At 40.4% G+C, this 144,179-nt stretch overlaps 2 pseudogenes; one reads left to right on the top strand and one right to left on the bottom strand.

The window, feature by feature from the left end:
* Positions 1-52,538: 52,538 nt before the first annotated feature.
* LOC148017852 (uncharacterized) lies at positions 52,539-103,986 on the bottom strand (annotated as a pseudogene).
* A 39,691-nt stretch (positions 103,987-143,677) lies between these two features.
* The window catches only part of LOC148017851 (low affinity inorganic phosphate transporter 1-like), a 1,081-nt pseudogene continuing 579 nt past the window's right edge, over positions 143,678-144,179 (top strand).

Below are 144,179 nucleotides of genomic sequence, written 5' to 3'. Positions count from 1 at the left end.
ATGCGGTTGGTACACCGCCCATGAATAATAGCTAGATGACAACTATCCTTATCTACTCTAGTTCATGGCTCAGTTAGTATGCCACCTTAGTTATTTGAGTTTGGTTTGAGACCAATATATAGGGTTCTTCTATTTCTTTGTATGTGAGTTCTTTTTGGCTTACACAACTAAGAAGAGGAAAACTGTTTTCAGCCTCCACCTCTGTGTGTATTCCCCCATTGTGCAAGCAAGAAAGCTACAAGTGAGACTCCTTCCTTCTCTCCCACAATCTTGACATGGTATCAAAGCCTTGTTCGTGGTAAGGAGCTCAAGAAAGCAAGCCAAGCTCGCGGTGTTCTGGTAAGAGGAGGAGTGTTGCTTTCATTTTCTATTTTGGGAGCAGATCTCTGCAGGTAGCACAATCAAAAATTGCAAGAGTGCATTGTCTCAGGTTGAGATGCCCTTCGCGGTGAAGCAAGACCCTGTTTTTTTAATTTGAGGCCATTGCGGGGCCTGTTTTGAAGGCGGAAGTTTTCTGCACGCACTCAGGAAAAGGCCCAGTTTTATGCTGTGCAGCCACTGTTCTACAGGTCGGTGAAAAGTTACTGTAGAAATTGCATCGTATGCCTGTGCGCAGAGACATTGGGAGTTACAGAATCATCCTTGTTTCCTGTTGATGCAAAATCGTCACTAGGAAGTGACTGTGTGGTTAAATACCACTTTCATCAGTTTTGCGGATTTGCCCTTGTGAGGCTGAAGCTGTGTTCTCTGCAGTGACAGAATTTTTTGCAGTATTCTGTAATGGCGTCTGATTCTCTTTCACAGATTGTAACTGAAAAGCTTGATAAGAACAACTTTCAAGCATGGAAGTTTAGAATGACGAATTTCCTTATGGGAAAAGGATATTGGGAATTTGTTGCAGAAAATAAAGAAGAACCAGTTCTTCCTGATGTTCCCAATCAATAGCAAATGCAGGCATTTAAAGCATGGCATGAGAGAGCCAAGAAAGTTATGTATTGGCTGTCTATCAGCATTTCAGACTCTATGATTGTGCATATTCAGGATGCAAGTATGCCAAAGGAAGCATGGGATACTTTGTCAAAAATGTATAGAACAAATACGCAAGCCAGGAAAATGCAGCTCAAGCAAGAGTTGCATAATGTGCAAAAAGAAAATATGAGCATCAATGACTACCACATGAAGGTGAAGAAGATTGCAGATGCACTTGCTTCCATTGGGTCGCCAGTGGAAGATGATGACTTAGTTTCTGTGACCTTGAATGGTCTAGGAAAGGATTATGCACAGTTTCGGACATCCATTTCAGTTCGTAAAAGATTTCCTGATTTTGGGGAGTTGATTGCTCTTCTAATTTCTAAGGAGCAGAGAAATGGTGGTGCATATTCTTCAGGAGGAACTTCAAAAGAAGTTATCTTCTACTCAAATGCTGGAAGAGGTAGAGGCAGAGGTTTAAGAGGTCGATCTGGAGGCCATGGTAGAAATCAGAATATGCAGCAATCTCAAGAAAACCAGTCCTATGGAGGAGGACGTGGTAACTCTAGAGGCAGGGGGAGCCAAAGAGGTCGTGGTGGATGGCAAAGAGGGCAAAATGCAAACAGCAATGTTGAATGCTACTACTGTGGTAAAATGGGTCATATGGCTAAAGACTGCTATAAAAAGCAGAATGACATCATGAATGGAAAACTGCAACAAGAAAATTATGAATCTTCTAGTAGACAGGGTGATGACAGAAATGAGCATTTGTTTATGGTGCAGCACATGAACAATTCTGTGACAAGTGCAGAAGAAAGCAACGATGTATGGTATGTTGACTCAGGTGCATCAAACCACATGACAGGTCATGCAGAATGGATGGAGGATGTAAGGAAAATGGAAAAACCAGGATTTGTGGAGACTGGTGATGATACTGCACATCCTATTGTGTAGATTGGAAAAATTCCTTTGTCTATGCAGGATGGGAAAAAGAAATACATGTTCGATGTATTTCATGTCCCGAATATCTCCAAGAATGTGGTTTCTGTTGGTCAAATGGTTGAGCAGGGCTTGCAGGTCAGATTTAATCCTCATGGATGCTTTGTTGAGGATATGAAAAATAAAGGTCGCTTGATAGCAAAAGGAAAGAAGAAGGGCAGAATGTCTACGTTGGATGCAGACATGTCTGAATTGAGTACAGCAATGTTTGCACATGGGACCGGTGTAGTTGTAGATATTAATATCTGGCATAAACACATTGGATGTTAATGTACAGTGACTTAAATCAATGCAGGCCCAAAATATTGTTGCAGGATTGCCTAGATTCAAGGTTGCAGAAATGCATAAGGTATGTGAAGCCTGTCAGTTTGGAAAACAGGCAAGGAAACCATTTCCTAGACATGTTCAAGAGAGTAAGAAGCCATTGAAATTGATCCACTCTGATGTGTGGACTACTAAAGCTGCATCTCTTGGAGGCTATCATTATTTTGTCACTTTTATTGATGACTATAGCAGAAAAGTTTAGGTGTATTTTATGAAAAAGAAAAGTGAAGTTTTTGGGCATTTCAAAACTCTTAAAGCTATGGTTGAAAAAGAAACAGGCCTGCAAATAAAATGCCTAAGGTCAGATGGAGGGGAAGAGTACCTCTCAAATGAGTTTGCAAGGTTCTTGCAAGAGCATGGCATAAAGCAGCAATATTCATGCAGTCATACCCCACAACAAAATGGAATTGCAGAAAGGAAAAACAGGCATATTGGAGAGGTATCTCGTGCCATGCTCAACGAAAAAGACTTGCCAGATTTTTACTGGGCTGAAGCAGTTGCTACAGTAGTCTATATAATGAACAGGACTCCCACTGCAGCAATACATGGGATGACTCCAGAGGAGAGGTATACTAGTAGGAAACCATATATTTCTCATTTGAAAATTTTTGGTGGCATTGCCTATGTACATGTGCCAGATGAGTTGAGATCCAAGTTGGATCCAAAAGCTGAGAAGTGCATATTTATTGGTTACTTTCTGCAGCAAAAAGGGTATAGATGCTATAACCCTTCTACTCATAAGTTTACAGTGATCAGAGATGTTTTTTTTAATGAGATGAGTAGCTGGTATAAACCAGTAAATGTGATTGATGATGTAGATGCACAAAATGGTAATGCTGCACAGAATTCACAGCAGTAGTCACAAAATATTAGTGGACCTGGAGTGTCCTCTAGCAGTGGTTCACATTCTTCGCCATGGACAGGCAGATTGAGATCAGGAGAATCTTCTCAAAGCAATGCAGATAGTGGTATGCAGGTTTCACAAAAAGGAAAAGAGAAGGTAGATCAGCCCATGTTTGATGTGAATGCAGGTCACTCTTATGTGGATGGTGAATCCAGTGGCTCAGAACAGAGCATTGATGATGAGTTGGGTATCCCCTCTATTGTTACACCTGGAGTAAGGAAGACCAGGGATGTTTTGAGAGCACCTGGAAGTGAGCCTACTTTGCGTAGGTCTACCAGAACTAGGTATCCTGTGGATAGGCTGAAATATGATGGATTTACAGCCATCCACTATGCATATATGGTCAAAGTGATACAAGAACTAGAACCCACTTCTTTTGAGTAAGCCATAGGAAAAGAAAAATGGGAGAAAGCCATGGATGAAGAAATTGATGCCTTGGAAGCAAATGCTACATGGGAGTTGGTACCTTTTCCTAAAGGTAAGAATGCAATTGGCTGTAAGTGGATTTATAAGGTGAAGCACAATGCAGATGGTTCTGTGAAGAACATATACAAGGCAAGATTAGTAGTCAAGGGGTATGCACAAACATATGACATTGATTATGAAGAAACATTCAGTCCGGTTGCAAGGATGGCAACCGTAAGAGCAGTCATTGCTATGGCTGCATCAAAGGGATGGTCTTTACATGAGATGGATGTAAAGAATGCCTTCTTGCATGGTGATTTGCAAGAAGAGGTCTATATGGAGCAACCACCAGGTTATGTGTATGCTATTCATCCTGAGTTTGTTTGCAGGTTGAAGAAAGCCTTGTATGGCTTGAAGCAAGCACCTAGAGCATGGTCTAACAAGATAGGACAGTATCTTGTCACTATTGGCTTTCAGATTTCCAAGGCAGATTTCTCACTTTATGTGAGAAAAAACAGAGAAAGGTATTATGCTACTTGTCATTTATATTGATGATTTGATAAAATGACAGGTGACAATGATGAAGATATCCTTCATGTGAAAATGCTATTGAAGCAAAAGTTTGAGATGAAGGATTTGGGAGAGCTGCGTTATTTCTTGGGCATTGAGGTGATTAGATCACCAAGTGGGATACAGCTCTTGCAGAGGCAGTATGGATTGGATATGCTGTCCAAATATGGGATGACAGGTTGTAAGCCTATTTCAGTTCCTTTGGAGCAGAATGTGAAGCTGAGTGCAGATGCAGGTGAGCTTTTGGAAGACCCTACTATGTACAGACACATAGTAGGAAGTTTGATTTATATGACTATTACTAGGCTAGATTTGAGCTATGCTGTTGGATTGGTAAGTCAGTTTATGCAGGCTCCAAGGAAACCGCATTTGGATGCGGCTAGACGCATACTCAGGTATGTGAAGTCCACATTGCAGTATGGACTATTTTATGAGACTGGGGTTCAGATACAGTTGCATGGATACACTGATGCTGATTGGGTTGGTAGTATTTCTGATAGACGATCTACCAGTGGGTATGTGTTCTCTTTTGGGAGTGCTACAGACACTTGGAGTAGCAAGAAACAACCTACAGTTACCTTGTCGAGCACAGAGGCTGAGTATAGGGGTGTAGCAATGGCTGCATGTGAGATAGCTCGGTTGCATAATCTACTTTATGATATGCATCAGTCTACAGATGGGCCAGTTGTCATTTATTGTGACAACATGAGTAGTATACACTTGGCAAATAACCCAGTCTATCATGCTAGAACAAAGCACATTGAGGTGCATTATCACTATGTGCGGGAGAGGGTTTTACTAGGTCTTATTGATCTAGTTTATATCAGCACAGAGGATCAGGTAGCTGACATATTCACGAAGGCATTGGGTGCAGAGAAGCTGCCCAAGTTCAGAGACCTGCTTGGTGTGCAGGAATTGGGATTGAGCTCGAGGGGGAGTGTTGAGAGATCGAGCTCCACTCGTGATATGCCAGGGTGACCGTTGTGCATTTATGTCACCGACTTGTCAGTTGTTGCAGATGCGGTTGGTACACCACCCATGAATAATAGCTAGATGACAACTATCCTTATCTACTCTAGTTCGTGGCTCAGTTAGTATGCCACCTTAGTTATTTGAGTTTGGTTTGAGACCCATATATACGGTTCTTCTATTTCTTTGTATGTGAGTTCTTTTTGGCTTACACAACTAAGAAGAGGAAAGCTGTTTTCAGCCTCCACCTCTGTGTGTATTCCCCCATTGTGCAAGCAAGAAAGCTACAAGTGAGACTCCTTCCTTCTCTCCCACAATCTTGACACATTATTCATAATGCTTTCTCATTTGTGGCACTTTGTACTACCGATCGTGATCGGAGGATATCTTACTCCAGAAATACGCGAGGCCATTTACAGGTTGTCGACTTTGGTGCAATGGATCTCACAAAAGGAGATTAAAACATCCTCTATTGAATCCGCGAGGCGGGGAGCAGTGGAGATGGTTTGTCTCTTTGAGAAATACTTGCCCATTAGCATGCTCACGATACAAATCCACCTTCTTGTGCATCTTGTAGATGAAGTGGAGATTACTCGACCTATCCATATGCGATGGATGTTCTTCTTGGAGTGCTTCATGAAAACCCTAAAAGGATTTGTGCGACAATGAGCTCGGCCAGAAGGTAGCATGGCTGAAGGTTGGTTGGTGTCTGAGGCGCTAGTGCATATTTCACAATGGCTACTAATGGTGGATCCAGACAATGAAATGCTATGGTCGCTGAAGGACAATGATAGACTGACTGGATATGTGGTGGTTGAAAATGGGGTAGAAAAATGAATGGATGCCTCAATGGAGAAGAAGGTGAATCACTTTTGTATGTTGCACCATGCCTCTATGGAGACGTGGCTCGCTAAGTACCAGATCGCTATAAGCAAGATCGAGAGGAAGCACGAGCTACATTCCGACGTAGTATGCATCATCGACCGATTCGATATCCCAAAGGAATGGAGGAGATGCTGCGGTTCATGTCAACACGATGGTTGCATGGAGCTTTGACCGCATCGTCTCGCGAAGGGACAAAGGTCTCAATGGAGGAGTGGGAATTCTCGAGGGGATGTAGTCCAAAGGTGATGAGGGGTTTAGAATCTATCGTATCTAAATTTTATATACGACATCTAATTTGAGTGTTTCAATGTGCAATACAAAATATATAGTGCAACGTGGCCGCGTGGATGGCATTTTCGTGTGGAGCGTATTGACAAAACGCGCTCCACAATGGATTGTGGTATCATGGTAAGGTTCGAGCAAGAGAGCCGGCGACGAGCAACGGATCCAAACACGGTTGTGGATGAGATGGAGTATTTTGGAAACTTGCAAAGTATTGTTACGGTGGATTACCATAGCTTCTCCATGATACTATTCAATGTGCAGTGGTTCAAAGTGGTACTTGGAGGAGTTGGAGCAACAGTTCGATGAGGCCCATCTAGATTTCTTGAAATAGATTCTGAAAAAAAATGGACAGATTTGTGCAATACCTTTGTGTTGCCGGCCCATTGTGAACAGGTGCATGGACTCATTTGCTTGTTAATTGTATTACGACATGGTTTATGTCACAATGGTTTGAACTCTCTTGTACGTGTTTGTGAACATGTAATCTTCTATCCAAACCCCCGACAACCTCGATGGTGTTATGTTATACCTTTAACTCCCCGAAGTGCGAGAGTATATGATCAAAGCAATGTTCCGAGCATAGATGAAGATAATATGCAAATAGAGGGGTTGATATTGCAAGGGGTGGAGGCCGTCGAAAGCTTGGAGCGAGCATCAGCTCTACCAATGATGGAAATATAGGAGTCCAAGAATTCTTTGAGAACTTGATGGACTCATTTTTTTGTGGTGACATGTCTATCGACCTTCCAGTGTATGCGGAGTTGTGTCACGAGATTAACATGAGACCATAGGATACTTCATACTTGGAGCATCCACTTACTCAATTCGTTGACCAATCACTTATAAGGATACATAAGATATGTATTTTAAGTGAGATTTTTTTAAAATGATTTATATTACTGTGCTTTGTATGATTTAAATTGATTATTCTAACATCATTTTTTATCCGTGGAGTTGACATTTTCAAGATGAGTCGAGGGATGAGCGATGAGGAGTTACAGGACATCTTCACATGTATGTCTCCAGACCAGATCGCGACATTCAGAGATATGGCAGACCAGGAGCTATCTTGGTCTTCGTCAGGGCGCTCTGCTAGATCTACTTCAGCGCGATCGGATGCTTCGGCTTCGAGCAAACGAGCTCGACGCTCACGACTTGGGCCAGAGGGAGGAGTGCTTCGGGGTTAGGGGGATGCTGCAGAGATACGGAGGCAGTGAGCCCGCAGTCGATATGAGATACATGTCACTTCCATTGGCAGCTATTCACAATTAACTCATTGATTGGCTTCTTCTTTCATTTGCGCTCCTGTGTTAGTTTGCTGTTGATCTTTCTCAAGTCTTCCAATTGTGCATTTGCCTCCTCATATGAGATACCAATGCCATGGATAGTGTCCTGCATTGAAATAATTTGATTGTTTTGTTGAATTATAGTGTCATTTAGCTGTATCACTTGTCCTATGAGCTGTTGTATATGAAGTTGATGTGCAACGACCACATCATGGAATTTTTTTATGGTTGCTTTTGGCAAGTTGTAGATACTTTGAATGCCTAATCATTGAACTGCCTAGCATAACCGAGCAACCCATTTTCACCCTCGCACACATACTTCAGCAAAATTGTGATTCTTGAGAAAGTTGAGGGTTGACACTGGTACGCTGGGTTCTTTTGAATAATGGGGCATATTCAATCTCTACCTCAGTATGCAGCTCCTTCTTTCTTGTATTCATTTTACTATTAATAAAAACAGGGAGCCTACTTGGTTGTCACAGGAGGTTGAGTGGAGATGCATAGAGAGGTACACAAAGGTGCCAAGGGAAAGGATGGTGTAAGTAATACAATCTCTTAATGAAGGTTGCATAAACATAGAGAAGAGATCACAATAGAGCCATGAGAGGGTATAGCTATGAGGGAAAATAGTTCAAAGGGTAGGGATGTCCAAGACTTTTTCTATTTTAGAAATTTCTATTTTACCTCCAAAAACATCTCCAAACAACTTGAAATTTTACCACTGGGTTTGTTTTTTGACCAAAAACTAGAATATAAAAAATCCCCCAAATATCTTAAAAGGAACTTCCGAAATTTCATTTTCCTTGTTCTCGATTAAAAAATCAATTATCTTGTATCTACTAATCATTTTTCATTGAAAACGAAGCACCACACTCCCATAACTAACTCCTTTTTTAATATAAATTTGGTTGAAAAAGACTTCATAAATTATCACTATTTATATGTCATGAAATAAAGAATATCGGGAGTAGAATTTTGGTCTTCACTCTCTTTTTTGAATAGCTGAGCATTTTAACACTTGTAGCAATCTGGGCCAAGGATCAATCGTTGTTTATTATGATTCATGAGTTCGTCCAATTCACTAGCTCAACATTGGTGTATCTCTTGTGGGCTCCTCCACATTTATGGTAGCTAATGCTTCACATTTGTATATGAAAATAGATAAGAGCACCTTTCCACCGCTCCTTTTTGAAACACACAAAATGCAAGCTACAGTTTAGCACGGCTTTCACACATAGTTATCTAACAGGATGGTAAAGGTTGATATCATTGAAGCCTCAATACACCTACGTATATTCGTTTATTGGCCATAGGTTGTCGATAGACAAAAAAATTCTTGCAAAAGTTTTGAAACTCACAAAATCAGCTTGGTGCATTTAAACCTGTGCTAACTTGTGTGTGTTTCATAAATGAGGCATGGGAAGGAGTTCATTGTTGATTGCCTTTGCAGTTGATGAGTCAAAAATTAAGAGAAGGAAACTAGTAAGATAGTGCAAAAGAATGGAGTTTTTCCGTACACCTTAGCACGTAGCCACATTACAAACTACTATTTTGGGCATGACAAAGTAGGACGTGGACCAATGGCCCCTAAAACATAAATAAGATCTCCTTGGTTAAACCACATATAGTAACAATTCTCTCAACTAGCTTAGCTAGTGAATATTACAAGAATTGGTATTCTAAATTTGATAGCAATCCAGGCAACCCAACATGTTACCCTGCCTAGGTGGTTGGGTAGGCATGATTTTGCTAATTAGCCTTATGGCACCATTAGTGGTGGGGTACAACAACTTCACGGCATGATTTCTATGTGACATGGGGAGCTCCCAACAATGTGAGGCTATCAGATGGCCAAATCATGTAGCTCCTACTAGACAACACTTTAGGTAAGATGCTGCACAAAATATGTCGGCCATCACTATTAGTGATAATCTATACGACATTTATGAACAATAAGTTTTGCACAAAAATTCCCACTACAATTCCCAGATTGTGGATCACAACAACACCATGCCCTTCCTAGAGGGAGGAAGCACATATGTAGCAAGGTATGCACAAGGAGCTCTAGACCATTTGCTATATAGTGAAATTAATCCAAAGTAGTTTTATAACTTGCAAAATTGCTCCCCAAAATTTTTACTACATATAACACAAAAGAATCCTACATATAACTAGTAAAACTATTGCTTTTCTTATGTAGTTATTCTTTTTTGTACAATAAAATGTAATCTTCTTGATAGATAGACCCATTTGCCATACAATGAAGTCTTTGCAACTAGGAATTACATCAATTGTCTGTACAAGAACTAGCTGAGTGTAGCATAATTCCAATAAAACATTTGGATCAGTTTATGGCAAACCACCATGTGAGATTATGACTAGTTTTACAATGTGCAATACATACCCACATGAGCAAAACACTTCGAGTCTAGTTACACACCAGGAAAATGCCCTGACTCGGTGTCAAAACTATCTATGCTTTTTTTTACACATTGGACACATATGAAAATTTCGAAAAGGTGTGTTTGGTTTATTGGTAAGAGCTTAATGGGACTTCCACCTCATAGATTATGGGCTCAAGGCTTGTGAGATCCTCTATTTCCTTAACTTGCATTCACGGGTCCAATAGGCTCCTCCGATCACAAACATTTGATGTGAAATCTAGACCATGGATCTTAGTGTGTTTTGAACTTACCACTACAAGATATAGGCCTTATACTGACGTTAAAAGCGACGAAAATGTTCATAAAGAAAATTTCCCCCGTTGTCGCCAAAAACGTCTTTATTAGTGACGCCATAGAAGAGTTCGTATTAGCGTCGTTATCAGCGTCACTATTACCAATGCGAATAGTGACGCTGATAGCGATGCTTTGCGATGCATTTTATGATGCTCATAGCGATGCGGGCAGTAAATTTGCGATGCTAATAGTGATGATAACATTTAAAAAAAATTATGGCAGGGCAACAAGCTACCCTGCCACATATAGCACTATGTGCTTTATTTGAGCCATACAAAATAAATTCAATAATGTGTACAATGCTCATGTAAATAAAGGCAAATAAACCATAACACTGATACATGAAATAAATACATGATCGCGTAATGAAATCAACCCGTACAATCATGGCAAGATACTACTACTACATAGAAAATGTCTATACAGATCACATGACCAAGAAAGAAGAGTATGTGAGCTCCAGGGATCCAAGGGCGAGCTATAGATCCTCACCATCCGAAACCTCATCCCATCGCAAAAGAGCATCGAACGGACTCTCCAAAAAAAGAAACAACTACACATCATTCCACCATACAACAATGCATTTTAATTAAAATTAGTAACTACTGACAAGAAATATGAGTAACTTACAGGGCTGCCGCATCCCATACAATTAGTCGATCAATGCAGTGAGATCGCGCCTCTCTGCATATTGAGTCTCAAGGCTTGTGGGATCGCGGTTTGTAATGGAGTATTGCAAAGAAAAAAAAATACAACTATTAGAAATACGATTGTTAGTACAAAGGATATTGCAAAAAAATAAGCCAGCAGAACAAAAGAAAAACTTACAAAGTCCTCCAGATATGTCCTGTGGCCGCACCACTCCCAAGATGATGGACCACTCCGGGCCTCTAGTCGTGCCCTCACCGCCTTGCACTGCTATCTCCAATGTCCTGGAGAATGTGTAGCCTCCTCCCTGAGCCGATGCCAGTCGTCCACGTCTAGCCACTCAGGCTTTGAAGCCCCACTCTTGAGTGCCTTGTGTGTGTTCGATTGTTTGTCTGACATGTATGCACGCATGCACTCCATTATCCAACCCGTAGAAAACGTATCTGCTGGGGATGGTACCGAAAAATCCTCATGTAAGTCTGCTACAATATAGTCGTTACTTCCCTCTGGTATGTTCTTTCAATGATCTAAGACGTTGTGCCAAAAAACATGTTGGCACAACTCTCTCATGCGAGCCATCACCCTCCTCCCCTCATCATTCATGATGATGGATCTTGACCTATCATCTACAAGGTAGGCATACCCCTCTGGGGTATGCGGATGATGGGTCCTCTCCCACCTACGACCATGCTCCTGGGCATATCCAGGAAACCCATGTACATTTGGTGTACCTACCGGGGTAGTATCTCTTGGAGTAGTACCCATAGGGGTGTCACTGCAGACGGTTGAGCAAAATCCGGAGTGATTGGAGTAGACATCCCAACATGTGTGACAAATCCTGGAGGTGATGCAACTCTAGTAGAATGACGAATGGAGCCACTACGTCTGTACCTTCATAGCAACCACCTAGACCATGCTCTCTCAAACCGTCACGAGATTGAGGAGTAGCACCTGTATCCCAAGCTGACCGCGGGCTCACTACATCCAAATCTTTGCAGCATCCCCCTAAACCACTCCCTCCATCTGGCCCAAGTCTGGAGTGTCGACCTCATCTACTAAAAATTGAAGCATTAGAGCGCTTGAAGTAGATCTAATAGAGCGGTATGATGGTGTCCGAGACAGCTCTTGGTCTGCCATATCTCTGAATCTTGCCATCTGATTTGGAGACATACGCATGAATATCTCTTGTAGCTCCTCGTCGCTCATCCCTCGACTCATCATGATGATTTAAATATCTACAAAGGTCACCCACATAGACAAAAATTGATATTAGCATAATCATACAAAGCACGGTAATATAAATCTTTAAAAAATGATCTTACATAAAATGCATATCTTATGTATCATTATAAGCGATTCGTCAAAGAATTGAGTAGGTGGATGCTCCAAGTATGAAGTACCCTATGGTCCCATGTCAATCTCCTAACACAACTTTGCATACACTGGAAGGTCGATAGACATGTCACCACAAAATGATGAGTCCACCTCATTCTAGGACTCCTATATTTCCATCATTGTTACCCAATGCTGGCTTCTCTACATGCTCCAAGCTTTTGATGGCCTCCCCCCCTTGCAATATCGACCCCTCTATTTGCATACTATCCTCATCTATGCTCGGAACATCGCTTTGATCATATACTCTCACACTTCAAAGAGCTTAAGGTATAATGTACCACCATCAAGGTTGTCGGGGGTTTGGATAGAAAATTATATGTTCACAACCATGTACAAGAGAGATTTAACTATTGTGACATATACCATGTCATAATAAAATTAAAAAATACATGAGTTCATGGACTTGTTCACAATGGGCTAGCAACACAAATGTGTCACGCAAATCCGTCCATTTTTTTCGGAATCTATTTCGAGAAATACAGATGGACCTTGTCAAACTATTGCTCTAGCTCCTTCAAGTATCACTTTGAACCACTGCAGATTGAATAGGATCATGGAGAAGCTATAGTAATCCACTGTGACAATACTTTGCAAGTTCCCAAAATACTCCATCTCATCTATAATCATGTTTGGATCCATTGCTTGTCTCCTCAGCTCTCTTGCTCGAACCTTGCCATGATACCACAATTTGTTGTGGAGCGCATTTTGTCAATATGCTCCATGCAGAAATGCTGGCAGCGCGACCACGTCGTACAATATATTTTGTATTGTACATTAAAACACTCAATTAGTTGTCGCATATAAAATATAGATACGGCCCTAAACACATCATCACCTTTGAACTACATCCCCTCGAGAATTTACACTCCTCGGTTGAGACCTCTGACCCTTCGTGAGACGCTGCAGTCAAAGCTCCATGCAACCATCACGTTGACATAAACCGTGGCATATCCTCCATACCCTTGAGATATCGAATTGGTCGATGGCGCATACTATGTTGAAATTCAGATCGCGCTTCCTCTCGATCTTTCCTAGCTTGCTGGTACCTAGCGAGTTACTTTTCCATAGAGGCATGGTGCAACATACAAAAGCAATTCACTTTCTCCTCCATTGCAGCATCCATTCTTTTTTCTATCCCATTTTCAATCACCACATCTCAGGTCAATCTATCATCGTCCTTCAGTGACCATAGCATACTCTTGTCTGAATCCACTAATGGTAGCCATTGTGAAATATGCACTAGCACCTCAGACACCAACCAACCTTAAGATATGCTACCTTTTGGCCGAGCTCATTGTCCCACAAATCCTTTCAGGGTTTTCATGAAGCGCTCCAAGAAGAACATCCATCGTGTATGGACAAGCCCAACAATCTCCACTTCATCTATAAGATGCACAAGAAGGTGGATTTGTATCGTGAGCATGCTGGTAGGCAAGTATTTCTCAAAGAGATAGACCATCTCCACTGCTCTCTGCCTTGCGGATTCAATAGAGGATGTCTTAATATCCTTTTGTGAGATCCATTTGCACTAAAGTCGACAACCTGTAAATTGCCTTGCCGCATATTTCTGGAGTAAGGCATCCTGCAATCGCGATCGGTAGTACAAACTGCCATAAATGAGGAAGCATTATGAACAACGACTACACTCCAAATAGCACAGTACGCAAGCCACTTACAATCCATTCATAGTACAAACTTGACATATCTTATTCCAATCATGGGATTTTAGCCCTGATAATTGGTCGTCTTTAGAAAATGCGAACCTAAGAGAACACATCATACCCATCGGAGTGCGGATAGACTTGACTATTTTCTTCATAATGCGCTCTTCTTTAGTGGACAAAACCCAAGGAGCACGAGGTAGCTGCAAGTGACCGTCAGCACTTCGATTGCGGCCAAAGCACCTCCATCTTGCCTACCTCTTTCAAATCCATTCATGCCTCTACAATGTCTCTCTTTCCTGTGATGTGGTCCTATAGCAAGCTGCCCACGTTCTTGAAAATATGCATGGGATGCAACAAGTGGTTAATCTGTAAGTGCGTCCAATATGGCAACTCGTAGAAAACTGAGAACCGTCGCATTCTATTTGGATGTGACTCCATGTGGACCATTTTCAACTTGTACTAGATTTGGGCATTCATACATGCTAGAGGTTGTCCAAGAAAACCTTCCCTGAGTTCATGACCCTCTAGCAAGAAATTTGTGTGTCCATGATATACCATCTTTTTCATTGTTCGTGACCTTCAGGAGTCTAACTGTGGCCCACACAATGGACATGCATGATAACATGAGGTAACCAGACCTATCCCAACACCTCTATCTAGTGAATACAAACTTGAATGAGCTATGATAGATATGCAATCATTGATACATGCATGGATGCTTTTGTAGTCCATGCCAAGCTTTCGTAAAATATGTCGCGCTTCATCACAAGACTTAGGCATGGTATTTGTAAGTGGTAATATATGATACTTTAGTAACCTAAAAAAAAATCATAAAACACCTTGAAAAAGCACAAATATTTTTAATGATAGTGCTGAAATGAAATCAACGAAGCATACGTACAGGGTACCTGAACAACTCGGTCACACTCGCATCGCTCCACCCGTATTTTGCTTGCACACTTAGGAGTGCAAGTAGTGTCTTCAGGAAAGATACTCGGCACCCATCATATAATGGTATGGATGCTTTCTCTCTAAGCGGATTAGAAGTCTTGACATCAATGGGCGTCAATGCATCGATCATTGCCTCCATCTCAAGCTCCAAGATTGTAGGTAAGTCTGAAAGGCTATCTGTCTCCTCTAGTATTGATGGTATAGATTGAATAATACCTTCCAAGTGGTGGATTGGCTAAGGCACTCCATTCATCGCACACCCACGAACTCTTCTAACTAGCTACAAAGGGTGCACACCTCCTTGGGATGAGATGTCACCTCTCTGGATAGAAAATTTTCTAGCCAAACCGAATATTTTTGTATATGGTATTCAATTAGCTTGTGAATAAAATTCATGATTGATATACACTTTTCTTACTATTTACTCAAAAACTGAGATCGCCTTATCAATGATCTCAGATTGAAACTCACCAAAGCGTCGTATGTGTTCTATAGATAATCGATGTTTTCGTCTAATTGCCAGCTTACATTGAGAGCAAGGACATGGGACACGCTGATTAAGATACATCTCACGATCTTCAACATCACGATCTTCATCGTTTTCCATTTGGTCTATGTTACGACAAACAATTTGTTTTTTTTATCATTCTTTTTTTCTTTCTTAAATTGTTTGAGAAGTGATTTCTTCTCTTATAACTCAGCAAAATTAATGTATGTAAAGTCTCCACCCACCCACAAATTAACGTATGTCGGAGTGTTTCCTGTCTTGTGGTATTGCACCAGACCTCGTCGGACCTCGCCACCACTCTCTCTTTGTTTTTTATCGATTCATGCCCTGCAACATGCTTAAGTGCACGACGACGAACAGCCTTCTTTCTTGTGACCTCCTTTATTTTGCGTACATTCATTTGCACGTTAGGAGTGCACTATATAATATCTTCTACATACATATTCTTGTTTTCTGTAGAAGCCTCCATACTGGACAAAAAGCACGTGTTAGACTTGAGAGATATATAAAATATTCACAAAATTTAGAAACAACAAAAACTCCCATGTCTAATACCGCCAAAGTTCAACTAACCCTCTCTCTCTACTTCTCCCTCTCCCTCTCTCTACATCTAACCAACCAACCAATGCACTAACTAACTAGGATTTTCCTTGAAAATTAATATTCATTGAATGTGTGGAATAGTCTATATCTGGGTTATGCTGGTGACGCCAAGGCATACCTAAAATAATGTCACTCGACGGTAATGGAACAACTAGGAAATTTCTTCTTTCTGTGTACTGACCAATTTGAATCTCTAAATCATGCACTTCCTGTGTACCATTTTTCTCTTTCTTTATTATGTTGTATGTTTATTCCCTCTCTCTCGTTCCTTCTTTCTTTTTCTCTTCCTCTCCCTCTCTCATTTCCTTTAACAAAACATCTCTCTCTCTCTACTACCAATTTCCTTTAACAAAACATCTCTTTCTCTCTACCACTACCACTACCACTACCACTACAATAAACAAGAAAAGAAGAAAAAACAACAACAACAACTACTACTACAACTACAACAACAACTACTACTACAACAACAAACAAGAAAAGAAGAAAAAACTACTACTACTACCACTACTACAACAACAACAAAAAACAACAAAATTAAACAAAAATAAACAAGAAAAGTAAAAAAACTACTACTTTTTCAACAACAACAACAACAAACAAGAAAACTACTACTACTACTACTACTACTACTACGTCACATCAACAAACCACTATCACTACCACTACTACTACCACTACCACTGCTACTACTACGACTACGACTACCACAATAACAACAAACATGAAAAAGAAGAAGAAGAAATAAAACAAAAACAACAATAACAACAACCTCTCCCTCCCTCTCTCTCTCCCTCCCTTCCTCCCTCTCCCTCTCTTTCTCTCTTTCTCTATTATGTTTAATGTTTTCTCCCTCTCTCTCTCATTCCTTCTTTCCTTTTTTCTCTTCCTCTCCCTCTCTCATTTCCTCTCTTTCTCTCTCAATGCACATGATTTTTAACAAAAACAAGTAAAAGAAAAGGATAAAAAACAAAAACAAAGCAAGAGGGAACAATGCACTCATCGCGAAGGCCTGAGGATGGATTCGGCGGCTCCTCTTCGCGATGATAACTCCTCTTCGCCCTCCGTATGCTTCCTCCTCTTCTTTGCAAATGGCGGCAATGGCACTGAGAAGCTTTCCTTATCCCTCTTTCTCTCTTTCTCTCCCTCTCCCTCTCCCTCTCAAATGCAAGATGGAGTTTGCTCTGGCTTTCGCTCTCTCTTTTGTTCGTTCGTGCAAAATAACACGCCCAGATTTCGATCCGCATTTTTTCATTTGATCGCCGTCACTATTTGCATCAGACTTGCGATGCAAATAGCGATGCCACTATTTTGCGTTGGAAAGCAACGTCGCTATGCCTTCATATCCTTATAGTGTACATAGCTATTAAAGGCTCAAGCAATTTTAATTATTTGATATCAAGTTTAGGTTGGAGATCTAAACACTCCTCCAACTTACAGTTTCGATTTCAAGAGGCACATAAAATTTGAAGCCCTTATTATCAAGTTTAGGAACCGATCATAAGATTTTAACTCTTTCCTATTAAGTTCTTATTATTAATCTTAGGAAAGTATTAACAATATCATTTACAAAAGTCACAAGTGCTCATTTATAATCAAACCCTTGTGGTTACACATATTAAGCCTAAAAAAAAAGAAGTCACGATAAACTCAAGGGGAGTTGAACCTGAAACACACTTTGTGTCTGCCAATGAGTCTATATATATATAGAGGCATGATTTCCTTTCATGCCTCTCTCTCACTCATGCATACTATTAAGTAATAGCATATGCCTTGAATTCCATATATACACATGTATAGCTCCCACATGCATACAAAACTATGTCCTCTAACAAGATCCAGAACTTAAAAAAAGAGTGGATTTACATGTCAAAATAAAATGTCACCTCTACTTTTACATCATCTAGTGATTTTTTGTATTCCTATCCTAATTTTGTTTTATTTTTGAGTAATATTTCAAAATCCAAACCATCAAGTATCCCATGAATGATAGAGACAAACCTACTCATCTCTAAAGGTTAAATAATCAACATCAACAAACCTACTCATCTCTTAAGGCTATTTGATCAAAATGAAATTTTGATGTGAGTAGGGAAGGTTCGCATGGAGAAATGATTAAAAACACACATGAGAATTCTTGAAAAAATAAAAAATTAATAGTGGAAAAAACATATATTGGAGTGATGGGGGCAGTATAAAGAAATAATGTTTAGAGGAAGATGGAGGTCAAGGTTGTTACATCAGATTGTGGTTTTGAAAAAAACTAGGTGCATTCGCATGGAAAAACATAAAATGGGTAGAAAATTCTTCAAAAATTAATAACTTATGATTCGTGGCTTGAAACAAAGGGTTGTAAAAAGGAAAACTAGCCAGCTTTCAATAGGTGTTTTTAATAGAATTTGATGCTGGTTCTAATTGTTGTTTTCTTACAAAGTGTATTTGGAGTAATAGGCAAAGGTGTTAATCTCTCTCTCTCTATTTGGTTTTTTTTTTCTCATATCTTTTCAATACAACATAATGTAGTTCTAACCCTTGTTGTTATTTTATTGCAAAGATCATTTTGGGTGACATTTCATAAGTGTGCATCTCCCTCTCCCTCTCTCTTTCGCTCTCTGTGTTTCCTCTTTTCTACTTTTTTTTCAGTATACCTTCATGTATATACTAGCTCTTGCTATTGTCTTTTGCAGAGATTAATTTGGGAAAGATTGGATAGGTGCTCATTTCTTTCTCTCTCCAGTGTACTCACACACTCTCTCGTTCTTCCTCTCTAGATTATCCATTTTCTACTATCTTTATAATAGGGTTTGATGCTAGTTTTAACTTAAGGATCAATTGTTGTTGCAGCACTTAACACACGGTAGAGCAGAGAAACTGTAGCTCAATTTACAAGTAAATCTACCATATTTTGTGGTGCCAAAATTTATTCATTTAATTAGTGGCTTTTATGTTTGATGGGATTGATGTTTTCTTATGTCCATCATTTGCAATGGGTTTTGATTAGCAACGATTCAATCTTATCTTCAGTAGATCATCTTATAGGTAAATTGGCCATGTTTTGTATTGCTTCTATTCATGCAGTTATCTAGATATTTTTTACTAAAAAGGATTCGTGCAAGTGTTTTTGTTAAAAGAGATTCATATAGGTATTTTTTTGTACATGCACGTATTGTACAAGGTTTAGGTGAAGCACATAATTCTCGATCGACTATTTTGATGTGGTAAGTGATTCCTTTGTGTTGGATGATATGGGTCTACTGGAAATTGATGGTTCAAAAATACTCTACTTTATTGGTCCTATGTGTCCATTTGGATCTCCATGCCAATTGGCAACGATCCATGAAACTCTTATATCATATCATCCATTTAACACACAATGTGTTGAGTCTTAGAATATCTCATTTGTCAATCCAATGTGCCTATTAAGATTTGCATGCCATGTGGCTACTATCCTTGTAACAACTACTCTATAATACCCACATTTCATACAATGTATTGAGTCAATCAGACTCCTCTTCATTATAATAAAATTTATTTTGGTAAAATTGTCGGAGTATTCTTGTGCTATTATTTTCATTACATTTCATGTAAATGGTATGATTAAAGTGATGCCTTGAAATTGAATCTATACTTTGTGTCGATGTACATATCCACATGTGTTTTAATATCAATGTTTATGTCTATTTATAAAAGTGTAAACATCTCTTAATGCCATGTTGATTTGTATAGCATATTGGTGATTACTAGACAGACTTAAAATGCTCATTATTTAGGGGTGAATATATACTTCTTTACATCTAATGTGTAGGTTATAATGCCTGAGAGAAGAACAAGCATTCTCTCGATACAAGTACATAACAAAAAAGATGAAAAAGGAAATTGGATCATTGATACGTATCATTGCTTGTCTTGGGTACATATGCGTCCAAGTATGAAGAGAGCTTTCAAGGTGAAAGTATCTATAATTGCAGATGTATCAAAGCACTGGAAGGGTATTATTTTAGCTCTCAGACAAAGAAATGTTGATTTTCACCTTGTAACAGAAGTGTTTGTACAACATGTATTCATGCAAAAACAAATGCATATTGCGCCCACTGTGCCCTTTCAATGAAACATTGCAAACAGTAAGTATTTGCAACTCACTGAGAATGGGAAATTTCATGATACCTTGTAACAACTTGTCTTGTATTTACAAAAGTATACCCTTTGGATTATTGTGAGTGGAAAAATGTTGAGATTTTCACCGGTTCTTTTAAGTGTTACCACCTCGAAATTGGTAGATTGCTCTTTGAAGGGTGTACAGCTAAGCAGCTTGCAGAGAGGACCTTGTTTTTTTCTATGACTCCAAGTACATATTGCCCAAGGGGGGTTGAGAATATGGAACCCTTGAGTCTATGTATATATCAAATCTCAATAGCATAGAATGACCATTGTGTAGTAGCAACATTTTGCACATGTGTAGCACAAAAATTTCAGTAGACATATTGAATTCTATGAAGCCAAGCATCGGCTCAAAGAATGTACATCTAAGCTAGTTCATACCAATTGCAATTTTTACACAATCTGTGGTTCATATAAGTGTGACGATAATGTGTGGTACATGAATGATGCATTCACATACATTAACATAAATCAACGTGTGTACTATACTTGCGATTGTGTAAGCGTGACGATCATGTGTGGTACATGAATGTCGCATTTGCATACATTAACATAATTCAATGTATAGTATTGCACTTGCGATTGTGTAGTAACTCGTATCTATACATATTACTACTTTTAATGTGTTCGTACGTTAAACAAAAATTAAGAGTCGTGTGTTTCAATAAACAAAACAAAACAACTTTACTCAATTTTTTGAATTTAGTACACATCACATGAGATATTATGTAAATATAAATAAATATTCCAGCGTAGAAAAGTATACAAAACTTTTTGGCCTTTCAAGATGCTATGGTGCCATAACACTCATTACAAAACCTTGCATCATAAATCTCGTAACCTATGGAGGAGACCCCTTGCTGTGTCGAAGCCGAATGATAAAGTTCATGTCTTTATCTGCCATTGTGACACGCTTTATATGCATGGTTGCAAGCTGTGTATCATTAAACAAGTCGATGAGAAACCCCTCTCTGTAGCTGTTTGTAGGGCTTCCATAGCTGCAGCAGTCCACCTTCCTATTGGTGGGCCATCCCACACTCGCACCCAAAATCTTCCCATCCCTTTCAGTTCCAAGTCTTACATGACTTCCCAAACAACCTTATGAAAAGAACTTTTCACGATGAGAAGCTCATATCCACATTGGATTCTCCTTATCTCCCGAAGGGCGACAATGCCCTGTTTCCATCTCCTCTTCTTGTGTGGTGGTCCTTGTGCTCTATGGGGGGCACCTATTGCTGCACTAGAGGAGGCTCCACCTTGTGCTCCAGGTGGCAAGCCTTGGCATGAGGTCTCCCCGCAGCTGAAACGACGACATGCTTGCTTGGTGCATGCCATGCAAGCTCAAGGAGGGCAAAATAGAGAAGAGACAAAGGTTGGGGATGTGAGAATGTAGGAAGTAAAGAAAGCAAGATGTGAAAATGAGAAGAAGAATGAACTTTTAACCCATTTAAACCAAAAATCGGGTTAATGCTGCTTCATACACAGTGTCCATCGTGTGATTGTAAATCCATAACCTTTTATCCGAACGTGACAAAACTTCACACGCGTACTCATCAGGTGGCCAAAAACCCAAAAAAAAAAATCTTGCAGATCCCTAGTCTGAAGTCTGGTGTCTGGAGCCACTTTCCTACAAACCTGGTCTAAATTCTGGCATTTGGAGCCAACTTTCTTGCCAAGAAAGTTGGTAGGAAAGTGGCTTCAAATACCAGACTTCGGACCAGGGATCTACAGACATATTTCTTTCAAAAAAGAAAATTGGTAGGAAAGTGGCTCCAGATGCCAGACTTCGGACCAAGGTTCTGTAGGAACTTTTTTTTCAAAAAAATAATAATTTGGGCTCTTGGCCACCTAACGAGTGCGTGTGTAAAGTTTCGTTGTATTCCGATAGAGTTTAGTATTTTAAAAATTATCCCATACTAAAATTATGGATGGATGGTCATTGAGAAATCAACATCGCGACTACTTGCCCTTAGAAACTTCACACCACATAGACTATTCAGAGACATCAGGAGTACAGTCTAAAAAAAGAAATGGTAAATTTTTGCATGTTTTTACTATTGAAAGTGACAGTGCTAACAAACACTGTAAGTAAGAATTGAAAATACATCGAAGATGCATAGTCAAAGTTGAGAGTGAAGAACAAGAGTAAAATTTTAATTCATATTTGAAGGGTACATATAATAGTTTTGCACTCGGACATAGTCATATGTCCAATGCACGAGAATAACACTATGCCAAAAAATATAACATTACAAAGTGTCTTCATTCCATTGGAATGAATGCATCCTTCACTCCTTGAAGATTTCTTACAAGTTGGAAGTCCTTGGGAGTTACAGTGATGCACTTTACATGTATTGCATAAATTTGAGCATCAATCATCAAGTCAACTAAAAAGACCTCTGCAACACACTATAGAGCATGAAGACATTCTTTTGTGAAGTGATCAGGTCTATCCTGACCTTGTGCCAAAAACCACCTCATGCTTTCTATGTGGTAGAGGTCTTGCACAATCTTGTGAACAAGTCTTGAGAAGCTCTCCTTTGGAATGATGAGATCAAAAGAGCGTTGATAACTCCTAATTTCTCTCAAGACCATAGTACCTAGCTTCCACTTGCATTTCTTGTGGGGATGCTGAGGAGGACCCTTATGAGGGCGACTTGAGGAAGATGGGTTAGGTTGAGAAGGGGGGTGCATCTGAGCTAGTAGATGATCCAAGGGCCTAAACACAATATGGGGCTGTAAGCAGAAGCTTATTTGCAACTACCTTAGACCTAACCATCTTTCCTATACAAGAGATGTGAGAACTCAATGAATAATATAGAAAGTGAAACCCTCTTTTATATAACCCTAAACTATAAAATACATTCACATAGATGCACACTCTCTCTTAAACTATGAATTTCATACACTGAACACATTGTTCATATTACTATCGTAGCTCTCTTCGAACCCATTTGCTGCCTTGTTGAAGCCTTTTTTCTAGCCACTTGGCATGGTTTTCTTTGGAACCTAAGACTTCATAACACACAGTAACACGACGTGATTCCATCATGTCTGCAGAGCCGATTCATCAGCACTTTCGTTTGCTCTCTTTGGGAGAGTTTAGCTTCATCCGCTACTATAATCCTATACCACCAAGATAGCAATTGGATCATTGGATTGCTACCATTCACCCCTCCATCATGATCAGTTTTTCTTTGGTATGCACCACGCGCTATCCAATGTGAATTTTCCATCCCTTGTGTGGACCAAATTCTGATGCTTCCCTTTTGTGCAAAGTATGACCCATGTGCCTCAAGAATATGCTACAAAGGCACATATCACACATGAGTAAAACTATGCTCAATAGTTTATACAATTCATACAAATTTAAAAAATTAATTCACTATGCACCATGTAATGTGTGATAGAGCTTTTGCCCCATGCTTCCACCATATTTTTGTAGAAGCTATGCACAACATTGATAAATTCTTGCTTATCTTCATTGTTAAAAAACCATCTTGGAAATTAAGGGAGCCAATTTGTTATGACTTATCCAAACCTTAGCTTTGGCCAACCTTGTTTTTCCTCCATTACTTTGATCATGAAGTACAAAATTTAACGTTTTCCACCCATCATTGTCTTGTGGCCTACAAATCATGACATTCTCTTCCTCATTGATGGATACTGAGAGAAACTTCCTAGCCTTTTATCCTCCAAAGCAAGGCTTTTTTGGCAAGTTACCAGATGTTCCTGATCTCTTCTCATATTTTTCCATCGTCACTTGATACTTGTGTAGACCGATTTTTGATAGCACTCACTTCACATTCCTACATGTTGCAATGGCTTCTTTTTCTGGTTGCATCCTATAAGCAAAGAAAATGTATTCATATGCAAGTTTCTCCATGATTCTCACAAAATCATGCAATGAACAAATGTGAATACGATCCAATGGAATGTTGAAGATGGGCTTCCAAGTGGGATCTTCTCTATTGCGCGTCGGTGCAGCACTTGTCACTCTTTGCCAGTTCTTCTTTTCATCATTTCTTTCCACCCTATATGTTAAGCAATATAGGCATGGATTCTCTGTATTTGTACCATTGGAGATTCCACACATGCATTTTAAAAATTTCAAGTCTCTTGCAAGATGCCATTCAACCAAGTATTGACCATACCCTTCAACCGAGAGCATCTCACCATGTTCCTGACGATCGATGATGCTTGGTATGCTTGTGTGCATAAAGAATAGCTGCAACACCTCAAATGTTTCCTTAGGAACTTCAAATGCACCGATTCACCACACATGGCACTCGGATTGAACACTAAAGTTCCGTGGGTTGTTCTTGTTGAATTGTAAAGCTCTATTTATCAAAGTTACACGAACTCTTTCAAGTTTTACTCCTTTGACGATCTCACTTTCATCTAATTTTATAACAAACTGCAATTTACCATTACATTCCTCAACAGACATATTGTAGTACATTACCATTGTCGATTGCACCGTGTACAAATCTAAATAGTAATTGTTGAGTCCAGTGAACTTCACCTCATATGCATTTTTGGTCCCAACCTTTAGCGTTTCCACACATTGAACATACATGGGATCTCCTATCGGCTCCAAATCCTTTGTATTAAGTTGCCGTCAGGCCTCTATTAACTTTGAAGGTTGAGGAAGAGTCACGATTCTATTTTTCTTCAGCACACGACCAAACCGAGCCTTCACACCTTTGAATATCTTTGAGTAAGTCATTGTGCTAATACCAGCTCTATCACATATAGATTGTGTATCCACAGCTGAGAACTCATTTGACACATATTATAATGTGCACTCAATCACCTTTTCCTTCACAACCTTAAACTTAGGATTGCTCAAAGCGTTTTCTAATGTACTTGCTTTTCAACAATCTACTGATATAGGATCGAACCTCACCCTCACCTAGGTTCTCTTTTTGAGCTACCTTACATGCTTTGATATGTCACTTCCATTGGCTGCTATTCACAATTAACTCATTGATTAGCTTTTTCTTTCATTTGCGCTCCTATGTTAGCTTGTATTGATCTTTCTCAAGTCTTCCAATTGGACCTTTGCCTCCTCATATGAGATACGAATGTCATGGATAGTGTCCTACATTGAAATAATTTGATTGTTTTGTTGAATTATAGTGTCATTTAGTTGTATCACTTGTCCTATGAGCTATTGTATATGAAGTTGATGTGCAACGATCACATCATGGAAAATTTTTATGGTTGCTTTTGGCAACTTGTAAATACTTTGAATGCCTAATCATTGAAACACCTAGCATAACCGAGCAACCCATTTTTGCCCTCACACATATACTTCAACAAGTTTGTGATTCCTGAGAAAGTTGGAGGTCTATTGTTTAAAGGGTCAATTAGGTAGATTTCTCCATCAACCCACAAATCCACATGTTTCAATCCCTTTTACCTGTAATTCAACAAAACCTGAGGGCTGACACTGGTATGTTGTGTTCTTTTGAGTAATGGGGCATATTCAATCTCTACCTCAGTATGTAGCTCCTTCTTTCCTGTATTCATTTTACTATTAATAGAAATGGGGAGCCTACTTGATTGTCACAGGAGGTAGAGTGGAGATGCACAGAGAGGCACACAAAGGTGCCAAGGGAAAGGATGGTGTAAGTAATTCAGTGACACTCTGTTAATGAAGGTTACATAAACATAGAGAAGAGGTCACAATAGAGCCATGAGAGGGTATAGATATGGGGGAAAATAGCTCAGAGGGTAGGGATGTCCAAGACTTTTCGTATTTTAAAAATTTCTATTTTACCTCCAAAAAATATGAAATTTGACCAGTTGGTTTGTTCTTTGACTAAAAGCTAGAATATAAAAAATCCCCAAATATCTTAAAAGGAACTTTCGAAATTTCATTTTCCTTTTTCTCGATTAAAAAATCAATTATCTCGTATCTACTAATTATTTTGCATTGAAAACGAAGCACCACACTCCCATAACTAACTCCTTTTTTAATATAAAATTTGGTTGAAAAAGACTTCTTGAATGAGGAGAGAGAAGGAATTTGAGTATATCTTTGTAGATAATATAAAAAAGGTAAAACGAGATTGCAAAAGTGGAGAGAGAAGAGGATTATTTTATTATTCTTCTCTTCTCTTTTCCTTATTTTAAGGAGAAGAGAGGGGGGGCTAAAAGGCCCATTTGTGAGTTCATTTTTTTCCAAATAATTTTTTTGAAAAAGCACTCTAAGTCTTTCATAGCTTAGGATTTTGAGATAATCACATAATCATCATGTGCATCATTAGTGCCTACTGATTACAAAGTACTTTGAACACATCCTTGAAAAGGAGTTGGCTAGATAATGTTAGATGGATGCAGTTTGGAGGTGTATGTAGATGCGATCATATATGTGTTGTTTTCCTAAAATCTTTGTAGACCATAGAAGCCATTGAAATGCATTACGAGGCTTAATGTGTTCTAGAAAAGATATATTAGTGGCTAGTATGTTGATATATATGTATGGATGACATGGCTCTAAATGTATCCAAAATCCATTGATAACATTGTATTGGATCTTGAAAAGTTGACAATATCTTTGATCAATTTTCAAACCTTTATATTGACTCATTGAGTTGGTGGCTATCAATCTTGAGTCTAGATGAGCATATTTTTGTAATGGTCATTCAAGTGTGGTGGCCTCACAGATAGAGAAGCAACTTGTATTATGAGAGCTCACATGAGTTCATGTCAAAAAATTAGATCTACTAAACAATTATCTTTTGCACAAAGCTTAGTATCTCTGTCCCAATACTTACAGTTTTGGCACTAAGGGATAACAAAATCTAATCTAAGTATCTAATGTTGGTACTAAGCTTAGTATTTATGTCCTAAGCATCGCATATTTTGACACTAAATGATACCAAGATCTAGTATAATCATATATGTTGTTTTAATCATTCAATCAAATTCTAATAAATATACAATCCAATTTAAGTACTTAAAAATGACTTTCTTTGAGGTTAATGTCTATGACTTGTTATATAATCAAATGAAAGCACTAAAATTTATTTTCTTAAATCTTAGTATATATTCCTAGTGGTTCTTAGTAGTTAGAGATGTTTTATGTCACAACTTTTACAAACTTAGCATCAATTGAGACCAAAATCTAGCGCAAACATATTTACCATGTAAGTTAGTAACAACATGTTCTGATCTAATTAAACTACATAACCACATGTAAAATTACTAATCATTTTTGTATATGTGTAATGTAATGGTAGTAATAACATAAAATCTTACATATAAGAATGGGGTACAAAACAAATTTTTATTGTACATTGTACAAGTATAAAAAAGGGGGTTATATTGCTCTTTAGGAGTTGTAAATAGGGGGTTTTGAAGAGTCATCACTCGTAGGTGATATTTCTTCTCTTTGACGAGTGAATCCCTTAGGAGTTAGAGGACAACAACAAAACAATGTGATCAAGGCATAGATTTTGATCTATGTGTTGTGTTGAATGAGAGGATTGATAGCTATCACTAAATAGGCCCTTGTACCCTATGAGAAAAATGTATTAGAATGAAAGACTCGTCCATCTCTCTCTCTCTCTCTCTCTCTCTCTCCCCCCAAATCCCACCAAATTGAATGTGAATTAAATGCACCTTAATGTATACTCTCAACGCCACTTCAACAACACTCATAGAAATTCCTCCTATTTTTTTTTCTTGTCCCCCACCATAGAAGGGGTGCAACACCAATCTGAAGTGGCCATAAAGACCTACTCATCAATGACATCATGATCATCACCACCATGAAGGAGTAGCAATAGTCCTAGTTTTGCTCACCTTTCTTCTCATCAAACACCACCATAGAAGGGCTACAATAGTAAGTCTTATGCTATCTTGCTTCTTCTTCTTCACTTATGTTTCTTTTCTACATGTTTCTGAAGGCTTGAAAACTTTGAAGCTTGAAATTTGGGCTCAATAGGCTACAATTTTTAGCACAATCTTAAAATTTACCACATTAGAAAAAGTCACAATTTTAAAACCATGGAAAAGTAAGGAGAAAAGGTATCACTACTTTACAAGAAGTTAGATTGCGATCCATTATCGGATCTCCTACGCAGTTTTGTACATATACTCATGGACTAGTTCCAATTCATGAAACTCTAGAACACAATGGTGAACCTGAGGCCATTTTGGCATCTTATAACATAAAATAAAACATATGATTTAAGTGCACAACCAAAGGAAACTAAAACTACACTAAACATGAAAAAGCCCATTCGGAATGGTCTAAAGATACATTACTAGTTCAAGCCTTCAAAAACTTTACTCATCAAGCCCACACTTGAGACTATATATCCAACATGGCCTTCAACACCTACATATCCATCGCAACCTTCCCATCCTTGCCTCTACCATCATTGTATTTGTTTTTTCTTGCCACTTACTATGCATGCATGTGTGTGTCTACTTATATATATGCGTACGTGATAGGAGGGATTGTTTGATTGGCATACACCAAGTAATCCACATATGCATGTCATAAGGACTAATAAGGTAATCGTATCGTATCACTCATAGTGTATATATGTGCACCCTTCATACACATATGCATTGTAGGGAAAGGTTGCTAATTGGCATACACTATGTATGTTAGGAGGTGGTTCTTCCTTATTGTGTATTATTTGCATGTTTGAGTTTTTGCATATATGCATGTTGTCTTATTACTTGTGTGACATGCGGATTGGCATGTGTTGTGTATTCAACATATACATGTCATGATACCCTTATCTCATGATAAGTATATGTAGTAGGACATTGCAAAATAAGCACTTAGCTATGAATTCAGTGAGCATCTTTTGATGACCATGTCACAATGAATGTCGCATTGTGTCATGAACTCAGCTACGAGGTGTCATTTTCATTGTGACACCCTTCCTTTTCCCTTGGATATGAATGGGCAGTTGGTCCTGAATTTGGCTTAATAATTTCTTGATAGGTGACACATGAATAAATAAGTGATGGCCATTTGTTCATATATTCGACTACACAATGTCCTAACATGTTAATTATTTGGTATTGTTTGATGGGATGGGCATTGATGTTGGCATGGAAGCCTACATCCCATTTTGCACCCTATCCAAAAAAGTGTGGCATTGATTATAGCCATGAAGAGCATGAGAAAGTTCTTATAAGAACTAATCAACAAGCTACTAGACATTTCCTTACACACTGACTCATCTTTGATAGATATATCAAACCGTATTCATTCATTTAGAATTTTCATAATCAAAATAAGCATGTCAATATTATTACTAATGCACTTATTCATAGACCTATTGATAATTTTCCATTGCATACCAGACTTGATTTTGATAGAAACAAACATGTGTATTAGACTTAATTTGTTAGAGTTGAAATTTAAACTTTTGATTCAATGATCCTTGCATATGCCCAAGATCATTGTTTTGCTATGTATTTCAAAACACAAACAACGTTATCTTGACCATTACACATGTGTAAATGGATTTTGAGTTTCATATATAGAATGTAGAGGCATTCAATCAATGGTTGCATGAAATGGGTATTCTAATTGCCTCGATATGAAGTATGGCATTGCTAAGTTTTTTTAAAAGGGTATTGTCTATTAAAAAATATGAAAAGTCTTATGGTTTAATTGTATCGCTACTCATACCTCATGGAGGATAGGAATGAATATCAATCGACTTTATAACAAGTTTTTGTATAATATCTGCTTATAACAATATGATTTCAATGATTGGTTACTAAAGAAAACATAATAATATGATTTGAATGATTGTAGACAAATTTAGTAAACAACTCTATTTTTGTTCCCTGTAAGAAGATGTTGACAACACAAGTTGCTAACTTGTTCACCAATACTATTTTTTCTCATCAATACTTTCTTAAAGTCATCATTTTAAACTATGATGCCCACTTTTAAAATTACTTCCCGATTGCAATATCTAATGACTAAGGGTCCAAGATGGACTTTACTTCTACTTTCTTCTAGAAAGAAATGAGCAAACTAAAGAATCCAATAGCATTATAGCTCACCTTCTTAGATCTAGACCACTCAAAGACCACTTGATAATATATAAAAACATAAGAACATTGCTAGAGTTTTAAAAAACTACATAGGAGACAACTTTTTATGGTCAAATATGAGACTCATAGACATAGATTGTCGTAGGGCACTCTAAACATCTTGTCATGCTAGTAGTTAGCTCACTCCTACTACCACAACCTAGGATCTTAGGACTTAACATCACATCTAGAGTGAGTAACTTCCCAAGTCCCTTTGGGAAATAATAGATAAATTACATAAGTGAATCCTAGAACACTCACTCTTCTAGTATACAGACCTCACCATCCCACAACTAACATGGTTCAATTCCCACCTCTGTGAAAAGGCACACTTGGCCGCACTCAACATGGTGGTGTAAAAATCTTCCTCATGATTCTTTCCATTGTCTCCTTTATTTTATGCATGGTATCTATCATAACTTCCAAGGGAGAAAATTCATCAATGTGTTCTATCCCTTGTGGAATTCACTCTATAGCATCTAGACAAATCCCATTTTTCTATGGAGATCTTAACCTCCCTTAACTTAGTGATTCGAATCACTTCATATGATGCCAATCATTCTCAAATATTCTATGGAGATCTTAGCCTCCCTTAACCATAGCACACAATCCTCATCACCGGACACTAAATCATAATCATATTACAATATAATTGCATTGGATTGTATTAGCTCAAAAAAAATATTATGGAACTCATCATAATCAGAGGAAATAAATTTTTTAGACTTCCTACATTCTACTTCCATTCGCTCCACAATATAATATAATATAATATAACTAAAATGAGTGACTAAAAATTGATATACTATAACTAAAATAAATACTTATTTAACTTAAATTTATCTATAACACCAATCTAACTTGATATTGATATCATATAATTGCGGGTTTTAACTCAAGATAGAAATAGAAAATTCTCATGCACTCACTCATGATCATGTTTTTAAACTCAATGTGTAATGATCTAATGCAATCTATGTTACATTTCCAATGTTTTTCATATAATGCAATCACATGTTTTAGATTACAAGAAATTCTTTTCATACATGTGTGTTTTTAATTGTGATTATGAGTTTTATCAAATTTTTTCATATCTTTATATGCAAGTGTAAGGTCCAAGCCTTCTCATTATCATGCTTATATGCTTGCTTGTTTTTATTCTAGAGAGTTTGTGATTTATGATGGCCCTCAATGTTTCCAAAGCACTTTATGTAAAGTTCTAAATCTCCTTCCTCGTGTGAACTACCCCTTATAAAAAAGGGAGATAATGATATAGCAATTGTTAGTAATTTCTTTGGGGATAATGCAAATTTTTTTTCCTTATCCCCCCTCAGCCGCGACAGTCGTGCTAGAGGGGGAGGGGAATAGTAAGGCTGCAGAAGATCCTCGATGGAGCTCATAGAGGGACACATCCATGCCGCCCGACACATAGGAGAGGGAGGATCCCCCTCCCCTCCCCTATTTAAACCAAGGGGGGGCTGCTGCCATGGGGACAAAAGGAGAGAGTAACTGCCGCCATAAGGCCATGCCACTGCCATGAGAAGGAGGAGGAAGAGAGTGCACTGCCTCGATGCCTGACGGAGGAGCTGAAGTCGAAAAAAATGGGGAGGCTACCGTTCTGCTGCCACATTCCGAGTGCCTAGGGAGGAGCCGCTGCCGTCTTCCACCGTCGACCAGATAGCCTTAACACACCCCCCCTTCCACGTGGAAGCTTTAGAAGCTTCTTGGGGGGGAAGCTTCTAAGGGGCCCTTAAGCCCCCTTTCACCCCCCGTGTCCAAAAAACTCCCAAGGCCCCCCTTCTTATGCCTTTTCGAACCACACACCCCCTCCCCCCCCCCCCCCCCCCCGTTTTAACCCTCTTAAGGCCTTTCACCCCCCTTTCTGATGGGTATTAGAACCCCCATGTTTTACCCATTAAGCCTTTCCTTAGGCCTTAAAAACCCTTTTTTCTCCTCGGTTGTAACCCCTATAAGCCCCCTTCCTCTTGGGTATTGAAAACCCCCTCCGTGTTTTATAAACCTTTAGCTTTTTTTTTCCCCATGGGTGTTGGAACCCCGTGTCTAAACCCTTAAGCCCCTTTCTGTGACTTATTGAAAACCCCTCCGTGTGTAAAATCCCTTATCTCCCTTCCCTTGTGACATATTGAAGACCCCCCTCATGTTAAAGCTCATAAGGCCTTTTTTTCCCTTAGCCTTCCCATGCTTTCTGTGGGCTTTGAAAACCATGTGCTTTATAAAATTCCTTAAGCCTTTCTCTTGCACTTAGGGGTTACTCCCCATTTCTCACGTGGTTAAACCCCTTAGGCCATTCCTTGCCCTATGCAAAATACCCTTGGGCCTTTGTTCTTTTTCCCCACTTGTAAAGAGAAGAAGAGTGTTGAAGGTCTTATCGGCAAAAGATTTTGAAACACCCTTCGTTTGAAATCCCTACTTTAAGGAGGAAGCCTTCAAAAACTACTTCCGACAGACGGTGCAAGGGGAGCAACGGTGGAATTCCAAAGAAGAGTTGTAGAGTTGCTTCCACGTCCGAACAACTACAATTGCGATGCCTCCCAAGAAAGTCCAAGGCGCAACCGCGGAAGGGTCATCTCCGGGTATCCATGTGGATATCTCACCCCAAACCTAGGTTTTCCTTCCTAATTTTTATTTGATATTGTTGTAATTCAATCACGCAAGGTTAATTGTTAGAAATAGAATATATTCTCATCCTAGTTGTTCACGACGAAGGAACTTAGTCATCAATACGTTTAAATGAAACATGTGAATTAAGAAAGCATAAAAGCATTTCTAGCAAATAGCTTATGCATTGAAATGAATTCTAAGATTAGATTACTATCCATTGAAATAGTATACTTCGATTAAGCCTACAATTATAAACTGCATCTCGTACTATTAATCCATATCCTCTTTGCAATGAATCATCATGGAAAGTGCAAGCATAAAATGATTCTTATGATGCATAAACTCTAGGAAAATATCATTTGTCAACAACATAAATTATTAAGTAAAAGGTTGCTTCTTTAGCATGAATTTTGTTCGCAAAGTGCAAGAGGATTATTTGGAATTAACCTAACCTCAAATCAATAAAGTTTAGGATTGAAAAATCAATTTATGCTTAGTCAACAAATTATGTGGAAGTAATCTCGAAATTATCTTCTAGAGTTAACCAAATTGGCATAAAACCTAAAACAACTAAGCCACGGAATACTCATTCGGAATAAGTTAATTCCAAGAAACGCCTATACCTTAAATACTTGCCCACATTCACTAAATATAGGGACAATGAATTGTAATCGTAAAAGGAACTAGGGTTTGTCCCTGAGAATCTTACAAAGATGAAGCTTGGAAACCCTAGGTCTAACGACGTCAGCTTAAAGAACCTGAAACAGATTGTTTCATGACTCCATAGTCTCATAGTTTGATGCAGCACTTGCGCAACAAGTGCGAAGTCATACAATCTTGTGATTGGATCACAAGGGAATGGCCAAGTTCTTGCAACGAAGTTGGCATTTCCTTACGCAAGTTATCTTGAAAGAGGATGAATAATCATCATTATTTAGTGGTCTTTTTTTTTAGTAAAGAAGATTGATTGGAAACTAAAGACCAGCCAATAAACTAAAGTACCCAATGAACTTAAGGTTTGACCAAGTTGAGTTAATAGGGTACGCCCTAACCCAGGATATAGGGGATCTTGCCAAGTTGCAAGTCATCCCGCATCGAGTGATGGTTGCATTCAATAGGAAGGATTCATTCCTTAGTAGTTTGCCAACAACAAAAACGATCAATGGAAATGTTTGTGCTTGCTATAGATTTTAGAGCACTGTTTGGATTTGTTTGATCAATGAATTAAAAGATAAATGGATATCTATACTTCAGGTTGAAGTCCTGAAGGGAGAGTGGAGCTTCAATTACCCCGGACTGCTTGCCTGACCCTAACCAAGGGGGTTGTTCACCGCGCCAGGATAGTGGACCGAACTCGCCGTGAGAGGTCTCTCCGTTGAGCGCTACTTGGAGCAGGAGGATGCTTGGGTGCCAGGCGGGGCTCTGGCCATAAATCCCTCGCCTTCTGGGCCCTGCACAAGAGGCTAATGTGACTCGGGATTGGATCTCGAGGCCGACATACTAGTCTACGGGTGGAAAAATGGATTAGTGATCCCTGTGGATTGCTGGATAGCCTTCGGGCGGATTGTGGATAAGCCTACGGGCTGGACTCTTTGTATTTCAAAGATAAATATGATAACCTGTTAACAAGGAACTTGTCTGATACTTTTTTTCTATGTCAAGTGATAAGATTACGTGAAAGAACCAGTGCCTAACGTATTAATTAAAGAAGCTGGTTGTTACATGTCTGACTAATGTGTTAAGTAATTAAATAACTAAAACAACCCGAGGAAAGTGCGGAGGATGGGCCATAGGTCCGTTCTACGGATGGGTGGTCCCAGTTGGCCGGGAACTTTTCTCAAATCACGATGGACAGCAGGAAGATTGTAAAAAAACACGAACAACTAAATCGTTGACCTAGAGTTATGAGTGAACCGATTTACGCTGTTTTAGGGGAACGGAATGGGACTATGCCTTATGGCAGAGAGGTTGAACTTTGCATCCCTCTTGTTTTCCATTCTCCTTGAACCAAGTGCAACGTGAATCTGCTTCGGACTTGGCGTTTCTGCGTAAAGTAGTTCGCTTCGGTCTGACGCTAGTTGCTGTTAGGAAATGACCAATCATGAAAACCCTAATTCAAGTTGATCCTAAGTGGGAACGGTCGGAATACTTCCTCTACATGGCAGATGCAGAAATCCCTAGATCGCAAACCCCGTAACATTCCATGGGAGTGCCGGGTGGTGTTTTGTAGACATCCTTTCCGATGGATTGCTAAGATGTATCCTGGATGATACTAGTGGACACGTTACAGTTGGTATCAGAGCCGATCAACAACAGAATTGTTTTTATGAAATCTTAATAAGATGAAGTAAAGCAAATGTTGTTGTCCAAACATTTCCTTACCCTCAATGTTGTTTTGTAGAATTACAAATCGTGGAACAAGTTTTTAGTATTTCGAATCATGTTTATGACTCCAATGCATTCTCTGCATTATCGACAAAGGGTTGAGATGATGAACATCCTAGAGCAGATCTATAATCCATCACCCTTGTACATGGAATGAAGATGGATGGGTGCCTCAGGAATCTACTATATAGCCGCCCACCGGTTTACTTATCTACAAAGCAACCTAAAAAAGAATCAAGTGGTTGGAAGACCTGAAAGTAGTGAAGCTGTTCATTTTTGTGGAAGCTCACGTAAACTCAACTTTACATGTTCGAGGTCGCAGGGTTGAGATGAACTCATATGTATATGAGGAAGTAACCCGTGCAATCCCCACCGACAGGATTAAAGTGTTGGGATGCCATGAGAAGTACGGATTCCACGGAAAGGATATCCTGAACTTCCAATGACTTACCGATTCCTGAAGATCCATGACCCGAAACCATACTATTATATAATTCCTGTAGATAAATGTAATACAACATTGTTCTTCCCAAAATAAATGTAATAGTTGGCTTATCATCATAAGAAATGTTGTATTCGAAAGGGCTATGGCCATATAAATATAAATAAAGACTTCTTTTTATCAATGTTTGATTGTGCATAAGAGTTGATAAAAAGTTAAGTAGCTACATTGTTTACGTGATAACTGAATTAAATATGTAATACAAATCAATAATGATTATCGTATAATAACATTAAGAAACTGTTATCCAGGTGCAACCCCAGGTACAGGTTCCTAGTTGGCCTCCTACATCCAGTATTGCTATAATCCAGGAGAAGAAGTTCCTTCTGAAGCAGATTAAGCCACCCGAGTTTGGCAGGAGAGGTAAATTCGTCCAAGTTGATACTGAAATTTGGATTGAATCCATGGAGGATTACTTCAAAGAAGTCGGTATTGTGCCTGCCAATCAAGCTATTCTTACCAAGCTAAAGCTCACCGGCAAAGCCAGGCTTTGGTGGAAGCAATGGTGCATAGATCAAGGAATCGCAGAGGGATCTGTTACCTGGGAGAAGCTAAAGAAAGCCGTACAGGGAAGATACTTGCCACCTTCATATCGCACGCAGAAGATGAATGAGTTCTACGAGCTAAAATAGCTGGGTCTCATGCTTGATGCATACTATTCTAAATTTGTCTCATTTCTTAAGTATGCACCACAGATGGACATGACACAGCAAGTGTCCAAATTTTGTGCGGGTTTAAATCCACCAGTCTCAATACCCATCTCAAATCTATGCGTCTATCAAATCTTTAGGACGCACTCATTCGAGCGGCACCTATAATTCAAGAGATGCAGGCTAGACCAAGGGGTAACAAAACTTGGTCTTATAATGACCCGAACAGAGGAGCATTCAGACCTTAGATAAAGAGAGTTCGCTCCTTTACCTCCTACACACCAATGGATGTTGAGTTGCTTGAGAGATTGGAATAGAAATAGGCTCAAAGATTGTAGAGCTTGCAAGAAAGACAAAAACACACCATAAGCTACCTAGCTTAGCCATGGCTTTGATACCATGTTGAGAAACATAGACCTGGAGCTAGATTGGCTATGGTGGACCCAAGTCAAACACATGATACATTATAAGAATCCGAAATTGTAACTCAATTGAATTAGGCTCCATGATAGATTAGCTTGGACTCATAAGCACAATCTTGAGTGACTCAAACTGAAAAGTATCATATATTGAAATGACTATCAAGTACATGCTTATATGGCTTTTGGATAGTACCACTGTCCTCACTGTGCATATGGGATTCTAAACCCTCTTCCTAGAGCATATTTGTCTATCTTCTAGCCTCTTTAGGGAATACATCTAGCCTCTATGGGCAAGCATCATTTGCTATTCTCAACAGCCCCCCTAAAATGATGATTCTCTCCCCTTTTTGGCTTTCCTGCCCTGCATACAATCATAGACCAGGAGACTAGCTCTTTGGTAGCCTGGTCAAGTTAAGGTTTGAGACTTTGCATTCTTGGTAGGGTATTTACATCCACTATGGGAAACAAAACCCATTACGGAAAATAAGGATCCACTATGGAAAAATCTTTGTTGTCAACAATGGGAATTTCTTTATCTTCTTGATTTTCCTTATGCTTCGTTAGTACCCTTCGATGATGTCTTAAATATTCTTGTTCTTCATGATCGTCTTGGTCTTGTTTTCTTCATGCTCTTCATATTTGACTTGTGTTCTAGTCTTCTTTGTGAGGTTCTTTTTCTTAGCGAGTTTTAGATGGATACAAATGAGTACATTACTGGTGACTGGACGTGACTTTTTGAACTATTACATAAATCTTGGGATACATAGAATTTAGGATTCTGGTGGCTTTTGAGTCATTGCCACCGTTTTGGGCATGCATGATGAACACATTTCTCCTTGTGTAGCTCTTAGTTTTGGAGTACATGGCTTGACATGGCATTGGACATTTCATCATGGTGTAGGCAAATCATTTAAAGTGCAAGAAGGTCTTAACGATTTTTTTCCGCTCAATGGCTGATGCCAGGAGGCATATTCCACGGTGGATTTCGTGAGGTTTTACGGTGGATTCCGTAAACTTAGATGACCGGGGCTCATACGCAAAGAGGATTCTTTGTGCGAGAAGTTGATGGGGACGCCTGTCCTTTTCGGGCGTTTCATTAATTTAGTGTGTACATGGGTGATTCCATAGCGGGTGATTCCGCAAAATGCATATTAAATTAATAAACGTTTATGAGTTTAGAGTGCGCACTCGTAATAAATTAAGGTTAGGATTTATTTCTAACCAGTTGATTTATTTATGTAGCTGAAGACTGCTAGGTATTCACTTTTGTCGGCTTAATTGTGTTATTTTACTAACGATTGTGAATGCTTCAGTTGATGTGTAGAGATAGCAGCAGTGGCGGAGGAAAGCATTGGAGTCTAGCGGGTTTCCGATCTTTCGACTATATTTTGATAGGCGCCACGCCTATATTTTGATTATGTCTATAGAGACATCGACTATTTATTATTATTTTGTATGCGCTTATGCGCCTGGATATGTTATTTTTATTTGAACATTGAGATTGGGCGTGCCAGACTCTTTGGGCACCGTCCATTAGCTTTATTTTCCTATTTTTGGTAGAAAGCAAACTCAAAAGCTAAAAGCTTGTCATATTTTTGTAATTGGGCTATTTTTGAGCAAAAAGATTGAAAATATATATTAAATACATGCTTTGTGAAGCGCTCACACAAGGCATGGGGGAGATTCAACCCAATTTGTCTCTTGTCTCATGTCGTGCTTGCTTTCACATTGGTTTTTGTGCTAAAAAGTAGAGTGCTTTGTTCTTGGGGACCTTTGGGAATTCACTACGTGAGCTACCTGCGTCCGATCTGCGCGCCAGTGGTATCAGAGCGGAGCAGAGATCAAGGGCTTCCAATCGCTACCAATCTCGGGCGAAGGCGGAGCTCCAGGAACAAACGACCTCTACAGTCAATCTCGTCGCGAACCGTCGATACAGGCAGACTTCTGGCGATCAAGAACCCCTGTTTCCACTCTCAGATCGCAAAGGACCACTCTCTGTCGGCGGAGGACCACTCAAACACTTCCTTCATGAAGTCGTGGAGTTACAGATAAGATCTTTCCTAATCAAGTTTAGTTTGAGCTTAAAGCTTAGTCTTAAGCTTAAGAAACTTTAAAAAAAGTTTCAAATCGTCAATCGACTGGCAAGAAGATACCTCCGAAAAATCCGCGCGGAATCAAAAACGGCCCCCCCCCCCACGATTGAAAAAACGGTGGCCTATTTCTCCATTACTTAAGCTTATTAAGCTATAGCTTAACTAATTAAGCTTAAGTTACCTCTATACTCTGCAAGTCAGTGAAGGCAGATAAGTCTGCAAACTCTCGGTCACGCACTCCAGAAGACAAGTTTCGCAAGTCGACACTAATCAAGTACTGCAAGTCCTGCAAGTCAGCTAAGTTCAGCAAGTTCACAACCCTGCAAGTCTGTTAAGTCTGCAACTCTGCAAGTCAGACTAAATCAGAACTGACTAACGCTTGAAACTCCTAGAAGACTTGTTCGTTTGCAAAAACTCAGAACTGGAAAGTTGTTCGCAGCAAGCTGTTCTACCTATCTGCAAGTTCGTTGAAGTACTTTCAGCAAACGGAGACAGAAATATTTCAGAATTTCTGAAAATTGAAGAAGAAAATACCCAAAATACATAGCCTTGTAACCCCAAATTTGAGCTACGCTCATCCCGCTAACTGATTTTGAGTGAGAAAGGTTTGTTGAGTTTTACAGGATGACTACCCCACATATGGATGATCCTATGGCTGAAGACGATCTACCCGAGCCTACCATGGAACAAAAGCTGGATCTTATCATGTTACAATTGGACGAAGAGCGAAGAGCTAGGCAAGCCTTGCAAGCGCAATTGACAAAGCTACAAGGAGCGACCACTGATAAAGAAGAACCTCAAGCTGAAGATTTGATACGCCGTACCATCGACGCCACTCTTGAAGCACAAACCATTCGCAAGGAATCCAAGATAAGTAAACGAAGTTTCAAGTTTCGCACTTTCAATGGCATAAGAGAAGGAAAGACTGTTTTATCATTCATTAGCCAGTTTGATGACTATTTCCATGAGGAAACTTATCCTGAGAAAGATAAAATCAAGTGTGTTACTAATCATCTGATAGATAGAGCATCACTTTGGTGGACTGTCGTCCGCAAGAGCATAGAATGTCCTGCTACATGGGAAGATTTTAAGAAGAAGTTCATGCAAAATTTCCTTCCACCGCAATTTCATGAGAAGGCAATCAAGCAATGGGATTTACTGCAACAACGCGACCGTGAGCCTATACCACAGTATACAGAGCGTTTTTGGAATGCACTCTTACAGCTACGCATGCTTGAAGACGTACCAGAGACGACACATAAGCAGAAGTACATGTCTGGACTTCTTGGACATTACTACGCTGAGGTGAATATGTTCAAGCCTGCTACTCTTGAAGATGCCATCTCCTTAGCTCACGACACTGAAGATAAGTTACGTGGAAGAGATCGACGACCACAGCCATTCCAAGCAAACGGTAATTATGGATCTAAACAATTCAATTCAAATTTCAGAAGGTTTAATCCAGGTCGTTTTTCATCACCATCTTTCCGCAAGAATTGGCATAAACCACCCGCATTACCATCCACTGTCAATCCAAATCCTAAGCCTATCCAACAAGCAAATCCAAATATACCCAGACTCCCAGCCATTGCAAATAATGTGACCAAAGCCAAGCCTATCGTATGCTACAAGTGTCACCAGCCAGGCCATCTCGCAGCAAATTGTCATTCAAAGAAGCCATCAGCACATATCAACTACCTTGGAGCTATGGACGAGGACGAGCATGAGGATATGCCGGACTTCACTGAAGAAGAAGATGATCCTACTACTACTTCCGACACTTTACCAGGTATGCCTACTTTACATTCATTGTTGACTATGAAATGTATGGTGCATGGAAAAGAAAGAACTATATTGCATGATGACGGTAGTACGCATGACTTTATTTCAGCAAAATTGGTAAAGGAATTGAAATTGCATACAGTACCTACGCACTATCGCATAAAAGCTGCATTTTTAGGTACTAGGTACAATGGCACACAAGAAGTTCAAGATTTAGAAATTCAAATTGGTCCATATATTGAAAGAAGAAATTTCTTAGTTGTCCCATTACAGTCTAGCGACATTATTCTAGGAATGCCATGGAGACACCAACATAATCCCAATATAGATTATTCCACACACACAATGAATATAAATTTTCAAGGAAAATCTATTACCTTATTTGGTATGCATGCATCTCATATGTTTCCACTGCTTTCGCATACTCAAGCAAAACGTGCACTACGCAAGAATACTAAATCATATCTCATTTGGGTGAATGAATTGCACGCAAAAGAAACTCATATGCACCCTCAGCATAAGGAATTTCTTGCATATTTTAAGGACTGTTTTGCAGAAGACCTACCACCAGGTTTACCTCCATCACGTCCAGAAGACCATAAGATTGACCTAATACCTGGCACACAACCACCTTACAAAGCCCCATATAGGCACAATCAAATAGAGCAAAAAGAAATCCAGAGTCAAGTAGAAGAATTACTAAATAGAGGTTTAATTCGACCTAGCAGTTCCCCATTCGGTGCACCTGTGCTCTTAGTCAAGAAAAAGAATAATACTTATCGGATGTGTATTGACTACCGAGCATTAAACAAGATCACTGTAAAGAATAGGTATCCTATACCTAGAGTTGATGACCTTATGGACAAACTGCAAGGATCTTCTATATTTAGTAAAATTGACCTTAAATCTGGATATCATCAAGTGAGGCTAGATAGATCCGACATATTTAAGACTGCATTCAGGACACAGTTTGGCCATTACGAATTCTTAGTTATGCCATTCGGATTAACTAATGCACCTGCCACTTTCAGTAGAATGATGAACCGTATTTTTCTAAAATATCAATATTGTGTGATTGTTTTCTTTGATGATATTTTAGTGTTCAGTCAAAGTGAAAAAGAGCATTACGAGCATTTCTCATTAGTTTTTCAATTACTGAAAGAAAATCAATTGTTTGCAAATCCTGACAAGAGTGAATTCTTTAAGACAGAAATAGAATATCTAGGTCATATTGTATCAAAAGAAGGAATAAAAGTTGATCCTAAGAAAATTGACGCAATATTGCATTGGCCTATTCCTAAAAATGTACATGAATTACGCTCATTCCTTGGTCTTGCTAGTTTCTATAGGAAGTTTGTACGTAATTTCTCATTACTTGCTTTACCATTGACCAAACTTCTTAAGAAAGGCATTGTTTATCAATGGACTGAAAACCAGCAGAAATCCTTTGATTTACTTAAACGTGCATTGACCAATGCCCCTGTCCTACAATTGCCTGACTTTAACAGACCATTCTTTTTAGTTGTGACTGATGCTAGCGGATCAGGAATAGGAGCCGTGCTAATGCAAGATAACCATCCAATAGCATATTCTAGTTCTAAGCTGAAACCCTCTGAGCTTAAATATTCCACCTATGACAAGGAACTCTTAGCAGTTGTACAAGCATTGAAACAATGGAAGCATTATTTAATGGGTTTAGAATTCATGATAAAGACTGACCAGCAAAGCATTAGACATCTACTTAGCCAACCCCAAATTTCTGACCGTCATATCAAATGGGCTTCATTCATTCAAAGTTTCCATCCTATCATTCAATACCAACCTGGAAAAGAAAATGTAGTTGCCGATGCATTAAGTAGAAGACCTTCAATTCATAACATTTCTATCATATCTTTTGATTCTTTGATTGCTATGAAAGACACATATCACCAGGATATTACTTTTCATTCTGATTGGCAAAAATTAGTTCAAAATAATTTCATTCCTGTTGATTCATTGTCATATAATGATGGATTTATGTTCTTTGAAAAGAGACTGTGTGTTACTATTCCATTCCGATCTTTTGTTTTAAATGAAATTCATTGTCCCCCATATCAAGGTCATAGAGGTATCATTTCTACATTACGCATGTTAACTGAAGATTTTTATTGGCCGCATATTGATGCAGATGTATCTAATTTTGTTTCTGAATGTCTGATTTGTCAAAGAATAAAGAGACATCATGGTAAACAGTATGGGTTATTAATGCCTTTATCTATTCCATCTAAACCTTGGAAACATATATCTATGGATTTCATTACTAGATTACCAAATACTAAATCTAATCATGACATGATTTGGACAATTGTAGATAGATTTAGTAAGCAAGCATATTTCATTGCATGTAAGAAAACTTTAACAGCATCACAAGCAGCACAGTTATTTTTGAAAACTGTTTTTACTAACCATGGATTGCCGAAAGTGATTATTTCAGATAGAGATTCTAGATTTTGTAATAATTTCTGGATTACACTGTTTGCAAATCTAGGCACAAAGATTGATTTCTCATCTGCATTTCATCCAGAAACAAATGGACAAACAGAAGCCACAAATAGCACTATTTTAGATCTTTTACGTGCATACACTATCTCTAAACCTCAAACATGGGATACTCATTTGCATTTATTACAGTTTGCCTACAATAATACACCGCACACATCTACAAAGAAAGCACCTTTTGAAGTTATTTATGGACATAGATTATCTACACCTGTTGCATCTTTGTCTAATAGAATACAAAGTGCCGATGATATTGCTGTTATGCATAACACTATTTTTGATGAAGTAAAGGATATGATTGCTAAAGCCCAATAATCATATACCAAACAAGCCAACAAGAAAAGACAAGCCATGAATTTCAAAGTTGATGATTATGTTTGGCTTAGAATAGAAAAGCGTAGACTGCAAAGTGTAGATAGACATCCAGTTGTCAAATTAGCCCCTAGATTCTACGGACCATTTAGAATCATTTATAAGATTAATGACAATGCATTCAAGTTAGAACTGCCATCACATTGGAAAATTCATAATACCTTTCATATTAGTTTATTGAGACCATTTAGAGGACAATTACCTATCCACCCTGTCTATGAAAACCCACCTTTACTAGAAGAAGAGACTGAAATCCTTGAACCAGAAGCCATCATAGATACTGACTACATGACCACTAGAACTGGCCGAAGGTATTCTAGATATCTAGTGAAATTTAAGAACCATCCTATAGAAGAAGCACAATGGATGCACGCTAGAGACCTAAATGCTTTCCCCACTCTGTTAGCTCCACATTGAGCTAATAGCAATTGAGGTCAATTGCTATCCCACCCCGGGGGTATGATGCCAGGAGGCATATTCCACGGTGGATTTCGTGAGGTTTTACGGTGGATTCCGTAAACTTAGATGACCGGGGCTCATACGCAAAGAGGATTCTTTGTGCGAGAAGTTGATGGGGACGCCTGTCCTTTTCGGGCGTTTCATTAATTTAGTGTGTACATGGGTGATTCCATAGCGGGTGATTCCGCAAAATGCATATTAAATTAATAAACGTTTATGAGTTTAGAGTGCGCACTCGTAATAAATTAAGGTTAGGATTTATTTCTAACCAGTTGATTTATTTATGTAGCTGAAGACTGCTAGGTATTCACTTTTGTCGGTTTAATTGTGTTATTTTACTAACGATTGTGAATGCTTCAGTTGATGTGTAGAGATAGCAGCAGTGGCGGAGGAAAGCATTGGAGTCTAGCGGGTTTCCGATCTTTCGACTATATTTTGATAGGCGCCACGCCTATATTTTGATTATGTCTATAGAGACATCGACTATTTATTATTATTTTGTATGCGCTTATGCGCCTGGATATGTTATTTTTATTTGAACATTGAGATTGGGCGTGCCAGACTCTTTGGGCACCGTCCATTAGCTTTATTTTCCTATTTTTGGTAGAAAGCAAACTCAAAAGCTAAAAGCTTGTCATATTTTTGTAATTGGGCTATTTTTGAGCAAAAAGATTGAAAATATATATTAAATACATGCTTTGTGAAGCGCTCACACAAGGCATGGGGGAGATTCAACCCAATTTGTCTCTTGTCTCATGTCGTGCTTGCTTTCACATTGGTTTTTGTGCTAAAAAGTAGAGTGCTTTGTTCTTGGGGACCTTTGGGAATTCACTACGTGAGCTACCTGCGTCCGATCTGCGCACCAATGGCAACGTCTAATATCTTTATAGAGTGCTTTGTGGGAATTACAGAGGATAATGAAAACTTGGGTTTTCAATCAAGTGTTCGTAGGAATTGTGAAAGATCAAGAAAACGAGTGTATAAGATCACTCTTATTCCTTTTGTACCTTCACATGGAAACACCTTTTAAAGTGATTTAAGAAATGAGTTCGGGGTAGAAAGCAGTGGGAACAAGGCATGGATGGAAATGGTTTGAGAATACGAGTGTGAAAGAGGTTTATAGAGAAGCGCTGTGAAAGGAGATATTTTAGTAGAGGCTTTTCAATATTCCAGCTAAGACCACATGGAAGGCCAGATCAATGGGGGATAGATTGATTCGAAAAATGCACTGAGTATACCAATGCCTAGATCTATCGTTGGTTTGGTCCTATACTATAGCAATAGCCTCCAACACTAGTGCTATTGCTATATAGGTCTAGCACACCTTCACACCCAGTGCTATGGTAGAAGAGTTGCTTCTTGTCATTCTTTCAGAGCTAGTAGGCCTTACAGATTTCCCGAGAGTGGCGTGTAGCAAAGCGGACTGCTGGTCCGGTTCGGAGGCCTAGGAGAGGGATTTCGAGTGGAACTACAGAGTGAGCTTCATGGAATAGGTGGAGGTGGAGATACTACAGCCAAGCTTGACACCGCACTGGCCAAGAAGAGAGCTGGTATGGCCTTGCCGAAGCCCCAGGTTTTTGGCATTGCCCTTAATGCACCAAGAAGCACTACAATGGGCTACCTGCTCGCAGCAGCCGAGGGTCTCTTTGTAGAGGCTATGTACACCGCTGCAATAGCCTGGGGGAGGATGTGACAATAAGCTATCAAGTGTAGAGCTTCAAGTATTTCTTCACTCTTCTCTCTGACTCAAAACTTACTTCACAATATTCTTTGTTAGTTGTGGCTTCTCTGAGTAATGACTCTCAGATTTGCGACTCTAAAAAAACCAAAATTTTCAAGCTGAAGCACTACCAAATGACTTGTTGCTGCATGCACTTCTTCTTCTCTTCTCTCTCGATCTCAAAACCATAAAGTAGACCCCTTATTTATTTGGACAAGCAACCCCCTTGCTTAGGCAGGCCCCTAGCTACCCTCAAGGGGACACCAACATGAATTGTGAACTAGCCTTTAATGGCTGCACTGCAACACCTCCTTCTTGGAGCTCCTTTACCTCCTACACACCAATGGATGTTGAGTTTTTTGAGAGATTGGAATAGAAATAGGCTCAAAGATTGTAGAGCTTGCAAGGAAGACAAAAACACACCATAAGCTACCTAGCTCAGCCATGGCTTTGATACCATGTTGAGAAACATAGACCTGGAGCTAGATTGGCTATGGTGGACCCAAGTCAAACACATGATACATTATCAGAATCAGAAATTGTAACTCAATTGAATTAGGCTCCACGATAGATTAGCTTGGACTCATAAGCACAATCTTGAGTGACTCAAACTGAAAAGTACCATATATTGAAATGACTATCAAGTACATGCTTATATAGCTTTTGGATACTACCACTATCCTCACTGTGCATATGGGATTCTAAACCCTCTTCCTAGAGCATATTTGTCTATCTTCTAGCCTCTTTAGGGAATACATGTAGCCTCTATGGGCAAGCATCATTTGCTATTCTCAACAGCCCCCCTAAAATGATGAGTCTCTCCCCTTTTTGGCTTTCCTGCCCTGCATACAATCATAGACCAGGAGACAAGCTCTTTGGTAGCCTGGTCAAGTTAAGGTTTGAGACTTTGCATTCTCGGTAGGGTTTTTACATCCACTATGGGAAACAAAACCCATTACGGAAAATAAGGATCCACTATGAAAAAATCTTTGTTGTCAACAACGGGAATTTCTTTATCTTCTTGATTTTCCTTGTGCTTCGTTAGTACCCTTTGATGATGTCTTAAATATTCTTGTTCTTCATGATCTTCTTGGTCTTGTTTTCTTCATGCTCTTCATATTTGACTTGTGTTCTAGTCTTCTTTGTGAGGTTCTTTTTCTTAGCAAGTTTTAGATGGATACAAATGAGTACATTGCTGGTGACTAGACATGACTTGTTGAACTATTACATAAATCTTGGGATACATAGAATTTAGGATTCTGGTGGCTTTTGAGTCATTGCCATCATTTTGGGCATGCATGATGAACACATTTCTCCTTGTGTAGCTCTTAGTTTTGGAGTACATGGCTTGACATGGCATTGGACATTTCATCATGGTGTAGGCAAATCATTTAAAGTGCAAGAAGGTCTTACCGATTTTTTTCCGCTCAATGGCAACGTCTAATATCTTTATAGAGTGCTTTGTGGGAATTACAGAGGATAATGCAAACTTGGGTTTTCAATCAAGTGTTCGTAGGAATTGTGAAAGATCAAGAAAACTAGTGTATAAGATTACTCTTATTCCTTTTGTACCTTCACATGGAAACACCTTTTAAAGTGATTTAAGAAATGAGTTCGGGGTAGAAAGCAGTGGGAACAAGGGATGGATGGAAACAATTTGAGAATATGAGTGTGAAAGAGGTTTATAGAGAAGCAACGTGAAAGGAGATATTTTAGTAGAGGCTTTTTAATATTCCATCTAAGACCACATGGAAAGCTAGATCAATGGGGGATAGATTGATTCGAAAAATGCACTAAGTATGCCAATGCCTAGAGTTGTCGTTGGATTGGTCCTACACTATAGCAATAGCCTCCAACACTAGTGCTATTGCTATATAGGTCTAGCACACCTTCACAGCCACTGCTATGGTAGAAGAGTTTCTTCTTGTCATTCTTTTAGAGCTAGTAGGCCTTAGAGATGTCCCGAGAGTGGCGTGTAGGAAAGTGGACTACTAGTCCGGTTCGGAGGCCTACGAGAGGGAGTCCAAGTGGAACTACAGAGCGAGCTTCATGGAATAGGTGGAGGTGGAGATACTACAGCCAAGCTTGACACCCCACTGGCCAAGAAGGGAGCTGGTATGGCCTTGTCGGAGCCCCAGGTTTTTGGCATTGCCCTTAATGCACTAAGAAGGAATACAGTGGGCTAGCTACTCACAACGGAGGGTCTCTTTGTAGGGGCTATGTACACCGCTGCAATAGCCTGGGGGAGGATGTGACAATAGGCTAGGAAGTATAGAGCTTCAAGGCTCTCTTCACTCTTCTCTCTGACTCAAAACCCACTTCACAATCTTCTTTGTTTGTTGTGGCTTCTCTTAGTAATGACTCTCAGATTTGCTACTGTGGAAAAACCAAAATTTTCAAGCTGAAGCACTACCAAGTGACTTGCTGCTTCATCCACTTCTTCTTCTCTTCTCTCTCGATCTCAAAACTAGAAAGTAGACCCCTTGTTTCTTTGGACAAGCAACCCCCTTGCTTGAGCAGGCCCTTAGCTACCCTCAAGGGGACACCAACATGAATTGTGAACTAGCCTTCAATGGCTGCATTGCAACACCTCCTTCTTGGAGCTCCTTTACCTCCTACAATAGATGTTGAGTTGCTTGAGAGATTGGAATAGAAATAGGCTAAAAGATTGTAGAGCTTGCAAGGAATAAAAAAACACACCATAAGCTACCTAGCTCAGCCATGGCTTTGATACCATGTTGAGAAACATAGACCTGGAGCTAGATTGGCTATGTTGGACCCAAGTCAAACACATGATACATTATCAGAATAAAAAATTGTAACTGAAAAGAATTAGGCTCCAAGATAGATTAGCTTGGACTCATAAGAACAATCTTGAGTGACTCAAACTGAAAAGTACCATATATTGAAATGACTATCAAGTACATGCTTATAAAGCTTTTGGATAGTACCACAGTCCTCACTGTGCATATGGGATTCTAAACCCTCTTCCTAGAGCATATTTGTCTATCTTCTAGCCTCTTTACGGCATACATCTATCCTCTATGGGCAAGCATCATTTGCTATTCTCACCAGCCCCTCTCAAATGATGAGTCTCTACCCTTTTTGGCTTTCCCCCCTGCATACAAACATAGACTAGGAGACTAGCTCTTTGGTAGCTTGGTCAAGTTAAGGCTTGAGACTTTGCATTCTTGATAGGGTTTTTACATCCACTGTGGGAAACAAAATCCATTATGGAAAATAAGGATCCACTATGGAAAAATCTTTGTTGTCAACAACGGGAATTTCTTTATCTTTTTCATTTTCCTTGTGCTTCTTTGGTACCCTTCGATGATGTCTTAAATCTTCTTGTTCTTCATAATCTTCTTGGTCTTGTTTTCTTCATGCTCTTCATATTTTACTTGTGTTCTAGTCTTCTTTGTGAGGTTCTTCTTCTCAGTGAGTTTTAGATGGATACAAATAAGTACGTTGCTGTGATTGGACATGACGTTGAACTATTACATAAATCTTGGGATGCATAGAATTTAGGATTCTGGTGGCTTTTGAGTCATTGCAACCATTTTGGGCATGCATGATGAACACATTTCTCCTTGTGTAGCTCTTAGTTTTGAAGTACATGGCTTGACATGGCAGTGGACATTTCATCATGGTGTAGGCAAATCATTTAAAGTGCGAGAAGGTCTTACCGATTTTTTTTCGCTCAATGGCAGTGTCTAATATCTTTATAGAGTGCTTTGTGTGAATTAAAGAGGATAATGCAAACTTGGTTTTTTAATAAAGTGTTCATAGGAATTGTGAAAGATCAAGAAAACTAGTGTATAAGATCACTCTTATTCCTTTTGTACCTTCACATGGAAACACCTTTTAAAGTGATTTAAGAAATGAGTTCAAGGTAGAAAGCAGTGGGAACAAGGGATGGATGGAAACGGTTTGAGAACACGAGTGTGAAAGAGGTTTAAAGAGAATCAATGTGAAAGGAGATATTTTAGTAGAGGCTTTTTAATATTCTAGCTAAGACCACATGGAAGGCCAAATCAATGGGCGATAGATTGATTCAAAAAATTCACTGAGTATGCCAATGCCTAGAGCTGTTGTTGGTTTGGTCCTACACTATAGCAATAGCCTCCAACACTAGTGCTATTGCTATATAGGTCTAGCACACCTTCACACCCACTACTATGGTAGATGAGTTGCTTCTTGTCATTCTTCCAGAGCTGGTAGGCCTTAGAGATGTCCCGAGAGTGGCATGTAGCAGAGTGGACTGCTGGTCCAGTTCGGAGGCCTACGAGAGGAAGTCCGAGTGGAACTACAAAGTGAGCTTCATGGAATAGGTGGAGGCGGAGATACTATAGCAAAGCTTGACACCCCACTAGCAAAGAAGGGAGCTGGTATGGCCTTGTCAGAGCCCTAGGTTTTTGGCATTGCCCTTAATGCACTAAGAAGCACTACAGTGGGCTAGGTAATACCCTAGCAACCGAGGGTCTCTTTATAGAGGCTATGTACGCCGCTGCAATAGCCTGGGGGAGGATGTGACAATAGGCTACAAAGTATAGAGCTTCAAGGCTCTCTTCACTCTTCTCTCTTACTCAAAACCTACTTCACAATCTTCTTTGTTAGTTGTGGCTTCTCTGAGTAATGACTCTCAGATTTTGTACTATGAAAAAACCAAAATTTTCAAGCTGAAGCACTACCAAATGACTTGCTGCTTCATCCACTTCTTCTTCTCTTCTCTGTCGATCTCAAAACCATAAAGTAGACCCCTTGTTTCTTTGGACAAGCAACCCTCTTGCTTAAGCAGGCCCTTAGCTTCCCTCAAGGGGACACCGACATGAATTGTGAACTAGCCTTCAATGGCTGCACTGCAACACCTCCTTCTTGGAGCTCCTTTACCTCCTACACACCAATGGATGTTGAGTTGCTTGAGAGATTGGAATAGAAATAGGCACAAAGATTGTAGAGCTTGCAAGGAAGACAAAAACACACCATAAGCTACCTAGCTCAGCCGTGGCTTTGATACCATGTTGAGAAACATAGACCTCAAACTAGATTGGCTATGGTGGACCCAAGTCAAACACATGATACATTATCAGAATCAGAAATTGTAACTCAATTGAATTAGGCTCCAAGATAGATTAGCTTGGACTCATAAGCACAATCTTGAGCGACTCAAACTGAAAAGTACCATATATTGAAATGACTATCAAGTACATGCTTATAGAGCTTTTGGATAGTACCACTGTCCTCAATATGCATCTAGGATTCTAAACCCTCTTCCTAGAGCATATTTGTCTATCTTGTAGCCTCTTTAGGGCATACATCTAGCCTCTATGGGCAAGCATCATTTGATATTCTCAACAGTCGCCCTCAAATGATGAGTCTCTACCCTTTTTGGCTTTTCCCCTTGCATACAAACATAGACCAATAGACTAGCTCTTTCGTATCCTGGTCAAGTTAAGGCTCTTTGCATTCTTGGTAGGGTTTTTACATCTACTATGGGAAACAAAATCCATTACGGAAAATAAGGATCCACTATGGAAAAATCTTTGTTGTCAACAACGGGAATTTCTTTAACTTCTTCATTTTCCTTGTGCTTCTTCGGTACCCTTCGATGATGTCTTAAATCTTCTTGTTCTTCATAATATTCGTGGTCTTGTTTTCTTCATGCTCTTCATATTTGACTTGTGTTCTAGTCTTCTTTTTGAGGTTCTTTTTCTTAGTGAGTTTTAGATGGATACAAATAAGTACATTGCTGTGACTGGACATGACTTGTTAAACTATTACATAAATCTTGGGATACATAGAATTTAGGATTCTGGTGGCTTTTGAGTCGTTGCCACCGTTGTCGAAGGGTTTATGAAAGCAGAGTCGTGTCTACAGAAGACCTTGATAAATATCAAGATGGAAGATCAAACAAGTGACTGAGAAAAATGATATCAAATAGTATTCATATTTCTGCCTTGAAGTTTGCAAAATACAGGGTGAATTCAAATCTGTTCAGTTCACTGATTTTAGGCTTTGAGATCCTTGACCTCAAGTCTTATGTACAGAAATTCAGATTTCAATATACAACATTATTGCGATCTTCTTGGATTCTGATATCAATAATGTGCAGGAAACTGCCATCAGTGAGTTTACAAACAAGAGGCATGAACTGTAATAGAATCTTTACTATCCACCAAGATTATCAATATCTTCTGAATTCGTAGTCATTGTTCATATTTGGAGCCATGGAAGATAAAGATGTGTCATGAAAAACTTCAATCAGAGATGGAGAAACGAATTCATTGTGCTGCAACCACCTTACACGTACATAAAAAGCTACTCTCCTCATGTGATCAACTACAGTCCTTGTCAAACAAACATTTTGCCAGCCACTTAAGTCGTTGCTTTCTTCCTCACGTATAGAAGCATCCGGACATATATGAAGTAGAACAGGAGAGTTATGAGGAGGAGTGACCGAAACTGAGATTTGCAATGTTACTGGCTTACAGTCATGGTAGAGCTTTGATTCCATGTGCAAGGGCACCCAACCATCCTAAGACAAAGTGGGTGAACTAAGGATGGTTTGCCACAAGATGTCTAGATAACCAATTAGTTTAGGACGTGCTAGAAAACTGAAGCAGTTTGACTTTCTCTCCCGGAGCACCAATTACAGGCCTTCTGTTGAGGTTACACACTGAAAGCTCCAGAAAGAGTTCCACTCTATGTTGGATCCGGCTTTGACCCAGGAAGTTTCCAAATCAGAAAAAGCAGAATCGTTCTGAAAGAGCACTTGTACAGCTAGATTTCCCCTATGTTTGGGGTGAACATTCCGACCGCCAAGCACTGTGACAAAGACTTGCATAGTATTTCGAGCCTGAGAGTAACCATCACATTGTCCATTTGCTACAGGTACCACACCTGTGGCTGCATGTATGTTGTAAGAAGAAGGTAGAGCAGGTAGTCGTCTTTAAGCTTTATCACATAGAAAAATGATAGCCTAATTGTGGAATATGCTGACATATTTAACCACCCAATCAATCTGCGAACTTCCAAAATCATCTTTTATATTTCCCCTGTTGCTGCTGAGGAGATGAAGATGGTATTGAAGAGGGTGTGGGAGTTGAAGATGGTGCTAAAGCCAGTGATTGAGATGCTGCATACTGGAGTAATTCTGTGAACCGAATTGAGCCCCTTTTCCCAAAGTCGACAAGCAGAATCGCCCACTCTTGTTCTCAAGTTGCGATCAATCTCCACCTCATGATTTGACACAAAAGGCTTCAGAAACGTGGAATAGATATAAGTTAATCCCAGTACTGACACCAGAATCGGAGCTGTTCAACATCCGGTTTGTTATGCTCCACGGACTTGAAGCACTCATAAGCCCCCCCCCCCCCCCCCCGATTCTGGATGTTGTAATCAGCAAGGATTCGGCCATCCTCGAGCTGCTTTCCAGCAAAGATCAGACGCTGCTGGTCAGGGGGAATCCCTGGTTTTCACAAAGATCTGCATCTTGTCGACCGCAGAAGAGAGCCGAGCTCCAGACGCGCTCCTTCGTCGTTCAGCCCCTTTTTCTCTTCCATCGTTCGCTTACCTTAGTCACTGCAGCTTTAGACTCCTACAATGCTTCCTCACAGTTGGACAACAGGACTTTGCCATCATCGGAGTTCATCGAAGCTTTGTCGTGGCCTCCCATTCCTTTCGAGCTCATCGGAGTCCTTTTTGTTTACTGAGAGGAGTTCCAAGATCTCTTATCATCTCACCAATTCTGCATTCCGTGCCTTCCCTTCTCCTCTGCAATAAATGTCTTCGTTTTCTTCTTCCCCATTTGCCGAGAACTCCTTCGATTCTAATTCGTCTGCTTCGCCGTCATCTTTGTTTCATCAGCAGTCTTCTAGTCTTCCTTCTTTTTCTTTGTCCCCTTCGTCTTCCCACCAATCCTCTTCCAGGCGCGCAGTCGGAGAAGGTGAGGCTTCAATCATAGAAGTTGTAATTCTGGACTAAAGAGCTCGCCTCGCCTTTTTCAGCTCAATCATCGTCGTTTTTCTTCCTTCAACTCCATCGTCCGTCTCCTCACTCTGAATGCAGAGCTCGCCCTTTTAGATCAGAATATCCCCCCTTCTCTTTCTCAGACCAGATGATCCTTACCTCCTTCCCTTTCACGCCTATTTTCTTCCGCCTCTCACCCCCCAAAATACCTCTTTTTTTCAAAATAGCTCCCCTTCCTCCCTTCATTCGTATCCTCTGTTCTCCTTTTTTCCCTCTCCCTTGTCTATTTTCTTTCCTCCTTTTTCTATTTTCCCTCTCTCTCCCAATTCAAAAAGCTCCTCTTTTCAAAAATAGATCAAAAGCTTTTCTTTTTCCAGCCTGATCCACATCTTCTTTAACCATTCAAAATCCCCTCTTTAGCCTTTGTAACTCCCATATTATTATTCTTGGTTTAATTTTAAACCATCTATTCTAGAACTTGTAGGAATTTTAGCTTCTTCCTTCTCCTCCGATGCGTGTGTAGTCACATATGCATGCACCTGTGTGTGCTCATGGCCATGGCCACCGTGCTCCCATGGACGCCACAAACCCAGAAGGACAGGGCCATCCTCTTTCGCTCTATAGAAAACCCAAAACCACATGATGAAGCAGCCTCAGTCATTAAGCTCAAACCGTGAATCCGTCCAACAATCAATGGCTCCTCGTCTACGAGCAATAGTGCTGATGGATTTTGGCAAGCAATGATTCCAAACCTTTTTGCAGCAACATGTATCAAAATAGGCTGAAAGCATCTCATCATGTTCACTCATGCGCAGAAAATAAATGTAAACACAACAACTAAATATGTACAAAGTACCAAATCCCATGCACAACTTTTGGGTGGTTTACACACCTCGAATGCGCAGCAATACGACACCGTTTTGCACATGCACGATGAACACATTTCTCCTTGTGTAGCTCTTAATTTTGGAGTACATGGCTTGACATGGCATTGGACATTAGATGATGGTGTAGGCAAATCATTTAAAGTGCGAGAAGGTCTTACCAATGTTCTTTCCGCTCAATGGCAGTGTCTAATATCTTTACAGAGTGCTTTGTGGGAATTACAAAGGATAATGCAAACTTGGTTTTTCAATCAAGTGTTCGTAGGAATTGCGAAAGATCAAGAAAACCAGTGTATAAGATCACTCTTATTCCTTTTGTACCTTCACATGGAAACACCTTTTAAAGTGATTTAAGAAATGAGTTCGAGGTAGAAAGCAGTGGGAACAAGGGATGGATGGAAACGGTTTGAGAATACGAGTGTCAAAGAGGTTTATAGAGAAGCAATGTGAAAGTAGATGTTTTAGTAGAGGCTTTTTAGTATTCCATCTAAGACCACATGGAAGGCCAGATCAATGGGCAATAGATTAATTCGAAAAATGTACTGAGTATGCCAATGCCTAGAGCTCTCGTTGGCTTCGTCCTACACTATAGCAATAGCCTCCAACACTAGTGCTATTGCTATATAGGTCTAGCACAGCTTCACACCCACTACTATGGTAGATGAGTTACTTCTTGTCATTCTTCCAGAGCTAGTAGGCCTTAGAGATGTCCCGAGAGTGGCATGTAGCAACGTGGACTGCTGGTCCAGTTCGGAGGCCTACGAGAGGAAGTCTGAGTGGAACTAGAGAGCAAGCTTCACGGAATAGGTGGAGGCGGAGATACTATAGTCAAGATTGACACCCCACTGGAAAAGAAGGGAGCTAGTATAGCCATGTCGGAGCCCCAGGTTTTTGACATTGTCCTTAATGCACTAAGAAGCACTACAATGGGCTAGCTGCTAGCAGCCGAGGGTTTTGTTGTAGAGGCTATGTAAGCTGCTGCAATAGCCCGGGGGAGGATGTGACAATAGGCTAGGAACTATAGAGCTTCAAGGCTCTCTTCACTCTTCTCTCTTACTCAAAACATGCTTCACAATCTTCTTTGTTAGTTGTGGCTTCTCTGAGCAATGACTCTCAGATTTGCTACTATGAAAAAAACAAAATTTTCAAGCTGAAGCATTGTCAAGTGACTTGCTGCTTCATCCACTTCTTCTTCTCTTCTCTCTCGATCTCAAAACCAGAAAGTAGACCCCTTGTTTCTTTGGACAACCAACCACCTTGCTTAAGTAGGCCCTTAGCTACCCTCAAGGGGACACCAACATGAATTGTGAACTAGCCTTCAATGGTTGCATTGCAATATCTCCTTCTTGGAGCTCCTTTACCTCCTACACACAAATGGATGTTGAGTTGCTTGAGAGATTGGAATAGAAATAGGCTAAAAGATTGTGGATCTTACAAGGAATAAAAAAACACACCATAAGCTACCTAGCTCAACCATGGCTTTGATACCATGTTGAGAAACATAGACCTGGAACTAGATTGGCTATGGTGGACCCAAGTCAAACACATGATACATTATCACAATCACAAATTTTAACTCAATTGAATTAGGCTCCAAGATAGATTAGCTTGGACTCATAAGCACAATCTAGAGTTACTCAAAGTGAAAAGTACCATATATTGAAATGACTATCATGTACATGCGTATATAGCTTTTGGATAGTACCACAGTCCTCACTGTGCATATGGGATTCTAAACCCTCTTCCTAGAGCATATTTGTCTATCTTCTAGCCTCTTTAGGGCATACATCTATCCTCTATAGGAAAGCATCATTTGCTATTCTCAACAGCCCCCCTCAAATGATGAGTCTCTACCCTTTTTGGCTTTCCCCCTTGCATACAAACATAGGCCAGGAGACTAGCTCTTTGGTAGCGTGGTCAACTTAAGGCTTGAGACTTTGCATTCTTGGTAGGGTTTTTACATCTACTATGGGAAACAAAATCAATTACGGAAAATAAGCATCCACTATGGAAAAATCATTGTTGTCAACAATGGGAATTTCTTTATCTTCTTCATTTTCCTTGTGCTTCTTCGGTACCCTTCGATGATGTCTTAAATCTTCTTGTTCTTCATAATATTCTTTGTCTTCTTTTATTCATACTCTTCATATTTGACTTGTGTTCTAGTCTTCTTTGTGAGGTTCTTTTTCTCACTGAATTTTAGATGGATACAAATAAGTACATTGCTGTGACAGGACATGACTTGTTGAACTATTACATAAATCTTAGGATACATAGAATTTAGGATTCTGGTGGCTTTTGAATCATTGCAGCATTTTGGGCATGCACGATGAACACATTTCTCCTTATGTAGTTCTTAGTTTTGGATTACATGGCTTGACATGGCATTGGACATTTGAGCATGGTGTAGGAAAATCATTTGAAGTGAGAGAAGGTCTTACCGATTTTCTTTCCGCTCAATGGCAGTGTCTAATATCTTTACAAAGTGCTTTGTGGGAATTACAGAGGATAATGCAAACTTGGTTTTTCAATCAAGTGTTCGTAGGAATTGTCAAAGATCAATAAAACCAATATATAAGTTCACTCTTATTCCCTTTGTACCTTCACATGAAAACACCTTTTAAAGTGATTTAAAAAATGAGTTCGGGGTAGAAAGTAGTGGGAACAAGGGTTGGATGGAAACAGTTTGAGAATACGAGTGTGAAAGAGGTTTATAGAGAAGCAATGTGAAAGGAGATATTTTAGTAGAGGCTTTTTGATAGTGGACTACTGGTCCAGTTCAAAGGCCTACGAGAGGAAGTCCAAGTGGAACTACAGAGCGAGTTTCATAGAATAGGTGGAGGCGAAGATACTACAGCCAAGCTTGACACCCCACTGGCAAAGAAGGGAGCTAGTATGGCCTTGCTGGAGCCCTAGGTTTTTGGCATTGTCCTTAATGCACTAACAAGCACTAGAGTGGGCTAGCTTCTAGCAGTCGAGGGTCTCTTTATAGAGGCTATGTACGCCACTGCAGTAGCTTGGGGGAGGATGTGACAATAGGCTATGAAGTATAGAGCTTCAAGGCTCTCTTCACTCTTCTCTCTTACTCAAAACCTGCTTCACAATCTTCTTTGTTAGTTGTGGCTTCTCTGAGCAATGACTCTCAGATTTGCTACTATGAAAAAAACAAAATTTTCAAGCTGAAGCATTGTCAAGTGACTTGCTGCTTCATCCACTTCTTCTTCTCTTCTCTCTCGATCTCAAAACCAGAAAGTAGACCCCTTGTTTCTTTGGACAACCAACCACCTTGCTTAAGTAGGCCCTTAGCTACCCTCAAGGGGACACCAACATGAATTGTGAACTAGCCTTCAATGGTTGCACTGCAACATCTCCTTCTTGGAGCTCCTTTACCTCCTACACAAAAATGGATGTTGAGTTGCTTGAGAGATTGGAATAGAAATAGGCTAAAAGATTGTGGATCTTACAAGGAATAAAAAAACACACCATAAGCTACCTAGCTCAACCATGGCTTTGATACCATGTTGAGAAACATAGACTTGGAACTAGATTGGCTATGGTGGACCCAAGTCAAACACATGATACATTATCACAATCACAAATTTTAACTCAATTGAATTAGGCTCCAAGATAGATTAGCTTGGACTCATAAGCACAATCTAGAGTTACTCAAAGTGAAAAGTACCATATATTGAAATGACTATCATGTACATGCGTATATAGCTTTTGGATAGTACCACAGTCCTCACTGTGCATATGGGATTCTAAACCCTCTTCCTAGAGCATATTTGTCTATCTTCTAGCCTCTTTACGGCATACATCTATCCTCTATAGGAAAGCATCATTTGCTATTCTCAACAGCCCCCCTCAAATGATGAGTCTCTACCCTTTTTGGCTTTCCCCCCTGCATACAAACATAGACCAGGAGACTAGCTCTTTGGTAGCGTGGTCAACTTAAGGCTTGAGACTTTGCATTCTTGGTAGGATTTTTACATCTACTATGGGAAACAAAATCAATTACGGAAAATAAGCATCCACTATGGAAAAGCCCTTGTTGTCAACAATGGGAATTTCTTTATCTTCTTCATTTTCCTTGTGCTTCTTCGGTACCCTTCGATGATGTCTTAAATCTTCTTGTTCTTCATAATATTCTTTGTCTTGTTTTATTCATACTCTTCATATTTGACTTGTGTTCTAGTCTTCTTTGTGAGATTCTTTTTCTCAGTGAATTTTTAGATGGATACAAATAAGTACATTGCTGTGACAGGACATGACTTGTTGAACTATTACATAAATCTTAGGATACATAGAATTTAGGATTCTGGTGGCTTTTGAATCATTGCAGCATTTTGGGCATGCACGATGAACACATTTCTCCTTATTTAGTTCTTAGTTTTGGATTACATGGCTTGACATGGCATTGGACATTTGAGCATGGTGTAGGAAAATCATTTGAAGTGCGAGAAGGTCTTACCGATTTTCTTTCCGCTCAATGGCAGTGTCTAATATCTTTACAAAGTGCTTTGTGGGAATTACAGAGGATAATGCAAACTTGGTTTTTCAATCAAGTGTTCGTAGGAATTGTCAAAGATCAAGAAAACCAATATATAAGTTCACTCTTATTCCCTTTGTACCTTCACATGAAAACACCTTTTAAAGTGATTTAAAAAGTGAGTTCGGGGTAGAAAGTAGTGGGAACAAGGGTTGGATGGAAACAGTTTGAGAATACGAGTGTGAAAGAGGTTTATAGAGAAGCAATGTGAAAGGAGATATTTTAGTAGAGGCTTTTTAATAGTGGACTACTGGTCCAGTTCAAAGGCCTACGAGAGGAAGTCCAAGTGGAACTACAGAGCGAGTTTCACAGAATAGGTGGAGGCGAAGATACTACAGCCAAGCTTGACACCCCACTGGCAAAGAAGGGAGCTAGTATGGCCTTGCTGGAGCCCTAGGTTTTTGGCATTGTCCTTGATGCACTAACAAGCACTATAGTGGGCTAGCTTCTAGCAGTCGAGGGTCTCTTTATAGAGGCTATGTACGCCACTGCAGTAGCTTGGGGGAGGATGTGATAATAGGCTATGAAGTATAGAGCTTCAAGGATCTCTTCACTCTTCTCTCTTACTCAAAACCTACTTCACAATCTTCTTTGTTAGTTGTGGCTTCTCTGAGCAATGACTCTCAGATTTGCTACTATGAAAAAACCAAAATTTTCAAGCTGAAGCAGTATTGAATGAGTTGCTACTTCATCCACTTCTTCTTGTCTTCTCTCTCGATCTCAAAACCAGAAAGTAGACCCCTTGTTTCTTTGGACAAGCAACCCCCTTGCTTAAGTAGGCCCTACCCTCAAGGGGACACCAACATGAATTGTGAACTAGCCTTCAATGGCTGCACCGCAACACCTCCTTCCTGGATCTCCTTTACCTCCTACACACTAATGGATGTTGAGTAGCTTGAGAGATTGGAATAGAAATATACTAAAACATTGTAGAGCTTGCAAGGAAGAAAAAAACACACCATTAGCTACCTAGCTTGGCCATGGCTTTGATACCATGTTGAGAAACACATACGTGGAACTAGATTGGCTATGGTGGGCCCAAGTCAAACACACGATACATTATCATAATAAGGAATTGTAACTCAAGTGAATTAGGCTCCAAGATAGATTAGGTTGGACTCATAAGAACAATCTTGAGTGACTCAAACTGAAAAGTACCATATATTGAAATGACTATCAAGTACATGCTTATATAGCTTTTGGATAGTATCACTGTCCTCATTGTGCGTATGGGATTCTGAACCCTCTTCCTACAGCTTTTTTTTCTATCTTCTAGCCTCTTTAGGGCATACATCTAGCCTCTATGGGGAAGCATCATTTGCTATTCTAAACAGGGGTAGGGTTTACCCGGGTAGTCAAGTGACTCACTGGCTACTACTTACCCAGTTTACAATGGCTATAATTAATTTTGGGGCTTATCCAAAGTCACAAGAAAAAATGGGCATTAATTTCAGTCAATACAATGAATTTCAGGAAGAAATATGATGCATGTACACAAAGAGGATTGAGCTACTAAACCTTTGAAATCTTGAATCTCTCCAACAAGGGATTAAGCTCAACAAGTGGCTAAATTTAAGAGATTAAGATTAGAATGACATACCTCTTTAATGTTTGAGAGACTGTTGAAGCATAGCTCATCATGATGCATGTTTGCTCCATCGATCATTTTCAGTTGGTTGGGTCATCCATGAAAGAAGACTTCAGCATTCAAATGCTCCTATTGATGAGGATGGCTCACGTGCTTGTCCTCAAGCTTGAGGACAAGCTCAAGCTTGTCCTCCAGCTTGAGCTTTAGATAGGTAAAGCTCAAGTGAAGCTTTCATGGTTGCCCATAAAGCTCCCACGCATGCTAAACTCCATGTCTTCAATTCGGGTAAAAGAAGTCATTCACGGACTGAAGGGCTTGTGGGGGTTGAGCTCTCAAGGTCAGAGATAGCTTGAGCTGAAAAATCCATGGCTATCCAAACTATCCAGCTATTGTCACCTTGGAGGTTGATTCCCTAGGGCCAGGATTGTCAAGGAGGAGGAGGTAAGAGTGTTCATCAAGTTCCTAGAGTGGTAGAGGGAAGTAGGAGAGAAAGGTAAGCAGAGGATAGAGTGGGCAGAGCAGGGAATAACAATGCAAAATGTGCCACAAATTATGGGTTGTTCCTTGGGGTCTCTCCTAGCCTGTGACCCTTCTCAAGGGTATTGCCCTTGGTTAGGGGTAGTTGGGGAAGGATCCTGGGACTTCAAGTGGGCAATCCCATGGATGCTTTGGGGGAAAAGAAGAGTTCTCTTTGCTATGTGTCTATGGAAACTTGCATGGGAGGAGAGAGAAATGGGCTAAAGCAAAAAGTAGTTATGTTTTGGTCTACCTCTAACCCTTGAGACTCCAAACTTGGCCTAAAACCCTTAAAATTTGCATGAAAAGAAGTGACAACCTGCTATTTAAACCATTTTATCTCCAAATATGTCTGAGTCTCCAGCCATACCTCTTGCTTGCTCCAAAAAGATGACGTTAATTGTAGTCCTTGTTGTAGTTGTACCTCTGTGCTAGGTAACTAGGGTTTTTGAGATTTGAAAAGTAAGAAAGGGGAAATAAGAAAATGATCAAAGCCTGAAGCTCTGATACCACTTGTAATGATTGAAGTTGTGAGGAGAGAGGAGAAGAGCTGAAGAGAGAGAAAGGGAGCAAGAAGAAGAGAAAGGAAGACTAGAAGAGAAGAGAGAAAGATAGAAAAGAGGAGAGAAGGAAGGAAGAAGCCATGGAAGTTTGAGATGAAGGTGAAGGGTATGTTCTTGATAATAACTATTTGCCCTAATCTGGGATTTTTACACCTTATATACCCCAGTCAGTGTGAGTGGATGTCTAACCCCTAGTCGGTGTGTATCCTGCCTATTAAACATTTATGTGGTAGTTGATATGCTCACTAAAGTAGCCCATTTTATCCTCACAAATTCACAATTTACAACATCTCAAGTGGCTAGTTAGTTTATGGATCATGTATGCAAGTTGCATGGGTTACCACATGTCATAGTGTATGACCTAGAAGGATCGTTAGCGATCGAGACTCTCTCTTCACTTCACACTTCTGGAGAGCTATCTTTGAAGCTATTGGAACTCAACTCTGTTTTAGCACTGCCTACCATCCCCAAACAGATGGCCAAACAGAGCGAGTAAATCAAATCATTGAGGATATGCTTAGGGCTTACTGCTGTCGAGAGCCGAAGAGATGGATTCAGTACTTGCCGTTAGTAGAATTTGCCTACAATGCTTCTTACCAGCAGAGCATTCAAATGACCCCTTTTCAGGCATTGTATGGTCATGATTGTCGAAGTCCCCTAAATTTTTCTGATCCTACCCTAAGGGTGGAAGCTTCAAGACAAATGTTGGAGGACATGGATGACCAAATAAGGTCAATAAGACAAGACATACAAGCAGCCAAAGATAGACAAAAGGCATATGCGGATTTGAAACGCCAAGAGAGGGTCTTCGGAGAAGGAGACATGGTTTTCATTCGTGTACGCCCAAAAAGGAGTTCTCTATCTCTAGGTGAATGCAAGAAGCTAAGTCCAAGGTATTGTGGTCCGTATAAAATCCTCAAATGCCTGGGACCCAATGCTTATAAATTGCAACTTCCGGATAACCTAAAAGTTCACAATGTATTCCATATTAGTCTCCTAAAAAAATATGTGCCCAACCCAAATCATGTACTTGATGACCAACAAATTGTAATGCCTAGTCAAGGAGTCCTTGAACTAAGACCGGAAAAGATTTTAGATGTCAGGGAGAGACAGTTAAGATCTAGAACCTTGAAAGAATGCCTCGTCCAGTGGAAAGATTATCCCGAAGAGGATGCTACCTGGATGGATGAAAACTCTCTCAATCTTCAATATCCCCAGTTTATCTCGAGATGAGGACATCTCGATTCTTCTAAGGGGGAGAGAATGTAATATTCCCACCCGTGAATATTGACGTCCCGCACACGACGTAAACCTTGTGCAAAGGTTATCTCTTGCATTGAAATTATTGGCAGTGTAATGTGTGACCCGCACGCGAGAAATGGGGTCCTCCGCATTGGTAAATCAAAACCGAAAGTTCAAAACCGCAAGTCTCACAAAAACACCCTCTTGGGAGGGGCAATTTGAATAATTCAAGGCAAATTTTTTTATTTTTACCCCTTTTTCTCCAGCCGATGCATGGCTGGAGAAGAGGGAGTGTGGGGGGATGGCCCATGGATGAGTCGTGGCCTGCATGGGAGGGGGGGAACCCATGCACTGGCCACGTGTGTGGAGGCTTTCTCTTCCCTCCCCCCCTTGCCTATATGAACTCCCGTTAGGGAGAGAAGAGGGAAGAAAGGGACGGTGCTGTGAGAGGGGGGGTAGCGTGAAGGAGGGCGACCGTGCTGCGTGAGGGCGACCGTGCTGTGTGAGGGAGCTGCCGTATTGACAACGCCACCAAGGCCTGCCGTGGTCACCATCCGCTGCCGCGTCCAGGAGCTCCGCCGCCTGGCTGAAAGGCCCAGGCCGCCGCCCACCCTCGCCTTGATCACGGCCTCCTTCCCAATCATTGGGACCCCCTTCACGTCGTCGCTGCAGGCCCAGAAGCTTCTTAGAAGCTTCTAAGGATTAAGGCCATAGGCCTTGATCCTATGCGACTTCTCGGTTTTTGAATCCGGTTAGGGAAATTCCTATTCCCAAGCGAGGAGAAGATATCGATCTCCTAGCCGTCTCGAAAAGCGAAAGTAAAGGAGTCCGTAACCACGACTACAATGGCTCCCAAGAAGTTGCAAGGCGCGGCTGCGGGAGGTTCATCTCCAAGCATTCAAGTGGATATCTCCCCGAGCCCACAAGTCCAGGTTTTTTCGAGTATATTCTCACACAAAGAAATGTTTAGGCACGCTTAATTCCATAAGGGAGAATGCATTTTACGCTTATTTTTAATGCATGTGGCAACGTTAAAAATACATTTGATAAATTATCTCTTTAAACATTAGACAAGGTTGATGCATGTCATGAAATTGAAACAGTTGCATTTCCAGAGTTGTCCGCCTTAGAAGACTAGCTGCATGTTGCTATTTTGGAACATTATCAAAGTAATGAGTCTAAACATATAGGGCAAAGAAATGAAATTGATAAGTGCATTTGGTTACTAGACATGGTGGGAATAAGCGTGTGCCGCATTTTAGGCAACATCTTCCTTGTAATGATTCATGAGGAAAAGTTAACACCCATAAGATATTATCCGAAAAGAAATAGAAGAGTACGAAAATGATCTTATGGACTTGCAAGTAGCATGTAACATGGAATAGGTTAACACTAGCTTTAGTTTGGTATGAACTTCATTAACTACATTGTAGCTAGGGGAAAGTTGCATAGTCATCATGCAGAAATTTCATTCATCAGGAGCCGTATTTAGGAAAGGTCGCATGGTTTATCAAAGCATGAGATTCTAAAGTGTAGACAACAAGGTTGTAGGCATGGTTATTTGATGTAAGTCCTAGTAGGTCCTAGGAAAGTTAGTACCCAGATTATCATGCATTTTTACTATACCAAGGAAAGATAGAGTTATTGTGAACCATGTGATGCGTGGAAGCAATGAATCACATGTTTACATGTATTGCGGTAGTTGCAACTATTTTTCCTCCTTTAGATCTACTTTATTATCTCTAGGAAGGATTCATCCTTGTCGCGAGACAAGCATAGTGATTTACCCAAATCACCTAGTCACAAAGGATTCACATGGGTATGGTTCAGTCAATACAATAGATACCCCAAACATTAACTAGGGATTAGCACGTTAAGGATTCGGCCAAGTTAAGGGGAAGCTAGGTATTTGCTTGGATGAAAATGATTAGTCAATAAACTAAAGCGACATGGTCGCCGGAATCTACCGTTAACAAAACCTAAAAGTATTGACAGGGTATGACCCTAACCCAAAGACGATAGGAATCTTGCCATGTTGCAATTGATTCCGGATCGAATGCGGGATGCATTCGGAGAGAAGGAGTCACTCCTTAACAGTTTGCCAACTAAACGACCACTGGAATTGATTGTGCTTGTAACAGTTTAGAAAGCACTGTTTGCATTGTTTGTTCAAGGAATTAAAGGATGAAAGATATATAAATGCTTCAGGTTGAAGGCCTGAAGGGAGAGGCAGCTTCAGTTACCCCCGACTGCCTGCCTGACCCTAACCAAGGGGGTTGTTGACCGCGCCGGGAACGTGGACCGAACCCGCCGTGAGAGGTCTTTCCTTTGAGCTCTACTTGGAGCAAGAGGACGCTTGGGTGCCAGGGGGGGCTCTGGCCGTAAATCCCTCGCCTTCCGGGTCCTGCACAAGAGGCTAACGTGACTCGGGATTGGATCTCGAGGCCCGCATACTAGTCTACGGGCAGAAGCTTGGAATAGCGATCCCTAGCGGATTACTGGATAGCCTTCGGGCGGAATATAGACAAGCCTACGGGCGGGACTCCTTGTATTTCAAAGATAAAAGGATAAAATGATAATAAAGAAGTTGTTTGACATTGTTTTCTTTATGTCCTGTGATAAGATTACGTGAAGGAACCAGTGCTTAACAGGGCTAATCAAAGAAGCTGTTTGTTATATGTCAAATTAATGTGGTAGGTAATTACATAACTAAAACAAACCGAGGAAAGTGCGGAGGATGGACCATGGGTCCGTCCTATGGATGGGTGGTCCCGGTTAGCCGGGAACTTTTCTCAAAATCTTCGACGAACAGAGGGATGATCATCATCGCCGAAACAAATAACGAGAATGATGACTTAGAATTACCTATTACCCGATTCACGCTGTTTTAGGGGAACGGAATGGGACTATGCCTTATGGCAGAGAGGTCGAGCCTTGCATCCCTCTCGTTTCCCATTCTCCTTGAACCAAGTGCAGCGTGAATCCGCTTCGGACCTGGCGTTTCTGCGTAAAGTAGTTCGCTCGGGTCTGACGCTAGTTGCTGCTAGCTAATGACCAAACAAGAAAACCTTAATTCCGGTCGATCCTAAGTGGGAAATGGCCAGGACACTTCCGCTACGTGGCAGACGCGGGGAGACCTAGATTGCAAAACCCGTAACATTCCATGGGAGTGCCGGGTGGAGTTTTCTAGACAGCCTTTCCGATGGACTGCCAAGACGTGTCCTAGAGGATTCTAGTGGACACGTTACAGTTGGTATCAGAGCCGACCAACAACGGAATTGTTTGATTTCATTAAAATGAAGTAAAGAAATTGTTGCTGTCCAAACATTTCCTCATCTTCAGTACTATCTTGCAGAACTATGAAGCGTGGAACAAGTTTTTGGTGTTCCGGATCATGTTTATGACTGCAATGCATTCTCCGCATTATAGGCAGAGAATTGAAATGATGAACATCCTGGAGCAGATTTATAATCCATCACCTTTATATATAGAACGAAGATGGACTGGGTCTTCAGGAATCTACTACATAGCTGCCCACCGGTTCGCTTATTTACAAACCAACCTAAAGAGGATCAAGTGGTTGGAAGATTTGAAAATCGTGAAGCTGTTCATTTTTGTGGAAGCTCACGTAAATTCGACTTTGCATATTCGAGGTCGGAGGGTTGAATTGAACTCATATGTATATGAGGAAGTAACCCGTGTAATCCCAGCTGACAGGATTAAGGTATTGGGCCGCCATGGGAAGTATGGATTCCAGCGGAAAGGATACCCTGAGCTTCCGATGAATTATCGATTCCTAAAGATTCATGACCCAAAACCCTACTATTACACAGTTCCTGTAGACAAATCCAATACAATGTTGTTCTCCCCAAACTAAATGTAATGATTGGATTATCAACACATGTGATGTTGTATGAGGCTACGCCCATGTAAATATAAATAAGGACTTCTTTTATCAATATCCAATTGTGCATCAGGGTTGTTGCAAAAAAAGTTAAGTAGCTTCATGATTTACGAGATAGCTAAACTAAAGATAAGCTAATGTCAATTATCATACAATAATGTTAAGAAAACTTTTATCCAGGCACAACCCCAGGAACAGGGTCCAAATTCACCCCCTACATCAAGTACTACTGTGATCCAGGAGAAGAAGTTCCTCCTCAAACAGATAAAGCCACCCGAGTTTGACGGGAGAGGCAGATTCGTCCAGTCGGATGCTGAGATTTGGATTGAATCTATGGAGGACTACTTCGAAGCAGCTGGTACTGCACCTGCCAATCAGGCCATGCTCGCCAAATTAAAACTCACCGGTGAAGCCAGACTTTGGTGGAAACAATGGTGCAGGGATCAAGGGATTTCAAAGGGGTCCGTTACCTGGGAGAAGTTAAAGCAAGCCGTGCAAGGCAGATATTTGCCACCTGCATATCGTACACAGAAAATGAATGAGTTCTACGAGCTAAAACAGTTAGGACTCACCCTTGACGCATACTACTCTAAGTTTGTCTCACTGTTAAAATATGCGCCACAAATGGACACGACACAGCAGGTGTCCAAATTTTGCGCAGGCTTAAATCCACCTGTAAATACTCGTCTCGAATCTATGCGACCATCAGATCTTCAGGATGCACTCATTCGAGCGGCACCTATAATTCAGGAAGTGCAAGCTAAACCAAGGGGTATTAAGAATTGGTCTTATAGCGACCCGAACAGAGGAGCATTCAGACCCCAGGTTAAGAGAGTTCAAGGCCACAATCAGGGGCAAAGGAAGAAAGCAAGGACAAATAACGTCAACAACTTTGTTCCTACTCACAGTAATGGCCGAAACCTCCGATGTTTCCACTGCAATGAACTCGATCACTTCAAAAGGCAATGTCCCAAGCTTAGCGAAGGACTCCGTCAAGGTGCAAGCCGCGGTCAGGGAGCCGCCACCCGTGGCAGAGGAAGAGCTGCCTGCATTATCAATAGGCAAAGGTGTGATGCAGAAGAAGGGGAAGATCCGACTATGGAAGCGGAATTCGAAAGAGCGACGATCCATGCCGCTTTACACAAGAAGGGGCCGAATCGCCAGTTCTCGGTAATTCAAACACCGTCAGACTATCAAGGTAAAGGTTTCAAAACCTTGATTGATTGTGGCAGTACACATTCCTTTATCTCACCAGCGTGTGCTAAGAGATTAGGAATAGCCACAGTAGAAGCACCTACCCTACTTGTGGAATTGGCAAACGGTCGTGAGGTAACTTGTACTAGGCAAACTGCTAAGGAGGAGTTCTATCTGGGAGGAAAGAAAACCTCAGTCAAATTCAGAGTCATGAACTTAGGTATCCATGAGTGCCTACTCGGGATGGATTGGCTTAAGCCTAATGACGCCCACATCCACTGTGGAAAGGGTCAAGTTTCCTTTCGAAACTCTGAAAGAGAGTTTGTTACAACTCAAGGTGAGGCAGGAGTGCCAAGGATCCAGTTAGCCAAAGTATCGCGGATCATAAAAGGGGTTAGGAAAGGATTACATGTTTACTTGATCAAACTCAACAAGTTAGATCAAAAGCAAGAGTCTCATGAGGGACCCTCTTGGCTAAAAGAATACGCTGACGTATTCCCTGAGGAATTAACTGAACTTCCACCTCCAAGAGAAGTTGATCATGAAATAAGGCTAATACCTGGAGCTGCGCCAATTGCAAAGAGACCTTATAGAATGTCTATTCCGGAAGCTCTTGAGTTGAAGGAACAACTCAAGCAACTGTTAGATCAGGGTTACATCCGGCCTAGCAATTCACCATGGGGAGCTCCAGTTCTATTCCAGAAAAAGAAAGATGGGACACTTCGACTATGTATTGATTACCGTGGGTTGAATCAATCAACAGTCAAGAACAAGTATCCTATTCCTAGAATAGATGAGCTTCTCGATCGCCTTCAAGGTGCAAAGACCTTCTCCAAAATTGATCTCAGGTCAGGTTACTATCAAATCAGGATCAAGGATGAAGATATTCCAAAAACGGCCTTCAATACAAGATATGGGCACTTTGAATTCTTGGTTATGTCATTCGGGCTTACAAATGCACCTGCCACCTTCAATAGATTAATGCAGGATATTTTTAGACCATATCTTGATGACTTCGTGCTTGTCTTCTTCGATGACACTTTAGTTTATTCTAAACAGGAAGAAGATCATGAACCTCAACTTCGGATTGTCCTTGAGACAATGAGGTCTCATAAGCTATATGCAAAAATGAAGAAGTGTGCATTCTTCAAACGTCAGATTGAATATCTAGGATTCATAGTATCATCAGAAGGAATATCAGTAGACCCAGCAAAAGTCAGAGATGTGCTTGAATGGCCAATACCAGTATCCGTCAAAGAGATACGTAGTTTTCTTGGCTTGACAGGATGGTATAGGGTTTTTATCAAAAACTATGCTTTGATTGCAGCACCTCTTACCGACTTACTAAAGAAGCAGACTTCTATTACATGGTCAACTCCCGAGCAAAAAAGCTTCGACCAATTGAAGCAATGTTTGGTATCAGCACCTATTCTGAAACTTCCCGACCTCAATAAGGAGTTTGAGGTAGTAACTGATGCCAGCATTCTTGCCTTGGGGTGTGTTCTTATGCAGGAAGGTCATCCAGTAGCATATTCTTCAAGGAAATTGAAGAGTCATGAAAAGAATTATGCCACGCATGATCTGGAGTTATTAGCTGTCATCCATGCTCTAAAGCTTTGGAGACACTACCTGTTGGGTAACAAGTTTACTCTAGTAACCGATCATAAGAGTCTCAAATGGATTTTTACCCAGAACGAGCTCAACATGAGGCAACGTCGATGGATTGAAGTTTTGGAGGAGTATGATTTTGAAATCAAGTATCGTCCAGGGAAAGAGAATGTAGTTGCCGATGCACTCAGTCGCAAGGCATTCCTAAACTCCCTAATCTTGCAGAATCCATCAACGGCCAGATCTCTGGCTACAAAGGTATCTATGCCAAGCAACCCTATACTCGAACTAGCTAGAGAGGAGGCATGCCATGATTTGGCCTACCAAACCATGATAAAAGAAATAGCTACCAAAGAGCAGAATCTGAAGTCACAAGCTAAGTATCGGGAATTTTCCACTGATAATGGACTTGTCTATTACAGAACAAGGTTATGCATACCAACAAGCCAGTCACTTAAGCAGAAGATATTATGGGAAGCTCATGACTCCCCTTTCGCAGGACATCCTGGCTATGCAAAAACTCTTAACGCAGTTAGGAAGAGCTACCACTGGGTGAAGCTCAAAGGTGACGTTCTCAAATATGTCACTGAATGTTTGTCTTGCCAACGTATCAAGGCTGAACATGTCATGATGCCAGGGAAATTGCAACCACTTGACATTCCCCAAATGAAATGGGAATTCATCAGTATGGATTTTGTGGTGGGCTTACCCCAAGTCCAAGGAGGATACAACTCCATTATGGTTGTAGTTGACATGCTTACCAAGGTTGCACACCTGATTCCAGTAAAGACAAACTATAAAGCCTCCGACATTGCAAGAGTGTTTATCAAAGAAATATTCAAGCTACATGGGCTACCTAGAAGGATCGTTAGCGATCGAGACTCTCTCTTCACTTCACACTTCTGGAGAGCTATCTTTGAAGCTATTGGAACTCAACTCTGTTTTAGCACTGCCTACCATCCCCAAACAGATGGCCAAACAGAGCGAGTAAATTAAATCATTGAGGATATGCTTAGGGCTTACTGCTGTCGAGAGCCGAAGAGATGGATTCAGTACTTGCCGTTAGTAGAATTTGCCTACAATGCTTCTTACCAGCAGAGCATTCAAATGACTCCTTTTCAGGCATTGTATGGTCATGATTGTCGAAGTCCCCTAAATTTTTTTGATCTTACCCTAAGGGTGGAAGCTTCAAGACAAATGTTGGAGGACATGGATGACCAAATAAGGTCAATAAGACAAGACATACAAGCAGCCAAAGATAGACAAAAGGCATATGCGGATTTGAAACGCCAAGAGGGGTCTTCGGAGAAGGAGACATGGTTTTCATTCGTGTACGCCCAAAAAGGAGTTCTCTATCTCTAGGTGAATGCAAGAAGCTAAGTCCAAGGTATTGTGGTCCGTATAAAATCCTCAAATGCCTGGGACCCAATGCTTATAAATTGCAACTTCCGGATAACCTAAAAGTTCACAATGTATTCCATATTAGTCTCCTAAAAAAATATGTGCCCAACCCAAATCATGTACTTGATGACCAACAAATTGTAATGCCTAGTCAAGGAGTCCTTGAACTAAGACCGGAAAAGATTTTAGATGTCAGGGAGAGACAGTTAAGATCTAGAACCTTGAAAGAATGCCTCGTCCAGTGGAAAGATTATCCCGAAGAGGATGCTACCTGGATGGATGAAAACTCTCTCAATCTTCAATATCCCCAGTTTATCTCGAGATGAGGACATCTCGATTCTTCTAAGGGGGAGAGAATGTAATATTCCCACCCGTGAATATTGACGTCCCGCACACGACGTAAACCTTGTGCAAAGGTTATCTCTTGCATTGAAATTATTGGCAGTGTAATGTGTGACCCGCACGCGAGAAATGGGGTCCTCCGCATTGGTAAATCAAAACCGAAAGTTCAAAACCGCAAGTCTCACAAAAACACCCTCTTGGGAGGGGCAATTTGAATAATTCAAGGCAAATTTTTTTATTTTTACCCCTTTTTCTCCAGCCGATGCATGGCTGGAGAAGAGGGAGTGTGGGGGGATGGCCCATGGATGAGTCGTGGCCTGCATGGGAGGGGGGGAACCCATGCACTGGCCACGTGTGTGGAGGCTTTCTCTTCCCTCCCCCCCTTGCCTATATGAACTCCCGTTAGGGAGAGAAGAGGGAAGAAAGGGACGGTGCTGTGAGAGGGGGGGTAGCGTGAAGGAGGGCGACCGTGCTGCGTGAGGGCGACCGTGCTGTGTGAGGGAGCTGCCGTATTGACAACGCCACCAAGGCCTGCCGTGGTCACCATCCGCTGCCGCGTCCAGGAGCTCCGCCGCCTGGCTGAAAGGCCCAGGCCGCCGCCCACCCTCGCCTTGATCACGGCCTCCTTCCCAATCATTGGGACCCCCTTCACGTCGTCGCTGCAGGCCCAGAAGCTTCTTAGAAGCTTCTAAGGATTAAGGCCATAGGCCTTGATCCTATGCGACTTCTCGGTTTTTGAATCCGGTTAGGGAAATTCCTATTCCCAAGCGAGGAGAAGATATCGATCTCCTAGCCGTCTCGAAAAGCGAAAGTAAAGGAGTCCGTAACCACGACTACAATGGCTCCCAAGAAGTTGCAAGGCGCGGCTGCGGGAGGTTCATCTCCAAGCATTCAAGTGGATATCTCCCCGAGCCCACAAGTCCAGGTTTTTTCGAGTATATTCTCACACAAAGAAATGTTTAGGCACGCTTAATTCCATAAGGGAGAATGCATTTTACGCTTATTTTTAATGCATGTGGCAGCGTTAAAAATACATTTGATAAATTATCTCTTTAAACATTAGACAAGGTTGATGCATGTCATGAAATTGAAACAGTTGCATTTCCAGAGTTGTCCGCCTTAGAAGACTAGCTGCATGTTGCTATTTTGGAACATTATCAAAGTAATGAGTCTAAACATATAGGGCAAAGAAATGAAATTGATAAGTGCATTTGGTTACTAGACATGGTGGGAATAAGCGTGTGCCGCATTTTAGGCAACATCTTCCTTGTAATGATTCATGAGGAAAAGTTAACACCCATAAGATATTATCCGAAAAGAAATAGAAGAGTACGAAAATGATCTTATGGACTTGCAAGTAGCATGTAACATGGAATAGGTTAACACTAGCTTTAGTTTGGTATGAACTTCATTAACTACATTGTAGCTAGGGGAAAGTTGCATAGTCATCATGCAGAAATTTCATTCATCAGGAGCCGTATTTAGGAAAGGTCGCATGGTTTATCAAAGCATGAGATTCTAAAGTGTAGACAACAAGGTTGTAGGCATGGTTATTTGATGTAAGTCCTAGTAGGTCCTAGGAAAGTTAGTACCCAGATTATCATGCATTTTTACTATACCAAGGAAAGATAGAGTTATTGTGAACCATGTGATGCGTGGAAGCAATGAATCACATGTTTACATGTATTGCGGTAGTTGCAACTATTTTTCCTCCTTTAGATCTACTTTATTATCTCTAGGAAGGATTCATCCTTGTCGCGAGACAAGCATAGTGATTTACCCAAATCACCTAGTCACAAAGGATTCACATGGGTATGGTTCAGTCAATACAATAGATACCCCAAACATTAACTAGGGATTAGCACGTTAAGGATTCGGCCAAGTTAAGGGGAAGCTAGGTATTTGCTTGGATGAAAATGATTAGTCAATAAACTAAAGCGACATGGTCGCCGGAATCTACCGTTAACAAAACCTAAAAGTATTGACAGGGTATGACCCTAACCCATAGACGATAGGAATCTTGCCATGTTGCAATTGATTCCGGATCGAATGCGGGATGCATTCGGAGAGAAGGAGTCACTCCTTAACAGTTTGCCAACTAAACGACCACTGGAATTGATTGTGCTTGTAACAGTTTAGAAAGCACTGTTTGCATTGTTTGTTCAAGGAATTAAAGGATGAAAGATATATAAATGCTTCAGGTTGAAGGCCTGAAGGGAGAGGCAGCTTCAGTTACCCCCGACTGCCTGCCTGACCCTAACCAAGGGGGTTGTTGACCGCGCCGGGAACGTGGACCGAACCCGCCGTGAGAGGTCTTTCCTTTGAGCTCTACTTGGAGCAGGAGGACGCTTGGGTGCCAGGGGGGGCTCTGGCCGTAAATCCCTCGCCTTCCGGGTCCTGCACAAGAGGCTAACGTGACTCGGGATTGGATCTCGAGGCCCGCATACTAGTCTACGGGCAGAAGCTTGGAATAGCGATCCCTAGCAGATTACTGGATAGCCTTCGGGCGGAATATAGACAAGCCTACGGGCGGGACTCCTTGTATTTCAAAGATAAAAGGATAAAATGATAATAAAGAAGTTGTTTGACATTGTTTTCTTTATGTCCTGTGATAAGATTACGTGAAGGAACCAGTGCTTAACAGGGCTAATCAAAGAAGCTGTTTGTTATATGTCAAATTAATGTGGTAGGTAATTACATAACTAAAACAAACCGAGGAAAGTGCGGAGGATGGACCATGGGTCCGTCCTATGGATGGGTGGTCCCGGTTAGCCGGGAACTTTTCTCAAAATCTTCGACGAACAGAGGGATGATCATCATCGCCGAAACAAATAACGAGAATGATGACTTAGAATTACCTATTACCCGATTCACGCTGTTTTAGGGGAACGGAATGGGACTATGCCTTATGGCAGAGAGGTCGAGCCTTGCATCCCTCTCGTTTCCCATTCTCCTTGAACCAAGTGCAGCGTGAATCCGCTTCGGACCTGGCGTTTCTGCGTAAAGTAGTTCGCTCGGGTCTGACGCTAGTTGCTGCTAGCTAATGACCAAACAAGAAAACCTTAATTCCGGTCGATCCTAAGTGGGAAACGGCCAGGACACTTCCGCTACGTGGCAGACGCGGGGAGACCTAGATTGCAAAACCCGTAACATTCCATGGGAGTGCCGGGTGGAGTTTTCTAGACAGCCTTTCCGATGGACTGCCAAGACGTGTCCTAGAGGATTCTAGTGGACACGTTACAAACAACTCCACTCATTCTAACATTGGAGTGTCTCCCTTCTGTTACAACTATATATATCATCTCTCACTTGACTTGGGTCTCACCTATATATACTAACTCTACATCAATATGAATCATTCTTTGGGAGCATGTCTTGTGTATCTCTCTCGTACTCTCTCTCTCTCTCTCTCTACATGGTATCAGAGCTATGGATGCATAGCAACAACAAGGAAGATAAGTTGTTTCATTGTTTATACTTGATTGAATTCTTTGCACAAGTGATGATTTGATACATGAACTTGTTCAAATTAGAAGTATTAGTTAATTTTGCTCTCGAATCCTGTCAAAACCGCTTGTCAATCGGAGTTCTGGATCAAAAGTTATGACAGTTTAGGATTCAAGACAACAATTCTGCTCGAATCTACGATTCTTTATTTAAAACTGTAATTCTAATTACAGTTTGTTAATCCCCAATTACAGTTTGCGTCTTCGTTAATGATGTTGATTACAACAAGCAAACATCTTGCTATTTTTAGCGATGTTTTATAATCGTTCACGTTCTTTGCTCGATCGAAATAGCACTTTTCTTATATGCGTCATCTCGTCTTGCACGTTATGCTTCTCTATTTCGGGCTTTCTTTTTAGTCACTCAATACTTTTCGTTGTTCTTACGTGTATCTCCCTATTTTGATTGTCATGCGTCTCAACTACGCTCGTCTTGATCATGGTTTGCAGATTCTGCGATCTCATCTTGTTTATTTTCTCTCGACATACAGGCATGGCCAATTGCGTAATTGTTAATGGATATCCGTCTGGACAACGTTCAGTTCCCTTCTTACAAGGACAAGGCTTTCCTGGGTGGAAAGCAAAGATGATGCTAATTCTTGAAGGTGACGAATTATTTGATACTGTTTTGGGCGACCTGTCTTGCCTAGTTCAACCTATTAATGTGATGAATAACGATTCTGTGATTACTGATGGTCCATTATTTGAACAATGGAAAATTGATCATACTGATTGGATTCGTCGTGACAAAGCGGCTCGTCGTTATATATTTTCTGCACTTCCTGACTGACTTATGTTGGATGTCTTTCATCTGGAAACCTCTCATGCTGTTTGGGAGTATCTTATCTCAACATTTGACAAGAAATTGGTCACCGAAATTTTATATCTCCAAACTTGTTTGAAGAATCTTCAATATAAGGTTGGTACTTCTATGCACTCTCATATCGAGACTTTTAAAGACATTATCAATCAGCTTGGTGCTGCCGGCGCTCCTGTTGTTAAAAATCAGATTATTACTCAACTTCTTCATACCATCAAAGATCCTTTATATGACAATATCATCACTATTTTGTCTAACAAGGATGATATCCACTTTGACAAAGCATGTATATCTCTTATTGAATATTCTCAACATTGTTAAGAAACATGGATCTTGAACTCAGTTTAGCTATGGAGGCTTGAACTCGTAAGCAAGAGACATGAAGAAGACTGATGATTAGATACAAAATTTTACTCAAGTGAATTAGGTTCCAAGATAGATTAGCTTGGACTCATAAACACAATCTTGAGTGGATAGAGTTACAGATTCTAAGTACAAAGTACAATAGCATTCATTCAAAAAGGTGAACCAAGTACATGCTTTTATAGCTTTCCAACTTCTCCACTATCCTCACTATGCATATGGGATTCAGGATAGCTCTTCTTGGAGCCTACATCATTTGTCTATTTCTCAACACCCCCCCTCAAATGATGAGTCCCTACACTTGCTGGCTTTTTCCCCCCCTTCATGATAACATGGTCCGGATTACTAGCTCATAGGCAGCCTAGTCAAGTTAAAGCTTGAGACTTTACATCTTGGCAAGGGTTGTACAAATCAAATTCACTAAGGAAAAGAAAGATCCACTATGGGAAAAACATATGAAAGATACAATGAAAGTTCTTCAAAACAATCTGTCAGAGTTGTTGATGGTAGTGTAAGCATATTCTTCTTCTTCTCTTTCTTCCATGTATTGGTTCTGGTGATGATCACTTTGCAATTGTTGGGCTCTCTTCTTGTGGAAACATTCACTGGCTACATGGCCAGTCTTACCACAATAGTGACATGTAATCCTATCCTTGTTATTGTTGTTGATGAATCCTCGACCTCTTCCTTTGGGTCCAGTAGCTCCTTTAGTGTATAAGAGGTTTTCCCTTGGGCTAGTTTCTTTTACATCTTTGCTTTTAAACTTGCTTTCTTCATCAAGCAGTGAGTGCTCAATATCTTTGAGTGAGAGACTCGGAACATTACTTAGAGTGGACACAAGGTTCTCATATGGATCCTTGTTTACACTTGCAAGCAGTACGGCTATTGCTTCATCTTCATCAATATTCTTTTTAAGAGATGCAAGCTAAGTTTTTAAACTCTTAAACTTATTAATATGTATGGTCATAGAAGCACTGTCTTTGATATCCAGTTTATAAAACTGCATGAGAAGTTTTACCTTTGAATTATTTGCTTGAGTACCAAACATTCTATCAAGTTCCTCCCAGGAGGTTCTAGCATGTCTAATGCCAGATATATGATGTAGCACATCATCACTTAATCCCTAGGCAATGATGCCTAGTGCCTTATTATTCATCTTCTTCCATTCTTTGGATTTGAACTCGTCTTCTTCAATGAACCCGTCTTCATCATCTTCCTTCTTGTTATCTGCATCATCTTCAAACAAGTCCCACAAGTATTTCCGCATAAGATGGTACATGGTCTTCTCCTTCCAGGCATGGAAGCCTTCACCATTAAATTTTGCTATATGTTCTACTTCAGTCATCTTAGTAGGAGGTCTTACCATGAGAACTCTCGGGCAGTGTCTATCCCTTTACAAGAAGATTGAGATTTACAAGTGATTTGATAATTTTAAAACCATTACATAACTTGAGAATGTTCTTCGAAATTGGAATCGAAAGATGAGTTACTCTTGAGTAACTGAAATAAAAAGCACTATTTGAGTATCAATAGATACTTATCTTTGAAGATCTTGATATTTTGCTTGATGTTGCTAGGTAATCCTTGAACTTCCCTAGATCCTTCTACATCTGTAGTAGGCTTCAGAGATAATTTCAGAGTGATCAAGGTCACTATTGATGATGCCAATAAGAAAAAGATAAGGTTGCCAAGCTTTCTAAGTTCTTGGCTATGGCTTCCACTATTTAGGGTTTCAGACAGCCCTGGTTTTTTTGCTATAGCAGGAGCATGGCGCAGCCATTTGAGCTGAAAATTGGATGGGGGATAGCCTATAGTATAGGCTTTAAATGCCCCATACAAACAGTGCAAATCACAGCCTCCAGACGTCGCGCAAGCTGTAGCACTGCCACAGGGCACATCAAGGACAGCAAAGGCTGATTTTTGTAATGCTGGGCTCTGCGATGGACAATGTCGTGCTCTGATGCGATAGGGAGCTACGCTGGGAGCAGAGGAAGAGTTTCTCAGTAGACACCCTAAGCTGAGATTGCCTGTATGATGAGATCTGAGAGCTCCAGTGAGGATAGGTACAATCTCGCTATGGTAGCCAAGAAGAAGTGTGTGAAGATAGAGTAGGAGATGAACTCAACCAGTTGTCCTGAGCTGGGGTTGAGCTATGATAAGCTAGAGAAGTTGGAGAAAGGGCTAAACTGAGCTCACCATAGCTCTGATACCATGTTAAGAAACATGGATCTTGAACTCAGTTTAGCTATGGAGGCTTGAACTCGTAAGCAAGACACATGAAGAAGACTGATGATTAGATACAAACTTTTACTCAAGTGAATTAGGTTCCAAGATAGATTAGCTTGGACTCATAAACACAATCTTGAGTGGATAGAGTTACAGATTCTAAGTACAAAGTACAATAGCATTCATTCAAAATGGTGAACCAAGTACATGCTTTTATAGCTTTCCAACTTCTCCATTGTCCTCACTGCGCATATGGGATTCAGGATAGCTCTTCTTAGAGCCTACATCATTTGTCTATTTCTCAACACCCCCCCTCAAATGATGAGTCCCTACACTTGCTGGCTTTTCCCCCCCCTTCATGATAACATGGCCCGGAATACTAGCTCATAGGCAGCCTAGTCAAGTTAAAGCTTGAGAATTTACATCTTGGCAAGGGTTGTACAAATCAAATTCACTAAGGAAAAGAAAGATCCACTATGGGAAAAACATATGAAAGATACAATGAAAGTTCTTCAAAACAATCTGTCAGAGTTGTTGATGGTAGTGGAAGCATATTCTTCTTCTTCTCTTTCTTCCATGTATTGGTTCTGGTGATGATCACTTTGCAATTGTTGGGCTCTCTTCTTGTGGAAACATTCACTGGCTACATGGCTATTCTTACCACAATAGTGACATGTAATCCGATCCTTGTTATTGTTGTTGATGAACCCTCGACCTCTTCCTTTGGGTCCAGTAGCTCCTTTAGTGTATAAGAGGTTTTCCCTTGGGCTAGTTTCTTTTACATCTTTGCTTTTAAACTTGCTTTCTTCATCAAGCAGTGAGTTCTCAATATCTTTGAGTGAGAGACTCGGAACATTACTTAGAGTGGACACAAGGTTCTCATATGGATCCTTGTTTACACTTCCAAGCAGTACGGCTATTGCTTCATCTTCATCAATATTCTTTTTAAGAGATGCAAGCTGAGTTTTTAAACTCTTAAACTTATTAATATGTATGGTCATAGAAGCATTGTCTTTGATATCGAGTTTATAAAACTGCATGAGAAGTTTTACCTTTGAATTATTTGCTTGAGTACCAAACATTCTATCAAGTTCCTCCCAGGCGGTTCTAGCATTTCTAATGCCAGATATATGATGTAGCACATCCCAGGCAATGATGCCTAGTGCCTTATTATTCATCTTCTTCCATTCTTTGGATTTGAACTGGTCTTCTTCAATGAACCCATCTTCATCATCTTCCTTCTTGTTATCTGCATCATCTTCAAACAAGTCCCACAAGTATTTCCGCATAAGATGGTACATGGTCTTCTCCTTCCAGGCATGGAAGCCTTCACCATTAAATTTTGCTATATGTTCTACTTCAGTCATCTTAGTGAGGGCTGAAATGATGAACGGGTTGCCTCTTACCCATCCAACCTCCAATCCTCACTAAGAGAACTAAAGAGGGGCACCACCTAGCCAAAGAGAGGATGGGCTAGGACATCCCTATGTTCAAAGAGAATCAAGAGAGCCAAGACACAAATTTACAAGAGAGAATATATGTGCTAGACACCACATTGGAATATAAGAGAGATAGATGAGAGGAGAGGGAGACAAGAGGAGAAGAGGTAGAAGAAGCTCGTCATTATGCTACATGGAATGAGAAGATGAGAAGAGAGGGAGATAATAGAAGAAGAGGTAGAGGAAGCTTGCCGTTATGCTACATGGAATGAGAAGATGAGAAAAGATGGAGATAATAGGAGAAGAGGTAGAGGAAGCTTGCCATTATACTACATAATAAAAGAACTCACTCATAGCTTACCTCAAAGAGATGAGGGTATTGTAGAGTGCTCTCATGGACTTGTCATTCTCCTCCTCCCCTCCCTCCATGGGCTCTTTATATAGCCTCCATGAGGGATTAGATTAAGCTAATCTTCTTGATTAACATAATCCTAGATGATGTATGGCATCTTTGAAAATATGGAGCATAGTGGATGGGACAAGTCCCCACCTTGGTCATCATGCAAGAAGCCAAGGGTGGTGGTAGACAACATAGAGAAATGGAGCTAGATTACAAGAGGTGGGTGGCCAAAGCACATTATTATAATATATTTACAAGAAGGATAGAGTGAAAAGTTGGTGTGGTGAAAGAGAGAAGAAAATAGCATGTAGCCAGCAGTCTGCGCCTTCGTAACTTCAAATCCGTGAGGAATTTGGAAAAAGTTTCTTCTGCAACTTTGTAGACCAGGTCGAAACCGATCGGCCTTCGCGAGAATTTTCTTGAAATTCGCTTTTTCTTGGGAGTTATTGAGATTATAAAAAACGGCTTCTAAAAGCTGCTTTGACTTTAGTCCCCCATATGTATATAAATACATATAAGCATGTGACAAAAGGGGTCCATGCTTGTAAGCTTTTGTGCAAGATCCAAATGACACCATGATGTGGATATTGACTTGTGTGCAAGGGTGAGGTGTCCTCTAATGATGGTGATAGATTCCAAATCTTAGTGATGCAGACGGGGCCCATGTGTAGTTGGAGGCTAGTCCTTTGAAAAATCTATGCATTCACTCAACTCCTAGGTGTAATCCATTTTCATCTTCACTAAGATAACCGTCCCTTTTACCCTTTACATTGACATGCCTTCTAAGAACTTGTTCCTCCCATTTGCTAGAGTTATCATAATCGAGAAGCAATGTAGCATACCTAGTGCTTGAAGAGTAAACCCAGAGTGATATGGTAGGCTCTTGATAGGGGCTTTGGCCAAAATTTTGTGGTAGTAATCCGGGTTGTAAAAAACCCGGATCATTAGCCCTCCCCTTAGGCTAGAGGTATTCATGCCTCTAGCTTGATAATGATGGTCCAATAGAGCAAGGAGGACTGCACCCCCTCATTGGTGGCTCTTCATTAAATGACTGCTCCAAAGTGTTCATATTTCTTTGAAAATAAGACTTCAATCGCCATCCATTTACCCTTGTCTTGTGAACCTTCCCATCCATGTCACCGAGCTTATAGCTACCATTTGAATATCTCCTTATGACCATGAATGGCCCTTCCCACTTGAACACAAGTTTAGCATCCTTTCTGTTATCAAAGCGATTATCATAACGTAGCACAAGTGATCCTTCCCTTATGTGTTTGCTAGCCAACTTCTTATTAAAGGTCTTCCTCCTCTCTTCAGCCTGCATGGAATAGTGTTGGACTGTTGCTTCTCTATCTAACTCCAGCCTCTCTAGATCCAAGATCCTTTCCTCTAACTTCTTATCTTGATTCTTCTCTTGACTGGCTACTAAAACACGCAAACTGGCCAGTTCCACCTCTATAGGAAGCAAAGCTTCTTGGCCATAGACGAGGTGAAATGGAGTATAGCCAAGCGAGGTTCTAAATGAAGTCCTGTAGGCCCAAAGAGCTGCACTCAATTTTTTATCCCAGTGCTTGGGGTGCATGTGTACCTGCTTGGTAATTATCTTACAAATTAGCCCATTTACTTTTTCGACCAAACCATTACACTGTGGATAGTAGGGAGTAGAATGCCTGTGCTTGATTTTTAGCCTTTCCATTAGCTCCCCTACTAGGTTTGCCCTAAAACCAGGACCCCGATCAGAGATAATTTCCAAAGGTGTGCCAAACCTGCAACAAATATTTTCAAACACAAATTTTCCCACTTCTTGGGCTGTGATCCTACTAGTTGCTGAAGCCTCTGCCCACCTCGTCATGTAGTCCACTCCCATTATGATGTATTCCTTGCCAGATTGAGTTCGTGGGAGTGGCCCTATTGCATCAATCCCCCATTTCTCAAATGGGCCATATGTAGTTATGGGATTTTGTTCCTCATGCACTAGCTTCCTTGGTCCGGCCTTTTGGCAATTGTCACAAGTGCGGCACCAATGTTGCACATCTCGGTGTAGACTAGGCCACACAAAACCGGCTTGGAGAATCTTCCTACTAGTTATTTCTTGAGCAAAATGTCCACCACAAACCCCTTCATGGCAGCTCTTAATCACATCTATAATCTCCTTTGTTGTTGGCACCCTTCTAAGCACTGCATCCTTTCCTTTGCAATACAACACATCATTTATCAAGCGGTATTTAGTGGCCTTAGTAGCTAGCCACCTTTTCTCACTTTTACTCATATGTGTAGGTGCCTCACCTTGCTCAAGAAAATAAAGCACATCTTGTAGTTGAAACTTTCCTTGAAACAAGGGAAGCTTTACGGCAATGATGCCCACCATTGCCTCTTTCAATTTTTCAGCTGCTAGAGCATCTGCGTCGCCATTTGTGCGCCTTGGCACAAAATAGATTTGGGCTTTCTGTAGCTTTCTCATGAGAGTTTTAGCTTCCCTCATTTTCACTACTAAGTTATCATTTTTACAAGCCCAGATTCCTTTCATTTGCTTAACAATGAGCATAGAATCCCCAAAAACATTAAGCCGAGTGATACCATGTGAGAGGCACCACTTCAAACCTAAAAGCAAGGCTTGATATTCTGCCTCATTGTTAGAATGGACATCCTCCAAGCTGATACCTTCTCCATAAAGTTTGTCACCTTCGGGACTGAACACCACTATTCCTGCTGCCGCTCTGTCTTTAATACGCTTGTAGGCTCCATCAAAGTAGAGGGCATGGGCATTCTCCACCCGTGGCGGCTCCTCAAGAGGAGGTGTCTCCTCTTTTACCTTTCCCTTCTCCTTTTCCTTCTTTTGATGGCATCTATGGGTCAACAAGTCAGCTAGGCAAGCTCGAGTAGAATCCTCCACCTTGAAGGTGTAGTCAAACTCTTGGAGTTGTATCACCCACTTAGCGATTCTAGCTGAAACATCCATGTGCTGTAAGGCATAGGGAAAATGCTCTTCTGTCGTGATCACTGTGAATGGCCTAGGGAGAAGATAAGGACGAAACTTTCTTATAGCAAACATTAGAGACAAAACCATTACCTCGACCATCTTGTACCCTCGTTCTGATGCTGTCATTACTCTACTAGAAAAGTAAACCGGTCTCATTAGTCCAGTTTTAGCATCCTTTTGTATTAGTGCTGCCCCTAGAGCATCTTCCCCAAAACTCGGGTTGACAAAAAACTCTTGATCCCAACAAGGCTGTAAAATTATAGGAAGGGTGCTAAGAGCCTTCTTCACCTCGTGAAAGCACCTTTCGCTTTCGTCACTCCACAGGAGCTCCTCAGAGTGGGTTAACTGTTGCAGTGGAAATATTAATTGGGAGAGGAGATGAATGAACCGCCCCATATATCGCACCTTCTGAATGAAAGAGGTTAGTTGCTTCACAGAAGATGGTGATGGCACTGCCAATAGGGCCTTAACTTTGTTTGGATCTGCTTCAATGCCCCTCTCACTTACGACATGCCCTAACAAAGTTACACTGCTTTCACCAATGTGACACTTCTCATGGTTTAACTGCCCCCCCATTTGTGCGAGTCGGTTGAAAGCTTCATCCACCTTCCCTAAATGTAGAGCCTTAGAACTATAAATACAAAAATCATCAATAAAGACCCTGATGGATTTCCCAAAATATGGCTGGAAGACATAATTCATGAATCGCTGGAAGGTAGCTGGGGCATTTGTTAATCCAAATGGCATTACTTTGTAAGCAAAACAACCCCAAGGTGTAATGAAGGTGGTCTTCTGTTGATCCTCCTCAGCTATTCGGATCTGGAAATAACCTGAATACCCATCACAAACAGTGTATCTCTCATGCCCAGCCACCTCGTTGAGTATTTCATCCTGAAAGGGAAGAGGAAAGTGATCTCTCTTAGTTGCGGCATTTAGCGGCTTGTAATCCACACAAATCCTCCATTTTCCATTCTTCTTGGGTATCACCACCACAGGTGAAACCCACTCTGAATCCCCTATTGGATAGATAAAGCCTGCCTTTAAAAGTCGTTGCACCTCAGTGAGTAGAGCGTTTTGTTGAACTACTCCCAATCGTCGTAGTCGCTGCACCACTGGCCGTGCTCCCTCTTTTAGATTAATGTGATGTTGTACTGCTGTCACACCTGTGATGTGTTCATAATCAGAAATAAAAAGTGCAGAGTGTTTTATCACCACTTCCATGTAGGCTGCCTTCTCCTCAACTGATAGATCCTTAGCCAACATTTTTTCTAACCCCTCCTTCTCGACCTTTGGAAGCTGCTGCGGAATTTCACTACTAGAAGGCCCTTTTAATGTAATCCCCATCACTTCTAGAGAGCTTTCTTCCTCCTCATTAGAAGACTCTCCCTCTGTCATAGATGACCAACCCTCGCTGGAACTCCATTCATCAGCGGTGGTTTCTAACACAAGATCCTCCTGTCGGCCCTCCTTCATGTTGTAGATAGTGCTCTTCCATTTTTTATGCAGCCCCTTTTGTGGCCTGAGCTCTAAAGCCCCTGTCTCCCAATCTTGTCTGGCTTTCATTCCCATTAGCCATGGTCGCCCAAGAATGAGCGGATAGCCATCCCCCTTCACTGGCATCACATACATGTCAAGCTCCAGTTGCACTCCACACACCTTTACCTTGACTTTCTTTATAACTCCCAAACAATTTACTACCACATTGTTAGCCATTTTGGCCCCAAATTTAGTAGTTTCATTTACCTCTAATCCCAAACGATGCATCAACTTTTCCGTCATGACACAAATCTCTGCACCTCCATCCACATATGTCTTTGACACTCTCTGCCCATTGATTTCGGCTTCCACTAGAGGTACAATATCTTTCATCTTTCTAGCCTGGATTGCATTTACATGTCTATTCTTCATGGGTCTAATGCTTACCATCTTTGACCATTGTCGCCGCACTGTTGGAGATAGATGTAGTAATTGTGGCCATGAAATTTTTGGCCCTTGATTCCTCACATCAGCAAGCAAATCATAAGCTCTAGTACCTTTACCCAAGGGAAAATCATCTGGCTCAATGTGTCGGCGTGAGCGAGCCCTCCTCTTTTTACTGTTGCGTGTCTTTGCAGCCACTGATGACTCTGCCTCCTCTTCCATATTTTCAACCTCCTTTGGTGGTGTAGGCTCCATCTTCTCAATTCTACGGGCTTTCTTCACCGGCATTGCTTCAACCTCTACTACTTTGTCATTTCCTTTGACATCACTCTCATCTAAACTAATTATCCTAACATCATGATTCTCTGGTGGTTGAACAGGCAAGGGCGGCACCTCTGCAAGTGGTCGAGGATGCTGGAGAACTTGAACCGGTGGTGGAGGCCTTGGATTCGGTGGAACAAACCTTTCCCTAGGTGGTGTCACTTGTTGTCCCCTCCTTCTTGGTTGGAACCCATTTCCTGGAAAACGCCTAGGATGAGGGCAAAAGTACATACCATGGCCAGTCTCCCCACAATTATAGCAAACATACTCTCTTTCTTGTCTTCTTGGACCTCGATTGCCTTCATTTATGAGGGGAGGGGGCCGCACTCCTTGCACCAAATTTAATGAAAGGCTTTCGAGTTGATTAGTAATGCGTTGTAGGAGCTCTTGCTGTGGTATCTCTGGTTCAGGTGGGGCCTCTGCTATTTCTCTAGGCCTTGGCATGGTTGGTAAAACCTGCATGGGCTCAACTCCCCCCTTCAATTGGGCTTGATACTTCAATTTTCTATCTTTCTCCCTCGCATAAGTGACTGATTCTTCATATGATGTGGGAAACTTTCCTTTGACCTTCTCCCTTAGTAGAGGATGGAGTCCGGCTAGAAAACAATCTTTCTTAAGGCAATCAGGTACTCTTTCTCCCTCAGCTAAAGAGGCTGTCCATTTATCCCACAATTTTATAAACATGCCTTCATAGGTTTGGTACTCCCCTGCTATGGTTTGGCGAAGATCTAAGAGTTGTCTCCAAATATCTTCAGGTGGCTCTATATCTTGGTACTTGTGCATAAATGCGGTCTTGAGATTCTCCCAATTACCCCTTGTAGCCTCTGGGAGAGCTTGATACCACACTCGAGCATCACCCTTTAGAACTAAAGGGAAGGCCCGTACTTTGGTTGCTTCGTCATCCCGGCCTGTGACTAGGAAGGCCATTTCTAAGTCATCCAAAAAGTCTAGAGCTTTCTCCCCTTTGTGCCCAAAAAAACTTGGAAAAGCCATGATAGGAAGATGTTGGCCTAGCTCAATACAAAATAAAGATGAACACGTCTAGGCCCAAGTCATATCTTATTAAGGGTAGAATAAATGGATTTACAGATGCATTAATCTCAGCAAGACGACGAGGGCCCAATAAGCACCTTATAATATTTTGAAACCTGATCTTTGTGCTAACGATTATATGCACGGTTTGCCTAGCAAGTGGACGGATAGGTCCATACAAGTCCCTATGGTTCATGGGATACACTTAGAGTAGAATGAATATGTGCACATTAAATGAGATGTTATAATCCAAAATAGGGAGTATTATGGGATCAGGAGACAACAAGATCTCTCTCAACCTCTCAGCTCCAAAATAGAAGACCAACCTTTGCTGAAAATGTATCTTTCTACTAATGCACACATCCACCCGAATGTTTTGAACCGATTGAAAGTTGTAGAAAGTAGGAGTAGTCATTTATGCATTAACTACAAATTTACACTACAAACTTTCATGAAGCGTGTCGTTGAAGCTATGGCCTCTTAGATCCCACCATTCGAGAGATGCGAAGGATTTGCTCACCACTAATTAGCGTAGCTTTTGTGTGACCATCATCAGCCTTGTAAAGTTCATAGGCTTCGATAGCTATCTTTTCAATTACTTTGAGTCTTCTTGCTAGTAGCAATTGAAGCGCATCACCATATGTAGCCTCTCGCCAATACCGCACACCATTGATGTGTAACTCACCCTCCAAAAACTTGTTAATCCCCGAATTTGAAAGCGCCTTCACCACTTGAAGACGAAGCTCCGTAGGGAGTGTCTTTACACTAGACACCAAGCACTCAACACAATGCCTTGACGTAGAGACTTGATGAGAGCAAGATTTCTCATGAAGCAAAGAAGGATGTGTGTAATTAACTTGCTTTACCCGCATACGTGCCGTTTGTCGATAAATATCCTTCTTCTCATGAGCTTCTTTTGGAGACCATAGCGGTACTCTTGAGCGGTGAATCCCTTGAATAGGGTTTGATGAAGATTCCTCCGTAGTGATTTCTTGACAAACACTCGTTGAAGAAGAGGACAACTCCTTAGATGTTTCTTTCTTCATGGAAGTTGTAGAGCATAGCTTGAGAACTCCTCTGTGGAGGCACCAAAAATGAGGGCTGAAATGATGAACGGGTTGCCTCTTACCCATCCAACCTCCAATCCTCACTAAGAGAACTAAAGAGGGGCACCACCTAGCCAAAGAGAGGATGGGCTAGGACATCCCTATGTTCAAAGAGAATCAAGAGAGCCAAGACACAAATTTACAAGAGAGAATATATGTGCTAGACACCACATTGGAATATAAGAGAGATAGATGAGAGGAGAGGGAGACAAGAGGAGAAGAGGTAGAAGAAGCTCGTCATTATGCTACATGGAATGAGAAGATGAGAAGAGAGGGAGATAATAGGAGAAGAGGTAGAGGAAGCTTGCCGTTATGCTACATGGAATGAGAAGATGAGAAAAGATGGAGATAATAGGAGAAGAGGTAGAGGAAGCTTGCCATTATACTACATAATAAAAGAACTCACTCATAGCTTACCTCAAAGAGATGAGGGTATTGTAGAGTGCTCTCATGGACTTGTCATTCTCCTCCTCCCCTCCCTCCATGGGCTCTTTATATAGCCTCCATGAGGGATTAGATTAAGCTAATCTTCTTGATTAACATAATCCTAGATGATGTATGGCATCTTTGAAAATATGGAGCATAGTGGATGGGACAAGTCCCCACCTTGGTCATCATGCAAGAAGCCAAGGGTGGTGGTAGACAACATAGAGAAATGGAGCTAGATTACAAGAGGTGGGTGGCCAAAGCACATTATTATAATATATTTACAAGAAGGATAGAGTGAAAAGTTGGTGTGGTGAAAGAGAGAAGAAAATAGCATGTAGCCAGCAGTCTGCGCCTTCGTAACTTCAAATCCGTGAGGAATTTGGAAAAAGTTTCTTCTGCAACTTTGTAGACCAGGTCAAAACCGATCGGCCTTCGCGGGAATTTTCTTGAAATTCGCTTTTTCTTGGGAGTTATTGAGATTATAAAAAACGGCTTCTAAAAGCTGCTTTGACTTTAGTCCCCCATATGTATATAAATACATATAAGCATGTGACAAAAGGGGTCCATGCTTGTAAGCTTTTGTGCAAGATCCAAATGACACCATGATGTGGATATTGACTTGTGTGCAAGGGTGAGGTGTCCTCTAATGATGGTGATAGATTCCAAATCTTAGTGATGCAGACGGGGCCCATGTGTAGTTGGAGGCTAGTCCTTTGAAAAATCTATGCATTCACTCAACTCCTAGGTGTAATCCATTTTCATCTTCACTAAGATAACCGTCCCTTTTACCCTTTACATTGACATGCCTTCTAAGAACTTGTTCCTCCCATTTGCTAGAGTTATCATAATCGAGAAGCAATGTAGCATACCTAGTGCTTGAAGAGTAAACCCAGAGTGATATGGTAGGCTCTTGATAGGGGCTTTGGCCAAAATTTTGTGGTAGTAATCCGGGTTGTAAAAAACCCGGATCATTAGCCCTCCCCTTAGGCTAGAGGTATTCATGCCTCTAGCTTGATAATGATGGTCCAATAGAGCAAGGAGGACTGCACCCCCTCATTGGTGGCTCTTCATTAAATGACTGCTCCAAAGTGTTCATATTTCTTTGAAAATAAGACTTCAATCGCCATCCATTTACCCTTGTCTTGTGAACCTTCCCATCCATGTCACCGAGCTTATAGCTACCATTTGAATATCTCCTTATGACCATGAATGGCCCTTCCCACTTGAACACAAGTTTAGCATCCTTTCTGTTATCAAAGCGATTATCATAACGTAGCACAAGTGATCCTTCCCTTATGTGTTTGCTAGCCAACTTCTTATTAAAGGTCTTCCTCCTCTCTTCAGCCTGCATGGAATAGTGTTGGACTGTTGCTTCTCTATCTAACTCCAGCCTCTCTAGATCCAAGATCCTTTCCTCTAACTTCTTATCTTGATTCTTCTCTTGACTGGCTACTAAAACACGCAAACTGGCCAGTTCCACCTCTATAGGAAGCAAAGCTTCTTGGCCATAGACGAGGTGAAATGGAGTATAGCCAAGCGAGGTTCTAAATGAAGTCCTGTAGGCCCAAAGAGCTGCACTCAATTTTTTATCCCAGTGCTTGGGGTGCATGTGTACCTGCTTGGTAATTATCTTACAAATTAGCCCATTTACTTTTTCGACCAAACCATTACACTGTGGATAGTAGGGAGTAGAATGCCTGTGCTTGATTTTTAGCCTTTCCATTAGCTCCCCTACTAGGTTTGCCCTAAAACCAGGACCCCGATCAGAGATAATTTCCAAAGGTGTGCCAAACCTGCAACAAATATTTTCAAACACAAATTTTCCCACTTCTTGGGCTGTGATCCTACTAGTTGCTGAAGCCTCTGCCCACCTCATCATGTAGTCCACTCCCATTATGATGTATTCCTTGCCAGATTGAGTTCGTGGGAGTGGCCCTATTGCATCAATCCCCCATTTCTCAAATGGGCCATATGTAGTTATGGGATTTTGTTCCTCATGCACTAGCTTCCTTGGTCCGGCCTTTTGGCAATTGTCACAAGTGCGGCACCAATGTTGCACATCTCGGTGTAGACTAGGCCACACAAAACCGGCTTGGAGAATCTTCCTACTAGTTATTTCTTGAGCAAAATGTCCACCACAAACCCCTTCATGGCAGCTCTTAATCACATCTATAATCTCCTTTGTTGTTGGCACCCTTCTAAGCACTGCATCCTTTCCTTTGCAATACAACACATCATTTATCAAGCGGTATTTAGTGGCCTTAGTAGCTAGCCACCTTTTCTCACTTTTACTCATATGTGTAGGTGCCTCACCTTGCTCAAGAAAATAAAGCACATCTTGTAGTTGAAACTTTCCTTGAAACAAGGGAAGCTTTACGGCAATGATGCCCACCATTGCCTCTTTCAATTTTTCAGCTGCTAGAGCATCTGCGTCGCCATTTGTGCGCCTTGGCACAAAATAGATTTGGGCTTTCTGTAGCTTTCTCATGAGAGTTTTAGCTTCCCTCATTTTCACTACTAAGTTATCATTTTTACAAGCCCAGATTCCTTTCATTTGCTTAACAATGAGCATAGAATCCCCAAAAACATTAAGCCGAGTGATACCATGTGAGAGGCACCACTTCAAACCTAAAAGCAAGGCTTGATATTCTGCCTCATTGTTAGAATGGACATCCTCCAAGCTGATACCTTCTCCATAAAGTTTGTCACCTTCGGGACTGAACACCACTATTCCTGCTGCCGCTCTGTCTTTAATACGCTTGTAGGCTCCATCAAAGTAGAGGGCATGGGCATTCTCCACCCGTGGCGGCTCCTCAAGAGGAGGTGTCTCCTCTTTTACCTTTCCCTTCTCCTTTTCCTTCTTTTGATGGCATCTATGGGTCAACAAGTCAGCTAGGCAAGCTCGAGTAGAATCCTCCACCTTGAAGGTGTAGTCAAACTCTTGGAGTTGTATCACCCACTTAGCGATTCTAGCTGAAACATCCATGTGCTGTAAGGCATAGGGAAAATGCTCTTCTGTCGTGATCACTGTGAATGGCCTAGGGAGAAGATAAGGACGAAACTTTCTTATAGCAAACATTAGAGACAAAACCATTACCTCGACCATCTTGTACCCTCGTTCTGATGCTGTCATTACTCTACTAGAAAAGTAAACCGGTCTCATTAGTCCAGTTTTAGCATCCTTTTGTATTAGTGCTGCCCCTAGAGCATCTTCCCCAAAACTCGGGTTGACAAAAAACTCTTGATCCCAACAAGGCTGTAAAATTATAGGAAGGGTGCTAAGAGCCTTCTTCACCTCGTGAAAGCACCTTTCGCTTTCGTCACTCCACAGGAGCTCCTCAGAGTGGGTTAACTGTTGCAGTGGAAATATTAATTGGGAGAGGAGATGAATGAACCGCCCCATATATCGCACCTTCTGAATGAAAGAGGTTAGTTGCTTCACAGAAGATGGTGATGGCACTGCCAATAGGGCCTTAACTTTGTTTGGATCTGCTTCAATGCCCCTCTCACTTACGACATGCCCTAACAAAGTTACACTGCTTTCACCAATGTGACACTTCTCATGGTTTAACTGCCCCCCCATTTGTGCGAGTCGGTTGAAAGCTTCATCCACCTTCCCTAAATGTAGAGCCTTAGAACTATAAATACAAAAATCATCAATAAAGACCCTGATGGATTTCCCAAAATATGGCTGGAAGACATAATTCATGAATCGCTGGAAGGTAGCTGGGGCATTTGTTAATCCAAATGGCATTACTTTGTAAGCAAAACAACCCCAAGGTGTAATGAAGGTGGTCTTCTGTTGATCCTCCTCAGCTATTCGGATCTGGAAATAACCTGAATACCCATCACAAACAGTGTATCTCTCATGCCCAGCCACCTCGTTGAGTATTTCATCCTGAAAGGGAAGAGGAAAGTGATCTCTCTTAGTTGCGGCATTTAGCGGCTTGTAATCCACACAAATCCTCCATTTTCCATTCTTCTTGGGTATCACCACCACAGGTGAAACCCACTCTGAATCCCCTATTGGATAGATAAAGCCTGCCTTTAAAAGTCGTTGCACCTCAGTGAGTAGAGCGTTTTGTTGAACTACTCCCAATCGTCGTAGTCGCTGCACCACTGGCCGTGCTCCCTCTTTTAGATTAATGTGATGTTGTACTGCTGTCACACCTGTGATGTGTTCATAATCAGAAATAAAAAGTGCAGAGTGTTTTATCACCACTTCCATGTAGGCTGCCTTCTCCTCAACTGATAGATCCTTAGCCAACATTTTTTCTAACCCCTCCTTCTCGACCTTTGGAAGCTGCTGCGGAATTTCACTACTAGAAGGCCCTTTTAATGTAATCCCCATCACTTCTAGAGAGCTTTCTTCCTCCTCATTAGAAGACTCTCCCTCTGTCATAGATGACCAACCCTCGCTGGAACTCCATTCATCAGCGGTGGTTTCTAACACAAGATCCTCCTGTCGGCCCTCCTTCATGTTGTAGATAGTGCTCTTCCATTTTTTATGCAGCCCCTTTTGTGGCCTGAGCTCTAAAGCCCCTGTCTCCCAATCTTGTCTGGCTTTCATTCCCATTAGCCATGGTCGCCCAAGAATGAGCGGATAGCCATCCCCCTTCACTGGCATCACATACATGTCAAGCTCCAGTTGCACTCCACACACCTTTACCTTGACTTTCTTTATAACTCCCAAACAATTTACTACCACATTGTTAGCCATTTTGGCCCCAAATTTAGTAGTTTCATTTACCTCTAATCCCAAACGATGCATCAACTTTTCCGTCATGACACAAATCTCTGCACCTCCATCCACATATGTCTTTGACACTCTCTGCCCATTGATTTCGGCTTCCACTAGAGGTACAATATCTTTCATCTTTCTAGCCTGGATTGCATTTACATGTCTATTCTTCATGGGTCTAATGCTTACCATCTTTGACCATTGTCGCCGCACTGTTGGAGATAGATGTAGTAATTGTGGCCATGAAATTTTTGGCCCTTGATTCCTCACATCAGCAAGCAAATCATAAGCTCTAGTACCTTTACCCAAGGGAAAATCATCTGGCTCAATGTGTCGGCGTGAGTGAGCCCTCCTCTTTTTACTGTTGCGTGTCTTTGCAGCCACTGATGACTCTGCCTCCTCTTCCATATTTTCAACCTCCTTTGGTGGTGTAGGCTCCATCTTCTCAATTCTACGGGCTTTCTTCACCGGCATTGCTTCAACCTCTACTACTTTGTCATTTCCTTTGACATCACTCTCATCTAAACTAATTATCCTAACATCATGATTCTCTGGTGGTTGAACAGGCAAGGGCGGCACCTCTGCAAGTGGTCGAGGATGCTGGAGAACTTGAACCGGTGGTGGAGGCCTTGGATTCGGTGGAACAAACCTTTCCCTAGGTGGTGTCACTTGTTGTCCCCTCCTTCTTGGTTGGAACCCATTTCCTGGAAAACGCCTAGGATGAGGGCAAAAGTACATACCATGGCCAGTCTCCCCACAATTATAGCAAACATACTCTCTTTCTTGTCTTCTTGGACCTCGATTGCCTTCATTTATGAGGGGAGGGGGCCGCACTCCTTGCACCAAATTTAATGAAAGGCTTTCGAGTTGATTAGTAATGCGTTGTAGGAGCTCTTGCTGTGGTATCTCTGGTTCAGGTGGGGCCTCTGCTATTTCTCTAGGCCTTGGCATGGTTGGTAAAACCTGCATGGGCTCAACTCCCCCCTTCAATTGGGCTTGATACTTCAATTTTCTATCTTTCTCCCTCGCATAAGTGACTGATTCTTCATATGATGTGGGAAACTTTCCTTTGACCTTCTCCCTTAGTAGAGGATGGAGTCCGGCTAGAAAACAATCTTTCTTAAGGCAATCAGGTACTCTTTCTCCCTCAGCTAAAGAGGCTGTCCATTTATCCCACAATTTTATAAACATGCCTTCATAGGTTTGGTACTCCCCTGCTATGGTTTGGCGAAGATCTAAGAGTTGTCTCCAAATATCTTCAGGTGGCTCTATATCTTGGTACTTGTGCATGAATGCGGTCTTGAGATTCTCCCAATTACCCCTTGTAGCCTCTGGGAGAGCTTGATACCACACTCGAGCATCACCCTTTAGAACTAAAGGGAAGGCCCGTACTTTGGTTGCTTCGTCATCCCGGCCTGTGACTAGGAAGGCCATTTCTAAGTCATCCAAAAAGTCTAGAGCTTTCTCCCCTTTGTGCCCAAAAAAACTTGGAAAAGCCATGATAGGAAGATGTTGGCCTAGCTCAATACAAAATAAAGATGAACACGTCTAGGCCCAAGTCATATCTTATTAAGGGTAGAATAAATGGATTTACAGATGCATTAATCTCAGCAAGACGACGAGGGCCCAATAAGCACCTTATAATATTTTGAAACCTGATCTTTGTGCTAACGATTATATGCACGGTTTGCCTAGCAAGTGGACGGATAGGTCCATACAAGTCCCTATGGTTCATGGGATACACTTAGAGTAGAATGAATATGTGCACATTAAATGAGATGTTATAATCCAAAATAGGGAGTATTATGGGATCAGGAGACAACAAGATCTCTCTCAACCTCTCAGCTCCAAAATAGAAGACCAACCTTTGCTGAAAATGTATCTTTCTACTAATGCACACATCCACCCGAATGTTTTGAACCGATTGAAAGTTGTAGAAAGTAGGAGTAGTCATTTATGCATTAACTACAAATTTACACTACAAACTTTCATGAAGCGTGTCGTTGAAGCTATGGCCTCTTAGATCCCACCATTCGAGAGATGCGAAGGATTTGCTCACCACTAATTAGCGTAGCTTTTGTGTGACCATCATCAGCCTTGTAAAGTTCATAGGCTTCGATAGCTATCTTTTCAATTACTTTGAGTCTTCTTGCTAGTAGCAATTGAAGCGCATCACCATATGTAGCCTCTCGCCAATACCGCACACCATTGATGTGTAACTCACCCTCCAAAAACTTGTTAATCCCCGAATTTGAAAGCGCCTTCACCACTTGAAGACGAAGCTCCGTAGGGAGTGTCTTTACACTAGACACCAAGCACTCAACACAATGCCTTGACGTAGAGACTTGATGAGAGCAAGATTTCTCATGAAGCAAAGAAGGATGTGTGTAATTAACTTGCTTTACCCGCATACGTGCCGTTTGTCGATAAATATCCTTCTTCTCATGAGCTTCTTTTGGAGACCATAGCGGTACTCTTGAGCGGTGAATCCCTTGAATAGGGTTTGATGAAGATTCCTCCGTAGTGATTTCTTGACAAACACTCGTTGAAGAAGAGGACAACTCCTTAGATGTTTCTTTCTTCATGGAAGTTGTAGAGCATAGCTTGAGAACTCCTCTGTGGAGGCACCAAAAATGAGGGCTGAAATGATGAACGGGTTGCCTCTTACCCATCCAACCTCCAATCCTCACTAAGAGAACTAAAGAGGGGCACCACCTAGCCAAAGAGAGGATGGGCTAGGACATCCCTATGTTCAAAGAGAATCAAGAGAGCCAAGACACAAATTTACAAGAGAGAATATATGTGCTAGACACCACATTGGAATATAAGAGAGATAGATGAGAGGAGAGGGAGACAAGAGGAGAAGAGGTAGAAGAAGCTCGTCATTATGCTACATGGAATGAGAAGATGAGAAGAGAGGGAGATAATAGGAGAAGAGGTAGAGGAAGCTTGCCGTTATGCTACATGGAATGAGAAGATGAGAAAAGATGGAGATAATAGGAGAAGAGGTAGAGGAAGCTTGCCATTATACTACATAATAAAAGAACTCACTCATAGCTTACCTCAAAGAGATGAGGGTATTGTAGAGTGCTCTCATGGACTTGTCATTCTCCTCCTCCCCTCCCTCCATGGGCTCTTTATATAGCCTCCATGAGGGATTAGATTAAGCTAATCTTCTTGATTAACATAATCCTAGATGATGTATGGCATCTTTGAAAATATGGAGCATAGTGGATGGGACAAGTCCCCACCTTGGTCATCATGCAAGAAGCCAAGGGTGGTGGTAGACAACATAGAGAAATGGAGCTAGATTACAAGAGGTGGGTGGCCAAAGCACATTATTATAATATATTTACAAGAAGGATAGAGTGAAAAGTTGGTGTGGTGAAAGAGAGAAGAAAATAGCATGTAGCCAGCAGTCTGCGCCTTCGTAACTTCAAATCCGTGAGGAATTTGGAAAAAGTTTCTTCTGCAACTTTGTAGACCAGGTCGAAACCGATCGGCCTTCGCGGGAATTTTCTTGAAATTCGCTTTTTCTTGGGAGTTATTGAGATTATAAAAAACGGCTTCTAAAAGCTGCTTTGACTTTAGTCCCCCATATGTATATAAATACATATAAGCATGTGACAAAAGGGGTCCATGCTTGTAAGCTTTTGTGCAAGATCCAAATGACACCATGATGTGGATATTGACTTGTGTGCAAGGGTGAGGTGTCCTCTAATGATGGTGATAGATTCCAAATCTTAGTGATGCAGACGGGGCCCATGTGTAGTTGGAGGCTAGTCCTTTGAAAAATCTATGCATTCACTCAACTCCTAGGTGTAATCCATTTTCATCTTCACTAAGATAACCGTCCCTTTTACCCTTTACATTGACATGCCTTCTAAGAACTTGTTCCTCCCATTTGCTAGAGTTATCATAATCGAGAAGCAATGTAGCATACCTAGTGCTTGAAGAGTAAACCCAGAGTGATATGGTAGGCTCTTGATAGGGGCTTTGGCCAAAATTTTGTGGTAGTAATCCGGGTTGCAAAAAACCCGGATCACTTAGTAGGAGGTCTTACCATGAGAACTCTCGGGCAGTCTCTATCCCTTTACAAGAAGATTGAGATTCACAAGTGATTTGATAATTTTAAAACCATTACATAACTTGAGAATGTTCTTCGAAATTGGAATCGAAAGATGAGTTACTCTTGAGTAACTGAAATAAAAAGCACTATTTGAGTATCAATAGATACTTATCTTTGAAGATCTTGATATTTTGCTTGATGTTGCTAGGTAATCCTTGAACTTCCCTGGATCCTTCTACATCTGTAGTAGGCTTCAGAGATAATTTCAGAGTGATCAAGGTCACTATTGATGATGCCAATAAGAAAAAGATAAGGTTGCCAAGCTTTCTAAGTTCTTGGCTATGGCTTCCACTATTTAGGGTTTCAGACAGCCCTGTTTTTTTGCTGTAGCAGGAGCTTGGCGCAGCCATTTGAGCTGAAAATTGGATGGGGGATAGCCTATAGTATAGGCTTTAAATGCCCCATACAAGCAGTGCGAATCACAGCTTCCAGACGTCGTGCAAGCTGTAGGACTGCCACAGGGCACATCAGGGACAGCAAAGGCCGATTTTTGTAATGCTGGGCTCTGCGATGGACAATGTCGTGCTCTGATGCGATAGGGAGCTATGCTGGGAGCAGAGGAAGAGTTTCTCAGTAGACACCTTAAGCTGAGATTGCCTGTATGATGAGATCTGAGAGCTCCAGTGAGGATAGGTACAATCTGGCTATGGTGGCCAAGAAGAAGTGTGTGAAGATAGAGTAGGAGATGAACTCAACCAGTTGTCCTGAGCTGGGGTTGAGCTATGATAAGCTAGAGAAGTTGGAGAAAGGGCTAAACTGAGCTCACCATAGCTCTGATACCATGTTAAGAAACATGGATCTTGAACTCAGTTTAGCTATGGAGGCTTGAACTCGTAAGCAAGACACATGAAGAAGACTGATGATTAGATACAAACTTTTACTCAAGTGAATTAGGTTCCAAGATAGATTAGCTTGGACTCATAAACACAATCTTGAGTGGATAGAGTTACAAATTCTAAGTACAAAGTACAATAGCATTCATTCAAAATGGTGAACCAAGTACATGCTTTTATAGCTTTCCAACTTCTCCATTGTCCTCATTGCGCATATGGGATTCAGGATAGCTCTTCTTGGAGCCTACATCATTTGTCTATTTCTCAACACCCCCCCTCAAATGATGAGTCCCTACACTTGCTGGATTTTCCCCCCCCTTCATGATAACATGGCCCGGAATACTAGCTCATAGGCAGCCTAGTCAAGTTAAAGCTTGAGACTTTACATCTTGGCAAGGGTTCTACAAATCAAATTCACTAAGGAAAAGAAAGATCCACTATGGGAAAAACATATGAAAGATACAATGAAAGTTCTTCAAAACAATCTGTCAGAGTTGTTGATGGTAGTGGAAGCATATTCTTCTTCTTCTCTTTCTTCCATGTATTGGTTCTGGTGATGATCACTTTGCAATTGTTGGGCTCTCTTCTTGTGGAAACATTCACTGGCTACATGGCTATTCTTAACACAATAGTGACATGTAATCCGATCCTTGTTATTGTTGTTGATGAATCCTCGACCTCTTCCTTTGGGTCCAGTAGCTCCTTTAGTGTATAAGAGGTTTTCCCTTGGGCTAGTTTCTTTTACATCTTTGCTTTTAAACTTGCTTTCTTCATCAAGCAGTGAGTGCTCAATATCTTTGAGTGAGAGACTCGGAACATTACTTAGAGTGGACACAAGGTTCTCATATGGATCCTTGTTTACACTTGCAAGCAGTACGGCTATTGCTTCATCTTCATCAATATTCTTTTTAAGAGATGCAAGCTGAGTTTTTAAACTCTTAAACTTATTAATATGTATGGTCATAGAAGCATTGTCTTTGATATCGAGTTTATAAAACTGCATGAGAAGTTTTACCTTTGAATTATTTGCTTGAGTACCAAACATTCTATCAAGTTCCTCCCAGGCGGTTCTAGCATTTCTAATGCCAGATATATGATGTAGCACATCCCAGGCAATGATGCCTAGTGCCTTATTATTCATCTTCTTCCATTCTTTGGATTTGAACTGGTCTTCTTCAATGAACCCATCTTCATCATCTTCCTTCTTGTTATCTGCATCATCTTCAAACAAGTCCCACAAGTATTTCCGCATAAGATGGTACATGGTCTTCTCCTTCCAGGCATGGAAGCCTTCACCATTAAATTTTGCTATATGTTCTACTTCAGTCATCTTAGTAGGAGGTCTTACCATGAGAACTCTCGGGCAGTCTCTATCCCTTTACAAGAAGATTGAGATTTACAAGTGATTTGATAATTTTAAAACCATTACATAACTTGAGAATGTTCTTCGAAATTGGAATCGAAAGATGAGTTACTCTTGAGTAACTGAAATAAAAAGCACTATTTGAGTATCAATAGATACTTATCTTTGAAGATCTTGATATTTTGCTTGATGTTGCTAGGTAATCCTTGAACTTCCCTGGATCCTTCTACATCTGTAGTAGGCTTCAGAGATAATTTCAGAGTGATCAAGGTCACTATTGATGATGCCAATAAGAAAAAGATAAGGTTGCCAAGCTTTCTAAGTTCTTGGCTATGGCTTCCACTGTTTAGGGTTTCAGACAGCCCTGTTTTTTTGCTGTAGCAGGAGCTTGGCGCAGCCATTTGAGCTGAAAATTGGATGGGGGATAGCCTATAGTATAGGCTTTAAATGCCCCATACAAGCAGTGCGAATCACAGCTTCCAGACGTCGCGCAAGCTGTAGGACTGCCACAGGGCACATCAGGGACAGCAAAGGCCGATTTTTGTAATATTGGGCTCTGCGATGGACAATGTCATGCTCTGATGCGATAGGGAGCTACGCTGGGAGCAGAGGAAGAGTTTCTCAGTAGACACCTTAAGCTGAGATTGCTTGTATGACGAGATCTGAGAGCTCCAGTGAGGATAGGTACAATCTGGCTATGGTGGCCAAGAAGAAGTGTGTGAAGATAGAGTAGGAGATGAACTCAACCAGTTGTCCTGAGCTGGGGTTGAGCTATGATAAGCTAGAGAAGTTGGAGAAAGGGCTAAACTGAGCTCACCATAGCTCTGATACCATGTTAAGAAACATGGATCTTGAACTCAGTTTAGCTATGGAGGCTTGAACTCGTAAGCAAGACACATGAAGAAGACTGATGATTAGATACAAACTTTTACTCAAGTGAATTAGGTTCCAAGATAGATTAGCTTGGACTCATAAACACAATCTTGAGTGGATAGAGTTACAGATTCTAAGTACAAAGTACAATAGCATTCATTCAAAATGGTGAACCAAGTACATGCTTTTATAGCTTTCCAACTTCTCCATTGTCCTCACTGTGCATATGGGATTCAGGATAGCTCTTCTTGGAGCCTACATCATTTGTCTATTTCTCAACAAACGTCATGAGCATCATTCAGAAAAATCTGATGCTATTTTGGTCACTCGCGAACAAAGGGATTTTGATGCTGCTTTTGTTGCTCGCAAGCATCCCGCTTCATGTTTTCAGCAGGGTGGACGCCCTAATTAAGGTAGTAAATTTTCTCGCCTTGCTTATCCTAACAAACATTGTTCTTATTGTGATAAGAAAGGCCATGTGGCTTCTGATTGCTAGGCACGCCAATATGATGAGGAGCATGGAGTTACTACAAAGCAACCTCACTCGTCCAAAAGTTTTCCTCCTTGTGATTACTGTGCACATATAGATCATCCATCTCATCGTTGTTATAAACACAGATATGATGAAGAATGTTCTCGAGCTTATATTGTTCAACAAACTACAACTGATGATGATCAGACTCATCAGAAGCTCAATTTCGTCCATCATGATATCTCTCCAGAAAAGGTTCTTCATATTCATGATGGTTCTCTATTCATCGTTGATTCAGGTGCCACTGGAAACATGACATACCAATCGCAATGGCTTCACAATTATCATTCTCTTCCTGTCAAGAATTTTGTTTACCTTGCGGATTATACGACTTGTCAAGTCAAAGGAGTGGGTGATTTATATCTGGGGAGTGTTTCATCCACTAGAATATTAAGAGGAGTTCTTCATGTTCCAGATTTGCAAAGAAATCTTCTTTCTGTTGCTCGTCTAGTTGATCTTGGTTTGTTTGTTGGCTTTGATCATAATCAATGTCGTATAGAGAAAGACGGGCATACTATAGTAGTGGCTCCTCGACATGGTAATCTATTTGAGCTATCAATGAACGATACAGTTGCAAATGTTGTTACTGCCCCTGGAGATGCAAATCGCAAATAATGGCATCAACGATTTGCACACTCCGATTTTGCTAAAATTCTTGATCTTCATCGTCATGGTCTTGTGCAAGGTGGATCTTAAATCTCATCCATGTATGGGAATATGTGAGTACTGTGCACTTGGAAAACACCATCGTTCGCCTTTCCACACTTCTACTTCATCACATTCCTGTGCTCTCTTGGATTTGGTTCATACCGATATTTGCGATCCTTTTCCTTCCTCAAAGTCTTAATATCGATATTTTATAACTTTCATTGATGATTTCTCACGGTACACACATTTCTATCTTCTTTGACATAAGTCTGAGGCTTTATCTATATTTAAACAATTCAAGATAAGTGTGGAGCTTCAAACTGGATTCTCTATAAAGACGCTTCGTAGTGACAATGGCGGTGAATATATATCCAATCTATTTGATGACTTTTGTAAGGATCAAGGTATTCATCATGAGTTTACAGTTCCTTATTCTCCTCAGCAAAATGGTGTTGTTGAGTGCAAAAATCGCACTATTCTTAATGCTATACGTTGCATGCTTATACACTCTGGTTTGTCTCGAAAGTTTTGGACTGAAGCACTTCTAACAGCTGTTTTTATTCAAAATCATCTTCCAACTACTGCACTTGCTGGTAAAATTCCTATAACAATCTGGACAGCGAAGACACCTTCAGTCTCTCACTTTCGCGCATTTGGCTGCATTGCTTATATTCATGTGCCCAAGGACACTCAACATAAGTTGGATCCTCCAGGTTTGAAGGTTATTTTTCTTGGTTATTCAAATCATTCCAAAGGTTACAAACTTTATGATCCTTCTCCTCAAAAGGTTATCATTAGTCGTGATGCTATATTTGATGAGAAGACTATGGGTGGCACATGGTCGTCAGATGTTTCGGATGATACACAGTCTTTGCTTAGTACATTTCCTTACTTGCTTTGTGATTCTACTAATTTTGATGATCGTAAACCTCCTTCACCTCCAAAGAAGATTGATGAAAATTTGGAGATCTATGTCGATCTTCCTATTGAGATAGAGCATGGATTCTATTCTATTGAATATGATGTCTTTGATGATGCTATGTCTGTCCAAGAGGATCCAATATCATATATGGAAGCTATCAATTCGTCTAAAAGGGATCAATGGCAAGAAGCTATGCAACGTGAGTACGATTCTTTAATCTCAAAAAGTACATGGATTCTTACTGAATTCCCCCCAAATCGTGTTCTTATCAAATGTAAATGGGTTTATAAAACCAAGACCAAAGCTGATGGCTCGTTTGATAAGTTCAAAGCACGACTTGTTGCAAAAGGTTACTCACAGATTGCACGAGTAGATTATCAAGAAACATTTTCTGTCATTGTGCGCTCCACAACTGTTTGTATGATTTTGACTTTTACAACACTATTTGATCTAGAAATTCACCAAATGGATGTTAAAATGGCTTTTCTCAATGGAGATCTTGACGAAGAAATCTATATGGAGCAACCTGAAGGTTTGATGATTGCAGGAAAGGAGCATCTTGTATGCCAGCTTCATCGTGCATTATATGGATTGAAGCAAGCCTCTCGTGCTTGGTATATTAAGATTGATCAGTTCCTCACTGTTGCATGTTTTGCTGACCCAAATCTTTACATCAAAAGGGAGGACAAATATTTTATTATTCATGCTCTATATGTTGATGATACTATTCTTGTGTCAAATAATATTGCTTTCTTGGATGCTATGAAGAAGCTTTTATCGACTACATTTGAAATGGTGGATCTTGGTGAGATACATTCTTGTTTGGGTATTCAAGTTCAACGACACCGACAACAAGGCACAATTTTCCATTGTTCAAATAACGGGCCATCAGTAATCAGAGAATTGTCATTCATCACATCAATAGGTTGAACTGGGCAAGACAGGTTGCCCAAAACAATATCAAATAATTCGTCACCTTCAAGAATTTGCATCATCTTTGCTTTCCACCCAGAAAAGCCTTGTCCTTGGAAGAAGGGAACCAAACATTGGCCAGACCAATATCCGTTAACAATTACACAATTGACCATGCCTGTATCTCGAGAGAAAACAAATAAGATGAGAACGCAGAATCTGCAAACCATAAACAAGACGAGCGTAGTTGAGATGCATGACAATCAAAATAGGGAGATGCACGTAAGAACGACGAAAAGTATTGAGTGACTAAAAAGATTTAGTAGTAACACTCAATCACTGCAAGAAGACCCCTAAAGAAGACGAACGTGCAGATGGTGAGAGTATGGTAGAGGGCAATGATGAGGAAAACCCACAGGAATGTGTAGAGGAGCCTCTTCCACACAGTAGGCACGACGTTGAGGACCCTGCAGTAAGATAGAGACTTCTGAGTGTACACGCAGGCGACGCTATACACAACAGCAGCCGTGGAGAGGAGGGAGAAGCCGAGCGCACGAGAAGAAGGTAGGTAACGAAGAAGAGGAGGAGGCGGGCCCATTCGTGGCCGAGGTCCTCCTCGACGCGGGCATCAACAGCAGCGGAGTGCGATGGGTCTGAGATGAAGGCCTCGTCATGGCGGATCTTATGGACGATGGGGCCAGAGACGAGGTGGTGGGCAAGGAGCATAAAGGAGAGGGGGAGGATGAGAGTCGCGGCGAGGGCTGAAAAGAGGGGAGCATGAACGCAAAGCAGCCTCTGCGACTCTGCGAGGATGCCTCCGAGACGCCGCTGCAGCAGCGCCATAGGGGTTTCATCTCCCTCCTCCATCTCTTTCTCTCAAGGCCCTCTCTCCTCATCCTCATCCACAGGCGACATCAGCACGAAACGGCAACCACAAAGAAGGATAAGATAATCTTATACTTTTATCAAAACCTTAAAACCCTAAGGTTAACCACTCTATAGTAGACAGGAGTTCATATGCAACATATCAATCTTTGCTTTTGAAAAGAAAGCCAAAGCATTAGAATCTTCCGGGTGGGAGTGCTTTAAAGATTAATATGATGAAGTGGGAGTGCTACTTTGAAGATCTTTTGTGGGTTTTTCACCTTTTTTGTGTCAATTTGGTGGATTTTCAATATTTCTTCTTCATGGAGATAGTGTGTCTCCCAAAACCGAAGTGTTGTAGTATTCATCCTTATCAGTATATTAGTTAGTGATGGGTGTTTGGAATCAAGACAAAATATTGATGTGAAGAGATAGTGGTTGTTGAAGAAGTTGACAAATGATCCATGGAAGTGTGAAGAAATGAGAAGGAGGATATGAAGTTTTTCTTGAAGATTACAATGGAAGTTTATTATGGTTCTTTGGTTCGCGAGAGCTCACCAATTTAAGTGTGGGAGGAATGATAGCCTCAATTTTGTCATAAAAAAGGCTAAAAGATTTGGGATCTACATCGACAAGTTATTCACTTTATCAAAAATGTTTGTGATATTGTATCTAAGTTGTACTTCATTGATATATATTTTTACCATTGTAAATGCTTGGCTTGGAGCTATAAAAGCCATTGCATATGTTCTTTTATTTTAAAAACCTTAGGAATCTTGCCTAGAATACATGCAACACATAAGGGCTTCAACCTTTGCTTTTGTATGGTCAAAATATTTGATTTAATAAAGGTTCAAAAGGGTGCAATTGGGGTTCTTGGAAAAAAGTGGTTGAGGAGGTTGGAGCACGGCAGATTGTGGTGCCTCTTTAACTTCCCTCTTCCCTCTTTTCAAAACTCTCTTTGTCCATCCTTCTTCTTGCTCTTCTTTTGTGCTACAACTATGGATCTTGAGTGTGTAGAGGAAGAGGAGGAACCTCCTGATCTTGTTTCTTGATTGGTGAGGGTGTGTCTTGAGTCTTTTGTGTGTGTGTATTCATGGCAAGAGAGGCGTGTTTGCAGGTTTCATGGTGAGGAGCAAAGCTCCAAGCATATACTTTGCTGCTCGGTACCCTGGTTTTATGCTTGTTAGAGTGCTGGGTGAGAGCCAGTCAAGAAGGCGTTGTGGGTATTGGTGGCAATCCTCTCCCATGGAAGGCAAATAAAAACTTTGGGTAGTTGGGTAGAAAAGCATGACTACTACCTCCTCGTAGTTGACTCCAAGTTAAACAAACCTACTTGCCTACTTTTTCAACTAAATCTCTACCTTTGTGCATTTGTGGATACAAATTCTCATGCCTGGGACTAGACATGTCTTTTCCATGTATTGATGGACTCTCTTTGGATAGTAATCTCTTGGTAGAGATGATCTAGAATGTAGATGTTCAAGAGCTTCAAATCTAAATAGGTATTTCTTCTTCTACTATGTTCTTGCTATAAAACATACTAGAGATAGATTATCTAGAATATAGATGTTGAATTAACTCTGGCACGGGAATAGAACTATAGAAACTAGCTACTTTTGAATCATCTTTGACATGGGAATAAATGATAGTGTAATATATGAGCTTGGTACAATTGTGTTGCATGTAACTAGGACTACATGGTCATCTCCCTGTGTGGGTTTTCTACTGCTGGAGATGACCCTGAAAACTCTTGGTTATTGACCTTTATCTGCGGTGCAAATGTTAGCTCCATAGAATATGAGAGAGACGTGTTATTAGTAGACACCAATTTTAAGAAAGTAGAGAATATATTGGTTTAGACCTATGTGCAGGAAGCAATGCTTGGGGGAAAGGGGACTCAGAGATATGTATCATAATACATGAAGACCAACTTGCATAAAGTCAAGAAATCCAGCTACATTATCTATTTTGGTGGAGACTATGACAAGCATAAAGTCAGGTATGAAATGTTTGAATTACTTTTTCAAGATGCATAAACACTTTTGTCTGATATCATAATGGATTCATACATTATAGATGTACATACTAATGGCCTAAAGTAACGGAGAAGTGTTTGGCATGCATCAAATAGCACAATCTTCGAATAATTGAGTGATATGATTGTTTTTAACCAACATCTATTGTACCACTTAGCACAATCTTTGGATAACTAAGTGATGATTATCCTAATTGGTACTTCTTTGTTATGGTAGGGAATATACTTCAACAGGGTACATGGATATGGTTGAACTTTGAGGTCTAAAAACAAGTTGTACATTTTGACTAGAGGTAAGATTTGTTTGGAGGATGTAGGGCTAGCTACATACATTCCTTTAGAACTCAAAATCAACTTCATCATAGTTTGCTATCTATGAGTTGCAGGTTTGTTCACAAGATCAAATTAGAACATATCATGATGCAGCAATCATTAGTTCCTTGTTATAATTTGGCTCATTTTGAAAATGATCACGCAAAAAATTTCATTAATCATACTTATCTGTGTTCCTTTGAATTTAAGAAATCATTTCTTTGGTTGTGGCTTCTTTTGTTTCAGGCATATTAAAACTGGCATATGTTCTAGAAACATCTTCATCCATAGCTATGTTAGAAGTAACATCTATGTTAAAAACATCCTCTTTTGTTTTAGATATATTAGAAGTAGCATTTATGCCAAAAACATCACCAATTTTTTTCTAGTCGTAAGTGGGATCTTGTGTACTTTTTTGCTACATCAATGGTTGCTAGTTCTATATCATCCAAACGAAAAGGGGTATGTATGATGCAAGTAACTTCATTGGCATGTATGAGATCGTGAGATGTAGCATCCTCATAGGTTGCTACACTAATGGTTACTGCTTCTATGAAATATCTAGAAGCTGGTTATGACTCTACAAGAAGTATATCATCTGTAGGGACATACTCCTCCCTAGAAGTATCTTCTTCAATGTTTGGACTAACTAACTACAATGCTATACCCAGGGATTTTGGAAATACACATCTAAATTTTGGTTTGTGTAGTAGCATTCTCCACAATGGGAGATACAAAACATTTAATTATTTCATTTTGTTGGCATCAATAGCTTAATTATATCATTTTGTTTTAGTGTAAATGTTAGTATCGATAGTTGCAATTCGTTATGATGTGGTAGTGTTTGTTTTGAATTAGTCAAGAACTTAGCATCAATAGCAATTAGCTATGCTAGGGTAGTGTTTGGTTTTAACTGCCACCTTGTTGTACCAGCCAACACAATCTGTATAAGTCAGTGATTATCATACTAGCTGGTACTTACTGGCTAGGGTGAGGAACATGCTTCAACACGACATAGCGATATAGTTGGACCTTGAGGTTGAAAAACTAGATGGTGCATAGTGACTGGAGAATTATTCTTGACCCTCATTTGTCTAAGAATGAAGAGCTTTTTTAAAATAGATACTTTTGACATTGCAAGTCAAGCTTCATCACCATCAATCAATGTTGTGTGATTATACTGGAGATTTCTTGGTCAAGCTTTGCCTTTAATCAATGCTTGCACCTCTAGAAAAGTAGTGGGGTACAAGAGTTTTAAGGTGAGGTGTCATTTGAACAGATGTCTCTCCTAAAACACATCAATAATAGCAATCCACAAATGTGTAATGATGTTGGATATGTGGCCTAGTGTGCTAGAAAATGGAGAGTTTGTTGGCTAGATGATAACATCAGCACTCCAAAATGGTGTAGTAGCTAGGCATTCTCCATGATGAGACATACGCCATGTTTGAACTCCTTTTTAAGGATACATAGAAATTTCTTAGTTATATCACGATATATTCATATACTAATGTACATGTTGTTGGCCATAAGTTGTAGAGAAGTATCTTACTTGCACTTATCATGTTGTCATAGGACTTAGTCAAATTGGTGAAGTTGTAGAGAAGTTTCTTACTTGTACTTGACATGTTGGTAGGACTTAGTCAAAGATGCTATGGGTTTCTTGTATTGTTTGACTACTACAGCATAAAAGCGACTTCAAGGGGATGCTTACTCATGGAAGAGAGATTTTCTTTGTTTACCTTTGAAAGAGATGCTCTAGAGTTCTACTACGATTCATGCTTAATTATTTCATTTTGCTTTAGTGAAAAAGTTAGCATCAGTTGAAATTAGTTATGTTGGGGTAGTGTTTCTTTTTTATCGGAATCTATATGTGCTAGTTAGCATAATCTATATAAGTCAATGATGATTATACTAGTTGGTACTTCCTAGTTAGGGTGAGGAACATCCTTCAACACAACATAGAGATACGACCAGGACCCTGGGTTGAAAAACAAAATGGTGCATAATGAATTAAGAAATGTTCTATAACCCCATTGGTCTATGTGAAGAGCTTATTCTAAAGAGATGCTTTTAACATTACAAGTCAAGCTTCACCATCAATCAATGTTGTGTGATTATACTACAGGTTTCTTGGTCAAGCTTTGCCTTTAATCAATGCTTGCACCTCTAGAAAAGTACTGGGGTACAAGAGTTTAAAGGTGAGGTTTCATTTGAATAGATGTCTCTCCTAAAACACATCAGTAGTAGCTATCCACAAAGGTTTAATGATGTTGGATACACAGTCGAGTGTGCAAAAAATGTAGAGTTTGTTGGCCAGATGATGATATCAACACTTCAAGATGGTGTAGCAGTTGGGCATTCTCCATTATGAAAGGTATGAAATATTTGAATATATTTTTAAGGATATATAGACACTATTTAGTTATATCACAACGGATTCATATAGCCCTAAGTTTTAGAGAAACATCTTACTTGCACTTATCGTGAAGTTGTAGGACTTGGTCAAATTAGTGAAGATGTAGAAAAGTGTCTTACTTGTACTTAACATGTTGTGGTAGGACTCAATCAAAGATGCTATCGATCTCTACTATTGTTTGATCACTACATCATAAAAGCTACTTCAAGGATGCTTGCTCATAGAAGAGAGCTTCAAAGATGCCTCCTCATGGAAGAGAGCACTTGAAGATGGGACTCGATTCAGAGTTTTTTTCCTAGAAGAGGATGAAGAACATCATGAAGCATCTAAAGATGCTCATCTCAAGTCTTGGTTTGAATCAGTATGCCATCAAGCCAAATGAGTAAGAGTTTCTTATGTATGAAATGATGGAAAATTGTATTGCTATGAGTGTTGTCTGTGGCCTTATTTAGTGTACAAAGTTGTTGTTATTCCCTCTAAGAGGGTTTGAACTATTTCTTTTTCATATTTAGACCAATGATGGTTGCATATGACACTTTAAAAGTGATATACCCATAAGAGGATGTCTTCAATAATGGGCAAAGGGAAAAATATTTTTGGACTCGAGGCTTTGATCCGTATTGGCGCTGTTGCTAATGATACATTATTGTGAACAAAGTGTGATTAGTTTGGTTAACCATATGCATTAATGTGGTAATGACCTACATGAATTGCTCTATCTTAGGGTAAATTTGATGTATCTTGTGTAGAAGTGAGACTTCAAGGCAATGCATGAGGGCTTATCATTGTAGAGATGCTTTATATTGTGTCCACCATTTCCACCAATGTAATTGGAGTAGTCTATTCTATTATTTTTACTATGAATACATTGATACATGTCAATCTCACCTTGATCATCCAGTCACATTGGCAATAACTATTCTTGTCACGTGACCTTGGGTAGAATGTGAAAAAAAAATATAATTTTATAAACATAAATATATTTATTTATGGCTTTATATTTATATTCACATATAAAGCCATAAAGGCTAATATATTATGATAATGCTTTATTGTGTAAACTTTTACACATTGGTCCTCAAAGTCCACTTTTCATTACAACTATACCACTACTAAAACTACCCATGCATGAGTACAAATTATCTTTTCCATTTTACTAATTAACATGTATCATAAATTTGTTGAAACTATTAGTACTAAATAAGAATATTTTGTTGTATTAATGGTTACAACTAGTTTTCTTGTATAGGAAAATTTTACTATATCTATGGTTTCATCTAGTTTTCTTATCTAGGAATATTTTACTAGATCAACTAAGAATTTTAAAAATTTTCTATATTGAAATATTTACTAGATCACTAACATAAAGTGTTCCTCTTTTACTGGTTAAGACTTTTTCTAGATACTTTGATAAGTATCTAGAAAATCTCTCTTTTTTTACTATATGGAAAAGTGTTTAAAGTTCCTTGTGAGAAGATGTTGGTTTGTAGGATTTACAGCTCCTAGCTAACATTCCCCAAGAATTCGAAGTCCACCTTGTCATGGTAGTCGCCCTCATATGTGAATTGATGCATGCATGCAGAGATCATTAGTAATCATCATCAATAGCATGAATGAATTGATCAATTGTACAAGTAGAACAACAATCAGAGCTAGAGTCTTAGGCATGGAGATATATATGTATATATATATATATATATATATATATATATATATATATATATACCTTATGTAGTAGGCCGCGGCACAATTGTTAGGCACCAGCTTGATCTGCATGTTGATGCTGCCAAACAAGAACTTGTTCTTTGAAGCGAACCCAGATTAAGCTAATTCACCATATCCCAATGCACCATCATCACCACGCCAAAAACATACATATTAGCCCCAATAATATTGATCAACTAGCTGATGATCATTATTATGATGATGTATGATGTTGCACACAATAAATTTCTAACATTTTCCCCAACGTGAAAAGAGGCTCTCTAACCACCTTCGTTTTCCTTATAGTGTTCAATATCATGTATACTGACCAACCCCTTCGTTTGGGGGGTGGGGGCTGGCAGCCTCTTCCTCCTAGTAGCCACACCTTGCTATGTATGTGATCCCTCCCTCACCTAGCTACAGGTAGTTAGGAACAAGGGGCTGCTACCGGCTGGGGGCAGGCAACCCTTCGCTCCCAACAACCACCACAAGGAACTCTAAACCATTTTCTATATAGCAAAAAAAAAAACTAAATAAATTAGAGCATATCTAGCAAAAGTCTCAACTAGTAAAAATTGAATGTTTTCCTAGATATGTATATAGTAAAATCTTTACTAGATAGCAAAATCTATCTAAAGAATTTACAATATAGCTATTTGATTGAGTAGAAAAATTGCAAAGATTGCTAGTTAGCAATTCCCTACAATTTATGACTTTTTCAAATAACTATATAGTAAATTAATACAATAATTTTTATATCTAGTTAAAAAATCTAAATAAATTTTAATACATACATAAACTAACAAAACTACCATTTTTAAATTGATTTTAACTAGATATAACTCTATCTATCTAGTAAACTCCTCTTTTCAAGTTCATGGAAATGATTAATCACCATACAAATGATCTTACTTTAGATGTAATAATACAATCAATTGTATAATGCATAAATATTAAAGAATCGATGAAGAGAAATTATAAAAATAAGTTTACATATCATAAATTGAAGTTTTCACAAGAAGTTTTAATATAAAATTTTCACTCTAATAGGAGTACATCATCAAGACTTAGTGCATTGTTCACACTTCTCGTAATAACAATTTTTTTTGTATAAATAAATCAATCTACAATAAGATTTTTAATCACAAAAGCATTTTACTCTTTAAAATCTCTTACAACGGTGACACCTCTCTTTATGATGTTGAAAGATGATTTCAATTATAAATATAACTCATCAATATTTTGAATGACAAAAAACTTAATTAGTATGGTCTCTTGATCTTCATCAATATATGTTTTGATCTACATAAGTTGAAGAGACATAAAGGGTAAGAAACACAATCCAATATTACCACTTATAATCTATAATTGATAAATGTTGTGATATAAGTATAAACTTATACGACATAACCATTATGTATAAATAAGAAACAATTTCAAAATGTTATCCATACAATTGGTAGCTATAATCCTTAGTTATAAAGTAAATATGATAGTAAACATTTATAACATATTGATGTAGTCATAAGATGAGATGATTGAACTCTTTCATGTTGTGACAAAGAATGAGATCTTCCAGAATCTTGGATAGAACTAAGCCCCTACATTATGATCAATATATATATCAATTTAAAGTTCTAATCTCAATTAAAAGGACAATAATTTTTCATAAGAGCACGCACATTTTTCTTTCTTTTTGTTCTCGTGACTTATCTTTCTACTTTCACTATTGAATTGCATTTTTTCAGTCACCTTCAAAATACCATCACTATTTTAGATAACTACACTTCATACAAAAGACTTATAAAGATAAAAGGAAATACTTAACTTGGAAATGTAAAACTGTCATGCGTGTATGATTACTTTTTCTCGCAGCAACAATCTCTACATTCTCATATTGCAAATCCTTAATGATATCATCCTCATGATCAGTATGTATCACCTAAAAAAAATATTTTATAAATATAAGTAAATATTTATTCTATATATACAAATTGTAAAGATATCAAATCTTTTTAGAGTTATTTAATAGCTTCATAAACGATGTCCTTTTTGATAGCAAAGAATCATACAATATATAAGAAAGCTATCAATATCATCTATGACTACTTTAAAGATGAAATATAGGGGTTATGCATTTCAAAAATGGTTGTACCTCATTATAATAAACAACTTGATCCTCAAATTGCGGTGGATACACATCCTCTTCTGTATCCTATATATTTTTATTATTTCATATAAATCATTGTATGACATGTTCATATTTTGCAAGCTCAATATTCAAAGACATAAAAGGAAGTACACACCATTATAGTCATATTGTTTTCTTCTACTGTCTCATGGGATGTAACTACATCACAAGAATTATTTGCTTCGTATAACTTTTTCTGTAGAATCAATGAATTTTACATATTCAAGTATAAAAATAAAAAAATAAAATATTATTAAAAAACATCACTCACACTTTCTTAAATAAGTTCATTATCCAATATATTTTTTTCATGGATATTAGTCTCTACTTGCTCTTGAAAGCTTTCCTCCTCTTTTGCATAATAAGAATCTCAGGTCTCGTAATGTACTTTCCCTACATGTAGAAGGAAAATGTGCATTAAATATGAAATTCAACTCTTACGAAATCACAATATAGAAGTAAGGTAAATGACTTAGTGGAAATAGACCCGTTGCTTTTGCTTTTGCCTTTTGATTCTTTCAATGTGCATCCAAAGCTAGATATTTCATAGAAGCAGTAACCATTAGTGTAGCAACCTACGAGGATGCTACATCTCAGGATCTCATACATGCCAATGAAGTTATTTGCATCATACATACCCCTGTTTGTTTGGATGATATGGAACTAGCAGCCATTGATGTAGCAGAAAAGTACAAAAGATCCCGCTTATGAATAGAAAAAATTTGGTGATGTTTCTGGCATAAATGCTACTTCTAATATATCTAAAACAAAAGAGGATGTTTCTAACAATATAGATGTTACTTTTAATATAGCTGTGGATGAAGATGTTTCTAGAACATATGCCATTTTTAATATGGATGAAACAAAAGAAGCCACAACCAAAGAAATGATTTATTAAATTAAAAGGAACACAGATAAGTATGATTAATGAAAGGTTTTGTGTGATTATTTTCACAATGAGCCAAATTATAACAAGGAACTAATGATTATTGCATCATGATATGTTCTGATTTGATCTTGTGAACAAATCTACAACTTCAGTCAGAGATAGCAAACCGTGATGAAGTTGATTTTGAGTTCTCAAGGAATGTATCTAGCCAGCCCTACATCCTCCAAACAAATCTTACCTCTAGTAAAAATGTACCACTTGTTTTTGGACCCTCAGAGTTCAACCATATCCCTATACCCTGTTGAAGTATATTCCATGACATAACCAAGAAGTACCAATTAGGATAATCATCACTTAGTTATCCAAAGATTGTGTTAAGTGATACAATAGATGTTGGTTAAAAACAATCATATCACTCAGTTATTCGAAGATTGTTCTAATTGATGCACGCCAAACACTTCTCCATTACTTTAGGCCATCAGTATGTACATCTGTAACGTATGAATCCATTATGATATCAGATAGAAGTGTCTATGCATCTTGAAAAAGTAATTCAAACATTTCATACCTGACTTTATGCTTGCCATAGTCTCCACCAAAATAGATAATGTAGTTGGCTTTCTTGACTTTATGCAAGTTGGTTTTCATGTATTATGATACATATCTCTGAGTCCCCTTTTCCCCAAGCATTTCTTCCTGCACATAGGTCTAAACCAATATATCCTTTACTTTCTTAAATTTGGTGTCTACTAATAACACCTCTCTCTCACATTCTATGGAGCTAACATTTGCACCCTAGATAAAGGTCAATAACCAAGAGTTTTCAGGGTCATCTCCAGCAGTAGGAAACCCACATAGGGAGATGACCACCTAGTCCTAGTTGCATGCAACACAATTGTACCAAGCTCATATATTACACTATCATTTATTGCCATGCTAGAGATAATTCAAAAATAGCTAGTTTTTATAGTTCTATTGCCATGCCAAAGTTAATTGAACATCTACATTCTAGATAACCTATCTCTAGTATATTTTATAGCAACAACATAGTAGAAGAAGGGATACCTATTCAAATATGCACTACAAGGAATTGGGCAATTAGCGACGCCGATTAGCGACGGCGGATATCGGCGTTGCTATTGGCATCGCTATTGGCGTCGCTATGGGCGTCACTATTTGCGTCGCTATTTTCGTCGCATTTGCGACGCAAATAGCGATGCCAATAGCGACGCCGCAGGAAAAAAAACGCGGCCGAAACCCGAGCGCCGTTTTCATTTCTTTTGTTTCGCCTTTTGAGAGTGAGAGCGAGGGAGAGAGCGAAGGCTTTGTGAGAGAAGAAGAGGAAGAGACTTGCTGCCGTCGCCGCCGCCGCCGCCGCCGCCGCGACCGACGTTGTTCGCGAAGGAGAGGAGGAGCCCTCGTTGCAAAGAGAAGCCACCCACGCTCGCCATATCTCATTGGTGAGTCTCCCTCTCTCTTTATTTTGCTTATTGAAGGTTTAAATCATTCTCTTTTGCTTGTTTAGGAGAGGAAATGAAAGAGAATGAGGGGGAGAGGGAGAGAGAGGGAGAGAAGAGAGGGAGAGGGAGAGGGAGAGAAAGAGAAAGAGAGGGAGAGTGCATTGTCTCTCTCTCTCTCCCTTTTGCTTGTTTAATGTTTAAATTACTTTCTTTTTTGCTTGTTTAGGAGAGGAAACGAGAGAGTAAGAGAGAAAGAGAGGGAGAGGGAGAGAAAGAGAAAGAGAAAGAGAAATAGAGGGAGAGGGAGAGGGAGGGGGAGGAAATGAGAGAGGGAGAGAAAGAGAAAGAGAGGGAGAAGGAGGGAGAGTGCATTCTCTCTCTCCCTCTCCCTTTTGCTTATTTAATGTTTAAATCACTTTATTTTTTGCTTGTTTAGGAGAGGAAATGAGAGAGAAAGAGAGTGAGAGGGAGAGGGAGGGGAAGTAAATGAGAGAGGGATAGAAAGCGAAAGAGAGGGAGAGTGCATTGTATCTCTCCCTCTCCCTTTTTCTTGGAGGATGTTTAAATCACTTTATTTTTTGCTTCTTTAGGAAATGAGAGAGAAAGAGAGATAGAGAGGGAGAGGGAGAAAAAGAGAAAGAGAGGGAGAGGGAGAGGGAGGGGAAGGAAATGAGAGAGGGAGAGAAAGAGAACGAGAGGGAGAGGGAGAGGGTGAGAGAGAGTGTGTGCATTCTCTCTCTCACGACGGGTTTGGTTGTTTGTTGTTTGAATCACTTTCTTTTTTGCTTGTTTAGGAGAGAGGGAGAGGGAGGGGAAGGAAATGAGAGAGTAAGAGAGAAAGAGAGGGAGAGGGAGAGAAAGAGAAAGAGAGGGAGAAGGAGGGAGAGTGCATTCTCTCTCTCCCTCTCCCTTTTGCTTGTTTAATGTTTAAATCACTTTATTTTTTGCTTGTTTAGGAGAGGAAATGAGAGATAAAGAGAGCGAGAGGGAGAGGGAGGGGAAGGAAATGAGAGAGGGATAGAAAGAGAAAGAGAGGGAGAGTGCATTGTATCTCTCCCTCTCCCTTTTGCTTGGAGGATGTTTAAATCACTTTATTTGTTGCTTGTTTAGGAAATGAGAGAGAAAGAGAGATAGAGAGGGAGAGGGAGAAAAAGAGAAAGAGAGGGAGAGGGAGAGGGAGGGGAAGGAAATGAGAGAGGGAGAGAAAGAGAACGAGAGGGAGAGGGTGAGGGTGAGAGAAAGAGAGAAAGAGAGGGAGAGGAAGAGAGAGGGAGAGAAAGAGAGGGAGAGGGAGGGGAAGGAAATTTAAGATAATAGACTTATTGATAATGGTATGCAATGTGCTTTGCCATGGGCCACGTACATTGGTAACTCTTTAAGATGGCTTAAAAATGGTCAATTTCTTTATGAAGTCCAAGTAGGGGATCTAATTGTGATATGCATAATTCATTGTTTTTGTATTAACTTTATAGGCATGCCAAATTAGAAATCATGCCAACTAGTCAACGGAAGGACTAAAAGAAAATGATACCCTAGCTAATGGTCATTAAGGTACTTCATTAAAATGAACCCAAAAGTATTGTTATAGAAGAAGAAACCCTTAAATTGAGTATAGGATAATTTCTCTCAGGTCTTATGACTATGAGTAGAATTGATTGAAATAAATTTTATTACTATAGTTATAAAATTTCATAGATGGCGCGCATTAATTTTAAAATGGATTACTTATACTCAAAGCCGAGATATAACAAATAATTATTTACCGGGACAAACAAATCCTTGAGCATGATACAAGGCCGAGATATAACATCGGAAAATCTCTCAACTACTATATACAATGCAAGATTTATGGTCAACTTGCAACTTGACGTACATCTCCATAAAGGTATCCATTTAAGCCTCGTTTGCTGTAATGTAGATAAGATGGCAAATGAAGGTCTTATTGTTCAAGACCGCGAGACGTATCTTAATCAGCGTGTCCCATGTCCTTGCTCTCAATGCAAGTTGGCAATTAGACGAAAATGCCGATTGTCTATAGAATACGTACGACGATTTGGCGAGTTTCAATCTGAGATCATTGATCAGGCGATTGCCGATTTTCAGCAAATGATAATTTGAAGTTAGAATTTTTCATGCATTGTACTCTCAAGCTAATTGAAAACCATACACAATAAGATTGGGTCTTGTTGGCAAATTTTCTATCCAGGGGGGTGATGTCTCGACCCAAGGGGGAGTGCACCCTTTGCGGCCAATTAGAAGAGTTCGTGGATGTGCGATGGATGGATTGTAGGAGCCAATCGACCACTCGCAAGGCCCATCTATACCGTCAATGCCAAAGGAGACAGACAACCTTCCCGACCTGCCTACAATCTTGGAGCCTGAGATGGAGGCAATGATCGATGCATTGATTCCCATGGATGTTGAGACATCTGACCCGCTTAGAGAGGAAGCAACCATACCATTATATGATGGGTGCCGAGTATCTCGGTTGAAGACATTGCTTGCACTCTTAAGTGTGCAAGCAAAATACGGTTGGAGGAATACGAGTGTGACTGAGTTATTCAGGTACCTTGCACATAGGCTTCATAAATTTTTTTAAAACAGTATTATTGTAAACATTTGTGTTTTTTCAAGGTGTTTTATGATTTTTTTCAGGTTATTGAAATATCATATATTGTCACCTGCAAATACCATGCCTGAGTCTCGTGATGATGCACGACATGTTTTACGGAAGCTTGGCATGGACTACAATAACATCCATGCATGTATCAACGACTGCATACTGTTTCGAGATGAATACAAGACTATGGAGACATGTCCAAAGTGTGGTGCTCACAAGTATCGACAGGACTTGCAAGAGCAAACCATCCCTTAAAAAGTTCTCAGACACTTTCCGCTCATCCCCCGCATAAACCACATGTTTCGCACGTCTGCCATGGCAAGCTTGACAATGTGGCATGTGTAGAATAGGTCCACGGATGGAGTTCAACGAATATCAGCAGATTCGCGCGCATGGAGCCACATTGAATCTACCTTCCCAGGCTTTGCGGGAGAGCCAAGGAATCTTGGGCTCGGTCTCTCCATGGATGGTGTGGACCCATTCGGTCTACGCTCGACTTCTTACAGTGTGTGGCCTATAGTGCTTGTCAACTACAACATCCCTCCATGGCTTTCTACGAAGAAAGGACATCTCATCCTTAGCTTGCTCGTCCCGAGCCGCTACAAAGTAAAAAATATGGATGTGTATCTTCATCCATTAGTCGATGAGCTTAAGATTTTGTGGAAGGAGGCGGTCACAGTGCAAGATATGAGCAGGCGCGATGGTCGGCGGTCAGCCAACATTCGAGCCATTCTCATGTGGACGATGCATGACTTTCCGGGATTGGGAGAGTGCTCAGGTGAGCAGATCTTTGTTCTCGCTGGTAATATCTATATTTTATTTCATTCAATCAAGTATTCACTAGGTCGTGGATCGCCTTGCAGGTCTGGTTACCTCAGGTTATCATGCATGTCCATTGTGTGGGTCACAATTAGACTCTCGAAGGTCACGAACCATGAAGAAGATGGTATATCAAGGACACGCCACTTTCTTGCCGGAGGATCATGAACTCAGGGAAGGTTTTCTTGGACGACCTCCAGCACGTATGAACGTTGCAAGCTGGTACGAGCTGAAAATGGTAAACCCGGAATCCTATCCAAATGGAATGCGACGGTTCTCAGTTTTCTACGAGTTGCCATATTGGACCCACTTACAGGTCAAATCCCATGCATATTTTCAAAAATGTGGGCAGCTTGCTATGGGACCACATCACAGGAAAGAGAGACACTATAGGGTCACGAATGGATTTAAAGGAGATAGGTAAGATGGAGGCGCTTTGGCCGCAGTCGAGTGCTGAAGGGGGAGTGCAGCTTCCTCGCGCTCCCTGGGTTTTGTCTACCAAAGAAGAGCACATTGTGAAGCAAGTAATCAAGTCTATTCGCACTCCGACGGATATGATGCGTTCTCTCCGGTCCGCATTTTCTAAAGATGACCAAATGTCTGGGCTAAAATTCCATGATTGGCATAAGATATGTCAGGTTTATGAACAGAATGGATTTTAATTAGCGTGGACATTTTGAAATTTGAAAAGTGACCATTATTCTTAATGCTTTCTCATTTGTGGCAGTTTGTCCTGCGATCGCGATCGCGGGATGCCTAACTCCAGAAATTCGCGGGGCCATTTACAAGTTGTCGTCTTTGGTGCAATGGATCTCACAGAAAGAGATTAAGACGTCCTCTATTGAATCCGCAAGGCGGGGAGCAGTTGAGACGATCTGTCTCTTTGAGAAATACCTGCCCACTAGCATGCTCACGATACAAGTTCACCTTCTTGTGCATCTTGTGGACGAAGTGGAGATTGCTGGACCTGTCCATACGCGATGGATGTTTTTCCTGGAGCGCTTCATGAAAACCCTGAAAGGCTTTGTGCGACAATGAGCTCGTCCAGAAGGTAGCATGGCGGAAGGTTGATTGGTGTCAGAGGCGTTAGTGCATATCTCACAATGGCTACCAACGGTGGAATCAGACAATGAAGTGCTATGGACGCTGAAGGACGATGATAGGCTGACTGGAGATGTGGTGGTTGGAAATGGGGTAGAGAAAAGAATGGATGCCTCAATGTAAGAGAAGGTGAATCGCTTTTGTATGTTGCACCATGCCTCCATGGAGACATGGCTCGCCAAGTACCAGATTGCAAGGAGGTCTCAATGGAGGAGTGGGAGTTCTCGAGGGGATGTAGTCCAAAGGTAATGAGGGGTTTAGAATGTGTCGTATCTAAATTTGCTTGCTACATCTAATTTGAGTGTTTCAATGTGTAGTAAAAAATATCTAGTGCAGCGTGGTCACGCGGACGGCATTTTCGGGTGGAGCGTATTGAAAAAATGCGCTCCACAATGGACTATGGTGTCATGGCAAGGTTTGAGCAAGAGAGCCGGCGACGAGCAACGGATTCAAACACGGTTGTGGATGAGATTGAGTATTTTGGGAACTTGAAAAGTATTATTACGGTGGATTACCGTAGCTTCTCCATGATACTATTCGATGTGCAGTGGTTCAAAGTGGTACTTGGAGGAGCTGGAGCAACAGTTCGACGAGGTCCATCTGGATTTCTCGAAATAGATTCCGAAAAAAAATGGACGGATTTGCGCGACACCTTTGTGTTGTCGGCCCATTGTGAACAGGTGCAAATAGTCATTTGCTTGCTAATTATAATACAACATGGTTTATGTCACAATGGTTTGAACTCGCTTTGTAAGTGTTTGTGAACAGGTAATCTTCCATCCAAACCCCCGACAACCTCGATGGTGGTATGTTATACCTTCAACTCCTCGATAAGCGAGAGTATATGATCAAAGCGATGTTCCAGGCATAGATGAAGAAAATATGCAAATAGAGGGGTCGATATTACAAGGGGTGGAGGCCACCACAAGCTTGGAGCCCGCATCGACTAAGAATGATGGAAATACAAAAGGCGTTGAATTTTTTGAGAACGAGGCAGACTCGTTCTTTTGTGGTGACATGTCTATCGACCTTCCAGTGTATGCAGAGTTGTGTCAGGAGATTAACATGGGACCATAGAATACTTCATTCTTGGAGAATTGTATTACTCAATTCGTTGTTTAAATCTTCCATAAAGGTAGACAAGATATGCATTTTAAGAGAGATTTTTCAAAAATGATTTATATTAATGTGCTTTATATAGTTTAAATTGATTATTCTAACATCATTTTTTATCTGTGCAGGTATCGACATTTTCAGGATGAGTTGAGGGATGAGCGATGAGGAGTTTCATGACATGATGGCACGCATGTCTCCAGATCAGCTCGCGAGATTCAGAGAGATGGCAGACCAGGAGCTGTCTCGTTCTTCGTCAGGGCGCTCTGCTAGATCAGCTTCAGCACGATCAGATGCTTCAGCTTCGAGTAGACGATCTCGACGCTCACGACTTGGGCCAGAGGGAGGGACTGTGACTGCAGGAGGATCAGGGGGGTGCTGCTGTGGAGACACGGACATGGTGTCTCCGTCTCGTCGTTCAGCTGGAGCTGCGTCACCTCCAGGATTTGTCACACCTGTGGGGACATCCACTCTAGTTACTCCGGCTTTTACGCAGCCGTCGGCAGATGGCACGCCTTTTGGTGGCACTCCTTTTGGTGACACCCCCTTTGGTGGCACCCCTTTGAGTGGCACTCCGGGAGAGGGTACCCCCGTCGGTACACCGGATGTACAGGGGTCTCCTGGATATGCCCAGAAGTGTGGATAGAGATGGGAGAGGGCCCATCTTAGGCAGACTCCTAGGGGTTATGGATACCTAGTGGATAGTAGGTCAGGAGCCATCATCATGAATGATGAGGGGAGGAGGGTGATGGCTCGCATGAGGGAGTTGTGCCAACACGTTTTTTCGGCACAACGTCCTGGATCATTGGAGGAACATACCGGAGGGGAGCAAGGACTACATAGTAGCATCCTTGCACAAGGAGTTCCCGGTGCCAACCGCAGTAGATAGATTCTCTATGGGCTAGATGATGGATTGCATGCGTGCATACATGTCACATAGACGATCCGACGCATGAAAGGCAATCAAGAGTGGGGCTCCAAAGCCTGAGTGGTTAGATGCAGACGACTGGCACCAACTGAGGGAGGAGGCTACAAATTTGCCAGGACGTTGGAGTCAGCAGCGGGAGGCGGCGAGGGCACGAATTGAGGCCGGATCGGTGCATCATCTTGGGAGTGGCGGCCACAAGACATATTTGGAGGACTTTGTAAGTTTCTCTTTTGTTTTGCTTATTTGTTTTTTTGAGATATTCTTTGTACTGACAATCATGTTTCTAACAGTTAGCATTTTGTTTTCTTTGCAGCACTTCGTTACAAATCGCGATCCGTAAGGCCTTGAGGCTCGATATGCAGAGAGGCACAGTTTCAGGGCATTGATCGACCGATTGTATAGACGCGGCGGCCCTGTAAGTCACTCATCTTTCTTGTCCGTAGTTACCATGAGATATTTGAATGCATTATTGTATGGTGGATTGATATGTTGTTTCTTTTTCTGCAGAATTTGTTTGATGCTGCTTTGCAGCGGGATGAGCTTTCGGGGGACGAGGATTTGTAGCTCGCCCTTGGATCCTTAGAGCTCACACACCTTTAGTTTTTAGTCGACTGATCTATGTAGACATTTTCTATGTATTAGTAATATTTTTTCATGATTGTACCAATCGCATTTTATGCGATCATGTATTTATTTCATGTATCACTTTTATGATTTCAGTATACAAAATTTTTTTTCTCTATTACCGTCGCTATTTGCGTCGCAAATTTACTGTTCGCGTCACTATTGGCGTCGCTATGAGCGTCGCAAATTCTCTGCAACCGTCGCTATATGCGTCGCTATACGCGTCGCCATACTAGAAACCACAACACATCGTTGTTTCTTGCTGGACCAAGAAACCAAACATCCATTTACAAAGAAAGAATTTCCACTTGTAGATCTCATGGATAAATGTGAACTTGCCCAATCAGCATCTGTATATCCAATAAGGTCAAGAGAAGTTGAAGAAGATAAAGAAGAATTCTCTCGATGATGATAAATAAGACCAAACTCCTTAGTACCCTTGAGGTACTTAATAATATGTTTTGCAACACTCCAATAAATAGTGGAAGGGGAAGAAAGAAACTGTCCCAAAAAGTTAGCTGCAAATAAAATATCCGGTCTTGTGTTTAAACCAATAAATTGAAGACAACCAACAAGATTAGCAAAAGTTGATGAATGGCTAATTCTTCATTGCGTGTTGTAGATGTACCCTTGGTAGAGATCAAAAGAATGGGAGTGTTGGCAGAGTGCGCATTTGTCGACCCAAACTTCTCAACAATATCATTAATAAACTTTGTCTAGTGAAGAATAAGAATGCCTTGTTGTCGGTGTTGTTGAACTTGAATACCCAAAAAAGAATGTATCTCACCAAGATCCACCATTTCAAATGCAGTTGATAAAAGCTTCTTCATAGCATCCAAGTAAGCAATATTATTTGACACAAGAATAATATCATCAACATATAGAGCAAGAATAATAAAACATTTGTCCTCCCTTTTGATGTAAAGATTTGGGTCAATAAAATATGCAACAAAACCTTTAGATATAAGCAATTGATCAATCTTAATATACCAAGCACGAGAGGGTTGCTTTAATCCATATAATGCACGATGAAGCTAGCAGACCAGATGCTCCTTTCCCGCAATCATAAAACCTTCAGGTTGCTCCATATAGATTTCTTCTTCAAGATCTCCATTGAGAAAAGCCATTTTAACATCCATTTCATGAATTTCTAGATCAAATAGTGTTGCAAAATCCAAAAGCATATAAACAGTTGTGGAGCGCACAACAGGAGAAAATGTTTCTTGATAATCTACTCCTGCAATCTGTGAGTAACCTTTTGCAACAAGTCGTTCTTTGAACTTATCAAACGAGCCATCAGCTTTGATCTTGGTTTTATAAAACCAATTTACATTTGATAGGAACACGATTTGGGGGGAGTTCAGTAAGAATCCATGTACATTTGGAGATTAAAGAATCGTACTCAGCTTGCATAGCTTCTTGCCATTGATCCCTTTGAGACGAATTGATAGCTTCCATATACGATATTGGATCCTCTTGGACAGACATAGCATCATCAAAGACATCATATTCAATAGAATAGAATCCATGCTCTATCTCAATAGGAAGATCGACATATATCTCCAAATTTTCATCAATCTTCTTTGGAGGTGAAGGAGGTTTATGATCATCAGAATTAGTAGACTCACAAAGCAAGTAAGGAAATGCACTAAGCAAAGACTGTGTATCATCTGAAACATCTGACGACCATGTGCCACCCATAGTCTTCTCATCAAATATAGCATCACGACTAATGATAACCTTTTGAGTAGAAGGATCATAAAATTTGTAACCTTTGGAATGATCTGAATAACTAAGAAAAATAACCTTCAAACTTGGAGGATCCAACTTATGTCGAGTGTCCTTGGGCACATGAATATAAGCAATGCAACAAAAGTGCAAAAGTGAGAAACTGAAGGTGTCTTCCCTGTCCAGATTGTTATAGGAATTTTACCAGCAGGTGCAGTTGTTGGAAGATGATTTTGAATAAAAACGGCTGTTAGAAGTGCTTCAGTCCAAAACTTTCGAGACAAACCAGAGTGTATAAGCATGCAACATATAGCATTAAGAATAGTGCGATTTTTGCACTCAGCAAGACCATTTTGCTGAGGAGAATAAGGAATTGTAAACTCATGATGAATACCTTGATCCTAACAAAAGTCATCAAATAGATTGGATACATATTCACCGCCATTGTGCTAATACTTTTCTATTCATGAGGGTAAGTTTAGAGCCTCCCTTTAAGCTGCCAAAGATGATAACATTGATGTATGCACGAAGAGTGGTTCTATTCTCGTCCGGGAATCTTCTTTCAAGAGCTATGTGGATTTGTGTGCTTTCCATAATGTTTTCCTTTTAGTCAACATATGAGACTTCTATGCCTCTACACCATAGTTTGTTTTCCTTTTTTTTTTTTAAAGCATCTCGTCCACAACATATTAAGATAGTGTTGCAATAGCCATTTGCCATCAGAAGTGTGAATTCACACTAAAGTTTTGTTAAATCCCTAGATATCCCTCTTTTTTCTAAATGCCTGAGTGATGTATAAGCATATATAATTACATACATGATTTAGAAAAAATAATAAAATGACTAAATAGAGCAATCACTTTTATTTTATAATCAACAAATTGCCATAGATAAGGAAATTTGAAAGAAAAAAATACTTAAAATGTAAATATTTTTCTTTAAAATAATTAATGTCATGAGAAGAATATAAAACAAGATACTTGCTGAATAAAATATTTTTTAAATTTATTAAATTGATGACACAACTGTGTATTGGTGCATCACAAATTGCCAAGAGTTTACCATTGGATAGCTTTGGATCCCTTTCATTTAGTTTTGGGCATATTTAACGTTTGAGATTAAACCACCATTACATTTGTTTGCAATTCAAATAAAAAAGGTATATTGGTTTTATAAAGATTTATGAGAGATTTACTAAGTATTATAAAAAGAAATACATTAAAACTAGAAGCTCCATCTTAGTGTGGGGGGAATGTTGCTGTAGTGGGAACCAATGCTTCCCAAGGAAGCTACTTTTGTAAAATATTACACGGCGCAGTGAACATAATCTGAGAAAGAGATAGAGAGTACACAACAGTTAAGAGGAGAATCAGTAAATTCTTTAACCTCAAACAACTGATACAAAGATGGCTCTGTCCACCCGTGCGCTTCCACTGTGTGAAGCTTAGATGGCGATCTAGACAGAAGATAGGTGAAGAGCTTAAGGCTAGCTGGAACAACAACTCTAACTGGGTGAAAGATGGGTAAGAGATGGCTGCGAAGGGGTTTAGCTTTTATAGCCCGCGAAGGTCATTAGGTCGACCTACCATATGAGCATCCACTAGTCGGCCAGGGAATATTCCCTTTACCATTGGGCTGGGGGCGCTGCCTCCGGACCCCCGTGAGGGCGGCTGCTGGCCCCCCTGGGACCCCCCCAGCAATGTGCCTCGAGTTGCTACCAAATTAACCTCTTCGTCTAACCCAAAGATTAGACCCACAATGGTCACCTTTTTGCCATCCGGTCACATAGACCTCATCTGATATACAAGTCAAGACTCCACCAATGTCCGAGCTCACATTTGGCTTCTCCTCATAATGGGGGCCTTACAACTTTGATCACCATGGATCATTGGTAGCACCTAATGAGGGTGGGGCATTGATCATATCTAACACCCCCCTCAATGTCCACCCATAAGTGAACTATCTTCTTGGCCCAATGCCGAGTCTCTGAAGATGAACTTGAAGCAGATCCTTCGTAAGTGCTTTGGTGAAGATATCTGCTCCATTCTCCTCTGTTGGACAGTAGACCAATTCCACTATCCCATCCTCCATCAAATCACGCACATAGTGACACTGGATCTCTATATGTTTGGTGCGTGCATGAAACACAGGATTTTTGGCAATGGCGATGCAACTCTGATTGTCACATCTCAGCACAGTTGGTTCTTCATCCTGCACTCCCATATGCCATAGAATCCTTCTCAACCATACGGCCTCACATGCAGCAAAACAAGCTACCTTGTACTATGCTTCGGTAGAAGACAATGCCACTGTTGGTTGCTTCTTACTAATCCAAGAGAAAATTCCTGAACCCAAAGAGAAACAATAACCAGAAGCTGACTTCCTGGAATCAATGTCTCCTGCCCAATCTGAGTCATAGTTCCCCACAAGAGAAGTTTCAGAACTGTATGTGATACCATAGTCAAGAGTTTTCTTCAAGTATCTGAGCACCCTCATCCCAGCCTTCCAATGACTCTCATGAGGTTTGTTTGAGAACCTGCTTAAAACACCAACAGCAAAATTGATATCTGGTCTCGTGTTACACAAGTAGTTCAGACTGCCGACCAACCTCCTATACCTCCTGATGTCTGCTAGTGCTGATGTATCCTCGACAAATAACTTTGCATTCACCTCCATAGGTGTAGCTATCTCCTTGCACTCGGTCATGCCAAATGCCTTCAAGATCTCCCATGCATACTTCTTCTAAGAGATGAAGATCTTTCCTGGCTCTTGCCAGACTTCAATCCCCAAACAATAGTGCAGCAAGCCCAAGTCTGTCATTTCAAACTCAGAACTCAAAGCCTTTCGAGTTTGGTTGATCATATCTTCATAGCCACCTGTAATAAGAAGGTCGTCCACATATAGGACAATCACTACAGACTTTTTACCATCCCTGTAAACATACAAGTTAGCATCTGAGGCACATCTTTTAAAGTTTAGGTTTAAAAAGAACCTATCTATCCGCTGGTACCATGCTCTGGGAGCTTGTTTCAGCCCATACAATGCCTTCTTCAGTTTACACACTTTGTTCTCAGAATGGGGGGCCTCAAACCCTGGTGGCTGAGCCACGTACACCTCCTCCTTGAGGTCACCATTTAAGAACGCTGACTTAACATCCATTTGGTACACTGGCCACTTCTTGTGGGCGGCCACTGCAAGTATCATGCGAATAGTGGTCATTCTGGCAGTTGGGGCAAATGACTCTTGAAAATCAAACCCTTCAACTTGTGAAAATCCTTGGGCAACCAGTCTAGCTTTGTACTTTTCTAAGGTACCATCAGCCTTGTACTTTACCTTCCAGATCCACTTGGTGCCAATAACCTTCTGCTTTGCTGGTCGATCCACTAGCTCCCAAGTGTCATTCTTCATTATGCTGTCATACTCTGCCTGCATAGCAGCCTTCCATGATGGATCTACAAGTGCTTCTTCTAAATCAGTTGGCTCCTTTACTTCTCTCGTAATCTCAACCATCAAGGCCATATTGGCTATGTGAGCAGAAGCCCTCCTTTGCTCCTCTATTCTCTGAGACCTCCTTGGTCCGTCTGCCTTCTCCTCAACAGATGCAGGCATAGGATTATTGTGGTCATAGAGCTGCTTCACCCAGCGCGGCAATGGCTTTTCCGGTGGGGTGATGTCAGGTTGGTGAACTTTTTCCTCATAATCTGAAGATGATGCTTCCTCCTCCTTAAGGATAGGGATAGCTCTCGGGACACGTTCATAGTGGACTACTTCTTCGCTTGATGATAAAGTGGAAGAACTTGCCTTCTCCTCCTCAACTGTGTGCGGCTCCTCCTTGAACACCACATCATGGCTCGCGATGATCTTCTTTGCCTCTTGGTCATATAATTTGTAAGCCTTCTGCTCATCACTATAACCCAAGAAGATACATTTTCTGCTTTTTGGTTGTAACTTGTTTCTCTTCTCATCTGGAACATGTGCATAACATTCACATCCAAAAATTCTCAAATGTGAGATAGATGGTTTCTTACTAGTGTAAGCCTCATGAGGTGTTTTTCCCTTGAGAGCCTTTGTATAGCTCCGATTTAGAATGTAGACTGCAGTATTAACAGCTTCAGCCCAAAAATTGTTAGGCAATCCCTTGCCCTTTAGCATGCATCTTGCCATCTCCACAATGGTGCGATTCCTGCGTTCCACAACACCGTTCTGCTGAGGTGTGTGAGGTGTCGTCAATTGACGCTTGATCCCTTTGCTCTTGCAAAAGCCTTCAAACTCCTTTGAGTTGAACTCACCACCACCATCTGTTCTAAATTTCTTCACACTTTTCCCTGTTTCATTCTCAACAAGTATTATCCATTCTTTAAACTTACCAAAAGCTTGAGCCTTATCACGAAGGAAGTACACCCACATCTTCCTACTGTAGTCGTCGACAATCAACATAAAATAAGAAGATCCCCTCAAGGCCTGTGTAGGCATCTTACCACACAAGTCAACATGCACCAACTCTAGAGGAGCCTGTGCTCTATTCTTGCTTTCTTGTGGAAATGCCTTTCTCTGTTTCTTGCCCATCATACAAGCTTCACATGGTTCCTTCAATTCAGTTATTGTAGGTAGGTGAGCAACCATACCTTGCTTTTGCATCTCCTTCAATACTGCAAATCCGATGTGTCCAAACCTTTCATGCCAAAGTTTACTTGTGCCCACTCCAACGGTGGCTGTAAGAGCACTTAGCTCATACAGGTTGTTCCTTCTTTCTCCTTTGCCAACAATTGTGCCAGCACTATCAATAATTTCTGCACCTGTCTTCTTGAACCTCACTTCATGACCAAGATCAGTTATGGCAGCAACTGATAAGAGATTTCTCCTGATTTCGGGAACATACAACACATTTGAAAGCTTTTTGACTTCACCATTTGTAGCAACAAAAGAAATAGTACATGTGCCCGTAGTAGGGCATTTAGCGTCATTTCCAACTGTCACAGTGATGGATTCTTGTAGAGGCTGCATAGAACTGTATAGACCTTTCTTGTTGGTCATGTAATGGGAGGCCCCACTATCCAACACCCATGAGTCAGTGGTATATTCTTCTTGCGCCGAAGAGCACACTTCCTCAATGGTCGCCATGAATAATTCCAACTCTGCTTCAGCCATATTGGCTGTCTCTTTCCCTTTACTTTTAAGGGTACCATTCTTTTCATCTGCCTTCTTGACACGACAATCTGCAATTGCATGTCCTTTCTTCTTGCAGTAGAAGCACTCTCCTTGAAACTTCTTCTTGCCGCCCTTCTTCTTTTTGTCACCATCATTTTTGGTGGAGGAAACACCTTTGCCTTTTGCATTGGCAGAGAATGCAGCATCTCCATTGCTGCTTCCTTCTCGGGCTTTCAGCCTCAACTCCTCCTCCATTAATAATGCACAAAACTCCTCAAAAGTCAAAGCTTGAGGTCTCACATGAGTATTAAGGGCAGTTACTAGTCCATCAAACTTTTGTGGATAAATCCAAAGACACCTTCGAACTAGCTCTTCGCTAGTCTTTTGTATCCCAGTGCCAGCCATCTGGTCGCGCAGATTCTTAATCCGAGTGATGAATGCTTCAACCGTCTCTCCTTCAGCAAACTTCTCCGATGCTAGTTGATTCTCCAAGTTTTGAATCCTTGTTTGGTTTCGTGTTTCATACTGACTCCTTAGTACATTCCAAGCCTCTGACCCTTTGGTTGTATACTGAATCAAAGTCAAAACACTATCAGAACAACTTGTAACTAAGGCACACAATGCATCTGCATTCCTTCGTTTCCAAGGTCGTAGAAGATTTGCATTCGGAGGAATCATCACACTAGGATTTGATGGGTCGGGGGTAGGCTGTGGTTCTGCGTCAGTCCCCAGCAAAGTCTCCAGAAGCTCATAAGAATCAAGGATAGTTGTAATTTTGAACTTCCACAAGGTGTAGTTTCTACCATCTAACTTGCCTTCACTGAAGGTTGGTGGACGAATCCTCAGTGTTTGAATAGCCGGTACAGCAACACCGCCTCCTGCACCGCTTCCAGAAGTCGACATAGTTTCTCTTTGCTGTTGAAGCCTTTGCCTCTTGCACGCTCTCCGATCTCTAGAGCCCCTTGGGCTCTGATACCATGTAAAATATTACACGGCGCAGCGAACAGAATCTGAGAAAGAGATAGAGAGTACACAACAAATAAGAGGAGAATCAGTAAATTCTTTAACTTCAAACAACTGATACAAAGATGGCTCTGTCCACCCGTGCACTTCCACTGTGTGAAGCTTAGATGGTGATCTAGACACAAGATAGGTGAAGAGCTTAAGGCTAGCTGGAACAACAACTTTGACTGGGTGAAAGATGAGTGAGAGATGGTTGCGAAGGGGTTTAGCTTTTATAGCCCGCGAAGGTCGTTAGGTCGGTGGCCTGCTGACCGACCTACCATATGAGCCTCCACTAGTCGGCCAGGGAATATTCTAGGGAATATTCCCTTTACCATCGGGCCGGGGGCGCTGCCCCCGGACCCTCGCGAGGGGGGCCGCTGGCCCCCCTTGGGACCCCCCAGCAATGTGCCTCGAGTTGCTACCAAATTAACCTCTCCATCTAACCCAAAGATTAGACCCACAATGGTCACCTTTTTGCCATCTCGTCACATAGACCTCATATGATATACAAGTCAGAACTCCACCAATGTGCGGGCTCACACTTGGCTTCTCCTCATAATGGGGGCCTTACAAATTTGAGCACCATGGATCATTGGTAGCACCTAATGAGGGTGGGGCATTGATCATATCTAACAACTTTGCATTTCTCATGATCCAACAAAACACAACACAACCTTGTCATGGCTACCCAAAAAAGAATACTTAGTCTCTCTCAACAAACTCTCTCACACACAATACAAATTGATCTTCCAGGCATCCTGCAAGTGAAGCAGCAGTTTTTCTTGGTCATATTTAATGCAAAAAATTTCCTAGACATGAATGAAGAAGCTTCATTCATAGTGCGATCTTCAGTGAGAATATCAAAGTGAGCGTATCAAAGACATCGATCTATTTTCTCAAAGTAAGGGGAAAATATTTGTTTAAAATGCTATAAATACAAAAGTAAAAATGTTTTTAATGATACACAGGACACTTGTATATTAAATTCAGAATGATTATCCATTGAGATGTGTAACTAAATTTATCATAATTCTTTACCCAGCAATCAAATTTCCATCTGCTCTCATAAAAGCTCAAATCAATTTCATCTTGTATTTTTCAACCCCTATGGAGTCTCGAAACTTGCCATATTTTGAGAATCTTAGATAAGATTTTTAGAATTCAAGAAATTTTCTTATGTTATTTGAATTTGATATACCAATAAATAATTATATTTTTCTTTAAATTGAGAGGCAGAGCCTCTATCACCATCCTAATTATGGTAGCTTTAGAATAGAGTAGCGAAAATGTCCCCTTGCTAGCTTCTAGTGATTTGTTTTTCCTCAATCACTTGTATTTGTGGCCAAGGACATTATCTCAAGTCACTCATGTTTGGCCAGGGACATAATAGCCCGTTATGTCTATGATAGACAGTATCTATGATGTCTATCTTTATATATAATCTCCAAGAAGCTATGGAACTAAATATTGAGACATAGGCATATGACCCCTATGTATGCAAGGGTGGACAAGGATAGGTGGGTGTGAATGAACTGGAGGGAAAGGGGAAACCCTAACGCTAGCCATCTAGGAGCTATTTAAATAACGTAGAGGTCACTATCAATGTAGAGGAGAGTGTACCAGTTGTACTTGTGAACAACTCATTAAGCAAGATCTTCTTCTTGTACTTGAGCTCTCTCTCTATCCCTCTTGCGCACACTCTCTTTCTCTCACTCTAATATTTCAACATGGTATCAGAGCCACCTCTAATCCCTATAGGTTCCCCAAACCTCATCTCAACCTAAGTGCATAAGAAAAGCTTCATTTTCCCATCTTGGTCTTTCAACCTCCATAGCTAGCTAACACCTACCTCCATTCGAGGAGTTGGTGTGAGCAAAGGAGGCCATATCAGCTCTTGATTTCTTATGGGAACTTATTCTCCAAGTCAAGGTGCATCAGCACGTTGTGTCAAACTTGGACATTGGAGGCATATCATGCTAACATTGCAACAGATGTAGAAAATGTGACTTTCAATCGGTCTTCACTCAAGCATCTCACTAAGTTTAACATTAGTGTTTCTAAACATTATTAATTAACCTTCTAATCACTTGATTTCTGGATATTTTTTAAATCTAGTATAAACACATTGACCATTATAACATATCATCTTATAACACGTCAAATTTAAGCGTGCTATGTATTAATGATATATTTTTGCTATGTATTAAGCGATCCGTAAGACCTTCCTATAATGGCCATGGCTTATGCCAATGTTAGACCTCAAATCCGTAAGTTTGATGGAAAAAAAATTCATCCATGGTAGGTACTAGTGAAGTATAAAATGATGGGAATGGGGCAACTGGCCCTTCATCAAAGGGACCAAGGTTATTGATCCATCAAACCCACTTGATGTAGAAGATTATGAAAGAGACCAAGCCATAATCATGCTTCATCTAGATGAATCCCTAATTCATCACATTGACTAACTCTCCATTGCAAGGAGAAATGGGATGAGCTTGAAAAGCTTTATCGTGCTACGAACACAATATTAATGAGTTTGGGAATCTCCCAATTCCCATTTTTTGAATACTAAAATGGTGGCACCCGAATAACATGTCCATAATTTTCTCAAAACCATATCATGTGATCTATCATTGGAAATCACTTGAAAAATGGAAACTATTGAGCTATAGAGTACTCGATTTGGAGTTACAGTGTTCAACTTATCACAAATCTAAAGATTTGACCACATGTCCCAAACTTATGGAAAATTTCCATATTCCCCAATATGGTGTTTACGCAAAAGAAATCTAAAATTTTCCTTAAGATCAAAATTTTGTCCAGAGTATAGGAAAGGAGAAGACCTAAGTAAGTTCATTTCTCATGGCACAACTATCCTTAGTTCAAGCTCAAATTCATGATGAATATGCCATTGCAATTCTCTTGAAATCTATAAAAAAGGTATTCCCAACCCTTGTAACGACTCTTACCAATATCCCTAATTAAATCTTGGAAAGCACCATCCAATCTTGTTTAGATTATGAGAAAAGAAGTCAGGGATCTACTTCAAGAGCCCATGAGAAACTCTTGGTTCATACTATCTCCACCAAATGCTCCTTTTGCAATAAGAAGGGACATCTTATCAGTAACTGTTGGAAAAAATATTCTGACAAAATGAAGTGCAAAAAATGTAAGAAGGCATGTCATATTACTAGTAAATGTCCCCTAGCCATCTAGAGGCTATTTAAACAACCTAGAGGTCACTCTCAATGTAGAGGAGAGTGTACCAGTTGTACTTGTAAACAACTCATTAAGAAAGATCCTCTTCTTATACGTGAGCTCTCTCTCTCCCTCTCTTGTGCACACTCTCTTGCTCTCAATTTGATATTTCACTTTGATATTCAATACCACTAAATTGAGGATTGTGTCATGCATTTCCCTTCCATAGAGGAATCCATATTGAAACTTATGTAGCATCTTTGGTCGTATGAACTTTACTCTTCATGCTTTCACCTTTGCAATGATTTTGTAGATTACATTTAAAATGTGAGGGGTCTTACCATGTTTGGTTTATCTTGAATCCAAGACTTGAGTCCTAGCTATGGTACAACCCACCACTTTCTCCTTGATTGGTATAATAGGACTTCTCTAATCTTATAGCTTGCCAAGACTAGTCTTTATGCTTGTTGTGCCAAGTCAATATGCGAGCATCTTCATCCATAATCATTGGGGAAACATCTAGCAAATCATACATCCTCTTCAAGTCATGCCATTTTTCCTTCTCATATGCAATCGTGATATTGTTTCCATGGAGTAGTCAACCTCAGTTGGCATCTTGTCCTAGGTCCCTACGAAGATGGTACACTCTTCTGAAATTTTTCCTTTCAAAGCTTCCCAAAGCCTTGATCTACATGGATGCAAACATATTTCTATATTTTTCTCTATGACATTCTTTTTCATTGGAGACATTGCTAACCAGACATAGCAATCCTTTGATGTGTTTAGGGTGCAAGAATTTATAACTAGTTGCATGTGTAATGAAACCAAGATACCTTCTGTCTTGATTGTCCTTGAAAGGCATTAATGTTTAGCTTTGAGATGGCCCTATGCATATTTTAACTTCACTACTATTTTCTTACAAATTCTAATCCTTCTATCATTGAAGCTTGGGTTTAGGATGGCCATATTTACAAGAGTAGTAAGTGAGGATAGAATATTTCAAATCTCTATATCATCATATCATAGTAAAAGAACTAGAACTAAATCAATATAAGCCTTAATTATTTTATGCATCATATGGACATGTTTGTAATCATTTCTCATGACTTATGGAATTCTTCAATTGATGGATTCACATGAGCACCAGTGACACTTTTGGAAAACTATTTTATGTGTATATTTCAGGGGGCCTTTACTTTCCTCGTTATCTCCAAACAAGGGAAAATTTTCCAGTTTTTGTACTGTCTTTTTCTCAAATGTATTAGGGTTACACAGTGGTGTCAATGGGAAAATTTTGATGCCAAAGCTCTCAAGTGGGCAAGGAGTTAAGCATCTCTCCAATTCCAGAACACTATCCACTAGCTAAGTCGTTGGGTCTCATTAGTTCACACATGTTCAATAGAGCATCCAAGAAAGTGAGATTGTAGAAGGGGGAGTGTGGGTGTACATGTCATCAATGTGACTCTTTAATTTACTCATGAGCCATGATTTACAATAAATTAAAGTCATCAAAGCTCTTCCATGTATCAAGACTAGAAATTTTAAATACTTTTGTTAAAAATGCTTCAAAGTGCATTTTTGGTACTCATCTCTACAATCTTTATCTATCAAATTTTTTAATCTACCATGAAAGTTAGGAAGAATATGCTCATGCATCATGCTCAACATCCGTTGTCGTGATGTTATGAGGACATAGTGTGAAAAAGTATGAAATGCATCATCATCTGACTTCTTTATTGATCTCTAGAGAGTCAATGTGATCTAAGCCATTAGTACTAGTGTGAGTTGCATGGATTATCCAAAAATACTAGATTTTTGGATTATTTTAGGCTATTTTTTATATTATTTATTGTAGAAATTCGAAAAATTTAGAAAAAACAACTTCTAGATTAGGATGCCGTGCAAAAAGCTAGTAGCTTTTTCAGTCAGTTAGGAGATTTTTCATAAAAAAAACAAATTGAGAAAATCGTGCGCATTGCGATCCCTGTAAACAGGTTGAAAACTGAAGATTGAACTGAAAGAAGAAGAAGGAGTGATCTGGGAGATCCATGATCAGGTCTCTTGGGGTTTTACTCCCCTTTCAGAGCCAACGGAGCCATCAGATTTGGGTTCTAAGCAGCAGAGAAGGAGCTAGAATTTTTATGCACATTTTGTTCTACAAAGAAGCACCAGGAGATCTAATGCCTGGTGATTGCTTCTGAGTAGTACAAAGATTCCAGGTTCTTTCAATACATATTGACTCAATTCATTGTGATTTGTCTTTTTAGTGTTTACCACTTGGATATTCTCTATCTTCTCTTCCATCTCCTATCTCTACTTCCTTCTACTTCTGATCCCCGATGGATTCGACCTTTCGACAAAAACCCCTCCGACATTGGTGAACGCGACGTGAAAGGTCGTCACAGAAGAAAGAAAGATAAGATGGGAGAACCTTCGAATACAATCTCCAGTGATGTTTTGCAATAGTTGGTGCAAAATATGAATATGCTTATGCAAGTAGAACAACAACAACAGGTGATGCAAGCTTCAGCTCAAACAGAAAGTCTTGTGATGAATGCTTTGAAAGCACTTGAGCGTGAGATGAAGTTATTCAATGGCAGGAATGTATCTGCATATGTACATACCTATGCTCAATAGATGGAATTCTTTAGAGTGGCTCAATCTACATGGAGCTGGTATTTTGTACGTGTTACTATTCATGAACTGAAAGCATGGATTACTGAATTATACTTGCAGGATGCAGACTGGGTAGCCTTCAAGAAGCCCCCCACCCCCCCTCCGCGGCGGTCCTAAGGAGAAAGGAAAAGGCCTTAACGGCATGGACATAGAGAGAGAGAGAGAGAGAGAGAGAGAGAGAGAGAGAGAGAGAGAGGTCTCTCGAGCTATTAAAGTCCATAGCTTGAGGAGTTTGATGATCAAAGCACTCAATGTCAAAGCATAGGAAGAAGGAGAAGCACGGAACCCAAGAGAAGCACTTTGGACCCAAAGCATCCAATTGCAAGTGCAACGTCTGTTCCACTCACACCACAAGCTTTCCAAGTACTATCTAAATCATTAAGTAGGTTATCACATTAATAAGTTCGTTGAGACTGGGCTCCAAAATTGAAATTATTGCAATGACTTCTTGGAACTGATTGATAAACCTATATTATAGTTACTATATGGTAATCCTATGCCCTTGTCATAGAAATCCATTTGCATTGGAATCAAGAGACCCAAGAAGGGTAAACCTGAACATAAGTCTCTAAAGTAAGTTGCTATGCAATCTTAGTCAATCAACAAGAGCCTTAGAAGTCAAACCTAGTATTGGGAGGTAAACTTACTCTAGCATCAACACTAAGGAGAAAAATTAGAACCAAACCTCCCAGGAAAACATCTAAATTTGTGAGAATCCTTAAGTTAATCAAATTCAGGGTATTACTCCAACTTAATAACTGAGTATGAGTCCCTTGTTGATGGCCAAATATAATTGTTTTTAAAATTTATATTGAGTGCTTATAAGGATGTGCTATTATGCAAAGACTATCACTATGAGATTGTGAGAAAACCTAGAAAAAATGGTTTCTACATGCGTGCTTATTCATTCAGTATTCTTAAGATATTGTTTCTTATAAATTCCCTTTCAATATATGGAATGTACAAATTAACCTAAATAAGTTCACAAGTAGAATTTGTGGTTGGCTAACAAGTATGTACCAATAACCTATGTATTAATCCCTAAGATAATTATACTCCTCGGGAGATTAGGGCTATGGACTATATCATTCCTTGTAAAGCATTCAAATGAAATTTTTTTGGTTTATGTCAAAATATCTTGATATATACTTTGTTGCTAGTTAAGAGTAAATTGTTTGCCTTAACTCTCAGTTGAAATGAAGGAACTCCTTGAGGGGGAGAGTTTGCTTGTTTTAAGGCTTAACATACATGCAAGGGTTTGCTTACGACTAAAAATAGGATGCCTTGACCGTCTGATAGCTACTATGTTTATTAATCCTATTTGAGAATTGGGCTAGATATGAACAACAACTCCAGGCCTCAAAGTAGAGAGCTCAAGGGATTAGGAAAACTCGAGTCAAAGTAAAGACCACTACTTTTATACTTGTTGGGAAGGAGGTTGGGTTATCGATCAATGTAAGTGATCTATAGAACTTACGTCTTGTATAGTGTTTGAAACCTTGACATATGCCCTAGCTAAAGGAAGGAAGTATTAAGTAAAATTTTTCATAGCATTGCTCTTGGGTCCCAAGGGGGAGAGCGAATATGCAGATGGAAATGTTATCTTGTCTATGCTTGCATTGTTTGGAAAAATACAATTGGTTGTTGGTTGATCTAACAACATCCTCAATGATTTTACATTCAACTGATTGTTGGATTGTGGTTTGGATGATTATTCCAAGTGCTTGTGATTTATGGTAAATTCATGGCAGGGGTCTATAATGACAAGTTGCCATGGGATAAATGAATGTTTTCTTGGAAGATGATATTAGATTGATTGCCTTGATTGTGTTTGATTCTTAATTGGATTAATTAAGGAAATGATATTTTTGCATGGGTGGATCATCTCCAAGGTCACCGCATTTCAACCCGAGAAGGGCACTACTCGATTCACGGGCCGAAGGTTGAGTGGTGAAAAGGCCAACCACGAAAAGTGTGTCTTACTTCTAGGCCGCTTGGGGTCAGATGGAGCTCTTGACACCCCTTGCCTAGTCTGGAATAGAGTTTAATATTTCCACGACCCCAATGTCTATGGCATTAGAAGATCCTATTCTGGATAAAGGGTGAAAATTATGGTGCCATGTGATTTGGACCGGGTATTTTTGTGGGACAGAAGGGATACATAATTTCTCATGTATGGACAAGAGACAAAGATTAACATAAAGATAAGTTAAGGAATTTGTTTGAACTTGTTTATCAAAGGATGCTTGCTTTGTATTCATGTTTGTGTCATAAATTAAGCGAATGAACCCTATTCCTTAAATTGCTTAATTTAGAAAGATGATTTTAAATGTTACCATAAATGTGATAGGACCTAATTAGAAAACTAAAGCTATCACCATAAATGTCATCATAAATGTGATAGGACCTAGTTAGAAAACTAAAGCTATGACCATAAATGTCACTATAAATGTTATAGGACCTAATTAAGGAAGCTGATTTTAAATATCACCATAAATGTGGTAGGACCTAATTAGAAAACTAAAGCTATCAAGGCAAGCGGGTGGGAAAAACTCCCAACCGTGGGTTTGTCCTATGGCAGGGTTGGCCCCAGAGAATTGGGAGGCTTCTCACAAGGTTTTACCATCGTGACCTTTAGGGAGTGCTAGGTTAGAACCTGATTCACGTCGTTTTAGGGGGCCGGAATGAGACTATGCCCTACTACAAACAAAGAGGTTGAGCAGTGCATCCCTCTTTTTTCCCATTGTCTTTGAACCAAGTCCAGCATGGATCTTCTTCAACTTGGATATCTGTTTGTAAAGTAGGATATCTAGGACACCACACTAGAATGTTGTCAGGAGACCTTGACCCCTAGGAACAAAAATTTAAGGTCAATCCTAGTGGATTCGGTCAGGAACATTCCGTTGTGAGGCAGACTTGAAAAAACCTAGGCAACAAACCATGGAACATTCCATGGGAGTGCCAGGCAGCGACGTTTAGATTCGTTTCTCTCGGTGGACCACTAAAACGTGCTTGGATGACGCGAGGACGTTACAGTTGTTATCAGAGTGAAATTTCGTAATGATATGGGATTGATTTATGTATGGTTTGTAGACATATCTTAAACAGAATAACTTAAATGGTATGGCTTGATTGTCAAGCATCTTCTACACCCACGAATGCTAACATGCAACAGAAGAAATTTCTTCTTAACCAATTTAACATACCCGAGTTTGATGGAGAAGTGATACACATCACATCCAAGGTGGAGATATGGATTGAGTCAATGGATGACTATCTCTTTACTACTGTGGGAATTGCCTCTATCAATCAAGAAATGATAGCCAAACTTAAGTTAGTTGGACAGGCTCAGTTATGGTGTAAGAAATGGTGCAAAGATCAAGGTATTTCCGAAGCCAATTTCACTTGGGCTCAGCTGAAAGATGTTGTACGCAGACGATACCTTCGGTCAACCTACCAAATTTTGAGAATGAATGAAATCTTCAAGCTAAAGCAACTGGATTTAACTTTGGAAGCTTACTACTCAAAGTTTGTTACCCTACTAAAATATGCACCCCCTATGGATATTACACAACAAATATCCAAGTTTTTCTATGGTCTAAACACTCATTTGAATCACCGTCTTGAAGCAACGCGCCCAACAGGCTTCCAAGATGCATTACTTCGAGCAAAGCCAATCACGCAAGAACTTAATTCGAGCAATTGCAACAAAGGTCCTAATATCAGGGGGCGAACGTATGGAGAGATAGGGCACACCTATAGGAGATGTCCCTACTGTCAATGCTTCCACTGCAATGAGCTAGGACACATCCAAGCAGACTGCCCCCCGAAAGATATTGAGCCTCCAAGAAGATCAACCTACACATGCGCAATCTATGGATATATAGAGGAATCAAATGAAGACAAAGACCTAGAGCCCACCTACACATGCGCAATCTATGGATATATAGAGGAATCAGATGAAGATAAAGACCTAGAGCCCACCACATCTTTTCAGGATGAACATCACATTTTATTGACATGTAATATAACTTGTATTAGAATAAATCCTACTCTTGTATCTATGATTAATTGCAATAATATGATTTGCACTACTTCAGTCATTAAGAGTAGTGTAGTGGGGACTCATGGTGTTGAATGTATGGTACTTGGGACTCTTGTTGAGTTTGCAAATCATTGTAAGCAGATCACTGGCCATGTATATGGTATAGTCAGTTGTCTAAGGCTTTTACATCATAAAAAGGTTAAACATTGTTGATTTGGACCAATAGAGACTATGAGACATGGTGCTAGCATTCCAAAACTGTTCTAGAAAACCTATTACAGCAAAAGGGAATTGGAGCAATTAGCTAGAACCTCATACTCCATTAAGAAGAGGGTATTTTCCCCTTCAAATAGATTTAGAAGTATCCCCAATCAAAGCTCCCATTGGAGAGTTATTGGTGCGCAGATCGGATGCTGTATGCTCGCGTAGTGAATGCCAGAAGGTCCCCAAGAACAATGAACTCTACTTTTTGCACAAGTTACAAGGTAAAAAGCATGAACGACAAGAGCAAGAGACCAATTGGGTGCAATCTCCCCCCATGCATTGTGTGAGTGCTTCACAAAGTATGTATTTTATGTATATTTCATCTTCATGCTCAATAATAGCCCAATTTATAAAAATATAGCAAGCTTTTAGCTTTTGAGTTTGCTTTTACACAAAAATAGGAATAAAGCTAATGGACGGTGCCCAAAGAGTCTGGCACGCCCAATACAATGTCCAAATAGAAATAACATAACCGTGCGCCCATGCGCATACAAAATAATAATAAATAATCGATGCCTCAATAAATAGGCATGACAAAATATAGGCGTGGCACCTATCAAAATATAATCCATAAATCGAATACTCGCTATCCTCCAATGCTTTCCTCCGCCACTGCTGCTATCTCTACACATCAACTGAAGCATTCACAATCGTTAGTAAAATAATACAATTAAACCGACAAAAGTGAATACCTAGCAGTCTTCAGCTATATAAATAAATCAACTGGTTAGAAATAAATCCTAACCTTAATTTATTACGAGTGCGCACTCTAAACTCATAAACGTTTATTAATTTAATATGCATTTTGCGGAATCACCCATGTACACACTAAATTAATGAAACGCCCAAAAAGGACAGCGTCCCCATCAACTTCTTGCACAAAGAATCCACTTTGTGTATGAGCCCCGGTCATTAAAGTTTACGGAATCCACCGTAAAACCTCACGGAATCCACCGTGAAATATGCCTCCTAGCATTAATTATAGCCACTTTTGAGTGTAATGGTCCTGTAAGGGGACATCAGACTGCAATCGCCTTCTCTACAGCCATAGAAAGTTACTCATAGCCAATTCAAAAAATTTTATGTAATAAAACTCTTTGCATAACCTTGTATAGGGCACTCTCTCATTTATTTTCAATCAAAAAGCTCATGGATCAAAGCTCCCTAGCTAAAAATATCTCAGATTTTGTGCAAGAGGGTTTATTTGGACAACACTCAACATGGTAGGACAAAGAGGCAAGGCAGAGGCCCATGAGGAGTCTCAATGTAAAATTAGGGATTCTCAGGCATCATTGAATGACCCTAGATCCATCCAAGAGGATCATGAGGAGATGCATGAAGAAATGCCCCTCAATTGGACCGTTACTCTATGCTTATTCACACATTGTGCCAACATAAGAATCATCATGCTAAGAGACATAGAGAGATGATGGCCATGATGTCTAGGCTGATGGAGCAAATGACCACTCTCATATCGATATTGGCAACCCTCTTGATGCAAGAAAAAGAGCATCAGTCTAATATTGAGGCCAATCAACCTCCTCCCTTCTTGGAGATCGTGTATGGCCAGCAAGGCATGATTCGGACATGCGGTATTCCCTTCAACACCTATGAGACAAGTGAGTCCTCAACAAGGCATGATGAGTCCATCCTTCCATTTCCCATTACCAATCTGTTCAACCCTTCCACAAGATAGTGGCCACTAGAAATGGTAGCTACATGCATGCCCAAAATCATGGATAGCCCACTCTCCATAGGGTGCTTATGGACAGCATGGGATGTATGGGCAGTATGTCCCAGATGGTATTCATGGGCAGCAAGGCCCTTATGGGCAATATGTCCCACATGGTAATCATGGGAAGCAAGGGCCTTATGGACAATGTGGCTAGCATGGCCGTCATGGACATCATATACATAGGCAACATCGATCACATGGAATGTATGGGCAGCAAGGCACTAATGATCCATGACATAATCATTTTTACCAATTTTAATGGACAATCCCCATCCTTGACAAACTTGGAAGAGTGGACTTCTAAGCTAGATGCTTATTTTCACATCTACCCACACACCAATGAGGAAAATATCATTTTCATCTCTCATCGTTTAGAGGGTGATAGCATTATATACAAAGGGAAAATTAGCAATTCTATGATTAGGATGACTTTAAGATGCATATGGTGTAGGTATGTGTGTCCCCCGGTAGAAAAGGAATGGTTGGCAAGAAGATGGTACCTACTTGATCAGCATATCTTATGAGGGTATATAAATTACTTCACAAACTTGACAATGTACATTGTAGAGCCTACTAGTGGTGCAGGGTTGTATAAGTATATTTATTTGCTAGAACCAAGCCTTTCAAATTTGATGTAATGGTCAAAAGCCATCCACCTTGTTTGAGGCCATAGAGTTGGTTGAAAGATATGGCCAAAAGTACCACAAGAGTGATAATTTACAGTCTAATTTTGGACAGCAAAGAAACCACGTAAGGTAGGGCCAATATGGTAGGATTTATCATAGCACTAATGTGGCTAGTGGCAGCCCCAAAATACCTACTTTTTCCACTTTTAATAGTGATAGAAAACATGGTAATTTTGGGCAAACAACCAACCCAAAGGAAGACACTAAGTATGCTATAAACAAACCACGCAATGCATCAGCCCCAAGTGGTCAGAAATTTATTCTACTAGAAGTGGTTGAGGAAAGAAAAGCTAAGGGTTTATGTTTCAGATGCAGGGACAAATATACAACCAATCATGATTCTCAATGTTCTTATTTAACCAATCAAGTTTCATAGCATGCATGTCTTGAAAGATTATGAATATGAGGATGAGGACTTGATTATACTTGATATGGGACCCATTGATTTTGTCTTGGGTTGAAAATAGTTGAAACAATTGGGCAAAATTGCTATGGATTTCTCTCAGCTTTACATGGAATTTGTGATGCATGGATAGCTTACACACTTAGAGGGGATTAGGAATAACGCAGATTTTTAGCTAATTATAGCAAAGCAATTGAAACGGGAGTTTAAGATATACTCACAAATCTTTATCTTGCATTTAAAAAAGGATGTTTCATATCAGCCTACTAAATTAACCAAGGATGCAACCTTTGTTAGCTATATATAGTCTGTTAACTATATATAGTCTGTCTATATATAGCGCCCCAGGTTCCCTCTATATATTCCTATCATGTGTGCTGAGTTGACACACTTCTGGGGTTCCACTTCAAGTGTCTCATATCTCTCTTCTCTCCTCTCTTCCTTACGTCTATTGTCTTCCTCACAATTTCCAACATGGTATGAGAGCGATGCTGACGACACAATCGCATTGAGGAGGTCGGTTTGATTTGCCGTGCACCTTTGTATAACAGCAGACCCTTCGCGATGGAGGTTTTGTGTTACTACTACACCACCATTATTATAGCCGGGATGGGGTTCTTCACGGACGCGTATGATCTGATCTGCGTGTCAACGATGACGAAGCTGCTCGGGCGCATCTACTTCACGATGGCCGACGCGACGCAGCCGGGCACACTGCCGCCAGGCTTGAACGCGGTCGTGAACGGGATCGCCCTTCTGGGGGCCTTCGTCGGGCAGCTTTTCTTCGGCTGGCTGGGCGACAAGCTGGGTCTACGGCATCACGGCCATGCTCATGATCTTCAGCTCCATCGCCTCGAGCCTCTCCTTCGGACATCGGCCGCAGGCGGTTATCGGGACGCTGTGCCTCTTCCGCTTCTGGCTGGGATTCGGCATCGGCGGGGACTACCCCCTCATCGCCTCGAGCCTCTCCTTTGGACACCGGCCGCGGGCGGTAACGGGACGCTGTGCTTCTTCCGCTTCTGGCTGGAATTCGGCATCGGCGGGGACTACCCCCTCTCGGCGACCA

The sequence above is a fragment of the Lygodium microphyllum genome, chromosome 21 (assembly GCF_053477565.2).
Source record: "Lygodium microphyllum isolate KBCC chromosome 21, Lygodium_microphyllum_v1.1.10, whole genome shotgun sequence".
Taxonomy (NCBI): Eukaryota; Viridiplantae; Streptophyta; class Polypodiopsida; order Schizaeales; family Lygodiaceae; genus Lygodium; species Lygodium microphyllum.
The sequence above is the reverse complement of the archived record's forward strand: the minus strand, read 5'-3'. Positions and strand labels throughout refer to the sequence as shown.